The sequence below is a fragment of the Rana temporaria genome, chromosome 6, assembly GCF_905171775.1.
Source record: "Rana temporaria chromosome 6, aRanTem1.1, whole genome shotgun sequence".
Lineage (NCBI taxonomy): Eukaryota > Metazoa > Chordata > Amphibia > Anura > Ranidae > Rana > Rana temporaria.
Window position 1 is genome coordinate 149,781,330 of NC_053494.1, and position 144,179 is coordinate 149,925,508.

Here is a 144,179-nt window from a genome sequence, read left to right on the forward strand (position 1 = left end):
GCTGTAAATCATCCCCCCGTCCGTTTTCGTATGAAATATTAACTTTTAAAAAACGATCTCGCGTACTCGCAGTCAACACTTCTTGTTGCCATCTATTCACCTGTGTGCCCTGATTTAACCACTTCCATACAGGGCACTTACGCACCTTCCCGCCCAAGCCAATTTTCAGCTTTCAGCACTGTCGCACTTTGAATGGCAATTGCGCGGTCATGCTACACTGTACCCAAACAAAATTGGCGTCCTTTTTTCCCCACAAATATAGAGCTTTCTTTTGGTGGTATTTGATCACCTCTGCGATTTTTTTTTTTTGCGCAACAACTAAAAAAAGACTGAAAATTTTGAAAAAAAATTAAGTTTTTATTTATTTCTGTTAATCTTTTTGTAAATACGTAAGTTTTCTCTTTCAATTACGGGCACTGATATGGCGGCACTGATGGGCACCGATGAGATGGCACTGATGGACATCGATGAGGTAGTACTGACGGGCACAGATGAGGTGGCACTGATTGGCGGCACTGATGGGCACACATAGGCGGCACTGATGGGCACACATAGGCGGCACTGATGGGCACACATAGGCGGCACTGATGGGCACTCATGGGCGGCACTGATGGGCACTCATGGGCACTCATGGGCAGCACTGGGCACTCATAGGCGGCACAGATGGGCACTCATGGGCGGCACTGATGGATACTTATGATTTACCCATGTGTGCCAATCAGTGCCCATTTGTGGGCACTGATTGGCATTTTTTTTTTTTTTTATGCTTTTTTTTTTTTGCTCAGACCTTTTTTTTTTTTTTTACCCTTTTTTTTTGCCCTTCCCTGGTCCAGGGTGGGCTTCCCTGGTGGTCCAGTGTGGCGATCCGAGGGGGGGCTGCGCTGATAAACAATCAGCGCGAACCCTCCCTGTCAGGAGAGCCGCTGTCAGACGCGAGTGAGGAACAGCCATCAACGGCTCTTCCTGTTTACATCGTGATCAGCCGTGGTTGGACAAGGCTGATCACGTGGTAAAGTCTCCGTGAGAGACTCTTTACCGAGATCGGTGTTGCGGGGTGTCAGACTGACACCCTGCAACAACGATCGCCGCGATGCGCGCAGCGGCTCAGAATCCTGAGGACGTCATATGACGTCCAGTCAGGATTCTACAACCACTTTGCCGCCGTCAATCTGTCATTGGCGGGCGGCAAGTGGTTAAGATGGCGGAATTGGATTCTCCCCTCGTCACGTGACCGGCTTGATGAGTCACGTGACGAGTGAAATTTCGAGAGATTTCACTGGACGGCGTTACGCATTGTCTCCTGGTAATGATGACACTGCTCCCAGGAGACATCCCAGCAATCACAGCGGCGTCAGGAGAAAACAGCAGAAACGCCCACTCCCGCGGGAGGAAAACCCGGAAGTGCATCTTTAGACATCTGAATCAGGGTAATTAAAACCGCACTATAAAAAATATTAGCCATATGTGTTTGTATATGGTGCAATGATAAGGATACAATAAAGTTGCTATTTTGGGTGAACCTCCGCTTTAACTAAAGAACTGTCTATATTGTCTCACAGCAATCAGATACAAATATTCAGGCCCAGATTCTCAACCGAGATACGACGGCGTATATCCAGATACGCCGTCGTATCTCTGCGTTGAGCCGTCGTATCTATGCGACTGATTCTTAGAATCAATTACGCATAGATATCCATTAGATCCGACAGGCGTAAGTCTCTTACGCCGTCGGATCTTAAGTGCATTTTTTTTTTTGGACCGCTTGGTGGCGCTTCCGTCAAAATCCGCGTCGAGTATGCAAATTAGCTAGATACGCAAATTCCCAAACGTACGTCCGACGCAGTAAACTTACGACGTTTACGTTAGGCTTTTCCCGGCGTAAAGTTGCCCCTGGGTCTATGAGGCGTCGTTCCCGCGTCGAAATTTGAAAAGGTTGCGTCGTTTGCGTAAGTCGTCCGTGAATGGGGCTGGACGTCATTTACGTTCACTTCGAAACCACTGACGTCCTTGCGGCGTACTTTGGAGCAATGCACACTGGGAAATTCCACGGACGGCGCATGCGCCGTTCCGCAAAAACGTCAATCACGTCGGGTCACAGTAGTTTAACATAAAACACGCCCCCCCCCTTCCACATTTGAATTAGGCGGGCTTACGCCGGCCAATTTACGCTACGCCGCCGCAACTTACGGAGCAAGTGCTTTGAGAATACAGCACTTGCCCGTGTAAGTTGCGGCGGCGTAACGTAAATCGGATACGTTACGCCGCCGCAAAGAAATGCCATTCTACGAGAATCTGGCCCTATGTCTCTAACTGTAATTTTTCATTGCTGATCTTAATCTAACTGGCTCCCGTGGGGCAATGCACAATCATTTTTATTGTGTAGCATATGTATACTGTAAGTTTCTTTATTTAACCACTTCAGTACCAGGCACTTGTGCTCCTTGCTGCCCAGGACAATTTTCAGCTTTCAGCGCTATCGCACTTTGAATGACAATTGCACGGTCATGCAACACTGTACCCAAACGACATTTTTATAATTTTCTTCCCACAAATAGAGCTTTCTTTTGGTGGTATTTGATCATCTCTGAGGTATTATTTTTTGCTAAACTAACTAAAAAAGACCAAAATTTTCTCCTTCACTGACTGGCGCTAATGAGGCGGCACTGATGGGCACATATGAGTTGGCACTGATAAGGTGGCACTGATGGTCACAGATGGGAGGCACTGGTTTGTAGACTTCATGGGAACTGACCAGTGGCACTGATGGGCACTGATAGACTGCACTGATTGACACTGATAGGGGGCATTGACAGATGGCACTGATGGACACTAATAGATGGCACTGATGGGCAGCACTGATGATGAGGTACTGGCAGGTGTTACTGCTGAGCACTGATTGGCAGATGATGGGGGGCTGTGCTGATAACTCACTGTGCTGATTATCAGCACAGACCCCCGCTCTGACAGGGAGATCCGCTGATCAGCTCTCCCTGTCAGCGCGAACCGGAGGAATGACGTTTACCGGCACTTCCTGGTTCACATGATAATCAGCTGTGATTGGTTACAGCTGATCACGTGGTAAGAAGCCTCTGTCAGAGGCTCCTTACCACGATTGGAGATGCGGCGTGCCATGCAGACACGCCAGACTCGCGATCACAGGGCTGCAAGCCCCCGTGGGCGTGCGCCGCCATGTTATATTGCTGGTCGTCATGTGATGCCCAGTCAGGATAACGGAACCACTTCCTGGCCGTCAATCTGCTATAGGCCGGGCGGGAAGTGATTAATTTTGTATTTATTTAATTTTCTGTGTCCAATTTATGTAGGTTACTTGATTGTATTTTTTATTTATTCAATTCATGAGAATTAAAAAGTTGAATATAATACAATTACATATCAAAATGTTATTTTTTAATAACTGTAATTTTTCGGTTTTCGGCATCCTTCATCCTTTTTTTTTTTTTTTTGGGTGGACCCCTAGTTTTTATTTAGCATAGAATGATAAATGCAGCTAAAGATTAGTATTCACAAACATTTCAGTGTAAACTATAAAATAAATAAAAAATTTGTAGTATAAGGTATTATACGGTACTACCCAGACCTGCCACTATAATACCTATACCACCCTAACCTGCCACTATAATATCTTATACTACCCTAACCTGCCACTATAATATCTTATACTACCCTAACCTGCCACTATAATACCCTATACTGCCCTAACCTGGCTCACCGATTGACACTGATAGGCGGCACTGACAGATGGCACTGATGGACACTAATAGATGGCACTGATGGGCAGCACTGATGATGAGGTACTGGCAGGTGTTACTGCTGGGCACTGATTGGCACTGTGGTGGGCACTGAGGGACTTTATTGAGGGGCACTGACTGCCAGCTGTTGAGCACTGATTGGCAGATGATGGGGGGCTGTGCTGATTATCAGCACAGACCCCCGCTCTGACAGGGAGATCCGCTGATCAGCTCTCCCTGTCAGTGCGAACCGGAGGAATGACGTTTACCGGCACTTCCTGGTTCACACGATAATCAGCTGTGATTGGTTACAGCTGATCACGTGGTAAGAAGCCTCTGTCAGAGGCTCCTTACCACGATTGGAGATGCGGCGTGCCAGGCAGACACGCCAGACTCGCGATCACTGGGCTGCAAGCCCCCGTGGGCGTGCGCCGGCATGTTATTGCTGGTCGTCATGTGATGCCCAGTCAGGATAACGGAACCACTTCCTGGCCGTCAATCTGCTATAGGCCGGGCGGGAAGTGATTAATTTTGTATTTATTTAATTTTCTGTGTCCAATTTATGTGGGTTACTTGATTGTATTTTTTATTTATTCAATTCATGAGAATTAAAAAGTTGAATATAATACAATTACATATCAAAATGTTATTTTTTAATAACTGTAATTTTTCGGTTTTCGGCATCCTTTATCCTTTTTTTTTTGGGTGGACCCCTAGTTTTTATTTAGCATAGAATGATAAATGCAGCTAAAGATTAGTATTCACAAACATTTCAGTGTAAACTATAAAATAAATAAAAAATTTGAAATTCATCTAAACAAAATGCTTCACATGCTTAGGTCGTCGGTTCAAATCCCAACCATGACACTATCTGCATGGCGTTTGCATTTTTACCTGGGCCTGCATAGGTTTTCTCTGTGTACTCTGATTTCCTCCCACACTCCAAAAGACATGCTAGTAGGCAGGGGCGTACCTAGAGCATTTGGCACTCAGGGCGGATCTTATATCTGGCGCTAAGCTTGTCGCTCAAAAAAGGAGCAGGAGCTTCTTAGGGGCGAAAGTGTCGCGTGTTACGATTTGCCACGACTGCAGCTAAATTTGCTGCTGGGCAAAATCGCACGATTGGTGTGCCATTAAGAAGGTTAGTGTAGTATAGTGGCAGGTTAGGGCAGTATAGGGTTTTATAGTGGCAGGTTAGGAGCAGAAGGGTATTATAGTGGCATATCTGGGTAGTATAAGGTATTATACGGTACTACCCAGACCTGCCACTATAATACCTATACCACCCTAACCTGCCACTATAATATCTTATACTACCCTAACCTGCCACTATAATACCCTATACTGCCCTAACCTGGCTCTATAATACCTTATACTACTCTAACCTGCCACTTTAATACCTTATAGTATAAGGTATTAAAGTGGCAGGTTAGAGTAGTATAAGGTATTATAGAGCCAGGTTAGGGCAGTATAGGGTATTATAGTGGCAGGTTAGGGTAGTATAAGATATTATAGTGGCAGGTTAGGGTGGTATAGGTATTATAGTGGCAGGTTAGGGCAGTATAGGGTATTATAGTGGCAGGTTAGGGTAGTATAAGATATTATAGTGGCAGGTTAGGGTGGTATAGGTATTATAGTGGCAGGTTAGGGCAGTATAGAGTATTATAGTGGCAGGTGTGGATGCTATAAGGTATTATAGTGGCAGGTTACAGTAGTATAAGGTATTAAAGTGGCAGGTCAGGGTAGTATAAGGTATTATAGTGCTCGGTTAGGGCTGTATAGGCTATTATGGTGGCAGGCTAGGGCTGTATAGGCTATTATGGTGGCAGGTTAGGGCAGTATAGGTTATTATAGTGGCAGGCTAGGGCTGCATAGTGTATTAGGGTGGCATGTTGGGGTAATATAAGATATTGTAGTGGTAGGTTAGGGCTGCATGTAGTGACAAGTGTGCTCAGTCACTTACAGCATGGCTGGAGATGCAGACACCCGCAACTCCCGTGTTCTCTCCTTTTTTTTCCTCCTTCAGCTGCAGGAACACCCACTCATTAAAAAGGTCCTGCTGCAATCTCCTCTCCCACCTGGTTTTACAGAGTCATCCTAGGCTTGTGGCCAGCAGGCCCCACAGGACATGGTCAGCTCCCAGCAGGCCCCACAGGACATGGTCAGCTCCCAGCAGGACCCATAGGACATGGTCAGCTCCCAGCAGGACCCACAGGTCAGTGGCCAGCAGGACCCACAGGTCTGCGGCCAGCTCCCAGCAGGACCTACAGGCTGCGGGTCCTGCTGGGAGCTGGCCGCTAGCCTAAAGGTCCTTCTAGGAGCTGGCCATAGCCTGTGGGCCACAGGCTATGGCATAGTTGTCAACATTGGCAAAAAAATTATATGGGCACTTTTTTGTCTGTAGGCGGAGTCTTATTATAATTATTGGGCGGGGCATCCGTTTGTAAGCATGTTGTAGCGGGGGTGAAAGAATGTGGCACGTACAATGTATTGTACAAGTGTATATTATACAATGTACACTCATCGGACACTTTATTAGGTACACCTAATTAGGTACAATTGCTTAGTAACACAAATCAGCCAATCACATGGCAGAAACTCAATGCATTAAGGCATCTAGACGTGGTAAAGACGACTTGCTGAAGTTGAAACTGAGCATCAGAATGGGGAAGAAAGAGGACTTGCGTGATTTTGAATGTGGAATGGTTGTTGGTGCCAGACGAGCTGGTCTGAGTATTTCAAGAACTGCTGATCTACTGGAATTTTCACGCACAACCATCTCTAGGGTTTACAGAGAATGGTGCAAAAAAAATGAGAAAATATCCAGTGAACAGTAAGTTGTGTGGAGGAAAATGTCTTGTTGATGTCAGAGGTCAAAGGAGAATGGGCAGATTGGTTCGAGATGATAGAAAGACAAAAGTAACTCAAATCACCACTTGTTACAACCAAGGTATGCAGAATACCATCTCTGAATGCACAATACATCAAACCTTGAGGCAGATGGGCTACAGCAGCAGAAGACCAAACCCAGATGCCACTCCTGTTGGTTAAGAACAGGAAACTGAGGCTACAACTTGCACAGGCTCAACAAAATGAGTCTTGATTTCAGCTGCGCCATTCAGAAGGTAGGGTCAGAATTTGGTGTAAACAACATGAAAGCATGGATCCATCCTGCCTTGTATCTATGGTTTAGGCTGCTGGTGTAATGGTGTGGGAGATATTTTTTTGGCATGCTTCGGGCCCCTTTAGTACCAACTGAGCATTGTTTAAACCCCACGGCCTACCTGAGTATTGTTGCTGACCATGTCCATCCCTTCATGACTACAGTGCACCCGTCTTCTGATGGCTCCTTCCAGCAGGATAATGCACCATGTCACAAAGCTCAAATCATCTCAAAATCGTTTTTTGAACATGACAATGAGGTCACTGTACTGCAATGGCCTCCGCAGTCACCAGATCTCAATCCAATAGAGCACCTTTGGGATGTGGTGGAACGGGAGAGTCACATCATGGATGTGCAGCTGACAAATCTGCAGCAACTGTGTAATGCTATCATGTCAATGTGGACGAAATACTCTGAGGAATGTTTCCAACCCCTTGTTGAATCTATGTCACAAAGAATGACAGTTCTGAAGGCAAAAGGGGATCCATCACAGTAGTAGCAAGGTGTACCTAATAAAGTGGCCAGTGAGAGTATATGTAAAGCACTGTATACATTTTTGCCATTATGTAAATACCTGTATTAAATATATAGGGGTAGATCCACAAAGAAATTACGCCGGCGTATCTATTGATACGTCGGCGTAATTTCAAAATTCCCGCGTCGTATCTTTGTTTTGAATCCTCAAAACAAGATACGACGGCATCTGGGTTAGATTCGACAGGCGTACGTCTTCGTACGCCTTTGTATCTTAGATGCAATTTTTCGACGTCTGCTAGGTGGCGTTCCCATCGTAATCCGCGTCGAGTATGCAAATTAGCTATTTCCGACAATCCACGAACGTACGAGCGGCCGTCGCATTTTTTTACGTCGTTTCCGTTCACCTTTTTCCGGCGTATAGTTAAAGCTGCTATCTGGTGGCGTACTCAATGTTAAGTATGGGCGTCGTTCCTGCGTATAGTTTTGAAAATTTTACGTCGTTTGCGTAAGTCGTCCTTGAATGGGGCTGGACGCCATTTATGTTCACGTCGAAAACAATGACGTCCTTGCAACGTCATTTGGAGCAATGCACCCTGGGAGTTTTGACGGACGGGGCATGCGCAGTTCGTTCGGCGCGGGGACGCGCTTCATTTAAATGAAACACGCCCCCTACCCGCCCAATTTGAATTCCGCGGCCTTACGCCGCAAGAGATACACTACGCCACCGTAACTTACGGCGCAGATTTTCTCAGGATTCAAAGAAAAGTAAGTTACAGCGGCGTAGCGTATCTCACATATGCTGCGCCCACGCAGATGTATGTGGATCTGCCCCATCGAATGTTTTCTACTTTCATTGATGTCTAATTGCTAAACATGCCGTTTTCAAACGGAACACAAGGTGGCAGCATTGATACACATATTGCATACTGAGTAGCCAGTAATGAAAATACTCCATACAAATAATTTAAGATATACAGTGTCTTTAACAAGTATTCATACCCTTTGAAATTTTCCACATTTTGTCATGTTACAACCAAAAACGTAAATGTATTTTATTGGGATTTTATGTGATAGACCAACATAAAGTGGCACATAATTCTGAAGTGGAAGGAAAATGATGAATGATTTTCATATTTTTTTTACAAATAAATATCTGAAAAGTGGGGTGTGCATTTGTATTCAGCCCCCTTTTACTCTGATACCCCTTACTAAAATCTAGTGGAACCAATTGCCTTCAGAAGTCACCTAATTCGTATATAGAGTCCACCTGTGTGTAATTTAATCTCAGTATACATACAGCCAGGGCTTTTTTTCTCAGAGAATAGGTGCAGCAACTCCTCCCTTCCAAGTCACCCTTGACTCCACCCCCTACCCACCTCCGAGCACCGTTCCTTGGTTCCACCCCTTACCCACCTCCCAGTACCACCCCTTTTAGAGAATGCAGAAACAAGTATCATTTTGTGATGCTAAGTATTTTGTATAGAATTTGTTAATGATAACAAGAAAGGCAGTAAAATAGATCTAGCAACAATGGACACCCCAGCGACAATAGATCCACCCCAGCAACAATGGACTCCCAACAGCCAGCATCAATCGACCTTCCAGCAGCCAGCAGATCCCTCCCAGCAATGATTGACTCCCTGCAACATAAGACCCACCTCCAGCAACAATAGACCCCCCACCAGCAACAATAGACCCCCCTGCAAAAATATATCCCCTTCTCCAGCAACAATAGACCCCCCACCAGCAACAATAGACTCCCCTGCAAAGATATATCCCTTTCTCCAGCAACAATAGATTCCCCAGTAGCCAGCATCAATAGGGACAACGCACCCCCTTATCAGTACAGACCCCCCAGGACAACGCACCCCCCATCAGTACAGACCCCCCCAGGACAGCACACCCCCTTCTATCTATACACAGACCCCCTAAGGACAACCCACCCCCCTAATAGTACAGATCCTCCCCGGGGAGTGGAGGAGGATTCAGAGTGCAGCCGCCTGGTGACAGGAGACAGCCAGTTAAAGTGAAACAGTGCCGGGACCCAGGACTCTCCATCGGGCCCCGGCGCCACTCAGAATGGTGTGGTTTGGTCTCCGCGCCATGTACAGAAACAAGAGGCAGAGCCCGGGTGGCAAGAAAGCAGCTGCCAATAGCTTTGCACAGAGCTGGTAAGTATAGACATGTTTGCTATTTTCATACAGAAAAACTACTTTACAACCACTTTAACCACTTGCTGACGGCCGTACGACTTTGTACGGCCTCAGCGCGGCTCCCAATCTCTAACAGGCCGTGTTTTTACGGCCTCTCCTTTACACGTTCCCCGCGCGCAGCGGGGAACTGCTGTGCTGGCCGTGTCCCTTGGACACAGCCAGTCACAGATCGCCGTGAACGGCCAATCGGAGCGGCCGTTTCCTAGGCGATCTGTGCGGCCAATGAGAGATGATCTCATATGTTTACATATGAGATCATCTCTCATTCCCGGCTCTCGCAGACAGCGGTGCTGTCAGGGGAGAGAGGAGACGGATCTGTGTCTCTTGTACATAGAGACACAGATCGGTCACCCCCCCTCCCCCACAGTTAGAACACTAATTAGGGTACACATTTAACCCCTTCCTCACCCCCTAGTGTTAACCCCTTCCCTGCCAGTCACATTTATACAGTAATTAGTGCATATTTATAGCACTGATTGCAGTATAAATGTGAATGGCGCCAAAAAAGTGTCCGATGTGTCCGCCATAACGTCGCAGTCCCAATAAAAATCGCAGATCGCCGCCATTTCTAGTAAAAAAAAAGCATTTATACAGTAATTAGTGCATATTTATAGCACTGATTGCAGTATAAATGTGAATGGCGCCAAAAATGTGTCAAAAGTGTCCGATGTGTCCGCCATAACGTCGCAGTCCAATAAAAATCGCAGATCGCCGCCATTTCTAGTAAAAAAAAAAGCATTTATACAGTAATTAGTGCATATTTTATAGCACTGATTGCAGTATAAATGTGAATGGCGCCAAAAATGTGTCAAAAGTGTCCGATGTGTCCGCCATAACGGTCGCAGTCCCAATAAAAATCGCAGATCGCCGCCATTTCTAGTAAAAAAAAAGCATTTATACAGTAATTAGTGCATATTTATAGCACTGATTGCAGTATAAATGTGAATGGCGCCAAAAATGTGTCAAAAGTGTCCGATGTGTCCGCCATAACGTCGCAGTCCCAATAAAAATCGCAGATCGCCGCCATTTCTAGTAAAAAAAAAAAAATTATACAGTAATTAGTGCATATTTATAGCACTGATTGCAGTATAAATGTGAATGGCGCCAAAAAATGTGTCAAAAGTGTCCGATGTGTCCGCCATACGTCGCAGTCCAATAAAAATCGCAGATCGCCGCCATTTCTAGTAAAAAAAAAAAATAATAATAATTCTGTCCCTTATTTTGTAGGCGCTATAACTTTTGCGCAAACCAGTCGCTTATTGCGATTTTTTTTTTTTTTACTAAAAATATGTAGAATACGTATCGGCCTAGACTGAGGATAAAAAAAAAACGTAAAAAAAAAAATTAGCTATTTATTATAGCAACAAAGTAAAAATATTTTATTTTTTTTCAAAATTGTCGCTCTATTTTTGTTTATAGCGCAAAAAATAAAAACCGCAGAGGTGATCAAATACCACCAAAAGAAAGCTCTATTTGTGGGGAAAAAAGGACGTTAATTTTGTTTGGGAGCCACGTCGCACGACCGCGCAATTGTCAGTTAAAGCGACGCAGTGCCGAATCGCAAAAAGTCCTCTGGTCAGGAAGGGGTTTAAGTGCCCAGTAAGGAAGTGGTTAAAGTGGTTGTAAACCCTTATGCCCTGTACACACGATCGGTTCATCATCGGACGAACCGATCGTGTGTGTGCCCCATTATTTTTTTCTAGGGCTGGGGAAATTAAAGATTAATTCCTCGATTAATCTGAAATTTTTTTGATCGATCAAATTTCTTGACGTCACCGGACAGCCTGGACAGTGAGACTTACCCTGCTGAATGCGAGCAAACTGCACCCATTGGATTGAGGTACCTCTGCATCTGTGGAGCAGGAGGATGCATCAGGCTCTATCAGGGGAAGGGGGCAAAAATAACCATCGTTTTCCTGTCCTAAGCAGTTTTGTGCAGACAATTCTTTGTTTATCGGCAACATCTGTTCCGTGCGAAAGACTGTTCAGTTCTTCAGGGTATATTGTCAATAAAATGCGATCATGTCTGCTTCCAGAAAATGTAAACACTCTGGTATGTCTGCGTGATTGGCTAAAGTGATGCCTACTATAAAGTGACTAACCGTCAATATACTAGATACGTTTTATAATTAAAGTTAAACTAACTTTCTACGTTTTTCTTAAAGTTTAATAAGAAAAAATTACTTGTCAGTGCTACAGTTTGAATTTAAAACGTATTTGTGTGAACTGTGAAGATAAGTCATGGATTGTGGAAACTAACTAGTGTCGGGTGATTGTATATAGTGTATACCACATTTACCACTGACTAATGCAGAGTTGCAATGCAAGGAGATCAGCTAAAAGTAGTTGAATCTGAATGTGCGTTATAATTATTCGAAATTAATCGATTAAAAAAAAAAAAAACGATTAATCGAACACGAAAATTTTAATCAGTAACAGCCCTATTTTTTTCCCATTAAAAAAAACGATTGTTTGTGGGGAAATCCATTAGTCAAAAATCCATGCAAGTCGACGCATGCTCGGAAGCATTGAACTTCATTTTTCTCAGCACGTCGTAGTGTTTTACGTCACCGCATTGGACACGATCCGATTTTTAACCGATGGTGTGTAGGCAAGACTGATGAAAGTCAGTTTCATCGGATAACCAATGAAAAAAATCTATCGGTTTAGATTCCATCAGATATCCAACCGTGGGTACAGGGCATTACAGACCACTTTATGCTACAGGTAAGCCTATAATAAGGCTTACCTGTAGCTACCCAGGATATCTCCTAAACCTGTACTGTTTAGGAGATATCCCCTGTCTCCTGCATGTGCTGATGTCATCGGCACATACGCACTGAAACTGAAGCAATGGCACATATGTGCCGTTGCTTCAGTGACTGTGCTGTCATCGTGTCTCAGGCCAATCACAGCGCTGGAGCCACGATACCTGAAAGTAATTCCCGGGAGAGATGTCGCCACCGAAGGGGGGATGAGGACCGCTCTGGGGGCTTCGATGTAAGGTAAGCAATTCATAATGAGATAGTATGCTATGCATACTAGCTCATTATGCCTTTGTCTTGCAGGATTTTTATTTTCCAAGGGTTTACAACCACTTTAAGTCTTGAGCAGTGTTTTATAAACACTCCCTGTAGCACACATTTCAGGTCTTTCTACTGGATGGGAGCAGAGGTAAGGCATTGCTTAAGCATTGGAAAACAAAAGGCTTGAGTTGAGGGTTAAAAATCAATAAAACCACAAACCACCACATATTACAAGATTTATACATTTATTTAAGCCAAAAAAGACATATCCAATCCATCGCCATATCTGTCACTTCCCTTTTCTTTCGGTAATTTACTGTGATGATCGCCTGAAATACTGTAGACAGTTGGTGAAATATATATATATATATATATATATATATATACACACACACACACACACATATTTTTATATATATATATATATTTCAGGGTTGTAGATCTACTAGCACTTAATGCCGCGTACACACGGTAATTTTTCGGCATGAAAAAAACGACGTTTTTAAAAACGTCATTTAAAATGATCGTGTGTGGGCTTCACATCGTTTTTCGGCTTCTGAAAAACGACCAAAAAAAAATTCGAACATGCTGCATTTTTTAACGTCGTTTTTCGTGTTGTAAAAAATTATCGTGTGTGGGCTAAAACAACGTTTTAAACCCGCGCATGCCCAGAAGCGAGTTATGAGACGGAAGCGCTCTTTTTGGTAAAACTACCGTTCATAATGGAGTAAGCACATTCATCACGCTGTAACAGACAAAAAGGCGCGAATCCTCTTTTACTAACACAGAATCGGCTAAAAGCAGCCCGAAGGCGAATAGAACTTCCCCTTCAGAGTGCCGTCGTATGTGTTGTACGTCACCACGCTTTGTTCATAATTTTTCAAAAACGATGGTTTTTAATGATGAAGTTGGAAAAACTTTGTTGTTTGGACATGCTGAAAAACAACTTTTTTTTCATGCCGAAAAACGACCGCGTGTACGCGGCATAAGACTCTAATGAAGGACATGGAAATGCTATTAATTTGGAATATGTCACTAAATCATAAAGGATGTCCCGCCGCCCCCCCCCCCCCCTCGATACCAATTACAACATATGGAACATAAAGCTACAATTTTGAAAAGTTTAATATGAACTGAATTTCAATGCCTCTCATTTTGTTAGTCTAAAATAAATTTGTTCTCTATTCTTTTTTGGACTTGGACTTTCCTTTAGAAGACTTTCGTCTACAGCAGCATCTAAAGATGAAGGCGCAGCATTTAATACTTATGAAAAGTGAAGTGACCAAGACTGCAAATAGGAAGGCAAAGACATCTATGGAGTGATACTGAATCCAGTTCAAGTCATGGGCAGCTGGGCGCAAGTGAGGAGCTCCTTTGTGTCTCATGACAAACTCTACCCAGTGCACTGCCAGGTCCAGAGGGTGGATGGGCCGGTCAAGATGCAGATCAGAAAGCCGCTGAATGTTTTCTTTGTAACTAAAGAAAAAAAGAAACATAAGTTGTCTTAGAGTCTTACAGTTTAACTATAGATAAGTAGAAGAAGCTCAAATAAAACCAGGTTTACTTTTTTATCTAATGTTTAGTTTCTGGCTACAGTCCACACAAACAAACCTGAAAATTATTGTACAACATCCTATTAGCCAGAACTAGTTCAGGAATTTTAAACATTAAATAATAAAAAGCAACTACACCAAAAAGCGATTTCTCATTTTTGGTTAAAGTGGATCCCTTTAAATATTTAGGCTGGGTCGATAGTGGGGGCAGGGGGGCAAGGGACTAACAACAACACACTAGCAGCTAATCGGAGATCAGCGCATTACCGGTGAATCTGTTGGCACTTTATGGGCCTGTGTCAACAGTGTTTTTTCTCCCACTACCAATCTATGGGAATTCAAACCCAACTTAAAGGATAAGTTCACTATCGGGAACATGTTTCACCCATTTTAGGGTGGAACATGTAACATGTTCTCGCTCCTGCAGCTCTCCCTTCGACCCCACCCCCTTCCTTGTGACATCAGGCCAGAAAACTTCTCCCCACACCCACTGTCACAATTTAAAAAAAGCATGGCTGTGTGGGACTCCGCCCACACGGCCGCATCATTCATTCACAGAGTTCTGGCAGCCTTTGCGGCTGAAGTCTTGTAGTCAATGAACTACGAGGGTGCTGGTTAGCATCCTGGACTGAAGTAACTGCCTGCCTATAATAGAGGTACGGGAAGACAGCTATGCTGACAGTCTGCAGGAGCCTGACATTACACCTGTGATCTTCTGATCGCGGTTGCAATGCTTTACAGGCTCTAAGATTTTTTTTTTTATAAATGTACATGTTTTTACCTGCAAAAAAGGCAAACTTATCCTTTAAAGTAGATCAACTGCAGTTCAAATGCACCTGCAAAGAATTCTGGTTGATCGCGGAAGTCAGAAACATGTGTTTTCTGATCTAAGCCCATCGACATCTAATGGTTTTTATTACATCACTATAGTAACAACATATTACAGTACATTGGGGTTGATTTACCAAATGCAAATAGGCTGTTTATTTTGCAAGGGAATACACCCACATCATCCAATCATGTGCAAGCAAAAATGCATTTTTTTTTCTTTTCTTTTCTTTGCCACATTCACTAAACATTGGGGCAAATTCCCTTGCAAAGTGAACAGCCTATTTGCGTTTAGTAAATCAACCCCATTGTGTCTATATATGGACCTGGGTCCATATCTAGCCATCAAATATTTAAATTTCCTTTACATGGGTGGTCAACACGTGCCCTGCTAAGGCAGAGCTAGAGTTCTCCAACACGCTGGTATAGGAGGTTTACCGATTTCAGAGCTAAAGCTTTGACTGAGCAAGGGGCATGTCCATAGGTGTGCGCAGGGGGTGTGCCAGGTGTACCTCGGCATACCCTAATTACTACTGTGCTGATTCCCTTACTGCCGGGCTTCCCTCCGTGTTTCCATCCCCTCCTTCTCGCAGTGCTGCTGGCTTCCCTCCTCTCCTCTACCCCCGGCTTCTGGGGGATATTTCAGGATGGTGAGTGGGGGAAGGGGCTAGAAAATATGTAGTTTACCAGCCCCATCCTTTTCTAAATGAACGCAGTGAACACACTCACTTACTGTGTTCATTCATAGCTGAAGCATAGTAAATGCAGTGGCAGCCGCTCCATTAGGGGTGCCGCCCCCATCCATGCGTCTGGCACCCTAATCTACATGCAGGGCACCGGACGCATCGGTTCCAATAAACGTTTTTTTTAAGCATGTGATCAGAGCCAGAGGCTCTAAAAGGCTTAAAAAAAGGGTGGGCTCGGGGCGCAGAAAACTGCACCATGAGTCCACCCAGTTGTGTGAAAATAGTGAATGAATATTTGCAATTTTCACACTGAATCTCCTCTCAGCCAAGCAAGTTTTGAGACCCTTTCCTGATTGGACGAAAGGAGAAGTGATCCTATTGGTTTAGGAGGAGGAGAAGGGCTGGGTGCAGGACAAGCACAGGCATGGTAATGGATGGTAAAGTTGCACGGAGGATGAGGAAGAACATGCAGCAGCAGCTCCAAAAAGTGTCAGTCCGGCCAGCCGGAGATGAGGGGGAGGATCTGTGTAACTTTAACAAGCTGGAGAATTATATCATCCATACCAACGACTTTCTGGAGGCCGGGGCCACCTTCCTGAAGGCTCCCAGGAGATGTACAGCTGGAGGCAATTAGCTAGATTCACAGAGATGGCCGCAACTTTAAGGCGGCGTAGCCTAGCGTATTTACGCTATGCCTCCTTAAGTCAGAGAGGCAAGTACTGTATTCTGAAAGTACTTGCCTCCTAATTTACGGCGGCGTAGCGGAAAATGCGGCGGGCGCAAGCCGCGCCTAATTCAAAATAGGCTGAGGGGGCATGTTGTATGCTAATTTGCTTTGACCAGACGTGATTGAGTTTTTTTTGGATCTGCGCATTCGCGGTGCGCCTACATTTCCCAGTGTGCATTGCGGGCCTAAGTCCGCCACACGGGCCTATTGATTTCGACGTGGACGTAAATGACGTAAATCCCTATTCACGGACGACTTACGCAAACAACGTAACATTTTCGAAGCGGGAATGGCGGCCATACTTTAACATTACTATTCCAACTATTTGATGGAATAACTATACGCCTGAAAATGCCTTACGTAAACGGCATATCTGTACTGCGTCGGCCGGGCGTACGTTCGAGAATAGGCGTATCTAGTGATTTACATATTCTACGCCGACCGCAATGGAAGCGCCACCTAGCAGCCAGCCTAAATATTGCACCCTAAGATAGGACGGCACAAGCCGTCCTTTCTTTCTCGTACATCACGGGACACAGAGCAGCATATTCATTACTATGTGGGTTATATGGAGTACCTTCAGCTGATGGACACTGGCAATCTCAAACAGGAAGTGCCCCTCCCTATATAACCCCCTCCCATAGGAGGAGTACCTCAGTTTTTTCGCCAGTGTCTTAGGTGTTGGTCATGGTTTAGCTTTGCCTCCACATCCTTGGGATCAAGGCAGGCTAACCGGATCTGTCCAACGGCCTCAGTGCTAAAGTGGACAGTATCCGGACCCCAAAGCCATGGGGTTTGCCCATAACGCTTCTCTTTTTAGAGAGCTGGACCCTGGGCCCAGGACTTAGAACCTTGGGCATCTAAAGCTCCTGTTTGCCAGGGTGCTATATGGGCCCAGGACAGTGGCTCCTTCATAGGAACCCAGGGCCTGAAGGTCTAGACGCCACCCACGGAGATGGGGGAAGATTGGACCTCTTGCTGTGCAAAAGTCCTGCGGCATGGAGCAGGTAAGTATTGGGGAGCCTGCGGAACTTGGTTCTTAGCAGATTCCCTGGAGGGAGGTGCACAGGGGGTCATGCCTGGGTATGCTCTGCATTGGCAAGGAATCACTATGTCTATGCTCAGAGACAGGATGATTCAAATCTTTTTCCCCCAGTGATAGGTGTCCTCCCTGGTAAGTGTTGTTTAGCTGGGTCTGCTGCGCTAGGTGTGGGATCTCTGTGAAATACAGGAGCCGTGTTTCCCATGCTAAGAGGAGGTCTGTGACCTACCTGAGGGCTTACCTGCCTGGGTGCTGCGCCGCTCCGTCCTCCTCCATGTGCGATGGCCCCCGCCGACGGGCGCGCGCGCGTGCCCGAGATATGAACGTTTTTTTCGCGCCATTGGCTGGGGTGGGGGCGCATCCCTGTGGGCGGCGATTTACATATAGGAAGGGGAGGCCCTTCCAGTAGCTGCCAAAAGACTCAGTGTCTTCCTGAGTTACAGAGGAGGAGGACGCAGAGCGGAGCTCGCTGAGGACACCCAGTGGCGGAAGGAAAGATTACAGTCGTTTTCTAAAGAATAGACTGTCAAACCTACAGATAGGTTTCCTTTTCCTTTTTTTCAGCAGATGGCTATTGGCAATACTTATTAGGAGACAGAGTATTTTTCTTTTCCTCTTCAAAAAAAAAAAAAAAAAGATGTATAAAAAAAAAAGAAAAAAGAAGAAGAAAAAGGGAAAGTACTTCTGATCTCCCTTCTCAGTTTGGGCGTTAGTCTCTATCGTTCCCAAACCGGCAGATCCCCTTAGCTACGTCTGTGGCTGGGTGATAGCAGGTGTACCTCGGTATTGTACCATGGCTTCTGGGTCAGAGGGTACAAAGGGTGGGGATTCCCCCGCAAAATCCGAGGGCTCAGACACGGCTATGCCGCTGCTCTCCCCACAGGACATATCAGGGCACGCCCTGATGGGACCTGGGGGATCTGCTGCTGGGGCTGGTCCAGTTCAGTCCAACCCCGGCTTTGTCACTGAGAGGGTGCTTGCTGTTTCTTTAGGAGAACTAGAGAAAAGAATGGCAAAAAGAATAGCTAAGGCTATATCGGGTAGAAAGCGGACTAGGTCTCCGTCACCCGAGCAGGAACCCTCAGACTCAGAGATCCTTTCCCTAGGGGAATTGGATAATCCTGACGTTTTGGACCAGGGTGGTTCAGAGATCAAGGATCCGGATACTGAGGAGTCTAGTTCAACCTCCCAAGGGGAAAGTTTGTGGGTTCAAGCTTTAACGGACATGGTCCATGAGGCATTTAAGTTACCCATACCAGAACCTCAAGTATCGGCGGTTTCAGCTTTAGGCTCATTAAGAGCGCCTCAAAGCAACGCAGTTTTTCCGGTCCATCTTCTACTCGAGGATGTCATATTTCAGGATTGGATCAAGCCAGATAGAGTCTTTTTACCACCTAAAAAATTCTCTGTTTTATATCCTATGGAGGAGAAATTCTCCAAAAGGTGGGCGCCCCCGGCGGTGGACGCAGCCATCTCCTGTGTGAACAGATCTTTAACTTGCCTTGTAGAAAACTTACAGGTGTTTAAGGATCCGGTTGATAAATGCTTGGAAACATTACTTAAGGCCTCCTTTACTTCAGCAGGGGCGATAGTTCAGCCCGCTGTGGCTGCTATTGGAGTTGCCCAAGCATTATCAGATAAGACTAAGCAAATGCTTAAACTGATCCCTGCCCAACAGGCAGAGGAATTTTCGGATATACCCAGGGCTATACGCTTTACGGTGGATGCTATCAAGGACTCCATCCAGCAGGCGTCACGTTTATCCTTATTTCTAATCCATATGAGAAGGCTCTTATGGTTGAAGAATTGGGAGGCTGAGCCCCCGTGCAAAAAACTCCTGGTAGGGTTTCCCTTCCATGGAGGACGTCTCTTCGGAGAAGATCTGGATAGATATATTCAGACTATATCAAGCGGCAAAAGCACTCTCTTGCCAGTCAAGAAGAAGGCCCGAGGGCCCGCTTTTAAGCGCCAGCCATCCCCGGGGCAGGGGCCCTCTAATACCAAACAGTATCGACGGCCTCCTGCAAGATCAGGATTTAACAATAAGCCGCAGGGCCAAGCCACGGGGGGCAAGAAGCAGTGGTACCGCAAGCCTGCAAAGCCAGCCCCCAAGTCGGCCTTATGAAGGGGCGCCCCCACCCACGATGGTGGGGGGAAGGCTGCGTCTCTTTGCAGAGGTTTGGGAGGCCAGCATTCCCGACTGCTGGGTACGGTCTTCCGTGACCACGGGCTACAAACTAGAATTTCTAAAATTCCCTCCTCCTCATTACCAGGAGTCAAGAGTACCAGGCGACCCTGTGAAAAGAGCCGCATTGATGGCGGCATTGAATCATCTGCTATGCCAGAGGGTGATAGTAGAAGTACCAGTCCGGGAACAGGGATTGGGGTTCTACTCCAACCTGTTTATCATCCCAAAGCCCAACGGTGATGTCAGGCCAATCTTGGACTTAAAGGGAGTAAATGCGTACCTAAAGGTCTGCTCATTCCGGATGGAAACTATTCGGTCAGCTGTCGCCGTGCTCCAGAAGGACGACTTCATGGCGTCCATAGACATAAAGGATGCTTACCTTCATGTGCCAATTTTTCAGCCACATCAAGTATTTCTACGCTTCGCGGTGGCTCAGCGTCATTTCCAATTTGTGGCGCTCCCCTTCGGGTTGGCTACGGCCCCCCGGGTATTCACGAAGGTCCTAGCCCCAATCCTAGCCAATCTAAGGACCCAAGGGGTCACGGTCCTGGCTTACCTGGACGACCTCTTGGTCGTAGACCACTCGTCTCCTGGCCTGGAACGAGCAGTGGCCCTCACGGTTCAGTACCTCGAGAGGTTCGGCTGGGTCCTAAATCGAGACAAGTCAGCATTCCTGCCCACAAGGCAGCTGGAATATCTCGGCATGAGATTGGATACAGAACAACAAAAGGTGTTCCTACCCCTATTAAAGGTCAAGGCCATCAAGGAGCTAATACAAATAGTTCTAAGAAAGAAAAGGCCAACTGTTCGCCTATGTATGCGACTACTAGGCAAGATGGTGGCCACATTCGAGGCGGTTCCGTACAGAGCCACACTCGCATCCTGCAGGCAGCCATCCTGTCAGCATGGAGCAAGAGGCCTCAGGCCTTAGAAATTCCTTTGCCACTCTCACCAAGAGTGCGGCAAAGTCTATCTTGGTGGTTAAACCCTCAGAATCTCCTGAAGGGAAAGACTTTCAGTCCTGTGACCTGGAAGATAGTAACCACAGACGCCAGCCTGATGGGCTGGGGAGCAATTTTGGATGGTTGCACTCGCCAGGGCACTTGGGCAGCGGCAGAAAAGCAGTTGCCCATCAATATCTTGGAGCTCAGAGCTGCTCGACTAGCCCTCAGGGCTTGGACGTCCAAACTACAGGGGTTCCCGGTGAGAATACAATCGGACAATGCCACGGCGGTGGCATATATAAATCACCAAGGGGGAACCAAGAGTCAAGCCGCTCAGAAAGAAGTGAGCTTGATTTTCTTGTGGGCAGAAGCCCATGTGCCCTGCATATCGGCTATATTCATTCCCGGAGTGGACAACCTACAGGCGGACTTCTTAAGTCGCCAGACTCTGTTGCCGGGGGAGTGGTCTCTGCATCCACAGGTCTTTCAGACACTCTGCCAGAAATGGGGAGTGCCGGACGTGGATATCATGGCATCGAGACTGAACAAGAAGCTAGACAGGTTCATGTCCCGCACAAGGGATCCCAGGGCCTGCGGAACCGATGCGTTAGTTTGCCATTGGCATCAGTTCAAACTTCTTTATGCATTTCCCCCGCTCCAGTTACTACCCCGCCTGCTGCGCAGGATCAGGGTGGAGCACATACCAGTTATCCTGGTAGCTCCAGCATGGCCCAGAAGGGCATGGTATTCACTAATCCTGAAGATGGTAGTGGGAGACCCTTGGACTCTTCCTCTACGACCAGACCTGCTATCGCAAGGTCCGATCCTCCACCCTGCCTTACGGCATCTAAATTTGACGGCCTGGAAGCTGAATCCCTGATTCTCAGGGGTAGAGGTCTGTCTCAGAAAGTAATCTCTACCCTAATCAGAGCCAGGAAACCGGTCTCTAGGGTGATTTATTACAGGGTCTGGAAGGCCTATGTAGACTGGTGTGAGTCCAAGCGATGGCTTTCTCGCAAATTTACCATCGATAGAGTATTAAGTTTTCTCCAGCTAGGAGTGGATAGAGGACTGGCATTAAGCACAATCAAGGGACAGATTTCAGCTTTGTCAGTGTGGTTTCAGCGGCCGCTGGCCACCCACTCGCTAGTTAAGACCTTCATTCAAGGGGTCTTACGTATTAATCCTCCAGTTAAATCCCCACTTTGTCCGTGGGATTTAAACCTTGTTCTGTCAAGTTTACAGAAACAACCTTTTGAGCCGTTGGCTGAAATTCCTTTGGTTTTACTGACAAGGAAGTTAGTATTTTTGGTTGCCATGGTTTCCGCCAGAAGAGTATCGGAACTGGCAGCCTTATCCTGTAAGGAACCATATCTTATTTTACATAAGGACAAGGTCGTTCTCCGCCCTCATCCTTCCTTCCTACCAAAGGTTATATCCAGTTTTCATCTAAACCGGATTTGGTATTACCATCCTTCTTTCCTAAACCTACTTCCAAAAAGGAAGGGTTGCTGCATACCTTGGATATTGTCAGGGCCATGAAGGCCTATCTTAAAGCTACAGAGAAGATCCGGAAAACAGATGTGTTGTTCATTTTACCGGATGGGCCCAAAAAGGGGCAGGCAGCTGCAAAATCCACCATCTCGAGGTGGATTAAACAGTTAATCACTCAGGCCTACGGCTTGAAGGGGTTGCCTCCTCCGTTATCATTAAAGGCTCATTCTACTAGGGCCATGGGCGCCTCCTGGGCAGCACACCACCAGATCTCTATGGCTCAAGTTTGCAAGGCGGCAACCTGGTCTTCTGTCCACACGTTTACAAAGTTCTACCAGTTGGACGTAAGAAGGAATACTGATACAGCCTTTGGGCAGGCAGTGCTGCGGGCTGCAGTTTGAGACCCTCGGATTCCGGGGGCTCCCCTTTGAGTAAAATTTAAAATTATTTTTTTCTCAACTAAGTTGGATTTATTATGATTTAAGTATATCTCTAAATTAAATCCTTTTGTCTTGGGAAGATGTCTCCCTCCCCTCATTGTAAGCATTGCTTTGGGACATCCCACATAGTAATGAATATGCTGCTCTGTGTCCCGTGATGTACGAGAAAGAAAAAGGGATTTTTAATACAGCTTACCTGTAAAATCCTTTTCTTGGAGTACATCACGGGACACAGAGCTCCCACCCCTCTTATGGGGACCATTTTGGGAGGCATACTGCTTGCTACAAAACTGAGGTACTCCTCCTATGGGAGGGGGTTATATAGGGAGGGGCACTTCCTGTTTGAGATTGCCAGTGTCCATCACCTGAAGGTACTCCATATAACCCACATAGTAATGAATATGCTGCTCTGTGTCCCGTGATGTACTCCAAGAAAAGGATTTTACAGGTAAGCTGTATTAACCTCCCTGGCGGTATGATTCTTTCAGAAAAAACATGCTGAAAGCGGTACCATTATTTGCAAGGAAATTTGGCGTTTTATATTGTAGGTCTGTCATTTTTAGAAATAACTCACTTAAATCTGACCAAACAAGCTTCTAATAGGCATCCCGGGTATGACATTTTTTTAAAAACAAAATTATAAATTATAATATAATAAATAATTATAAATAATTATAACAAATAATAATATAATTATAATAAAAATTATTCAATAATGTAATCAAATCAAAATCACTGAAATTTGCTCAGTTGCAGAATTGTCGCTGTCATTTCTTTTTTTTTTTTATGACGAATTTCCCCACAAATCGCTATGACACAATTCTGCAAGTGATTATAATTTATTATCGCTGTTTTCTAGCTGATCTAAAACTATTTTTGACATAAAGGGACACTTTTGGTTGCTATGGACAATCTACAGTTTGCAGGGAGAAAGAAACGTTTTTATTATATAAAATGACATGCATGACACAGGACAGACCACTAGGGACAAGGGGGGTGTGTTTTTTGTACATACAGTACTGTAATCTATAAGATTACAGTATACTGTATGTATAGTGTTTGTTTACTTTTTTAAATTTGGCGCCGTTCTCCGTCCCCGTGCGTCGTAACGTCGCAGGGAACGGAGATCGGCGTCACACGGAGGCACTGTGTGAATCGAGCGAGGTCCCGCTCGCTCACACAGCGCGGTGGCATCGCTGGATCCAGGGACAAGGTAAGTAACTTTGCCTGTGGATCTAGCGAGGCAAGCCCGAGTCTGACTCGGGGTTACCGCTCTCAGCAGGAAAATCTAACCCCGAGTCAGACTCGGGAACACCGCCAGGCAGGTTAAAAATCCCTTTATCTTAGCTAGGTTTAAGTGTATCTCTGTTTGAGAATACACTTAAACTTAGGTCGGCGTAGATTCCGAGTTAGGTCGGCGTATCTACTGATACACCGACCTAACTCTACCTGAATCTAGCTAAATGTCTGGACATGTGCTGTACGGAGCGGAGCTGCAAGGTGGCGGTTGGCAGAAAGTTGGACAACAATTGTCAGAAGGAGCGTACTAACGGTCAGATTTTAGGACAACAGTCTGTCAACAGACAATCCCCTTCCAACAATCGGATGGTGTGTACGAGGCTAACGACTGAACACTTTTTGTTTTGATGCATCTGGAATTTATGTAGTTGATTTGAACTAATAGTTGAACTGGGCTTTAAACTCTGTGGTAACATAATTTTTTTAATAAACCTGTACTTACAATCTGCTTTACTTTCTTGAATCCAGTCTGATTTCATTACTGCAGACTATGGGCCAGATTCAGAGAGATCGGCGTATCTTTAAATCGGCGTAGCGCATCTGATATGCGCTACGCCGACGTAACATAGAGAGGCTCGTACTGTATTCACAAAGCACTTGCTCCCTTTCTTGCGCCGGCGTAACATAAAATGGCCGGCGTAAGCCCGCCTAATTCAAAGTAGCAAGGCAGTGGGCGTATAGTATTATAATGAAGCGTGACCCCATGTAAATGCATGGCCGAACGAACGGCGCATGTGCGCGCATGCTCAGAATCACGTCGCAAATACTCCCTAAGATCCGACGGCTTAATGCGTACGACGTGAACGTAACTTACGCCCAGCCCCATTCACGTAAACGATGTAAAATCCGACGTCAGTTCTGACGTCCATACCCTAAACGACTTAGACCAGCTTTTTAGTGGTTTAACTTTACGCCGGAAAAACGCCTTACGTAAACGACGTAGATTACAGTACGTTCGTGAATCGGCGTATCTTGCTCATTTACATATTCGACGCGTAAATCAACGGAAGCGCCTTTAGCGGCCAGCGTAAATATGCACCCAAGATACGACGGCGTAGGAGACTTACGTCGGTAGTATCTTGGCAAAATTCAGGCGTATCTCATTTAAAGAATCGGCGCATAGATACGACGGCGCTCATTTGGACTTACGACAGCGTATCGGTAGATACGTCGGCGTAAGTCTTTGTGAATCCGGGTCTATGAAGATAGAAATGAAGCAAATATACATTTTTCATTCATACCTTGAATTGTTTATCACAGATGTCAGAGCATTGCTAAGATCTTCAGGTATCAGGTCTGAGGCCCCGTACACACGACAGAGTTTCTCGGCAGAATTCACCGAGAAACTCGGTCAAAACCCGGATTCTGCCGAGAAACTCTGTCGTCTGTACAGTTTTGGCTCGATGGAGCCGCCGAGGAGCTCGACGAGAAAATAGAGAACATGTTCTCTATTTTCTCGTTGTTCTATGGGAGAAGGCGGCCCGCCGAGCTCCTCGGCGGCTTCATCCCAAAACTCGACGAGGAACTCGACGTGCCAAGCACGTCGAGTTCCTCGGCCGTGTGTACGGGGCCTAAGACATTGAGTGTGATTCCCGCTCCTCGAGATTCAATCCTCTTAGCGTTGTCCATTTGGTCACCAAAGAGCGGTAACATGACCATGGGGACTGCATTACAAATACCTTCATAGATTCCATGTGAACCCGCATGAGTGATAAAGGCACGGGCCTTTGGATGAGCTGAAAAAAATACAAAACATGGTTGCTGAGGAACTTTTCTGCTTCTTTTGTTGTTGCTGTATTATTGTATTGTGAAAAAGAGTTAAGTTGAACAGTTTCTTGTGTATGAATGCAGCAGCCATCTTTAGTCACTTGAGCTCTGGAAGATTTGACCCCCTTTAAAGGGTTAGTAAAGGTTTGTTTTTGTTTTTTAAATAACAAACATGTCATACTTACCTCCACTGTGCAGTTCATTTTGCACAGAGTGGCCCTGATCCACGTCTTCTGGGGTCCCTCTGCGGCTGTCTTGGCTCCTCCCCGCAAGAGCTAACCCCCTTCTGGGAAGAGCTCACCCAAGGAGGCACACCCGTGTGATACAGTGGCGGCCATAGCTGCCTGGTGTATCACTTGGCCCTGCCCCCCGGCACGTCGCATCATTGTTTTGATTAACAGCAGCAGGAGCCAATGGCTGCGCTGCTATCAATCATCCAATGAACAGCCAAGAAGACCGGGCCGAAAATCCAGCACGTTCACGGCGCAGGACTTTCGAGGGCTCAGGTAAGTAAACAGGGGGGCCGGGGGGCTTGTAAGCATTGGATGTTTTTTCACCTTAATGCATAGGATGCATTAAGTTGAAAGACTGGGAAACTTTACAACTCCTTTAATGATCAGGCCATTTTTTGAAAAAGTGGGAAAGCTTTAGCGAGTGCCAAGCCAGGGACCCAGCAGGTTAGCGGGGGTGACGCTTGAGGAGTATACAGAGGGTTTGCTGTGGAAGAGCTCAGGAGATCCAGTGACGGCTGGGATCTGGAAGTCTAGTGACTGTCCTACCTATACAGACATGGCATCTGGCTGGGGCCTTTCCCTGTATAGCGGTCTACCTATAGTGTCTCTGAGTCTGCCAATTACCATGGCATCTACCTAAGGGTGTCCTGGCCCTAACCCACTCTCCCACAGTTCTTGTTAAGAGATAATAAATGTCTTGTTCGCATTTAAAAAGTGACTGGCGCCCATCATTTCATCTTGCATTATACCCACCATGCCCGTTAACCCACTTTACAAGGAAGGATGTCAACTCTTCCTAACTCTTGAGGTCACCATTAGGCCTCTGGATGCCCGGGACCCTGCTACAGTAGTAATTACTTCAAAGCATGTCAAAAACTTACCCAACAGGTCATTCTGTGGCAGCCATTTCACTAGGTGGGTGTTTTCACCCAGATTTAAGGGCACCTGCCCTGTATACCTCCATATAACCTGAAAGGAGAACACAATAAATTTGTGATTTATCCATATATAGAAATGATATGGTAATGATAAGGTGTGATAATTTACAGCTACTTTATTTAACTCTAATCCATTTTCATTTCCAGCAACAGGAAACTCGGAAGGCCCATTCTTATAATACACTACATTAATACACACAGGTTAATGCAATTTCACTTATTAAGATGCACTGCATTAAGGCATTAATTTTAATTACATTCATTTTAAAGGACTAGCAACCCAACTCAAAGCACGAAAAATAAGACCTGCTATTGCTGGGCATAGTGGCTACAATTGCTGGGCACAGTGGCGACAATTGCTGGGCACAGTGGCGACAATTGCTGGGCACAGTGGCAACAATTGATGGCACAGTGGTGACAATTGATGGGCACAGTGGCGACAATTGATGGGCACAGTGGTAACAATTGATGGCACAGTGGCTGCGTTTGATGGCACAGTGGCTGCGTTTAGCATGGCACAGTGGTGACAATTGATGGGCACAGTGGTGACAATTGATGGCACAGTGGTGACAATTGATGGCACAGTGGCGACAATTGATGGCACAGTGGCGACAATTGATGGCACAGTGGCTGCGTTTGATGGCATGGCACAGTGGTGACAATTGATGGGCATAGTGGCGATAAATGATGGCACAGTGGCTGCGTTTGATGGCATGGCACAGTGGCTGCATTTGATGGCATGGCATAGTGGCGACAATTGATGGCAAGTGGCGACGATCGATGGCACAGTGGCGACAATTGATGGCACAGTGGCTGCATTTGATGGGCACAGTGGCTGCATTTGACGGGCACAGTGGCTGCCTTTGATGGGCACAGTGGTTGCAATTGATGGGCACAGTGAGGCTGCAATATTTTTCTTTTTTTTTTCGTTTTTTTAATCGCCATGTGAATGGGCCCTAAAGCTGACTATATACAGTACAATCTAATTGTACAATCTACCAACAACAGTGAGGTGCAACAGGCAGCCTGAATGGATACAAACTGAATAGGCTCTTTGGGCCATATCCACAGCCAGCGGGCTTAACTTAAATGTTCCTATTTAAGTTACACTGCCGCAAAATTTCTTCCTAAGTGCCCGATCCACAAAGCACTTACCTAGAAATTTGCAGCTGTGTAACTTAAATCCGTCCGGCGCAAGGCGTGCCCAATCTAATGGGGCGAGTCCCATTTAAATTAGGCGCGCTCCCGTGCCGGACGTACTGCGCATGCTCCCGACGCTATTTTCCCGATGTGCTTTGCGCGGATTTACGTTGCGCCGAGTTTTGAGAATCGCGACGGGTGTAAAACAAAAAAAAAAGAGTTGCGGCGGGAAAAAAAAAAAAAATTTAAAGAAATTTGACAGCGACGCGGGAAAGAAGGGTCTACTTTTACATGGTGTACTAAGTTTACACTTTGTAAAAGCAGCCCTAATTTTGCGACGGCAAACTAACACTTACGGAAAAAAAACGAAGGGAAAAGGCTTCGTGGATCTCCGTAAGTGCTAATTTGCATACCCGACACGGAATTTCGACGAGAAATGCCCCCAGCGGCGGCCGAGGTACTGCATCCTAAGATCCGACAGTGTAAAACTATTACACCTGCCGGATCTTAGGAATATCTATGCGTAACTGATTCTATGAATCAGCCGCATAGATAGAAACAGGGATACGACGGCGTATCAGTAGATACGCCTGCGTATCCCTTTTGTGGATCTGGCCCTTTATGTACAATGCGGGATGTACTTTCATTAACATACGCTAATTTATTTTTTAAAAGATCAATAAAAAAAAAAATTGTATTCACATCAAGTAGAACTAAAAGCAAAACTTTGTTTTGTTTTAAAGTGGATGTAAACCCCCAAAATTATTATTTTTTTTTTGATGTCACAATGTAGAGTATAAGATTTCCTATCATCTGTGCCCAGTCTTGCCACACAGAGTTAATCCAGCGCTGAGCAATCCTCTTTTAATGTTCAGTGAAAATTAACAGAATTCCAGATAAAAACTTGCCAAATTATAAAGTCCGTTTCTCTGTTCTTGCTTTGTGTTACAGGTTATTTACAGATCCTGGTAATATACAATGAACTTTGGATCACCTCATATTATGATAAACATAACATAACATATGATAAACATGTCCAAGCTCTAGATATGTAAATAACCTGTAACACAAAGCAAGAACAGAGAAACGGAGTTTATAATTTGGCAAGTTTTTATCTGGAATTCTGTTAATTTTCACTGAACATTAAAGCGGTTCTCCACCCTAAAGTGAAGTCGCGCTGATCGGCACCCTCCTCCCCTCCGGTGTCACATTTGACACCTTTCAGGGGGGAGGGGGGTGCAGATACCTGTCTAAAACAGGTATTTGCACCCACTTCCGGCCCGGCATTCACAGGCAAAAGACGGGCATTGCGTAACATCCCGTCCCCCCCCCCCCCCCGTTGTGTGCTGGGAACACTCGGCTCCCAGCACACAGCGGGAGCCAATCGGCGGGCGCAGCGCGACTCGCGCATGCGCCGTAGGGAACCGGGCAGTGAAGCCGGAGCGCTTCACTTCCTGGTTCCCTCAGCGTGGATGGAGGGGGGAGCAGCAGGGTGACGAGCGATCGCTTGTCCTCTGCTGCGGACGGCGCTGGACTCCAGGACAGGTAAGTGTCCTAATGTTAAAAGTCAGCAGCTGCAGTATTTGTAGCTGCTGGCTTTTAATATTTTTTTTGGGCGGAACATCCGCTTTAAAAGAGGATTGCTCAGCGCTGGATTAACTCTGTGTGGCAAGACTGGGCACAGATGAATTTTTTTTGGGGGGTTTACATCCACTTTAAATAAAGTAAGGGAGGCTTATATCCGTATTTGCCAGCTGTGTCCCATTGGGGGATTTTCCCTCACTTCCTGTACCATAGCCAAAACAGGAAGTGAGAGTAAATCCCACAAAAGAGAGGAAATCCTTGGTTGTCACCAGGGTCACCTGAACTAGTGCCCTTCTTGGATGATTTTGCCTCTATTCCTGTTCTGGTAACAACCAAACATTATGTATTTTCTTTTACTTTACCTTTCAGTGATAATGGTAAATATGATAAATAGAAAAGATAACGCTCCCCAATGGGGACACAGGTAGCAGTAGAAAAAACTGTCTCCCCTCACTAGAAAAAAGTTTTGTTATACTTTAAAGCCCAGTAAATAAAGCAAAAAAAATCTGTTTTTTTTTGTGTCCCTTAAAGCGGAGGTTCACCCAAATAACATTTTTATCAGAGCAACTTCTTAAGGCTTATTTAGGCCCCGCCCCCCATATTGCATAGGCGCGTCCGAGTCACAGCGTTTCCGAAAGAAGCCAAACATGCAGAGCTGCTAGTCGGCTCTATACGGCGCAGGCGCCGTATAGAGCCGCAGGCGCCATATAGAGCCGACTAGCAGCTCTGCATGTTCGGCTTCTTTCGGAAACGCCATGACTCGGACACGCCTACGCAATACAGGGGGGCGGGGCCTTAACTGCCGGGGGGAACTTTTTGCTGAAAGACGTTAATCATCTGGGCGTCCTCCCAGATGACATGCCTCCTCAGAATAGAAACGCCTACTCCCGCGGGGAGAAGTACCTGGAAGCCAGATTGGAAATATACATTATACGGTATGTACAGCCTAAAAAAGAAAAAAAATTGCGGACTGTACAGGTTACAAGTCTAAAGAAGTTGCTCTGATAAAAATGTTATCTGGGTGAACCTCCGCTTTAAACAAGCAATTATCCCTTGCTGTGGGGGCACAGTCCCACAACAAAGGATCATTTTATAGTTTCCCCATAGTATTGGTGCACAAATCAACTGAATCTTGCATAGACACATCATTTTATTGATATGATATTTTCACACAAAAACAGAAATATTCACTTTCTTTATGTGAATATCATGGATCTTTTGTAAAGAAAATGAGAGGGGCTCCATATATTAGACAGATATTTCATTGCATTTTCCATGTATATGCTTTACACTACTTTTGAAGCTTGATCATTTCTTGGTTACATTTAATTTGTTTCCTTTACAATACTGAATTTTGATGCTCCCCAAATCTTTTAACCACTTGCTTACTGGGCACATAAACCCCCTTCGTTACCAGGCGAAATTTCAGCTTCCGGCGCTTTAACTGACATTTGCGCGGTCGTGCGACATGGCTCCCAAACAAAATTGTAAAAAGGGGGGAACTAATGCGCAAATCTACCTAACCACGGGCAACTAGGCTAAAAAAATATAACAATATCACTAATAAGCAGCAGCCACGACTAATAGTGCTCACGCACCGACAATATATGAAACAAGGGTGGATGTAATGGCGCTTACCAACACAATTAATAAAAATCTAAATGATAAGAATATATCCACACAGCAAATGTATAAATCCAGAAGGCTAATCGGTCAGAGCCATCACCTGCTGTGGGAAAATAAATAAATGTTCCACTCAAAATGACGTCAAGGAATACCACCCAACACTAAGGACCCATACACACGAGAGAATTTATCCGCGGATACGGTCCAGCGGACCGTTTCCACGAATAAATCCTCTCAAAGATTTCCGCAGATTTCTATGCGATGGAGTGTACACACCATCGCATTGAAATCCGCGCGGAAATCCTCTGGCGATGACGTGTCGTCGCCGCGATTATGACGCGGCGACGGGCGCGACGCTGTCATATAAGGAATTCCACGCATGCGTCAAATCATTACGACGCGTGCGGGGAATCCCTTTGGACGGATGGATCCGGTGAGTCTGTACAGACGAGCGGATCCATCCGTTGGGATGGATTCCAGCAGATGGATTTGTTGTGCATGTCAGCGAATATTCGATCTGCTGGAATCCATCCCAGGGGAGATTTATCCGCGGAAAAAGATCCGCTGGCGTGTACACACCATAGGATCTATCCGCAGAAACCCATTTGCTGGGATTTATCTGCGGATGGATTCTATCGTGTGTATGGGGCCTAAGAATTAATGTGGAAGGTAATGAGAGTGGTAAATACTGAATCCCTAAATAAGGTAACCAAATGTGCCAACCTCAGCACAATGAACATAGACAATCACCATGCATGATGATAATACAATCAAATGAGTGAAAATCCCAATAGTGATTCATCCAATTTAAAAGTGCATAATAAAAAAGTAAAATATAAAAATCAGTGTAATACTGAACAAAGAGTCCATCAATGAGAAAAACAATCCGTGCAAAAAAATAGAAAATATAAAAATATATAACATGCGCAAGTGGGCGTGACCAAATTTTTTTTAAAGAGTGTAAGAAAATGGGTTGGTCAATAATGATTCCAAATAACAGTGCAGTGTTCAAAGAATGTGTCCAGTGCACAAAAAATGAATTTGCAGTCCACAGAGATTCCAAACAATAATATTCTAAAGTGAAAAAAAGTGCTCCAATCAATCCTTCAGTGCTTGATGCTGATCATGCATAAGTGCTTGTAGATACCACCGTTAGGGCTTCCCCCAGTGTCTGGCAAACAGTGTGTTCCAGCCCCTTACCTTAGGAGGGCTTTTAGTAAAGCCTGTATGTATAAGGTCCCACAGTCAGCCTGCTGATTCACTCCCATATATCACGGCTTCACAAGGGTCAAAACGATGTCTCTCCAATAAAAAATAAGGGAAGGGAAGCCTCCATAGTATAAAATCTTTAGGATTTATTACATAAAAAACAAAGTATCACTCACAAACATCTGACGATAAACAGCGTGTAGTATTCTTGTGTCTCCGCTCTGCGGCCGCGAGCGGATGACGTCACCGTGACAGCCAAACGTCACTTAATCATGATTAAGTGACGTTTGGCTGTCACGATACGCGTGAGGACGTGGAGAGCCGCTGGTGACGTCATCCGCTGATGATCAGGCCATTTTTTGAAGAAGTGGGAAAGCTTCAGTGAGTGCCAAGCCAGGGACCCAGCAGGTTAGCGGGGGTGACGCTTGAGGAGTATACAGAGGGTTTGCTGTGGAAGAGCTCAGGAGATCCAGTGACGGCTGGGATCTGGAAGTCTAGTGACTGTCCTACCTATACAGACATGGCATCTGGCTGGGGCCTTTCCCTGTATAGCGGTCTACCTATAGTGTCTCTGAGTCTGCCAATTACCATGGCATCTACCTAAGGGTGTCCTGGCCCTAACCCACTCTCCCACAGTTCTTGTTAAGAGATAATAAATGTCTTGTTCGCATTCAAAAAGTGACTGGCGCCCATCATTTCATCTTGCATTATATCCACCATGCCTGTTAACCCACTTTACAAGGAAGGATGTCAACTCTTCCTAACTCTTGAGGTCACCATTAGGCCTCTGGAGGCCCGGGACCCTGCTACAGTAGTAATTACTTCAAAGCATGTCAAAAACTTACCCAACAGGTCATTCTGTGGCAGCCATTTCACTAGGTGGGTGTTTTCACCCAGATTTATGGGCACCTGCCCTGTATACCTCCATATAACCTGAAAGGAGAACACAATAAATTTGTGATTTATTCATATATAGAAATGATATGGTAATGATAAGATGTGATAATTTACAGCTACTTTATTTAACTCTAATCCATTTTCATTTCCAGCAACAGGAAACTCGGAAAGGCCCATTCTTATAATGCACTACATTAATACACACAGGTTAATGCAATTTCACTTATTAAGATGCACTGCATTAAGGCATTCATTTTAATTACATTAATTTTAAAGGACTAGCAACCCAACTCAAAGCACGAAAAATAAGACCTGCTATTATTTTTAACACACCGCAACATATTGCACAGACAGTTCACATGCACATGTCTTGTTGAGGTTGGGCCAGTGGCAGTGCGTCCATAGAGGGCGCCGGAGCGCCACCCCCTCTCGCACCGCCACTGTATACAATACATAGATTCATGCATTGCATGAATCTATGTATTGCCTCTGCCGCCGGTCATCTGAATAACGGCAGCTGGTTGGCTGTGGAAGTGCCTATCGGAGCCAGCGGTTCTGGTTACCGGTAACATGATTGGCTGAAGCGTCATCAAGGACGGGAGAAGACATTGAGGGATGGTAGAAGCAGGATGGCTGACCCCAGAAAGGTAAGTACCAGGCGGGGGGGGGGCATTTTACAGGGCACAGTGGCAGCATTTTACAGGGAACAGTGGCGAAAATTGATGGGCACAGTGGTGACAATTAATGGGCGCAGTGGCTAAAATTGCTGGGCACAGTGGCGAAAATTGCTGGGCATAGTGGCTACAATTGCTGGGCACAGTGGAGACAATTGCTGGGCACAGTGGAGACAATTGATGGCACAGTGGTGACAATTGATGGGCACAGTGGCGACAATTGATGGGCACAGTGGGGACAATTGATGGGCACAGTGGTAACAATTGATGGCACAGTGGCTGCGTTTGATGGCACAGTGGCTGCGTTTAGCATGGCACAGTGGTGACAATTGATGGGCACAGTGGTGACAATTGATGGCACAGTGGCGACAATTGATGGCACAGTGGCGACAATTGATGGCACAGTGGCTGCATTTGATGGCATGGCACAGTGGTGACAATTGATGGGCATAGTGGCGATAAATGATGGCACAGTGGCTGCGTTTGATGGCATGGCACAGTGGCTGCATTTGATGGCATGGCATAGTGGTGACAATTGATGGCAAGTGGCGACGATCGATGGCACAGTGGCGACAATTGATGGCACAGTGGCTGCATTTGATGGGCACAGTGGCTGCATTTGACGGGCACAGTGGCTGCATTTGACGGGCACAGTGGCTGCATTTGACGGGCACAGTGGCTGCCTTTGACGGGCACAGTGGCTGCCTTTGATGGGCACAGTGGCTGCTTTTGATGGGCACAGTGAGGCTGCAATATTTTTCTTTTTTTTTTTGTTTTTTTAATCGCCCCCCCAAAAATTTTGAGCACCAGCCGCCACTGGGTTGGGCTGATATTCAAAATTAATCTGCATGTTTGCAGAATTCAAAGATGTGAAAGGGCCCTAAAGCTGACTATATACATTACAATCTAATTGTACAATCTACCAACAACAGTGAGGTGCAACATGCAGCCTGAATGGATACAAACTGAATAGGCTCTTTGGGCCAGATCCACAGCCAGCGGGCTTAACTTAAATGTTCCTATTTAAGTTACACTGCCGCAAAATTTCTTCCTAAGTGCCCGATCCACAAAGCACTTACCTAGAAATTTGCAGCTGTGTAACTTAAATCCGTCCGGCGCAAGGCGTGCCCAATCTAATGGGGCGAGTCCCATTTAAATTAGGCGCGCTCCCGCTCCGGACGTACTGCGCATGCTCCCGACGCTATTTTCCCGACGTGCTTTGCGCAGGTTTACGTTGCGCCGAGTTTTGAGAATCGCGACGGGTGTAAAAGAAAAAAAAAGAGTTGCGGCGGGAAAAAAAAAAATTTTTTTTTAAAATTGACAGCGACGCGGGAAAGAAGGGTCTACTTTTACATGGTGTACTAAGTTTACACTTTGTAAAAGCAGCCCTAATTTTGCGACGGCAAACTAACACTTACAGAAAAAAAACGAAGGGAAAAAGCTTTGTGGATCTCCGTAAGTGCTAATTTGCATACCCGACGCGGAATTTCAACGAGAAATGCCCCCAGCGGCGGCCGAGGTACTGCATCCTAAGATCCGACAGTGTAAAACTATTACACCTGCCGGATCTTAGGAATATCTATGCGTAACTGATTCTATGAATCAGCCGCATAGATAGAAACAGGGATACGACGGCGTATCAGTAGATACGCCTGCGTATCCCTTTTGTGGATCTGGCCCTTTATGTACAATGCGGGATGTACTTTCATTAACATACGCTCATTTATTTTTTAAAAGATCAATAAAAAAAAATTGTATTCACTTCAAGTAGAACTAAAAGCAAAACTTTGTTTTGTTTTAACCACTTGCCGTCGCCGCACCGTCATTATACGTCCACAAGGTGGCTCTCCTAGGCGAGACCACGTAAATGGACGTCCTACCTCTTAGCCGCCACTAGGGGCGCGCGCGCACCCCCCGCTCGCCCCCGACTCCCGTGCGTGTGCCCGGCGGGCGCGATCGCCGCCGGGCACACGCGATCGCTCGGTACAGAGCGGGGAACGGGAGCTGTGTGTGTAAACACACAGCTCTCGGTCCTGTCAGCAGGGGAAATGCTGATTTTCTGTTCATACAATGTATGAACAGAAAATCAGTGTTTCCCCTAGTGAGGCCACCCCCCCCCACAGTAAGAACACACCCAGGCATACTTAACCCCTTCCCCGCCCCCTAGTATTAACCCCTTCACTGCCAGTGGCATTTTTATAGTAATCGAATGCATTTTTATAGCACTGATCGCTATAAAAATGCCAATGGTCCCAAAAATGTGTCAAAAATGTCCGAAGTGTCCGCCATAATGTCGCAATACCGAAAAAAAAATCGCTGATCGCCGCCATTACTAGTAAAAAAAATATTAATAAAAATGCCATAAAAATACCCCCTATTTTGTAAACGCTATAACTTTTGCGCAAACCAATCAATAAACGCTTATTGCGATTTTTTTTACGAAAAATATGTAGAAGAATACGTATCGGCCTAAACTGAGGAAAAAAAATGTTTTTTTATATATTTTTGGGGGATATTTATTACAGCAAAAAGTAAAAAATATTCATTTTTTTCAAAATTGTCGCTCTATTTTTGTTTATAGCGCAAAAAATAAAAAACGCAGAGGTGATCAAATACCACCAAAAGAAAGCTCTATTTGTGGGAAAAAAAGGACGCCAATTTTGTTTGGGAGCCACGTCGCACGACCGCGCAATTGTCTGTTAAAGCGACGCAGTCCCGAATCGCAAAAAGTACTCTGGTCTTTGGGCAGCAATATGTTCCGGGGGGTAAGTGGTTAAAGTGGATGTAAACCCCAAAAAAAGTTTTTTTTTTTTTTTATGTCACAATGTAGAGTATAAGATTTCCTATCATCTGTGCCCAGTCTTGCCACACAGAGTTAATCCAGCTCTGAGCAATCCTCTTTTAATGTTCAGTGAAAATTAACAGAATTCCAGATAAAAACTTGCCAAATTATAAAGTCTGTTTCTCTGTTCTTGCTTTGTGTTACAGGTTATTTACATATCCTGGTAATATACAATGAACTTTGGATCACCTCATATTATGATAAACATAACATAACATATGATAAACATGTCCAAGCTCTAGATATGTAAATAACCTGTAACACAAAGCAAGAACAGAGAAACGGAGTTTATAATTTGGCAAGTTTTTATCTGGAATTCTGTTAATTTTCACTGAACATTAAAGCGGTTCTCCACCCTAAAGTGGAGTCCCGCTGATCGGCACCCTCCCCCCTCCGGTGTCACATTTGACACCTTTCAGGGGGAGGGGGGTGCAGATACCTATCTAAAACAGGTATTTGCACCCACTTCCGGCCCGGCATTCACAGGCAAAAGACGGGCATTGCGTAACATCCCGTCGCCCCCCCGGTGTGCTGGGAACACTCGGCTCCCAGCACATAGCGGGAGCCAATCGGCGGGCGCAGCGCGAATTGCGAATGCGCCGTAGGGAACCGGGCAGTGAAGCCGGAGCGCTTCACTTCCTGGTTCCCTCAGCGTGGATGGAGGGGGGAGCAGCAGGGTGACGAGCGATCACTCGTCCTCTGCTGCGGACGGCGCTGGACTCCAGGACAGGTAAGTGTCCTAATGTTAAAAGTCAGCAGCTGCAGTATTTGTAGCTGCTGGCTTTTAATATTTTTTTGGGGCGGAACATCCGCTTTAAAAGAGGATTGCTCAGCGCTGGATTAACTCTTTTTTTTGGGGGTTTACATCCACTTTAAATAAAGTAAGGGAGGCTTATACCCGTATTTGCCATCTGTGTCCCATTGGGGGATTTTCCCTCACTTCCTGTACCACAGCCAAAACAGGAAGTGAGAGGAAATCCCACAAAAGAGAGGAAATCCTTGGTTGTCACCAGGGTCACCTGAACTAGTGCCCTTCTTGGATGATTTTGCCTCTATTCCTGTTCTGGTAACAACCAAACATTATGTATTTTCTTTTACTTTACCTTTCAGTGATAATGGTAAATATGATAAATAGAAAAGATAACGCTCCCCAATGGGGACACAGGTAGCAGTAGAAAAAACTGTCTCCCCTCACTAGAAAAAAGTTTTGTTATACTTTAAAGCCCAGTAAATAAAGCAAAAAAAATCTGTTTTTTTTGTGTCCCTTAAAGCGGAGGTTCACCCAAATAACATTTTTATCAGAGCAACTTCTTAAGGCTTCTTTAGGCCCCGCCCCCCATATTGCATAGGCGCGTCCGAGTCACAGCATTTCTGAAAGAAGCCAAACATGCAGAGCTGCTAGTCGGCTCTATACGGCGCAGGCGCCGTAGAGCCGCAGGCGCCATAAAGAGCCGACTAGCAGCTCTGCATGTTCGGCTTCTTTCGGAAACGCCATGACTCGGACACGCCTACGCAATACAGGGGGGCGGGGCCTTAACTGCCGGGGGGAACTTTTTGCTGAAAGACGTTAATCATCTGGGCGTCCTCCCAGATGACATGCCTCCTCAGAATAGAAACGCCTACTCCCGCGGGGAGAAGTACCTGGAAGCCAGATTGGAAATATACATTATACGGTATGTACAGCCTAAAAAAGAAAAAAAATTGCGAACTGTACATGTTACAAGTCTAAAGAAGTTGCTCTGATAAAAATGTTATTTGGGTGAACCTCCACTTTAAACAAGCAATTATCCCTTGCTGTGCGGGCACAGTCCCACAACAAAGGATCATTTTATAGTTTCCCCATAGTATTGGTGCACAAATCAACTGAATCTTGCATAGACACATCATTTTATTGATATGATATTGTCACACAAAAACAGAAATATTCACTTTCTTTATGTGAATATCATGGATCTTCTTCTAAAGAAAATGAAGGGGCTCCATATATTAGACAGATATTTCATTGCATTTTCCATGTATATGCTTTACACTACTTTTGAAGCTTGATCATTTCTTGGTTACATTTAATTTGTTTCCTTTACAATACTGAATTTTGATGCTCCCCAAATCTTTTAACCACTTGCTTACTGGGCACATAAACCCCCTTCGTTCCCAGGCGAAATTTCAGCTTCCGGCACTGCGTCGCTTTAACTGACATTTGCGCGGTCGTGCGACGTGCCTCCCAAACAAAATTGACGTCCTTTTTTCCCCACAAATAGAGCTTTATTTTGGTGGTATTTGATCACCTCTGCGGTTTTTATTTTTTGCGCTATAAACAAAAAAAGAGCGATATATATATATATATATATATATATATATATATATATATATATATATATATATTTTTTTTACTTGTTGCTATAATAAATATCCCAATTTTAAAAAAAAAAAAAAAAAAATTTTCTCAGTTAAGGCCGATACGTAATTTTGTAAAAAAAAAAATCGCAATAAGCGACTGGTTTGCGCAAAAGTTATGCTTGTCGCGGAGATGTGAATGGAGCCTAAAGACGTCCACTCGGCACTTGAGAGCCGCGCTGTGGACGTCTTTCGACCATAGCGCGGATCTCAAGTGGTTAAAGAACATATTTTCCAAATCACTATGTCTACCTTTTAAGTGTAAGATATACGTTATATTATTCTGTATATTGAAGCTATCTTCATAACCATACTTTATGATGTTACCTCCATCTTGTTGAATCTGAATCTGCTTGTATAACTTGTTAAAATGTTATACAACTAATTTGACAAGAAAATGAAGGGGAAGGAGGGAAGCATCCAATATCGAAAATATAGCTTTATGATTCACAAGCCATACAATCAATATTTGCTGTGACTTCTAGAAACTAGAATTAAAATGTATGCTTTATCATTCTTAAATGACTTTATGATTTTAAGACTTAAAGGGGTTGTAAACCTTCGATTTCTCTTCTAAATGTTTTTTTTCTTTATCTGAATTTCTCACTTCCTGTTTCTCCTCCAGTAAGCTTGCCCCCGTCATCCATGGGGGTTAGTCAGCCAGAACAGCTTACTGAGGAGTAGGGATGAGCTTTGCGTTCGATACGAACGTATGTTCGACTCGAACATTGCCTGTTCGATCGTTCGTCGAATATCGAACAAAACGGGTCGTTCGCGCCAAATTCGAGTGACACGCGTCGGCCCATAATTCACTGCGGCGTTGCGTGCTGATGATTGGCCAAGCATGCACCATGACCCTGCATGCTTGGCCAATCACAGTGCCCAAAAAACTAAGAGCCATAATTGGCCAAAGCCTGGGTGCTTTGGCCAATTATGGCTCAGGGCTTTAGCACACGCCCCACACTATAAAAGGCCGCCTTCCGGGCGGCCTCGTGTAGTGTGTTTCGGCTTGTTAAAGAGAGCAGTCAGAGAGACAGAGAGATTGTCTTTTTAGCTAGCTAGATAGAGCAGGGTAGTCAGTTTAGCTTTATTACAGTGTGTAGAGAATATATATACATCCCTAGGAGTTGTACATATATTTATACACTATAGCATAGCTAGATCTGCTCTTAGTATTTGTCAGGCAGGAGATTGTGCATAGCTGCAGTGCTCTAACGTGTTGTATTGCCTGTGGCTGTGTGCTGTGTAGTTTACACCTAAACGTACTGGGTGTTACTGCAATTGTCCTGCTTATTTGCACCTAAGCGCATTTGCTTTCAGTGCAAGTTTGCTGTGTACTCACATGTAAGCGCATTTACTGTAAGTGCAAGTTTGCTGTGTACTCACACGTAAGCGCATTTACTGTAAGTGCAAGTTTGCTGTGTAATCGCACGTAAGCGTATTTACTGTAAGTGCACGTTTGCTGTGTAATCGCATGTAAGCGCATTTACTGTAAGTGCACGTTTGCTATTTAATTGCACATAAACACAGACGCTCTTACTGCGCGTGTGCTGTTTAATAGCAACTAAACGCATTAGCTGTCACATGTCACAGATGTGGCAGGCTGGGCTAAGTGATGGCAGGATATTGGGAGCAGGATGGCAGGGTGCTGGAAGTGAGGATTGCTGGGAGCAGGAATGGCAGGGTGCTGGAAGTGAGGATTGCTGGGAGCAGGAATGGCAGAGTGCTGGAAGTGAGGATTGCTGGGAGCAGGAATGGCAGAGTGCTGGAAGTGAGGATTGCTGGGAGCAGGAATGGCAGGGTGCTGGGAGCAGGAATGACAGGGTGCTGGAAGGGAGGATTGCTGGGAGCAGGAATGGCAGGGTGCTGGAAGGGAGGATTGCTGGGAGCAGGAATGGCAGGGTGCTGGGAGTGAGGATTGCTGGGAGCAGGAATGGCAGGGTGCTGGAAGGGAGGATTGCTGGGAGCAGGAATGGCAGGGTGCTGGAAGTGAGGATTGCTGGGAGCAGGAATGGCGGGGTGCTGGAAGTGAGGATCGCTGGGAGCAGGATGGCATGGTAATGGAAGTGAGGATTGCTGGGAGCAGGAATGGCAGGGTGCTGGAAGTGAGGATTGCTGGGAGCAGGAATGGCAGGGTGCTGGAAGTGAGGATTGCTGGGAGCAGGAATGGCAGGGTGCTGGAAGTGAGGATTGCTGGGAGCAGGAATGGCAGGGTGCTGGAAGTGAGGATTGCTGGGAGCAGGAATGGCAGGGTGCTGGAAGTGAGGATTGCTGGGAGCAGGAATGGCAGGGTGCTGGAAGTGAGGATTGCTAGGAGCAGGATGGCAGGGTGCTGGAAGTGAGGATTGCTGGGAGCAGGATGGCAGGGTGCTGGAAGTGAGGATTGCTGGGAACAGGAATGGCAGAGTGCTGGAAGTGAGGATTGCTGGGAGCAGGAATGGCAGGGTGCTGGAAGTGAGGATTGCTGGGAGCAGGAATGGCAGGGTGCTGGAAGTGAGGATTGCTGGGAGCAGGAATGGCAGGGTGCTGGAAGTGAGGATTGCTAGGAGCAGGATGGCAGGGTGCTGGAAGGGAGGATTGCTGGGGGCAGGAATGGCAGGGTGCTGGAAGGGAGGATTGCTGGGAGCAGGAATGGCAGGGTGCTGGAACTGAGGATTGCTGGGAGCAGGAATGGCAGGGTGCTGGAAGTGAGGATTGCTGGGAGCAGGAATGGCAGGGTGCTGGAAGTGAGGATTGCTGGGAGCAGGATGGCAGGGTGCTGGGAGTGAGGATTGCTGGGAGCAGGAATGGCAGGGTGCTGGAAGGGAGGCTTGCTGGGAGCAGGAATGGCAGGGTGCTGGAAGTGAGGATTGCTGGGAGCAGGAATGGCAGGGTGCCGGAAGTGAGGATTGCTGGGAGCAGGAATGGCAGGGTGCTGGGAGTGAGGATTGCTGGGAGCAGGAATGGCAGGGTGCTGGAAGTGAGGATTGCTGGGAGCAGGATGGCAGAGTGCTGGGAGTGAGGATTGCAGGAGAAGTTTGGTTTGTGGAGAAAACAGCAACTTTGAAGGTATTTTTATTTTGTTTTTGAGCAGCCATTAAAAAGGTCAGGGCAAGCACAAAGGGGGTGGAGTCAGGGGAGCAAGGGGGGCGGCAAAATAAGGTTTCGTCTAGGGTGTCAAAAATCCTTGCACCAGCCCTGAACACGTGCCACTACTATAGACACCCAGCAGGTGTGATATTTAACCTCTTCCATACCGGGCAGTTATACACACTTCCATACCAGGCCTATTCTGGCACTTCTCTCCTACATGTACAAATCATAATTTTTTTGCTAGAAAATTACGCAGAACCCCCAAACATTATATATGTTTTTTTAGCAGACACCCTAGGGAATAAAACGACGGTCATTGAAACCTTTTATCTTGCACGGTATTTGCGCAATAATTTTTCAAACGCCTTTTTTTGGGAAAAAAATTGTTTCATGAATTAAAAAAATTTAAAAACAGTAAAGTTAGCCCAATTTTTTTGTAAAATATGAAATATGATGTTACACCGAGTAAATAGATACCTAACATGTCACGCTTTAAAATTGCGCACACTCATGGAATGGCGCCAAACTTCGGTACTTAAAAATCTCCATAGGCAACGATTTGAAATTTTTTACAGGTTACCAGTTTAGATTTACAGAGGAGATCTAGTGCTAGAATTGTTGCCGGCACTCTAACGCACGCGGCGATACCTCACATATGTGGTTTAAACGGCGTTTACATATGTCGGCGGGACTTGCGTGTGCGTTCGCTTCTGCGCGCAAGCTACCGGGGACAGGGGCGTTAAAAAAATTAATTTTTATTTCTTTTTATATATTTATTTCTTTTTTTACACTTTTTTTTTTAATTTTTTTTTTTTTTTTATCACTTTTATTCCTATTACAAGGAATGTAAACATCCCTTGTAATAGGAATGTGTGTGACAGGTACTCTTTATGGAGAGATGCGGGGTCAATAAGACCCCACATCTCTCCTCCAGGCTGGAAAGCATGAAATCGGTGAAAAAAAATTCACCGATCTCATGCTTGTGGTTGCTTAGCAGCCGCAATCGCGGCTTTGTTTACTTACGGGGACCCGGGCGTGACGTCATCACATCGCGCCCGGGTCCTCCGACGGTCATAGAGATGACTGGTGACCATCTGGTCACCAGTCATCTCTATGCTTCCTGCGAGCGCCGGACGATTCGTTCTCCGGGCCCCCGATGGCACGGGAGAGCCCGGAGAAGCACCGGATGGCGGCGGGAGGGGGGGGGATGTCCCCTCCCGCCGCCTGTAAGAACGATCTAGCGGCGGAACCGCCGCTATGATCATTCTTACGTTGTGCAGAATCGCCGGCAGTTTAGAAGGATATCTGAATGATGCCTCTAGCTGCAGGCATCATTCAGATAACCACCCGGAAAGCCCAGGACGTCACATGACGTCCACTCTGAACGGCAGAAGTTCTTTGTGGACGTCATTTTACTATGGGCCGGTAGGGAAGTGGTTAAAGGAATTTTTCATTTTTTTTTTCACTTTAAAGCGGGAGTTCACCCAATTATATGTTTTTTTCTCTTTTCCCCTTAGATTCCTGCTCGTTTTGTCTAGGGGAATCGGCTAGTTGTTTTAAAATATGAGCAGTACTTACCGTTTTCGAGATGCATCTTCTCCGTCGCTTCCGGGTATGGGTCTTCGGGAGCGGGCGTTCCTTCTTGATTGACAGTCTTCCGAGAGGCTTCCTATGATCGCATCAATCGCGTCACTAGTAGCCGAAAGAAGCCGAACGTCGGTGCGGCTCTATACTGCGCCTGCGCACCGACGTTCGGCTTCTTTCGGAAAATCGTGACGCGATGGATGCGACCGTCGGAAGCCTCTCGGAAGACTGTCAATCAAAATAGGAACGCCCAGTCCCGCAGCCCATACCCGGAAGCGACGGAGAAGATGCATCTCGTAAACGGTAAGTACGGATCATATTTTAAAACAACTAGCCGATTCCCCTAGACACAACGAGCAGGAATCTAAGGCTAAAAAGTGTCATGTGCGGGTGAACCCCCGCTTTAAGCATCATTAAAATCGCTGCTCCAGAAAAACAACAGTTTTTAAAACTTTTTTTTCCATTGATACATGTTCCCTGGGGCAAGACCCGGGTTCTGAAAGACGTTTTCCAACATTAAATTGAATATTGGTCTTTAAAATGAGCGTTTTTGAATTCGAACGTTCGAGTCCCATAGACTTCAATGGGGTTCTAAATGTTCGCGCGAACCCGCGGTCTGTTCGAACGTTCTGGTGCGAACCGAACCCGGGTATGTTCGGCTCATCCCTACTGAGGAGGAACAGGAAGTGAGAAATTCAGACAAAGAAAAAAAACATTTAGGCCCCATACACACGAGAGGATTTATCCGCGGATACGGTCCAGCGGACCGTATCCGCGGATAAATCCTCTCGAGGATTTCAGCAGATTTCTATGCGATGGCGTGTACACACCATCGCATTGAAATCCGCGCGGAATTCCTCTGGCGATGACGCGTCGCGCCGTCGCCGCGATTATGACGCGGCGACGGGCGCGACGCTGTCATATAAGGAATTCCACGCATGCGTCAAATCATTACGACGCGTGCGGGGAATCCCTTTGGACGGATGGATCCGGTGAGTCTGTACAGACGAGCGGATCCATCCGTTGGGATGGATTCCAGCAGATGGATTTGTTGAGCATGTCAGCAAATATCCATCTGCTGGAAATCCATCCCAGGGGAGATTTATCTGCGGATAAATATCCGACGGAGTGTACACACCATAGAATCTATCCGCAGAAACCCATTTGATGGGATTTATCTGCGGATAGATTCTATGGTGTGTATGGGGCCTGAGAAGGGAAATCGAAGGAAAATGTAAGTCAACCAACAATGCACTAGCTTGAAGGAACCTATTTAGAAAATAAAAAATGGACCTTTACAACTCCTTTAACCACTTAAGACCCGGACCTTTAGGCAGCTAAAGGACCCGGACAGTTTTTGCGATTCAGCACTGCGTCGCTTTAACTGACAATTGCGCGGCCGTGCGACGTGGCTCTCAAACAAAATTGGCGTCCTTTTTTTCCCACAAATGGAGCTTTCTTTTGGTGGTATTTGATCACCTCTGCGGTTTTTATTTTTTGCGCTATAAACAAAAATAGAGCGACAATTTTGAAAAAAATGCAATATTTTTTACTTTTTGCTATAATAAATATCCCCCAAAAATATATAAAAAAATACTTTTTTCCTCAGTTTAGGCCGATACGTATTCTTATACATATTTTTGGTAAAAAAAAAAATCGCAATAAGCGTTTATCGGTTGGTTTGCGCAAAATTTATAGCGTTTACAAAATAGGGGATAGTTTTATAGCATTTTTATTAATTATTATTTTTTTACTACTAATGGCGGCGATCAGCGATTTTTTTCGTGACTGCGACATTATGGCGGACACTTCGCACAATTTTGACACATTTTTGGGACCATTGTCATTTTCACAGCAAAAAATGCATTTAAAATGCATTCTTTATTGTGGAAATGACAGTTGCAGTTTGGGAGTTAACCACAAGGGGCGCTGAAGGAGTTATGTTTCACCTAGTGTGTGTTTACAACTGTAGGGGGGTGTGGCTGTAGGAGTGACAGCATCGATTGTGTCTCCCCATAAAGGGGATGACACAATCGATGCAGCCGCCACAGTGAAGCATGGGGAAGCGGTGTTTACACGCGGCTCTCCCCGTTCTTCAGTTCCAGGGACCGATCGCGGGACCCCAGCGGCGATCGGGTCCGCGGGTCCCACGGTCCCAAAGCTTCGGACTGGGTCGAGGGCGCGCGCCCGCGACCGGGTAGATGTACAGGACGTGCCGATACGTCCATCTGTCCAGCCGTGCCATTCTGTGGACGTATATCTACAGGCGGCGGTCCTTAAAGCGGAGGTTCACCCAAAAATCAACTTTCTGCCATTAGATCCAGCATACTGCTGACATCTGCAGTATGCTGTTTTTTTTTTTTTTTTGTACTTATCGTTTTATCAGCCGTTGTTATCCGGCTCCGAGCGGGGATTCCTTCCGGGTATAGGCGTTCCTAAGCCAAGCGGAGTTGATTAACGGGCTGCTAAAGCGCGTCACGCCTTCCGAAAATACCCGAAGTGACACTCGGGTGTTGACGGCGCCTGCGCAGTCAGCTCTACACGGCAGGCGCAGGCGCCGTATAGCGCCGTAAACACTTCGGGTATTTTCGGAAGGCGTGACATGCTTTAGCAGCCCGTCAATCAACTCCGCTTGGCTTAGGAACGCCTATTCCCCACAGAAATCCCCGCTCGGAGCCGGATAACAACGGCTGATAAAACGATAAGTACAAAAAAAAACCCCAGCATACTGCAGATGTCAGCAGTATGCTGGATCTAATGGCAGAAAGTTGATTTTTGAGTGAACCTCCGCTTTAAGTGGTTAAACATGATACTAACAGACTCTGTAAAACCATGTCATTTTATAGAATTAGTAAACCGTTGCATATCCAAGTGCTCAGTTCTTGTTAACAGATTCTGTTTTAGTTATTTGTATTTTTCATCACAGACAATGTGGTTAAATGTAAATGGAGTTGATCCGCGCTATCCCCAAAATTTAAAAAGGAAAGTGTTGATTGGTGCCGCAAAGTGCAACGGTTTAACACAAAAACCACAGGTTTGTGTTCTAATTAAGGTCACAAATTAAACGTGACATAAAAATATGACAAGGTGCTGCAATTAAATAATAGTTCGAATAGTGAACTAAGGTGATATGTAAAGAGATAAATAAAAATGCGCAACCTAAAAATCGCATTTACCAGCGACTCTTGTGATACAATGTGAATGGGTGAGACATTTTGGTTTAAATTAAACCATATAAATAAAGGTGATATCAATAACCTCTAAAAAATGAAGATGAAAAAAATATATGAATGAATGACTGAAAAAAATATAAAAAAATATTAAAAATAAACAACAATGTCACTTTAAACCCTCAGCATTCGTGGTGAATGATTATTCCGAGTCCACATAGGCACAAAAAGTTATAAAAAGTGAAATTGGGTGAATAGTGACAACTTGGAAATCCAAAGAAGTACCGAAACAAAAATGGAAGTCCATAAAGTGTAGCACTATAGCAAATAGACTGCAGATATTCAATCACAAAACATGGGAGCAAGAGTGTGTATCTTCAGATCTAGACGCTTCTTTCACATAAGGTAGATAAGTGGTCGCTTACCAGAATAGATGGACCCCTATTACAGAGATCATGTCAGCTCAGCACATGAGGAATGGTTCATCGGGCTCCAAGCGTGGAGAGTGATGACGTAAAAAATCCTTAGCTCCACCCAGTGACGTTATCACTCTCCAGCTGGTCGGGCGTGAGCCGACACTGGAAGTTTGTTTTTTTAGATTCTGTTATTTTAATTTTGGATGTCAGGAACCCGCACAATTCAAAATAAAGGGTACCAACTTTTTCATACTGCACCATGAAGTTTTATCTCTTCTTTACTACCATACTCAATGCTTACTGAATGCCCCCTCTGCTGTCCTGAGAGGAGACGGTGCAGGTGCACCAAGGATTCAATTGATACGGGGGATTCATCTCTTGGTGTTCCTTGGAAAACGAGCAAAGATCTGTCTCGGTTGGGGATTGATTTCCACGCTTGGAGCCCGATGAACCATTCCTCATGTGCTGAGCTGACATGATCCCTGTAATAGGGGTCCATGTGTTCTGGTAAGTGGCCACTTATCTACCTTATGTGAAAGAAGCGTCTAGATCTGAAGATACACACTCTTGCTCCCATGTTTTGTGATTGAATATCTGCAGTCTATTTGCTATAGTGCTACACTTTATGGACTTCCATTATTGTTTCGGTACATCTTTGGATTTCCAAGTTGTCACTATTCACCCAATTTCACTTTTTATAACTTTTTGTGCCTATGTGGACTCGAATAATCATTCACCACGAATGCTGAGGATTTAAAGTGACATTGTTGTTTATTTTTAATATTTTTTTCAGTCATTCATTCATATATTTTTTTCATCTTCATTTTTTAGAGGTTATTGATATCACCTTTATTTATATGGTTTAATTTAAACGATAATTCTTACCCATTCACATTGTATCACAAGAGTCGCTGGTAAATGCGATTTTTAGGTTGCGCATTATTATTTATCCCTTTACAATGTGGTTAAAAGCAAATGTTGCAGCTGAGATATTAAACTACATTTTAATAGATACAAAAATGGTACCTTTAAAAAAAATACTTTGAATGTTTTCCATAATTGCAGGGAAGAAATATTGTTTTAGTTATAACGACAGATTCAGGTTATGATCCTTGAAGTAATGGCAACTACCAGTACCTTGAATTCCAATAAATTCCTGACCAGAAATCCCAACTCTGTATTGAGAAAGGGAAGAGCAAACCCATCCAAGAGTAAAGCCTCGTACACGCGCTCGGTTTTCCCGGCAAGAACGAGCAAGAAAACTGCTGGCAGAGCTTTCTTGCCGAGTATACCGAGCGTGTGTATGAGGCTTTCTGGTTTCTCGTCAAGAAAACTGCCTAAAATCTCAACTAGAAAAATACAGGACCTGCTCTCTATTTTCTCGCCGTGATTCTTGGCAGTGTTTTCCTGCCGAGAAACCCGAGAGTGTGTATACTTACCTGTCGCCGTGGAAACCCGTGCATGCTCGAAATGACTTTGACGCATGCGCGGTAGCTTCCTAGGCATAAGTGGGGTGCAGCAAGATGGCGGCGACGGCATCAAATGTGACGAGAGCATGCTCGTCGTACGTGATGACGTCACCGTGTTCTTGTCTTTCAAAAGAACCTCGGTTATTTTGAAAGGAGGGTCTGTACACTCGGGCGGCAAGAGATTCTTGCCAAGAATCTCGTCGGGAAAAACAACGATGAGATTCTGGCCCGTGTGTACAGGGCTTTAGTGTTCCGCATAGATAAATGTCTTATGGTACTTTAAAAACACTGTGAATGGAGTATTCACTTGATTATCTGCCAAATGAAAAGAAAAACAACATCAACCTTCTTCAGGAGTCAGGCAAGCTTTCTTCTAGGTTCATTGATGAATTCCTCTGCCTGTTGCTTTATGCATGTAAAGCAATCAAACTAAAATGACGTAACTTGCAATATAAAGTGATTATTGCACTGCATTAAAAATCCTCTAAAAGAACAACTGAAAGTGGTTGCAAAGGCAAGACATGTTTTACCTTAATGCATTCCCTGCATTGAGGTAACAAAATTCTCAGTAGCTGCATCCTCTGCTGCTGTCAATCAAATCCTGTGAGGGGGTGCAAGAGGCAGGGTCAAACTGCACTGTGTGTGTCTATGGGCACACACAACCCAGCCTCGGAGTAAGCCCACAAGTGTGCAACCATATCAGGCAGCTTCCTATGGTGGCACACAGAGCAAAAGGGGAGCAGAAGAGGGAGATCAAGGCCGCTCTGTGCAACATCATTGCACAGAGCAGGTAAGTACAGTGGTGTATTTCGGTTTTGTGCTGTCCTGGGCCTGACTAAACTCGTGCAACCCCTAATTTAAATAGGATTCACCCCTTCCTGTCAAGGTCACACCCCTTCCTGTTTAAGACCTGCCCTGCAATTTTCCAGTGGGGACACTAGATCTGATGGCCTTGGGGGGGGGGGGGGGGTTCCCTTATTCTGCAGAGATTTCCTCTCACTTCCTGTTTGGCTATGGGGCAGGAAATGAACGGATCGCAAAAAAAAAAATTAACAGGGGCTATAACCATTCCTTACTCAAAATGGGAAAAAAAGGGTTGCCTATAGTTCTACTTTAAGCACAAATTTCTGCAAAATGTATGGAGGACTAAGAGGATATAACCATGCCAGGGGTGCAGCAGAAAACATGTGGCACAGTGATGGAGGTATGTGGTCCAGGCAGTGAGCAAAGGAAGGATTGGGGGTAGGAACAAATAAATTCATCTGTTTATTTTTCTCATCAGCAATCAACAGAAATAAAATTAAGATTCCTTAATATGTACAACTGACACAAGAAAAGGATTGCAGGAGAGTCCTACTACCTACCTGCCAGGTATAGGTGACCATGTCAGTGTCCCTTGTGTCTGCACCATTCCTATCATACTGGCAGCAGTGCGGCCGCCTTATGGGGGTACCAGACTGATTTGTCTTGCGGCCCAGTCCACCTCACAAGCCGTCGGGGACTCTTTTCATGCTGCCCCCTGCAAAGTGCTGCCCTAGGCCTGGGACTTGTTGGCCTAGGCCAGCGGTGTCCAAACTTTTTTCAAAGAGGGCCAGATTTGATGAAGTAAACATGCGCAAGGGCCGAACATTTTGCCTGACATTCTTTGAACTATTAAAATTTGGTCCACGAATACACGGTCCAACAAGAATTCTCTTGCCTTTGTGGCTGTGTGCTGAAGAGATGAGCTTGGGCGTGTTATTTGGATATACCGTATTTATCGGCGTATAATACGCACCTTAACTTTGGGAGGGAAGTTTCAGGAAAAAAATGTAAATAAAAGAACTGTGAAGCAAAAGGGTCATTGCCTATCAATGCAGCCTAATCAATGCCCATCTGCAGCCTCACCATTGCCCGAATGCAGCCTCTCCACTGCCATGAATGCAGCCTGATCGATGTCTATCTGCTGCTTTGGAGGGGACAGGGAGGGGGCGGGATGAGCACCAACAGATTTACATACAGGAGAATCTCCTGTTTACACAGCAGCCTTTTTAATACAATGTCCCGCCTCCTATGATAGACAGAGGAGTCATGCAATGGCAGCCCAGGAGACCGGACTTCCTATTACAGATGCCACCGAGTAAACAGGAGATTCTCCTGTATGTAATTTGACAGCACTCGTTCCCTCCCCTCCGAGGCAGCGCCGATAAATACAGTGGGCCAGATTCACGTAGATTCCGGCGTAAGCTATTTACACTATGCCGCCACAACTTAGTGGAGCAAGTGCCGTATTCCTTAAGCACTTGCTCCGTAATTTGCGGCGGCGTAGTGTAAATGGCCCGGCCCGATCGAACTGCGCATGCGCCGGCCGTAAAAATAGCCCAGTGCGCATGCTCCAGCTCACGACGGAAAACGTCAATGAAGCCGACTTGAGCGTCATTGACGTAAAGTCCTATTCGCGAACGACTTAGTAAAACGACGGAAAAAGACGACGCTGACCTGACGCCATACTTAACATGGCATACGACGGACCTTCATAAACTTTCCCCTCAGGGGGCAAGTTTACGCTTATGGAAACGACGTAAACGACGACGAGGCGGCACAAAAACGTTCGGGAATCGGCGTATCAGGCTCATTTGCATAGACAAATGAGAAATCGTCGTTAACGCCATCTAGCGGCCAGCGTGGAATTACATCTAAGATCCGACGGTGTAAGTGACTTACACCTGTCGGATCTATGCCGTATCTATGCGTAAATGATTCTAGGAATCAGACGCATAGATACCCGGGGCCAAAAACAGAGATACGACGGTGTATCTTGAGATACACCGTCGTATCTCTTTTGAGAATCTGGCCCAGTATATATCCAAATTACCAGGGGGGCTGCATTAAACTGGAACGGGGGCCGCAATTGGCCCCCGGGACATACTTTGGGCATGCCTGGCCTAGGCCAAGATACAGCGTTGCCTCTATCCCTCTGTCTGACTCCTGTATATCTTAGGGAGATTTCCATCCATTGTTTGGATGTAGTCAGAAAAGGACCAACAGTGTTAGTGGACGCAGCAGCGGGGCTCGGGTGCGAGCACGCACGAGTGCCCCCATGGGAAGCGGCTTCCTAAGGGGGCACTGGACAGAGAGGAGGGACCAGGAGCGCTGACAGGGACCCAAAAAAAGGAGGTTCACCAGCGCTTTGTGCAATTCTGTTGCACAGAGCAGGTAAGTATAGAGACGTTTGTTATTAAATTAAAAAAAACCTTCACAATTACTTTAAGACTTTAGAACCACTTTAACCAGTTGCCGACCGCCTCACGACGATATACGTCATCAGAATAGCACAGGCAGGCAGATGGGCGTACCCGTACGTCCCTAGCCTCCCAGCGGGTGGAGAGCTCGGTCGAGCCCCCCCTCCCCAGTGCCCACGGCAGTCGGAATCCCTCCGTGATGAGGGGGTGGCCATCGATTTGTGGCCACCCCCTCACGATCGCCCCAGGCGAATGAGAAGCTTGCTCTGCTTCTGTAAATGTAAACAGAAGCAGAGGAAGTGATGTCATCTCTCTTTGCGGTGGTCTTTTCATCTGGAGCGCCAAGTAGAGAAGACATCAAGTAAGTGCGCTAACACTACATTGACACCAGGACACATAGGCACACAAATCAACCCCTGCACCCCGAGACACAGTGTCACTGATTGCAGTGGCCATTTTTTTTACTGATCACTGCATGCAGTGTTATTTGTGACTGTAAGACCCCTTTCACAGTGAGGCGTTTTTCATGCGGTACAGCGCTAAAAATAGTGCTGCTATACCGCATGAAAAAATCATGCCCTGCAGGCTTCAATGTGAAAGCCCGAAGGCTTTCACACTGAAGCGGTGCGCTAGCAGGACCGCTCCAAAAGTCCTGCTAGCCGCATCTTTGGAGCGGTATATGAGCGGGGTGTTTACCGCTCCTATACCGCGCCTTCCCATTGAAATCAATGGGAAACCGCGGTAATACCGCCCGCAATGCGGGCGGTATTAACCCTTTTTCGGCCGCTAGCGGGGGTTAAAACCTCACCGCTAGCGCCCGAATATCGCGGTAAATACGACTGTATCGTGGTGCTAAAAATAGCGCGGCTATACCATCACCGCACCTCCGCTGCCCAATGTGAAAGCAGCCTAAAAAATGTCAGGGCAGTAAGTCTTAGGCCCCTTTAGTTGCAGGGTACCCACCTAATAAAGGTTTAACCCCTTGATCACCCCCCAGGAAACCCTTTCACCCCCTGTTGCCAGTGTCTGACTGCCGTATTTAGGTTCACCACCAGGTTTTTATATAGTTTCAGGTACCCCCATATATTACCTAATAAAGGCTTTAACTTCCTGATTGCCCCCTAGTTAACCCTTTCACCAGTGATCACTGTAAAAGTGTTACGGATGACGCTGGTTAGTTAGTTTGCTTTTTATAGCGTCAGGGCATCCGTCATATATTACCCAATAAAGGATTTTACCCCTGATCGCCTGGCGGGTGAAATCAGTTAGGTTTAGTGTCAGATAGGGTCTGCGACGCCCCAGGCAGCATCAGATTAGTGCCAGTAGTGCTAACACCCACGCACGCACCATACACCTCCTTTAGTGGTATAGTATCTGAACAGATCAATATCTGATCTGATCAGATCTATACTAGCGTCCCCAGCAGTTTAGGGTTCTCAAAAACGCAGCGTTGGCGGGATCAGCCCAGATACCTGCTAGCACCTACGTTTTGCCCCTCCGCCCAGCCCACCCAAGTGGAGTATCAATCGATCACTGTCACTTACAAAACACTAAACACATAACTGCAGCGTTTGCAGTCAGGCCTGATCCCTGCGTTCGCGAACATTTTTTTTTGTAGCGCTTGACTCAGTCGCTGACAGTCAGGTGCTTTTTTACCTGTGAATCTCACTAGTTGTACCAGTAAATTTAGAGCCCAAAGTGGCAAATCAAAGGTACACTAGTGAAGAGGCCTACACGTTTCTGAGCATGACAGATAGTGAAGAGGAGGTCACTCATCTGTCAGATTCAGGCCCAGAATACGATCCTGTAGATGACAGCGGCTCCATGATAGATAGCTTGGACGTTGAAGTTGAGGTCCCTGCCAAGGTCAGGCGTACCCGACCCCATTCTTCTGCTGTTGAGGTGCAAGAACCGCAGGGCTCTCGTATGGAGCAGAGAAGTACTAGCGCCCTTATCCTTCTGGTAAACTGGCAAGCACCAGCGGCCTAGTACATCCTGGTCGTACATCCAGCACTGCAGTAACACTTGGTGACGTGGCAAGTCCCATAAGTGCAGTTCAAGCTGGCGAGGTGGCAAGCACAAGTAGTGTCCGGCTGCCACCAAGAAGAAGACAAAGACAGGCCTGTCGTCCCCATAGTGTCCTTCCTGCAGAATTCGCCAATCCTGATTGGGTGCCCACCTGTTCTTGGGGTGAAGCTAGAAGACCCTTGAGAGGACCTTGTTGTCACTACTGTCACATAAGTGGCTTGTCAGTACATACATATATACATGGTTAGGATACACGTTAATGCATAAACACCTATTACACATCCCTACACACAGCAGAAGTGGAAGAAGTAGCCATAGAGCCCCTTCCAGCAAATGTGGCCTGTGCATCCAAGAGGTAATGACCCCCCGGTCATGAAAAGATTAAATAAAAGAGGAAGCAAATATAACACATTTATATAACACATTTTTATTGTGTGTTTATGAAAGTATAATTATGGACCTATACAAATGTTTTTCTTTTCCAATTATATATACTCTGATTAAACCAAGAGTCCTTTGGTAACATCAGTTGGCCAGAAGTGAAGATCTAGTGATCGTCTCGCCCATTAGCTGTCACACTTTTGACCAAGAGATTCCAAGCCTGCCCACCACGACAAGGTAGACTCTTCTAGGGCAGGACCTACACTAACTACACTAAGCTACCCTACTGGATGCTAGTCATCCTTTTTCTAATGTTGGATGTATGTTTGTAGTAGGCCTCATCCTATAATCTGTGTGTGCAATCTACTCTCTCCTAATTTGATTGTCTGTCTGTGTTTATCTCTCTAAAGCATGGAGCGGTCAGTTTATGTACATCTGGACGTCCTCTGTTAGTGTAGGTCAGTGCATGCCAGTCATTGTATGTTGTCCAGTGTGTGTCATAGTCGCCTGATCCGCTGTGGTCTGGGTATGGGAGAGGCGAGTGCCTCATGGGTGAGCAGATAGTCATGTTAATTGGGGATGCTGATAGCAGGCTTGTCTAGGAAGTTGAACAGCTCTGGTAGTTGGTCTGGGGATCGAAGACCGAAGTCAGAGCCCTGCTTCCGCACACTTAAATGAAAAGGGTGACCCCAGCGACAAATAGCTTCAGCTTTACGAACTACTTTGAGGAGAGGTCGCACGAGCCCTCGCAGGGCCCTAGTTTGCCTGGAGACATCCAGGTGGATCCATTGATGTTAATGTAATAATAGCCTGGAGTGTTCACCTGAGAGGTATTACCTCAATCAAGGTAAAGTGACTACATTTCTGTAGCATTCACCTGAGAGGTATTACCTCAATCAAGGTAAAGTGACTACATTTCTGTAGTACTCACCTGAGAGGCAGTAGCTCAATCAAGGTAAAGCGACTCCTTTTCTGTATTAGTTGCCTGGAGTGTTCACCTGAGAGGTATTACCTCAATCAAGGTAAAGTGACTACATTTCTGTAGAATTCACCTGAGAGGTATTACCTCAATCAAGGTAAAGTGACTCCTTTCTGTATTAGTTGCCTGGAGTGTTCACCTGAGAGGTATTACCTCAATCAAGGTAAAGTGACTACATTTCTGTAGCATTCACCTGAGAGGTATTACCTCAATCAAGGTAAAGTGACTCCTTTCTGTATTAGTTGCCTGGAGTGATCACCTGAGAGGTATTACCTCAATCAAGGTAAAGGGACTACATTTCTGTAGTACTCACCTGAGAGGTAGTAGCTCAATCAAGGTAAAGCGACTCCTTTTCTGTATTAGTTGCCTGGAGTGATCACCTGAGAGGTATTACCTCAATCAAGGTAAAGTGACTACATTTCTGTAGTACTCACCTGAGAGGCAGTAGCTCAATCAAGGTAAAGTGACTCCTTTCTGTATTAGTTGCCTGGAGTGATCACCTGAGAGGTATTACCTCAATCAAGGTAAAGTGACTACATTTCTGTAGTACTCACCTGAGAGGTAGTAGCTCAATCAAGGTAAAGCGACTCCTTTTCTGTAGTAATAGTCTGACGTATAAATATACACATTGGTATAATACAGTGATGGAGAACTTTGGCACCCCAGATGTTTTGGAACTACATTTCCCATGATGCTCATGCACTCTGCAGTGTAATTGAGCATCATGGCAAAAGTAGTTCCAAAACATCTGGGGTGCCAAGGTTCGCCATCACTGGTATAATACATTACAGGGGGTGCCCGACTTACGAACGCGTTAGGGACTTTCGCTTTGTTCTTAAGTTGGAAATGTTCATAAGTCAGGCCGTGCATGCGCAGAACGGCAATTACGAACATTTCCGACATTTTCCGATGTTCCTTTGAAAGGCCGTGCATGCGCAGAATGGCAATTCTGAAAATTTCTGACATTTTACGATGTTTTCCGAGGTTCCGTCTAGCCGCGCATGCGCAAAACGGCAGATAGTCCCCGCAGCGTCCCATTCGTAAGTAGGAATTGTTCGTAAGTCGGGCGTTCGTAAGTCGGGGACCCCCTGTACCCCATGATGTTTTCAGGGGATCTGAAAGAGAACATTGTACAACCTGGGAAAGCGGGATGGGGGATCCATTTGCATCAATCACCAGGAGACCATCAATGTGCACACCGTCTGCACGTTAAATAATATACACACTACCGTCTTCACGTTGACGTACATACCAAACTGGAATCAATGCCCGGCACAAGGGACAAGTCGGGCCCGGGGACTCTTGAAGCCAACTGTAAATACAAGAAAAATGATATCTGTGAGTACAGCTTAACTGATAAGAGTCCTCCTCACTATACCCACACAGGCAAATGGAACAGGTACGCTGCTCCATTGCCGATGGTCTCGGAGGCGCTGGCTGCTGATCCCTGGCGGCATCCTCTCGTTGCCTCCGAAGCCGTCCTCTCGTCCGGTGGGCGATCGGCTCCGCTCCTCCCTCCTGGTGTCGCCTTCCACCTGACCGGCGTCGAGAAGGTCGGGGCATCTTTATGCTGGTGTACCTGAACAAAAAAAAAATGTTTAATATTAATAGTAATATATACAATAATAATATGATAATGGAAATATATTTAAATAAAAATGCTAATAATCGCAGGAAACACAATCTTATAATGTGACTCGCTCAGCTCCCAGAGCAGGAATGATTTAAAACAACTTCAGCCCACTGTGACATCACACACCTCATACCAACTGACACTTTTCAGGCCTGGAAACTGACTGGGAATACCTTGGTCATGTAACGGTGTAGCCAAATAAATGTTATATCATTGTATAGATTTTACATATAATTAAACTGTAATATGGTAATTTAAATGGCTGGGTGTGCTGGGTAGAATTCTCAGTATCTGTTCTTATTCTGTATGTATGGACCCTGCACAGTACCACTTCTCTTGTCCTGTATGCTGGGTATAATTCTCAGTACAGTGGAATTCCACTGGGGGGGGGGGGGGGGGTGGGATAAGAGGAGGGACAGGGGGGCATTTGTGCTAAAAGGAGGGACGGAGGGAATTTGTGCTAAAAGGAGGGATGGGGAGAATTTGTGCTAGAAAGGATTGGGGGGATTTGTGCTGGGAGGAAGAATTGGTGGTATTGGTCCTAGAAGAAGTAATTGGGGGACTTGTGCTGGGAGGAAAGATTGGGGGGTGTGCTGGGATTAGGGATTGGAAAGGATTTGTGCTGGAGGGAGGGATTGGGGGGGGGCTATTGTGCTGTAAGGAGGTGTTTGTGCTGGAAGGAGGGGTGGGGGGATTTGTGCTGCAAGGAGGTTATATTTTTTTTGGGGGGGGGGGGGGGGTTGTGCTAGAAAGGACTGGGGGAATTTGTGGTCGAAGGAGGGATTGGAGGGGGATTTATGCTGCAAGGAGGTTTTATTTATTTTTTTTGGGGGGGGGGGGGGGATTTGTGCTAGAAAGGATTGGGGGGACCTGTGCTGGGAGGAAGAATTGGTGGAATCGGTCCTAGAAGAAGTAATTGGGGGGATTTGTGCTAGGAGGAAAGATTGGGGGGGGGTTGTGCTGGAAGGATGAATTATGGTGTGGATTTATGCTGCAAGTAGATTTTATTTATTTTGGGGGGGGGGGGGATTTGTGCTGGGAGGAAAGATTGAGGGGTTGTGTTGGGATGAGGGAGTGGAAAGGATTTGTGCTGGGGGGAGGGATTGGATAGGATTTGTGCTGGGGGGAGGGATTGGATAGGATTTGTGCTGGGGGGAGGGAATGGATAGGATTTGTGGGATCTGTCCTGGAAAAAGTAATTGGGGAGATCTGTGCTGGGAGGTGGAATTAAGGCGGGTTGTGCTGGGAGGAGGGATAAAGGGGGGTTGTGCTGGGAGGAGGGATTAAGGGAGGGTTGTGCTGGGAGGTGGAATTAAGGCGGGTTGTGCTGGGAGGAGGGATTAAGGGGGGTGTGCTGGGAGGAGGATTCCATAAAGGTGTTATCGCTGTGTTTCGGTACCCAGTCATCCTGCAAGAGATGGAGAAACGGGGAAGGTGTCCGGGGGCGCCCCCTTCAGGCCAGCTAGTTACCGGAGCTCAGTGTCGGAACTTGCACTGGGCTCTGGACTTTGTTCAGCACACATCAGGATGGAGGTGCCAGGAGAGTCTAATGGGGCCCCTGGAGACTCTTGGGCCCCCTACATCTGTACTGGCTGTCCTGCCTGATGGCGGCCTCACTGTTAAGATTACATAGAAAGTAATGACCAGGGGAGGGCTGGCAGTGGCAAAGTGATGAACCAGGAAAACAGTCTAAGCTTTTCCATGATCACAAAGGTGGGGGGAGGGGCAGGGAGGACAATGTGGCCCTCCAGGGCCCGTGGGGGACTCAGACCACCATGGCCTCCAGGAACTAAAGTGCAAACAAGTCCCTGTAAGAATCCCTCACAGCTGAGGACCTGACCCCCCCAACTAGTGAGGGACTACAAGTCCAAGCATTAATGCCTGAGCTCTAATGCCGCGTACACACGACCATTTTTAATGGTCTAGAAAAAGCGACGTTGTTTTCGAACCGGTTCTTGATAAGCCGGCCTTGCCTACACAAGACCGTTAAAAAAAAATGCTCTAGCAAAGCGCGGTGACGTACAACACGTACGACGGCACTATAAAGGGGAGGTTCCATTCGGATGGCGCCACCCTTTGGGCTGCTTTTGCTGGTTTTGTGTTATTAAAAGTTTGGTGAGAGACGATTTGCGCTTTTTTAGTCTGTTACAGCGTGATGAATGTGCTATCTCCATTACAAACGCTAGTTTTACCAGAGCGAGCGCTCCCATCTCATAACTTGCTTCTGAGCATGCGCGTTTTTTTCCACACAAAAAAAATGACATTTTTCACATCATGAAAAACAGTCGTGTGTACGCGGCATTAGGATGTGCCCCCCCAAACTAGTGAAGGACTACAAGTCCCAGCATGAACCCCTGATATCTAAGAATGTGAATCCCCCCCCAACTAGTGAAGGACTACGAGTCCTTTATTAATATAAAAAAAATAAAAAAAAATTGGGCTAACTTTACTGTTGTCTTATTTTTTAATTACATAAAGTGAATTTCTTTCCCCAAAAAAGTGCGCTTGTAAAACCGCTGCGCAAATATGGTGTGACAAAAAGTATTGCAACGACCGCCATTTTATTCTCTAGGGTGTTAGAAACCACAAACAAACAAACATACACACACACACATATATATTTTCTTCTTTTTTTTTATAGCAAAAAAATGTTTTTGACTTGTAAACACCAAAATCTCAGAAAGAGGCTCGGTCCTTACGTGGTTAAAGGGTACATGATGCTGTGCAGAGTGCAGTAATCTATAGTAACCAGATGTCACTTCATTGAAAAATACATAGATTAGATGCTATGGGTTACAGATATTGGCATATTTCAAACCTTTGCCCTGATGTATAGATCTAGTAGTTCAAACACTGTAAATGGCACATGTCTACATTCCGCACACAGGCACTGACCATTGCCAGGAATGCACTCACCATTGCCGGGAATGAACTCACCATTGCCGGGAATGCAGCACCTATCATTGCCGGGAATGAACTCACCATTTCCAGGAATCCAGCACCTATCATTGTCGGGAATGCACTCACCATTGCCAGGAATGCAGCACCTATCATTGCTGGGAATGCACTCACCATTGCCAGGAATGCAGCACATATCATTGCTGGGAATGCACTCACCATTGCCGGGAATGCAGCACCTATCATTGCCGGGAATGCACTCACCATTGCCGGGAATGCACTCACCATTGCCGGGAATGCAGCACCTATCATTGCCAGGAATGCACTCACCATTGCCAGGAATGCAGCCCCACCATTGCCAGGAATGCATTCACCATTTCCGGGAATGCACTCACCATTGCCGGGAATCCAGCACCTATCATTGCCGGGAATGCACTCACCATTGCCAGAAATGCAGCACCTATCATTGCCGGGAATGCACTCACCATTGCCGGGAATGCAGCACCTATCATTGCTGGGAATGCATTTACCATTGCTGGGAATGCAGCACCTATCATTGCCGGGAATGCACTCACCATTGCCGGGAATGCAGCACCTATCATTGCCGGGAATGCACTCACCATTGCCAGGAATGCAGCAGCTATCATTGCCAGGAATGCACTCACCATTGCCAGGAATGCAGCACCTACCATTGCTGGGAATGCAGCAGCTATCATTGCCAGGAATGCACTCACCATTGCCAGGAATGCAGCCCTACCATTGCCAGGAATGCACTCACCATTGCTGGGAATGCACTCACCATTGCTGGGAATGCACTCACCATTGCCGGGAATGCACTCACCATTGCCGGAAATCCAGCACCTATCATTGCCGGGAATGCACTCACCATTGCCAGGAATGCAGCCCCTATCATTGCCGGGAAATGCACTCACCATTGCCAGGAATGCAGCACATATCATTAGCGGGAATGCACTCACCATTGCCGGGAATGTTGCACCTATCATTGCTGGGAATGCACTCACCATTGCCGGGAATGCAGCACCTATTATTGCTGGGAATGCACTCACCATTCCCGGGAATGCAGCACCTATCATTGCCGGGAATCCAGCACCTATCATTGCCGGGAATGCAGCACCTATCATTGCCGGGAATGCACTCACCATTGCCAGGAATGCAGCACCTATCATTGCCGGGAATGCACTCACCATTGCCAGGAATGATCAGTGTCCATCTGCAGCAAAGCCCAAGTGTCCATCTGCAGCCAACCGTGCCCAAAAATTAAGCTTTCTTAGTTTTAAATTTTGCCGCCGAGATAGAGCCGGATGTCTTGTGTAATCGGCTGTACTTGGCTCCTCTTGCAGTCCCGCCCCTTGGCCTGGCTTCTATGATGGACATAACACACGTTCAATGGCGGGACTGGGCATGACTGCGAGCGGAGCCGAGCCTAGCTGAGTACACAGTACACTCGGCTTGGGCTATTTCGGCGGCGCTCGCTCCTCTTCCCCTCACAGGCAGCAGGGATCGGCGTATAATACACACCGCTGATTTTAAGGGGAAAAAAAGTATGTGTTAAACGCCGATAAATACGGTATATCTTTAGTGGCCCTGGCGCTGGGAGATCATCAGGGGCCACAAAAGATATATATGTGTGTAGATAACCAGGCGGGCCGCTCAAAAGTGGACATCGCGGCCCGCAGGCCGGACTTTGGATATGCCTGGTATAGGGTATTATAATGACAGGCTGGGGTAGTATAGGGTATTATAATGATGGGTTGGGGTAGTATAGGGTGATATAATGACAGGTCGGGGTAGTATAGGGTATTATAATGACAGGTTGGGGTAGTATAGGGTATTATAATGACAGATGGGGGTAGTATAGGGTATTATAATGACAGGTGGGGGTAGTATAGGGTATTATAATGACAGGTGGGGGTAGTATAGGGTATTATAATGACAGGTTTGGGTAGTATAGGGTATTATAATGATGGGTCGGGGTAGTATAGGGTATTATAATGATGGGTGGGGGTAGTATAGGGTATTATAATGACAGGTGGGGGTAGTATAGGGTATTATAATGACAGGTGGGGGTAGTATAGGGTATTATAATGACGGGTGGGGGTAGTATAGGGTATTATAATGACGGTTGGGGTAATATAGGGTATTATAATGACGGTTGGGGGTAGTATAGGGTATTATAATGACGGGTTGGGGTAGTATAGGGAATTATAATGACGGGTGGGGGTAGTATAGGGTATTATAATGACGGGTGGGGGTAGTATAGGGTATTATAATGACGGGTGGAGAGGGGGGGTCTATGGTGATGGGTGTCCCCCCCCCTAACATCACTGCCCGGCCTCACCGATAAAATAACATGGAAATAATGACACTTACTGTCTCTCCGATAGATTAGGGAAGTCGCTGTGGTTGTAGTACTCGGGTGATTACACCTGGGGCGCTGTCCTGTCACAAGCGAAGCAAAGAAACAAGCTCGGTGCTCTTTATAATGGGACAAAATGGCGCTGGTGTCAGGCGAGTGCGCTATGACTCATCGCCAACACGCTCTGCCACCGCGCGCTATGACTCATCGCCACCGCGCACTGCCTGTGCGGTCTCCGGCAGCTGAATAGAGGATTAGGATTTCTCCTCCCTCCAGCCTGCAGGTGGCACTAGAGAGCTCCGCTGTGCAGTGAGGACAGGCTGGCTGTGATATGAGGGGAGCAGAGTGTGGAGATCTCCGGAGGAGAACCAACCATGTCTTCCCGGTGAGGGGCTGTGTGTGACAGATCTCCCCTCCCCCCTCCTCTGTGTGTCATTATTATACACCATTCATATCTGTCCAGTGTGTGTGACTTTACACTATAAGAGCTTACACTCTAATATATGATCTGTCCTGTATACCTGTCATGTGTCTATACCCCTCTGATCTGTCCTGTGCTATCCTGTAAACCTGTCATGTGTCTATATACCCCTCTGATCTGTCCTGTGCTATCCTGTATACCTGTCATGTGTCTATATACCCCTCTGATCTGTCCTGTGCTATCCTGTATACTGTCATGTGTCTATATACCCCTCTGATCTGTCCTGTGCTATCCTGTATACCTGTCATGTGTATATACCCCTCTGATCTGTCCTGTGCTATCCTGTATACCTGTCATGTGTCTATATACCCCTCTGATCTGTCCTGTGCTATCCTGTATACCTGCCATGTGTCTATATACCCCTCTGATCTGTCCTGTGCTATCCTGTATACCTGTCATGTCTATATACCCCTCTGTTTATACCCCTCTTGATGTTCCTTATCTAATAGCAAGTCTTCCCTTTTTGTAGCAGTAATAGGTAAACTAGTAGTATTTCTCTCACAATCCTGATAAGCGGCACTGTTGGGAGAATCGGTGACAATATTTGTCGTGTGAAAGTTGCATATTTTCTGTGAATCTGGTTTGGGGAATATTCTGATTCCACTTGTTACAGGAAATATCATTTGCTTTCTAGTTGTTTCTGATGCAACCCTATGGATCTTCTTTCCCTCATTCCAGTGCCTGGCTAACAGATGCTCTGCATGCGTTTCCCTTTCCCCATTTATTTCATTGTTTGAAGATTCTACAGAACAGATAATATTGTTCCTGGTGGTTAGAATGATTCCAAAGGACATCATATGGCTCGCCGCTTCATGTAATTTGTGCTTAAAACGCAGGTTCCGCGGTCCGTCGTTTTTTTTTTCTTTATGTTTATTCAATGGTGTTCCCAATTACATTTTAGTACTCACTTGTTTGGCGCTGTAAATCATCCCCCCGTCCGTTTTCGTATGAAATATACATTTTTAAAAAACGATCTTGCCATTTTCCGTTTTGCTTGTGGGCATTGTGAAGCCCACAAGCACGGACTTCCGGGATGCGGTCAATGCTCGTCACCGCTCTATCTCGCGTACTCGCAGTCAACACTTCCTGTTGCCATCTATTCACCTGTGTGCCCTGATTTAACCACTTCCATACAGGGCACTTACGCACCTTCCCGCCCAAGCCAATATTCAGCTTTCAGCACTGTCGCACTTTGAATGGCAATTGCGCGGTCATGCTACACTGTACCCAAACAAAATTGGCGTCCTTTTTTCCCCACAAATAGAGCTTTCTTTTAGTGGTATTTGATCACCTCTGCGATTTTTTTTTTTTTTTTTGCGCAACAACTAAAAAAAGACTGAAAATTTTGAAAAAAAATTACGTTTTTATTTTTTTCTGTTAATCTTTTTGTAAATAAGTAAGTTTTCTCTTTCAATTACGGGCACTGATATGGCGGCACTGATGGGCACCGATGAGATGGCACTGATGGACATCGATGAGGTAGTACTGACGGGCACAGATGAGGTGGCACTGATTGACGGCGCTGGTATGCGGCACTGATGGGCACACATAGGTGGCACTGATGGGCACACATAGGCGGCACTCATGGGCGGCACTGATGGGCACTCATGGGCAGCACTGGGCACTCATAGGCGGCACAGATGGGCACTCATGGGCGGCACTGATGGATACTTATGGGTGGCACAGATGGGCACTGATAGGTGGGCACTGGGCATGGATGGGCACTGTGGGGTGGCACTGATGGACACTGTGGGGTGACACTGATGGACACTGTGGGGTGGCACTGATGGACACTGTGGGGCGGCACTGATTTACCCATGTGTGCCAATCAGTGCCCATTTGTGGGCACTGATTGGCATCTTTTTTTTTTTAATGCTTTTTTTTTTACCCTTTTTTTTTTGCCCTTCCCTGGTCCAGGGTGGGCTTCCCTGGTGGTCCAGTGTGGCGATCCGAGGGGGGGGCTGCGCTGATAAACAATCAGCGCAAACCCTCCCTGTCAGGAGAGCCGCTGTCAGACGCGAGTGAGGAAGAGCCATCAACGGCTCTTCCTGTTTACATCGTGATCAGCCGTGGTTGGACACGGCTGATCACGTGGTAAAGAGTCTCCGTGAGAGACTCTTTACCGAGATCGGTGTTGCGGGGGGTCAGACTGACACCCTGCAACAACGATCGCCGCGATGCGCGCAGCGGCTCAGAATCCTGAGGACGTCATATGACGTCCAGTCAGGATTCTACAACCACTTTGCCGCCGTCAATCTGTCATTGGCGGGCGGCAAGTGGTTAAGATGGCGGAATTGGATTCGCCCTCATCACGTGACCGGCTTGATGAGTCACGTGACGAGTGAAATCTCGAGAGATTTCGCTGGACGGCGTTACGCATTGTCTCCTTGGAATGATGACACTGCTCCCAGGAGACATCCCAGCAATCACAGCGGCGTCGGGAGAAAACAGCAGAAACGCCCACTCCCGCGGGAGGAAAACCCGGAAGTGCATCTTTAGACATCTGAATCAGGGTAATAAAAACAGCACTATAAAAAATATTAGCCATATGTGTTTGTATATGGTGCAATGATAAGGATACAATAAAGCTGCTATTTTGGGTGAACCTCCGCTTTAACGAAAGAACTGTCTATATTGTCTCACAGCAATCAGATACAAATATTCAGGCCCAGATTCTCAACCGAGATACGACGGCGTATATCCAGATACGCCGTCGTATCTCTGCGTTGAGCCGTCATATCGATGCGACTGATTCTTAGAATCAGTTACGCATAGATATCCATTAGATCCGACAGGCGTAAGTCTCTTACGCCGTCGGATCTTAAGTGCATTTTTTTTTTGGACCGCTAGGTGGCGCTTCCGTCGAAATCCGCGTTGAGTATGCAAATTAGCTAGATACGCGAATTCCTGAACGTACGTGCGTCCAACGCAGTAAAGTTACGACGTTTACGTTAGGCTTTTCCCGGCGTAAAGTTGCCCCTGGGTCTATGAGGCGCAGCCAATGTTAAGTATGGCCGTCGTTCCAGCGTCGAAGTTTGAAAAAGTTACGTTGTTTGCATAAGTCGTCCGTGAATGGGGCTGGACGTCATTTACGTTCACTTTGAAACCAATGACGTCCTTGCGGCGTACTTTGGAGCAATGCACACTGGGAAATTCCACGGACGGCGCATGCGCCGTTCCGCAAAAACGTCAATCACGTCGGGTCACAGTAGTTTAACATAAAACACGCCCCCCCCCCCCTTCCACATCATTTGAATTAGGTGGGCTTACGCCGGCCGATTTACGCTACACCGCCGCAACTTACGGAGCAAGTGCTTTGAGAATACAGCACTTGCCCGTGTAAGTTGCGGCGGCGTAACGTAAATCGGATACGTTACGCCGCCGCAAAGAAACGCCATTCTACGAGAATCTGGCCCTATGTCTCTAACTGTAATTTTTCATTGCTGATCTTAATCTAACTGGCTCCCGTGGGGCAATGTACAATCATTTTTATTGTGTAGCATATGTATACTGTAAGTTTCTTTATTTAACCACTTCAGTACCAGGCACTTGTGCTCCTTGCTGCCCAGGACAATTTTCAGGTTTCAGCGCTGTTGCACTTTGAATGACAATTGCACGGTCATGCAACACTGTACCCAAACTACATTTTTATAATTTTCTTCCCACAAATAGAGCTTTCTTTTGGTGGTATTTGATCACCTCTGGGGTATTATTTTTTGCTAAGCAAGCTAAAAAAGACCGAAATTTTCTCCTTCACTGACTGGCGCTAATGAGGCGGCACTGATGGGCACATATGAGTTGGCACTGATTTGTATACTTCATGGGAACTGACACGGGGAAGTGGCACTGATGGGCACTGATAGACTGCACTGATTGAAACTGATAGGCGGCACTGACAGATGGCACTGATGGACACTAATAGATGGCACTGATGGGCAGCACTGATGATGAGGTCCTGGCAGGTGTTACTGCTAGGCTCTGATTGGCACTGTGGTGGGCTCTGATTGGCACTGTGGTGGGCACTGAGGGACTTTATTGAGGGGCACTAACTGCCAGCTGTTGAGCACTGATTGGCAGATGATGGGGGGCTGTGCTGATTATCAGCACAGACCCCCGCTCTGACAGGGAGATCCGCTGATCAGCTCTCCATGTCAGCGCGAACCGGAGGAATGACGTTTACCGGCACTTCCTGGTTCACACGATAATCAGCTGTGATTGGTTACAGCTGATCACCTGGTAAGAAGCCTCTGTCAGAGGCTCCTTACCACGATTGGAGATGCAGCGTGCCATGCAGACACGCCAGACTCACGATCACTGGGCTGCAAGCCCCCGTGGGCGTGCGCCGGCATGTTATATTGCTGGTCGTCATGTGATGCCCAGTCAGGATAACGGAACCACTTCCTGGCCGTCAATCTGCTATAGGCCGGGCGGGAAGTGATTAATTTTGTATTTATTTAATTTTCTGTGTCCAATTTATGTGGGTTACTTGATTGTATTTTTTATTTATTCAATTCATGAGAATTAAAAAGTTGAATATAATACAACATATAATACATATAATACAATTACATATCAAAATGTGATAGTGTAAACTATAAAATAAATAAAAAAATTGAAATTCATCTAAACAAAATGCTTCACATGCTTAGGTCGTCGGTTCAAATCCCAACCATGACACTATCTGCATGGCGTTTTCATTTTTACCTGGGCCTGCATAGGTTTTCTCTGTCTACTCTGATTTCCTCCCACACTCCAAAAGACATGCTAGTAGGCAGGGGCGTACCTAGAGCATTTGGCACTCAGGGTGGATCTTATATCTGGCGCCAAAATTTCAGGTTCTAAGCTTGTCGCTCAAAGAGGAGCAGGAGCTTCTTAGGGGCGAAAGTGTTGCGCGTTATGATTTGCCACGACTGCAGCTAAATTTGCTGCTGGGCAAAATCACACGATTGGTGTGCCATTAAGAAGGTTGGTGTAGTATAGTGGCAGGTTAGGGCAGTATAGGGTATTATAGTGGCAGGTTAGGGCAGAAGGGTATTATAGTGGCATATCTGGGTAGTATAAGGTATTATAGTGGCAGGTCTGGGTAGTACTGTATAAGGTAATATAGTGGCAGGTTAGGACAGTATAGGGTATTCTAGTGGCAGGTTGGGGCAGTATAGGGTATAAGAGGAGCAGGTCTGGGTAGTATAAGATTTTAAAGTGGCAGGTTAGGGTAGTATAAGGTATTATAGTGGCAGATTAGGGCAGTATAGGGTATTATGTTGGCTGGTCTGGGTAGTATAAGGTATTAACCTCCCTGGCGGTATGATTATTTCAGAAAAAAGGTGCTGAAAGCAGTACCATTATTTGCAAGGAAATTTGGCGTTTTATACTGTAGGCCTGTAATTCTTAGGAATAACTCACTTAAATTTTTTGTGACGAATTTCCCCACAAATCGCTATCGCACAATTCTGCACAATTCTGCAAGTGATTATAATTTATCATCGCTGTTTTCTAGCTGCTCTAAAACCATTTTTGACATAAAGGGACACTTTTGGACAATCTACAAACAGGCAGAAAGAACAGTTTTTATTATATAAAAGAACATGTAGGGCACTGGGCAGACCACTAGGGACAAGGGGGGTGTGTATTTTTTACATACAGTACCGTAATCTATAAGATTATAGTATACTGTATGTATTGTGTTTGTTTACCTTTTTGAATTTGGCGCCGTTCTCCGCCCCTGTGCGTCGTAACGTCCCAGGGAACGGAGATCGGCGGCACAGGAGGACACTGTGTGAATCGAGCGAGGTCCCGCTCGCTCACACATCGCGGTGGCATCGCTGGATCCAGGGACAAGGTAAGTAACTTTGTCTGTGGCTGCAGCGAGGCGAGCCTGAGTCTGGCTCGGGGATACCGATTTTGGTATAAAAATCTTACCCCGAGCCAGACTCAGGAATACCGCCAGGGGGGTTAAAGTGGCAGGTTAGAGTAGTATAAGGTATTATAGAGCCAGGTTAGGGCAGTATAGGGTATTATAGTGGCAGGTTAGGGTAGTATCAGATATTATAGTGACAGGTTAGGGCAGTATAGAGTATTATAGTGGCAGGTGTGGATGGTATAAGGTATTATAGTGGCAGGTCAGGGCTGTATAGGGTATTATAGTGCTCGGTTAGGGCTGTATAGGCTATTATGGTGGCAGGCTAGGGCTGCATAGTGTATTAGGGTGGCATGTTGGGGTAATATAAGATATTGTAGTGGTAGGTTAGGGCTGCATGTAGTGACAAGTGTGCTCAGTCACTTACAGCATGTCTGGAGATGCAGACACCTGCAACTCCTGTGTTCTCTCCTTTTTTTTCCTCCTTCAGCTGCAGGAACACCCACTCATTAAAAAAGTCCTGCTGCAATCTCCTCTCCCACCTGGTTTTACAGAGTCATCCTAGGCTAGTGGCCAGCAGGCCCCACAGGCCATGGCCAGCAGGTCAGCAGGACCCACAGGTCAGCAGGACCCACAGGTCAGTGGTCAGCTCCCAGCAGGACCCACAGGTCAGTGGCCAGCAGGACCCACAGGTCAGTGGTCAGCTCCCAGCAGGACCTACAGGCTGCAGGTCCTGCTGGGAGCTGGCCGCTAGCCTGAAGGTCCTACTGGGAGCTGGCCATAGCCTGTGGGCCATAGGCTATGGCATAGTTGTCAACATTGGCAAAAAAATGATATGGACACTTTTGTCTGTAGGCGGAGTCTTATTATAATTATTGGGCGGGGCATCCGTTTGTAAGCATGTTGTAGCGGGGGTGAAAGAATGTGGTGTGTACAATGTATTGTACAAGTGTATAATATACAATATACACTCATCGGACACTTTATTAGGTACAACCTGTTCAATTGCTTAGTGACACAAATCAGCCAATCAAATGACAGAAACTCAGTGCATTAAGGCATCTAGACGTGGTAAAGACGACTTGCTGAAGTTGAAACTGAGCATCAGAATGGGGAAGAAAGAGGACTTACGTGATTTTGAATGTGGAATGGTTGTTGGTGCCAGACGGGCTGGTCTGAGTATTTCAAGAACTGCTGATCTACTGGAATTTTCACGCACAACCATCTCTAGGGTTTACAGAGAATGGAGCAAAAAAAAGAGAGAAAATATCCAGTGAACGGCAAGTTGTGTGGAGGAAAATGTCTTGTGATGTCAGAAGTCAAAGGAGAATGGGCAGATTGGTTCGAGATGATAGAAAGACAAAAGTAACTCAAATCACCACTTGTTACAACCAAGGTATGCAGAATACCATCTCTGAATGCACAATACATCAAACCTTGAGGCAGATGGGCTACAGCAGCAGAAGACCAAACCCAGATGCCACTCCTGTTGGTTAAGAACAGGAAACTGAGGCTACAACTTGCACAGGCTCAACAAAATGAGTCTTGATTTCAGCTGCGCCATTCAGAAGGTAGGCTCAGAATTTGGTGTAAACAACATGAAAGCATGGATCCATCCTGCCCTGTATCTATGGTTTAGGCTGCTGGTGTAATGGTGTGGGAGATATTTTTTTGGCATGCTTCGGGCCCCTAAGTACCAACTGAGCATTGTTTAAACACCACGGCCTACCTGAGTATTGTTGCTGACCATGTCCATCCCTTCATGACTACAGTGCACCCGTCTTCTGATGGCTCCTTCCAGCAGGATAATGCACCATGTCACAAAGCTCACATCATCTCAAAATAGTTTTTTGAACATGACAATGAGGTCACTGTACTGCAATGGCCTCCGCAGTCACCAGATCTCAATCCAATAGAGTACCTTTGGGATGTGGTGGAACGGGAGAGTCACATCATGGATGTGCAGCTGACAAATCTGCAGCAACTGTGTAATGCTATCATGTCAATGTGGACGAAATACTCTGAGGAATGTTTCCAACCCCTTGTTGAATCTATTTCACAAAGAATGACAGTTCTGAAGGCAAAAGGAGGTCCATCACAGTAGTAGCAAGGTGTACCTAATAAAGTGGCCAGTGAGTGTATATGTAAAGCACTGCATACATTTTTGCCTTTATGTAAATACCTGTAATAAATATATAGGGCCAGATTCACAAAGAGATACGACGGTGTATCTCCTGATACGCCGTCGTATCTCTGATTTCCGTTGGTCGTATTTATGCGACTGGTTCATAGAATCAGGTTACACTACCAGAAAACTGATATTATTTATCCTGACGGGTGCTAGAATTACTATAGCAGCTGCCTGGAAGAAACCATCGGTTTCTATACTAAGTATGAAAAGAAAAGTCACATGGATAATGGAACAAGAAAAAAGAATTGGCTCCATGATGGATGAACTTACCCAGTTCAATGAAATATGGGAGCCTTGGTTGAAATTTATGGGAATCTCATATACCTTGCGGATTTAGTATTAGCTTTCGCTTTGGACTGATGTGCACTTTTGACAGGTAGGCTCTTTGTCCTTCTTTTATCTCTTCTCCAACTCCTTTCTCTTTCTCTATCTTTCTTTCTTTTATTATGCTGTCTTTTTTTTCCTCTATTATTATTTCTCTTTCTCTCTTATTATTTTGTTTATGTTGTTTCTTTTTTTTATTATTATATGAATAAGGAACAAGTTTTGCATACATATATTGTTCTTTTCCTTTATTTTGACAAGAATAATATATATTCTTTATTATTCTTCCCATATGTTACATTTTATTTTAAAATGGTTTGATTGAACCTAATTGTAATGGTTTCTTAAACCCTCTTAGGTATGTTATATGGAGGATGGTTTTGAAGTTGTCCTCTTGTTATCAGGTTATTCTTATTATCTATTAAAAGAGAGGGGGGATGATAGGGGTTATTCTGCCTCTTAGGGCACAGAGTGATCCCATTAGGGGTATCGGGGGGTGGAGTTTACCCTAGGCATCTATCCTCCTTATAGATCTAAACAAACAATCTATTATATTTTTTTAAATTTCATGGGTCTGGATTGGATTATACGGATTATAGTATCTCTGGAGGTTGGGGAGGACAATTGGGTTGGATTTTGTTTTCTTCAATATATTTATTCTTTTTTGTTCACAATTTCTTTTACGTTTTAATGGTACTTTTTTTCAATGTGGAATGGAAGGGCAGGAAATGAACTAAATGTACCTTGTTGTTTTTGACTGTATGCCACAATGTAATAATTTTAATTGATGTTCATTACATTGTACAGATTCTTTTTTTCTGAAAATAAACTTAAACTTGAATGAAAAAAAAAAAAGAATCAGGTTACACATAGATATGCCTAAGATCCGACAGGTGTAAGTGACTTACACCGTCGGATCTTAGGCTGCAATTCCAGGCCGGCCGCTAGGTGGCGCTTCCGTGTCTTTTACGCGTCGAATATGCTAATGAGCATTTACGCCGATTCTGAAACGAACGACCGCCCAACGCTTTTTTTTACGTCGTTTGCCTTCAGCTTTTTCCGGCGTATAGTTACCCCTGGGTCTATGAGGCGCAGCCAATGTTAAGTATGGCCGTCGTTTGCGTAAGTCGTTCGCGAATACAAATGGACGTAAACGTCAAAACCAATGACGTCCTTGCGATGTCATTTGAAGCAATGCACGCTGGAAAAATTTCCGGACGGCGCATGCGCTGTTCGATCGGCGCGGGGACGCGCCTGATTTGAATAGTACACTCCCCCTAGCCGCCGAATTTAAATTCCGTCGGGGGATTTACGATACGCTGCCGCAAGTTTTGAGGTAAGTGCTTTGTGAATAAAGCATTCGCCTCAAAAACTTGCGGCGGCGTATCGTAAATCAGATAGGTTACGCGGATCTAAAGACCTGCTAACCTATCTGAATCTGGCCCATAGAATGTTTTCTACTTTCATTGATGTCTAATTGCTACACATGCAGTTTTCAAACAGAGCACAAGGTGGCAGCATTGATACACATATTGCATACTGAGTAGCCAGTAATGAAAATACTCCATAAAAATAATTTAAAATATACAGTGCCTTGAAAAAGTATTCATACCCTTTGAAATTTTCCACATTTTGTCATGTTACAACCAAAAATGTTTTTTCTAGTAAAGAAAAAAACACTGCGCAGAATAAACAAATAATAATAAACCAAAAAATAAAATAAAATAAAAAAAGTGCTGCCAAGTACCAAAAAATTGTAGATACAAAATTTTAAAAGATGAGTGAATAAGAAAAAGGTACAGCGCAATGAGATAAATAAAAATAAAAATAAATAAATATAAATAAACAAATGTGAATAGAAAACCTGCACATGAAGTGCCAGGTTTAAGTGGGGGGTAATAAGATAATTGAATAGATAATGAAAACCAATCAATAAATTGTGATCAATGATAAAAATAATATATGAAAATTAGACCAATAGATTTTGACATATCATTGGAAATTCTTAAAAAAGTGCCAAGGTAAATTCCACAAACCAATGTGCAAAAAAGGGAAATTTTATAAGACAAGAATCAAAACAGGAACTATAGTGTTAAATAGTCTTTTGTGATGCTAAAAAAGAAAAAAGTCCATAAGTGATAATCCAATGCAGCGCTGTTTCTATGATACTCTAGACGTGACACCAAACATATCCTGAACAGACTCTCCACCAGAAAAAAGGACACCCAGGTGTTGAGGTAATGTAGTCTCCTTACCACACTAAATGACCGCTGCAGCGATCGGGATAAGCTCAGATAGAAAAGTCTCCCACTGAGACTAGATGGGAAGGAAGGAATCCTGAATGGGTCCTATACTGTTGCCTCCAGAATCCAGCTCAAAGGGAAAAGATACAAAAAACATCCCCCATAGTGTAATAAAGTTTCAACTGACAATATTTATTATAGCTGTAAACTATATACACTCACATTTAGGGTAAATTGACATGCGAATAGGAACCAGAGCGACTGGCTGTATCATCAGATCTCGGCGTCTCTTCCACACGTTCTCCCGCTGTCTCTGCTCGTGTAGTTGGACGTGATGAGGTCAGAACGCTAGCCACGCCTACGCGTTTCGTCACAGATTGACGTCTTCGGGGATTGGCTGCGGCGTTCCTGACCTCACGTCCGCCCTTATATGTCACCGATCCGCCATCTTGAAAGAGGGAAAAAACGGACGGGATCGATACTGCCCTTCTAGATTCCCCATCTTCATTGTTGAAAACAAGGGAATAGCACAGAGAGGGCTACGGGGGCTGACACAGTCAGGTATTTATACCAAAAGGCCAGATATAAAGCACAAAAAAGTACCGCCATCATGTGACAAGAACTGGACATAACATATTGGGTCTTAGTGGGAGACAGCGGGAATAAGTGCTGCCATCATGTGGCCAAAAGAAAGAGGACAGATACTTTACAAGTTATTAGTATATATGGAGCATGACAATATGGGAGAACCTGGAAGAGACGCTAAGAGATATACAAATCTTAGATATGCATAAAAATATATATATTATATAATATAAAAAAGTTGTGATAATTTGATTTAATTTAGAAAAAACTACACAACTGTTAAAACACATTAATAATATAAAAATAAAATTAAAAGGTAAGAATTTGGCAAAAAATTCTAATATTAAAAATGTCCAAAAGGATGGCAACACATTAAGTGAGTCTGGATGACTTATAAAATCCTAAAAAGTGAGAATCACTAAGAATTGTTAATGAAACTGTTTACATCCCACTCGACATTAAGTCCATGTGGGATGTAACTTTTCATATTGAAAATGAGTTGGGTCTCTATCCTCGAGATAGAGCGTACCTTGTTAGTGCCCCGCCAATGGGGCTGTAGTTTGACAATGGGGACAAACAAAGTTCCTTCCAGATTTCTTTTATGACAGATATCGTAGTGTTTGGACAGATTGTGCTTAGGGTAACCTCGTCTGATGTTGCCTACATGTTCCTCGAGTCGTACATGTACTTCCCTTTTTGTCCGTCCTATATACTGTTTAGTGCACGGACACTGGACCAGGTAGATAACATGGTCGCTAGAACACGTGATAAAGGAATCAATAGGAAAAGACTTAAGAGTCTGAGTAGACTGAAATGATTCAATTCTACGACCCTGAAATTGGTTCACCTTACAAATATTGCACTTTCTGCACGGGAAGAAGCCCTTCATAGTCTGAAAAAAGGAAATAACATTTGGAGGATTGATGACATTAGGTGCCAATTTATGGCGTAAGGATGGTGCACCTCTGTATAAAACTACCCGTTTATCCGGAATTACTGGTCCAAGTATTCGGTCGTTCTTGAGAATATTCCAATATTTGTTGAAAATCTTTTTTACTGAAAAATACTGGTTGGAAATGCCGGTAATCATAGAGCAACCAAAGCGATTGTCGTGTATACGGCCCAGTTGACCTTGTTTAGTAAGCATGGTCTTTCTATCGATATTGGCAATTTGACTAATAGTGTCATTAATTTTGGACTCTTTGTATCCTTTTTCTAGGAATCTAGCCTTCAAAACTAAGGCCTGCTTATGGTAGTCATCAATGTTAGTGCAATTCCGCCGAATTCTTTGGAATTGTCCCTTAGGGACAGCATTGAGCCATGTAGGGTGATGGCAACTCGTTAGAGGGATAAAAGCATTTCTATCTGTCTCTTTAAAAAAAGTGCTGGTAGAAAAAACTCCATCCTTGATGCAGATATTAAGATCCAGAAAGTGTATTTCCTTATCACTGGCTTCTGATGTGAGACGTATCCCTCTATTATTAGTGTTCAGGGAAGAGATGAACAATTCAAGGGAAGTGAGGTCTCCTTCCCAAAGAATCAAAATATCGTCTATGTATCGCTTCCAAAGACGTAATTCTTTGGGCGGATTCAAGTCTATGACCTCTCTTTCCCAATGGGCCATGAACAGGTTTGCCAAACTTGGAGAAAATTTGGCTCCCATTGCAACACCACATTTTTGTAAAAAGAAGTTGCCATCAAACCAAAAATAATTATGTTGGGTTGCAAAAATAATGAGATTAATGATAAAATCCTTCTGTAAAATACCCAATGATGGGTCATCTTGGAGATAAAATCGTACTGCTTCCAAGCCATGTTCGTGAGAAATGATCGTGTAAAGTGAGTTTACATCAGTTGTAGCCATAATGTAACCCTCTTTCCACTGTAATTCGGCCAAAAGGTTAAGGACTTGTACGGAGTCTCTCAGATAGGAAGGAGTTTGGACTACTAACGGCTGGAGAAATTCGTCAATGTATTTTCCGATTCTCGATGTGATAGAATCGATCCCACTTATAATTGGGCGGCCAGGAGGATTAATGAGGCTCTTATGTATTTTAGGCAGATAATACATGATGGGGATCCTGGGGGCAGATGGAATCAAAAAAGCCCTCTCTTTCTTGCTCAGTATGCCTAAAGCTGATCCCTCATCAAGTAATTCTGTCAAGGCTTTTTTATACCTATTTGTAGGATTATTGGCCAATCTATCATAAGTGGCTTCATCGGCCAGTAGTCTCTTCATTTCTGTCAGGTAGTCATCTTTGTTGAGGATGACTACCCCCCCCCCTTTATCTGCCGGGCGGATTACTATTTCGTTTCTGTCACAAATGGATTTAAGATTGTTTTGAAAATCTTGGCAGTTTCGAAACCTTGGAGCCTTTAGCGCAACAATATCCTTCAGAACCATCTCTTTGAAAACTTGAATGGATGGTGCTATGAAGCCAGGGGGATTAAATGTAGACGCATTGGCAAGTTGAGTGTGTTTTATTTGATTAACATTAGAAACTACAAGAGAGATAGGACCAGGGGTCTCAGATGTAACCTCAATTGTGTCACAGGGATCATTAGGAGGGCTTGGGACTGCCACAATATTTTGCAGAGCCACACTAGGAATAACTCTATTGGAATTTCCAATAGGATTGAGAAGGAAATGCCGTTTTATGCTCATTTTCCTTATGAACTTATGGGCATCTATGAACGTTTCGAACTTGTTAAGTTTGTGTGGAGGTGCACAAATCCACTTATGATAGATTGGCCAATAATCCTACAAATAGGTATGAAAAAGCCTTGACAGAATTACTTGATGAGGGATCAGCTTTAGGCATACTGAGCAAGAAAGAGAGGGCTTTTTTGATTCCATCTGCCCCCAGGATCCCCATCATGTATTATCTGCCTAAAATACATAAGAGCCTCATTAATCCTCCTGGCCGCCCAATAATAAGTGGGATCGATTCTATCACATCGAGAATCCGAAAATACATTGACGAATTTCTCCAGCCGTTAGTAGTCCAAACTCCTTCCTATCTGAGAGACTCCGTACAAGTCCTTAACCTTTTGGCCGAATTACAGTGGAATTAGGGTTACATTATGGCTACAACTGATGTAAACTCACTTTACACGATCATTTCTCACGAACATGGCTTGGAAGCAGTACGATTTTATCTCCAAGATGACCCATCATTGGGTATTTTACAGAAGGATTTTATCATTAATCTCATTATTTTTGCAACCCAACATAATTATTTTTGGTTTGATGGCAACTTCTTTTTACAAAAATGTGGTGTTGCAATGGGAGCCAAATTTTCTCCAAGTTTGGCAAACCTGTTCATGGCCCATTGGGAAAGAGAGGTCATAGACTTGAATCCGCCCAAAGAATTACGTCTTTGGAAGCGATACATAGACGATATTTTGATTCTTTGGGAAGGAGACCTCACTTCCCTTGAATTGTTCATCTCTTCCCTGAACACTAATAATAGAGGGATACGTCTCACATCAGAAGCCAGTGATAAGGAAATACACTTTCTGGATCTTAATATCTGCATCAAGGATGGAGTTTTTTCTACCAGCACTTTTTTTAAAGAGACAGATAGAAATGCTTTTATCCCTCTAACGAGTTGCCATCACCCTACATGGCTCAATGCTGTCCCTAAGGGACAATTCCAAAGAATTCGGCGGAATTGCACTAACATTGATGACTACCATAAGCAGGCCTTAGTTTTGAAGGCTAGATTCCTAGAAAAAGGATACAAAGAGTCCAAAATTAATGACACTATTAGTCAAATTGCCAATATCGATAGAAAGACCATGCTTACTAAACAAGGTCAACTGGGCCGTATACGCGACAATCGCTTTGGTTGCTCTATGATTACCGGCTTTTCCAACCAGTATTTTTCAGTAAAAAAGATTTTCAACAAATATTGGAATATTCTCAAGAACGACCGAATACTTGGACCAGTAATTCCGGATAAACCGGTAGTTTTATACAGAGGTGCACCATCCTTACGCCATAAATTGGCACCTAATGTCATCAATCCTCCAAATGTTATTTCCTTTTTTCAGACTATGAAGGGCTTCTTCCCGTGCAGAAAGTGCAATATTTGTAAGGTGAACCAATTTCAGGGTCGTAGAATTGAATCATTTCAGTCTACTCAGACTCTTAAGTCTTTTCCTATTGATTCCTTTATCACGTGTTCTAGCGACCATGTTATCTACCTGGTCCAGTGTCCGTGCACTAAACAGTATATAGGACGGACAAAAAGGGAAGTACATGTACGACTCGAGGAACATGTAGGCAACATCAGACGAGGTTACCCTAAGCACAATCTGTCCAAACACTACGATATCTGTCATAAAAGAAATCTGGAAGGAACTTTGTTTGTCCCCATTGTCAAACTACAGCCCCATTGGCGGGGCACTAACAAGGTACGCTCTATCTCGAGGATAGAGACCCAACTCATTTTCAATATGAAAAGTTACATCCCACATGGACTTAATGTCGAGTGGGATGTAAACAGTTTCATTAACAATTCTTAGTGATTCTCACTTTTTAGGATTTTATAAGTCATCCAGACTCACTTAATGTGTTGCCATCCTTTTGGACATTTTTAATATTAGAATTTTTTGCCAAATTCTTACCTTTTAATTTTATTTTTATATTATTAATGTGTTTTAACAGTTGTGTAGTTTTTTCTAAATTAAATCAAATTATCACAACTTTTTTATATTATATAATATATATATTTTTATGCATATCTAAGATTTGTATATCTCTTAGCGTCTCTTCCAGGTTCTCCCATATTGTCATGCTCCATATATACTAATAACTTGTAAAGTATCTGTCCTCTTTCTTTTGGCCACATGATGGCAGCACTTATTCCCGCTGTCTCCCACTAAGACCCAATATGTTATGTCCAGTTCTTGTCACATGATGGCGGTACTTTTTTGTGCTTTATATCTGGCCTTTTGGTATAAATAACTGACTGTGTCAGCCCCCGTAGCCCTCTCTGTGCTATTCCCTTGTTTTCAACAATGAAGATGGGGAATCTAGAAGGGCAGTATCGATCCCGTCCGTTTTTTCCCTCTTTCAAGATGGCGGATCGGTGACATATAAGGGCGGACGTGAGGTCAGGAACGCCGCAGCCAATCCCCGAAGACGTCAATCTGTGACGAAACGCGTAGGCGTGGCTAGCGTTCTGACCTCATCACGTCCAACTACACGAGCAGAGACAGCGGGAGAACGTGTGGAAGAGACGCCGAGATCTGATGATACAGCCAGTCGCTCTGGTTCCTATTCGCATGTCAATTTACCCTAAATGTGAGTGTATATAGTTTACAGCTATAATAAATATTGTCAGTTGAAACTTTATTACACTATGGGGGATGTTTTTTGTATCTTTTCCCTTTGAGCTGGATTCTGGAGGCAACAGTATAGGACCCATTCAGGATTCCTTCCTTCCCATCTAGTCTCAGTGGGAGACTTTTCTATCTGAGCTTATCCCGATCGCTGCAGCGGTCATTTAGTGTGGTAAGGAGACTACATTACCTCAACACCTGGGTGTCCTTTTTTCTGGTGGAGAGTCTGTTCAGGATATGTTTGGTGTCACGTCTAGAGTATCATAGAAACAGCGCTGCATTGGATTATCACTTATGGACTTTTTTCTTTTTTAGCATCACAAAAGACTATTTAACACTATAGTTCCTGTTTTGATTCTTGTCTTTAAAATTTCCCTTTTTTGCACATTGGTTTGTGGAATTTACCTTGGCACTTTTTTAAGAATTTCCAATGATATGTCAAAATCTATTGGTCTAATTTTCATATATTATTTTTATCATTGATCACAATTTATTGATTGGTTTTCATTATCTATTCAATTATCTTATTACCCCCCACTTAAACCTGGCACTTCATGTGCAGGTTTTCTATTCACATTTGTTTATTTATATTTATTTATTTTTATTTTTATTTATCTCATTGCGCTGTACCTTTTTCTTATTCAACCAAAAATGTAAATGTATTTTATTGGGATTTTATGTGATAGACCAACACAAAGTGGCACATAATTCTGAAGTAGAAGGAAAAGGATGAATGATTTTCATTTTTTTTTTTACAAATAAATATCTGAAAAATGTGGCATGCATTTATATTCAGCCCCCTTTACTCTGATACCCCTATTAAAACCAATTGCCTTCAGAAGTCACCAAATTCGTATATAGAGTCCACCTGTGTGTAATTTAATCTCAGTATACATACAGCTGTTCTGTGAAGCCCTCAGAGGTTTTTTAGAGAACCTTGGTCAACAAACCGCATCATGAAGGCCAAGGAACACACCAGACAGGTCAGGGATAAAGTTGTGGAGAAGTTTAAAGCAGGGTTAGGTTATAAAAAAATATACCAAGCTTTGAACATCTCACTGAGCACTGTTCAATCCATCATCTGAAAATGGAAAGAGTATGGCACAACTGCAAACAGTGGCGGCCCATCCATAGAGGGCGCATGGGTATCACCCCCCCTATCCATGTGTCCGGCCCCCTGATCTACATGTCAGGGCGCCGGACTATGAATTCCAATGCCAGGGGCTCTAATAGGCTTCAAAAAGGGTGGGCTTGGGGCGCAGAGCATTGCGCCCCACCCAGTTGTGTGATAATAGTGAATGAATTTTTGCTATTTTCACACTAAAGTTCCTCCCCGTCAATCAGGAGGCAGTCGTGAGACCTGTTTCCTGATTGACCAAATCATCAGACGAGGAACAGAGAGGAGAAACACAGCGGAGGAAATCTTTCTTCAATCGATTCTTCCTTTCTTTGAGCAATCACTTCTTCATTTTTTTTGTGCAAGTCATTTTTTGCAATGTTATTTATCCTTTTTGATATAATATAATATCTGGTTGATCCTGCCTGTTTCTGTGTTCCCCTCTGTAGTCTGACCACTCTAATCCATACTTGCCAACTGTCCCGAATTTCCTCGGGATATTCCTGGCATTTAGACCTTTGTCCTGGTCTTGCCATTTCCAACATGCACAAATAACTTTTTTATGCTTGTGTGATTGCATAGAGTGATTCAAATGAAATGATTCGCTGGGCTGATATTGACTTCAGCAGGTCTGCATACAAGGAACACACTGATGCACGATTGACTTCACCCATATAGATGGCTAATTGTACAAAATGTTATAGTATTGTATTTCATAACTAGTCTTTTTCATGAAAGCATTTAAATGTAATGTGTAATCATTTCAATGCTTCTTAAGATATATATATATATATATATATATATATATATACCGTGTTTCCCCGAAAATAATCCCGGGTCTTATATTAATTTTGGAAACAAAAGACACTGTAGGGCTTATTTTCAGGGTAGGTCTTACCATATAATGTGATGTCTTCTCTCCCCCTCTCCCTCCCTGCCTGTCAGGAATCCCCAGTGTGAGTCAAGTTAAAATGCTTGTAAAATCATATGATCTACTCTATTACAGTATTATATAATGTACATGTACATGTAATGTGTGTGTTTCTGTAATATAAACGTGCCAAATACCTTCATTATAGCGCCGATCTGTACTTCTGTGACATGCCGGAGCTCTTTTCCCCACTCCGAGCACTGCAGAGGGGGAGCCATACCGAAGGTATTTGGCAAAATTATATTACAGAAACACACACATTGTACATTATATACTCCAGAAATTTAAACTAGGGCTTATTTTCGGGGTAGGGCTTATATTGCAGCTCTCCTGGAAAATAATGCTAGGTCTTATTTTCGGGGTAGGTCTTATTTTCGGGGAAACACGGTATATACACACATACATAAAAGAGATTAATATAATATTATTTGTGCCTGTTAATGTTTATGGCTAATATCTTGGCCATAAACATACGTAGTGTCTGAGCCCCTTCAACGTAGCTGCTGGTGTATTTTGTCCACCCAGGCATACTGACATACATACACATACTGACATACACACACACACACACACATACTGACATACACACACACACACACATACTGACATACATACACACACACACACACACACATACTGACATACACACACATACTGACATACATACACACATACTGACATACATACACACATACTGACACACATACTGACACACATACACATACTGACACACATATACACACACTGACACACAAACACACACTGACATATATACACATACTGACACACTAACATACACACACACACACTGATATATACTGACACACATATACACACACTGACATACACACACACACTGACATGTAGGTCAGATAGGTCAGTGTATGTGTGTCAGGTAGGTCACACAACCCCACTGCCCAGCCAAAAACCCAGCACCACTTCACCGCGCCCGCATCCCATGCATGCTCAGAATCAAGTCGATGCATGATCAGAAGCATTGAACTTCATTTTTCTCAGCACGTCGTAGTGTTTTACGTCACCGCGTTGGACACGATCGGATTTTTAACCGATGGTGTGTAGGCACGACTGATGAAAGTCAGTTTCATCGGATATCTGATGAAAAAATCTATCGGTTTAGATTCCATCAGATATCCAACCGTGGGTACAGGGCATTACAGACCACTTTATGCTACAGGTAAGCCTATAATAAGGCTTACCTGTAGCTACCCAGGATATCTCCTAAACCTGTACGGTTTAGGAGATAATCCCTGTCCCCTGCATGTGCTGATGTCATCGGCACATACGCACTAAAACTGAAGCAATGGCACGTATGTGCCGTTGCTTCAGTGACTGTGCCGTCATCGTGGCTCTGGCCAATCACAGCGCTGGAGCCACGATACCTGAAAGTAATTCCCGGGAGAGATGTCGCCACCGAAGGGGGAATGCGGACCGCTCTGGGGGCTTTGATGTAAGGTAAGCAATTCATAATGAGCTATTATGCTATGCATACTAGCTCATTATGCCTTTGTCTTGCAGGATTTTTTTTCCCAAGGGTTTACAACCACTTTAAGTCTTGAGCCGTGTTTTATAAACACTCCCTGTAGCACACATTTCAGGTATTTGTACTGGATGGGAGCAGAGGTAAGGCATTGCTTAAACATTGGAAAACAAAAGGCTTGAGTTGAGGGTTAAAAATCAATAAAATCACAAACCACCACATATTACAAGATTTATACATTTATTTAAGCCAAAAAAGACATATCCAATCCATCACCATATCTGTCACTTCCGTTTTCTTTCGGTAATTTACTGTGATGATCGCCTGAAATACTGTAGACAGTTGGTGAAATATATATATATATATATATATATATACACACACACACATATTTTTATATATATATATATATATATATATTTCAGGGTTGTAGATCTACTAGCACTTAATGCCGCGTACACACGGTAATTTTTCGGCATGAAAAAAACGACGTTTTTAAAAACGTCATTTAAAATGATCGTGTGTGGGCTTCACATCGTTTTTCGGCTTCTGAAAAACGACCAAAATTTTTTTCGAACATGCTGCATTTTTTAACGTCGTTTTTCGTGTTGTAAAAAATGATCGTGTGTGGGCTAAAACAACGTTTTAAACCCGCGCATGCCCAGAAGCGAGTTATGAGACGGAAGCGCTCGTTTTGGTAAAACTACCGTTCATAATGGAGTAAGCACATTCATCACGCTGTAACAGACAAAAAAGCGCGAATCGTCTTTTACTAACACAGAATCGGCTAAAAGCAGCCCGAAGGCGAATAGAACTTCCCCTTCAGAGTGCCGTCGTGTGTGTTGTACGTCACCACGCTTTGTTCATAATTTTTCAAAAACGATGGTTTTTAATGATGAAGTTGGAAAAACTTTGTTGTTTGGACATGCTGAAAAACAACTTTTTTTTCATGCCGAAAAACGACCGCGTGTACGCGGCATAAGACTCTAATGAAGGACATGGAAATGCTATTAATTTGGAATATGTCACTTAGGATGTCCCCCGCCCCCCCCCCCCTCCATACCAATTACAACATATGGAACATAAAGCTACAATTTTGAAAAGTTTAATATGAACTGAATTTCAATGCCTCTCATTTTGTTAGTCTAAAATACATTTGTTCTCTATTCTTTTTTGGACTTGGACTTTCCTTTAGAAGACTTTCGTCTACAGCAGCATCTAAAGGTGAAGGCGCAGCATTTAATACTTATGAATAGTGAAGTGACCAAGACTGCAAATAGGAAGGCAAAGACATCTATGGAGTGATACTGAATCCAGTTCAAGTCATGGGCAGCTGGGCGCAAGTGAGGAGCTCCTTTGTGTCTCATGACAAACTCTACCCAGTGCACTGCCAGGTCCAGAGGGTGGATGGGCCGGTCAAGATGCAGATCAGAAAGCCGCTGAATGTTTTCTTTGTAACTAAAGAAAAAAAGAAACATGAGTTGTCTTAGAGTCTTACAGTTTAACTATAGATAAGTAGAAGAAGCTCAAATAAAACCAGGTTTACTTTTTTATCTAATGTTTAGTTTCTGGCTACAGTCCACACAAACAAACCTGAAAATTATTGTACAACATCCTATTGGCCAGAACTAGTTCAGGAATTTTAAACATTAAATAACAAAAATAAAAAGCAACTACACCAAAAAGCGATTTCTCATTTTTGGTTAAAGTGGATCCTTTTAGATATTTAGGCTGGGTCGTTAGTTGAGCCGGGGGGGCAAGGGACGAACAACAACACACTAGCAGCTAATCAGAGATCAGCGTGTTACCGGTGAATCTGTTGGCCATTTGGCACTTTATGGGCCTGTGTCAACAGTGTTTTTTCTCCCACTACCAGTCTATGGGAATTCAAACCCAACTTAAAGGATAATTTCACTATCGGGAACATGTTACACATTTCACCCATTTTAGGGTGGAACATGTGACATCAGGCTAGAAAACTTCTCCCCGAACCCACTGTCACAATTTAAAAAAAGCATGGCTGTGTGGGGCTCCACCCACACGGCCGCATCATTCATTCACAGAGTTCTGTGAATGAATAGACCACAAGTTCGGACAGCCTTTGCGGCTGAAGTCTTGTAGTTATCAATGAACTATGAGGGTGCTGGTGAGCATCCTGGACTGAAGTAACTGCCTGCCCATATCGGAGGTACGGGAAGACGGCTATGCTGACAGTCTGTAGGAGCCTGACATTACACCCGTGATCTGATGATCGTGGTTGCAATGCTTTACAGGCTCCTAAGATTTTTTTTTTTTTTTTATAAATGTACATGTTTTTATCTGCAAAAAAGGCAAACTTAACCTTTAAAGTAGATCAACTGCAGTTCAAATGCACCTGCAAAGAATTCTGGTTGATTGCGGAAGAGTTTTAAACTGATGTCAGAAACAAGTTTTTTCTGATCTAAGCCCATCGACAGCTAATGGTTTTTATTACATCACTATAGTAACAACATATTACAGTACATTAAGGTTGATTTACCGAATGCAAATAGGCTGTTCATTTTGCAAGGTAATACACCCCAGAGCTTAGTGAAAGAGGTGACGCTCTGCTGACTTCCATCATCCAATCATGTGCAAGCAAAAATGCAGTTTTTTTTTCCCCTTGCACGTGATTGGGTATTCTTTGACACATTCACTAAACATTGGGGCAAATTCCCTTGCAAATTGAACAGCCTATTTGCCTTTAGTAAATCAACCCCATTGTGTCTATATATGGATCTAGGTCCATATCTAGCCACCAAATATTTAAATTTCGTTTACATGGGTGGTCAACACGTGCCCTGCTAAGGCAGAGCTAGAGTTCTCCAATAAGCTACTGTGCTGATTACCTTACCCTCCGTGTTGCCATCCCCTCCTCCTCGCAGTGATGCTGGCTTCCCTCCTCTCCTCTACCCACAGGTTCTGGGGGGATATTTCAGAATGGTGAGTGGGGGAAGGGGCTAGTATATATGTAGTTTACCAGCCCCATCCTTTTCTAAATGAGCACAATGATCACACTCACTTACTGTGTTCATTCATAGCTGAAGCATAGTAAATGCAGTGGCAGCCGCTCCATTGCGGGTGCAGGGGTGCCGCCACCATCCATGCGTCTGGCACCCTAATCTACATGCAGGGCACCGGACGCATGGATTACAATAAAAGTTTTTTTTTTTTTTAAGCACGTGATCAGAGGCTCTAATGCCTCGTTTCCACTGAGCGGATCGGTACGGTACGGTACGCTTTTTTGGGTGTTTCCATTATGAAAGCGTGCCATAAAAGCGAACCGTACCGGACCATTCTGGGTCCTGCTTCAGATGTGGGGCCATAGAGAATGGAACGGTTCCATTAGGGCGGACCTACAAATACATCTCACTGATTGGTGGATGTGCTAGGCTTTTTTTCTAAACCTTGCATGGTCCCGGGTGGTCCGATTTGCAGTGGAAATGCTCTGCAGAATAGACCGGACCATTCTAACCCGTTCCATTCTAAGCGACCCGAACCGATCCACTCAGTGGAAACGAGGCATAAAAGGCTTCAAAAAAGGGTGGGTTCGGGGCACAGAACAATGCACCATAAGTCCACCCAGTTGTGTGAAAATAGTGAATGAATATTTGCTATTTTCACACTGAATCTCCTCTCAGCCAAGCAAGATTTGAGACCCTTTCCTGATTGAACGAAAGGAAAAGCGATCCTATTGGTTTAGGAGGAGGAGAAGGGCTGGGTGCAGGACAAGCACAGGCACGGTATTGGATGGTAAAGTTTCATGGAGGATGAGGAAGAACATGCAGCAGCAGCAGCTCCAAAAAGTGTCAGTCCGGCCAGCCGGAGATGTGGGGGAGGATCTGTGTAACTTTAAAAAGCTGGAGAATTATATCATCCATACCAACGACTTTCTGGAGGCCGGGGCCACCTTCCTGAAGGCTCCCAGGAGATGTACAGCTGGAGGCAATTAGCTAGATTCACAGAGATGGCCGCAACTTTAAGGCGGCGTAGCCTAGCGTATTTATGCTACGCCGCCTTAAGTCAGAGAGGCAAGTACTGTATTCTGAAAGTACTTGCCTCCTAATTTACGGCGGCGTAGCGGAAAATGCGGTGGGCGCAAGCCGCGCCTAATTCAAAATAGGCTGAGGGGGCATGTTGTATGCTAATTTGCTTTGACCAGACGTGATTGAGTTTTTTCTGGAACTGCGAATTCGCGGTGCGCCTACATTTCCCAGTGTGCATTGCGGCTAAGTCCGCCGCACGGGCCTATTGATTTCGACGTGGACGTAAATGACGTAAATCCCTATTCACGGACGACTTACGCAAACAACGTAAAATTTTCGAAGCGGGAATGGCGGCCATACTTTAACATTACTATTCCAACTATTTGATGGAATAACTATACGCCTGAAAATGCCTTACGTAAACGGCATATCTGTACTGCGTCGGCCGGGCGTACGTTCGAGAATAGGCGTATCTAGTGATTTACATATTCTACGCCGACCGCAATGGAAGCGCCACCTAGCGGCCAGCCTAAGATAGGACGGCACAAGCCGTCCTATCTTAGATAGGTTTAAGTGTATCTCTGTTTGAGAATACACTTAAACTTAGGTCGGCGTAGATTCCGAGTTAGGTCGGCGTATCTACTGATACACCGACCTAACTCTACCTGAATCTAGCTAAATGTCTGGACATGTGCTGTACGGAGCGGAGCTGCAAGGTGGCGGTTGGCAGAAAGTTGGACAACAATTGTCAGAAGGAGCGTACTAACGGTCAGATTTTAGGACAACAGTCTGTCAACAGACAATCCCCTTCCAACAATCGGATGGTGTGTACGAGGTTAACGACTGAACACTTTTTGTTTTGATGCATCTGGAATTTATGTAGTTGATTTGAACTAATAGTTGAACTGGGCTTTAAACTCTGTGGTAACAGATACTTAAAATATCAATAGAATTATTTTTTTGGACTATGTTTGTTAAAGAAAACACCTGATTGGATAGCAATTTTTTTTTTAATAAACCTGTACTTACAATCTGCTTTACTTTCTTGAATCCAGTCTGATTTCATTACTGCAGACTATGGGCCAGATTCAGAGAGATCGGCGTATCTTTAGAGCGGCGTAGCGCATCTGATATGCGCTACGCCGACGTAACATAGAGAGGCTCGTACTGTATTCACAAAGCACTTGCTCCCTTTCTTGCACCGGCGTAACGTAAAATGGCCGGCGTAAGCCCGCCTAATTCAAAGTAGCAAGGCAGTGGGCGTGTAGTATTATAATGAAGCGTGACCCCATGTAAATGCATGGCCGAACGAACGGCGCATGTGCGCGCATGCTCAGAATCACGTCGCAAATACTCCCTAAGATCCGACGGCTTAATGCGTACGACGTGAACGTAACTTACGCCCAGCCCCATTCACGTACGACTTACGTAAACGATGTAAAATCCGACGTCAGTTCTGACGTCCATACCCTAAACGACTTAGACCAGCTTTTTAGTGGTTTAACTTTACGCCGGAAAAACGCCTTACATAAACGACGTAGATTACAGTACGTTCGTGAATCGGCGTATCTTGCTCATTTACATATTTGACGCTTAAATCAACGGAAGCGCCCCTAGCGGCCAGCGTAAATATGCACCCAAGATACAACGGCGTAGGAGACTTACGTCGGTCGTATCTTGGCAAAATTCAGGCGTATCTCATTTAAAGAATCAGCGCATAGAAACGACGGCGCTCATTTGGACTTACGACGGCGTATCGGTAGATACGTCGGCGTAAGTCTTTGTGAATCCGGGCCTATGAAGATAGAAATGGAGCAAATATAAATTTTTCATTCATACCTTGAATTGTTTATCACAGATGTCAGAGCATTGCTGAGATCTTCAGGCATCAGGTCTAAGACATTGGGGCTGATTTACTATGCTCTGTGCGCTGCGCTGGTTCATGCCTTAATTAGTACTCCGGGTGAAGCCTTAATTAGGCGCATGAACCAGCGTAGCAGCCGGCGCATTGAAAGTAATATGTAAAGCCGCGCCGATCTCCCTATAGAAGTCTATGGGAGAAATCAAAAGTGTTATTATTAACCACTTAAGGACCACCCCATGTACATATACGTCCACAATATGGCACGTACAGGCACATGGGCGTATAGGTACGTCCTCGCCTATTAGCGGGTGGGGGGTCCGATCGGGACCCCCCCCGCTACATGCGGAGGTCGGGTCCGCTCGGGGAGCGATCCGGGACCACGGCGCGGCTATTTGTTTATAGCCGCTCCGTCGCGATCGCTCCCCGGAGCTGAAGAACGAGGAGAGCCGTGTGTAAACACGGCTTCCCCGTCCTTCACTATGGCGGCGCATCGATCGCGTCATTCCCTTTATAGGGAAGACACGATCGATGACGTCATTCCTACAGCCACACCCCCAAACAGTTGTAAACACATACTAGGTGCACCCTAACTCCTACAGCGCCACCTGTGGTTAACTCCCAAACTGCAACTGTCATTTTCACAATAAAGAATGCAATTTAAATGCATTTTTTGCTGTGAAAATGACAATGGTCCCAAAAATGTGTCAAAATTGTCCGAAGTGTCCGCCATAATGTCGCAGTCACGAAAAAAATTGCTGATCGCCGCCATTAGTAGTAAAAAAAAAATAAAAAATAAAAATGCAATAAAACTATCCCCTATTTTGTAAACACTATAAATTTTGCGCAAACCAATCGATAAACGCTTATTGCGATTTTTTTTACTAAAAATAGGTAGAAGAATACGTATCGGCCTAAACTGAGGAAAAAAAATGTTTTTATATATGTTTTTGGGGGATATTTATTACAGCAAAAAGTAAAAAATATTGCTTTTTTTTCAAAATTGTCGCTCTATTTTTGTTTATAGCGCAAAAACTAAAAACCGCAGATGTGATCAAATACCACCAAAAGAAAGCTCTATTTGTGGGGAAAAAAGGACGCCAATTTTGTTTGGGAGCCACGTCGCACGACCGCGCAATTGTCTGTTAAAGCGACGCAGTCCCGAACTGTAAAAACACCTTGGGTCTTTAGGCTGCATATTGGTCCGGGGCTTAAGTGGTTAAAGGCTAATCTGCAAGTTTTGTCCGAAAAAGGTGTTTGGGGACCTCAGTCCTGCCCCAGGGGACATGTATCAATGTTTTTTTTTTTTTTTTTAAAACGGACGTTTTTTCGGGAGCAGTGAAATTAATAATTCTTAAAGTGAAACAATAAAAGTGAAATATTCCTTTAAATTTCGTACCTAGGGGGGGTGTAATGTCAGCATGTGAAATAGCGCATTTTTCCCGCACTTAGAACTGCCCCTGCACAAAGTGACATTCAGAAGGAAAAAAGCCATTTAAAATTCACACGCGGCTATAATGAATTGTCGGCTCTGACAATTCTGACAGGATTAATTCATAAAACAAAAAAAAAAATGTGTAGGGGTTCCCCCAAATTAAATTACCAGGCCCTTCAGGTCTGATATGGATATTAAGGGGAACCCCGCCGTAAAAAAAAAACAAAAAAAAGACGTGCGGTTCCCGGCAAATATCCATACCAGGCCCTTCAGGTCTGGTGTGGATTTTAAGGGGAACTCCACCCCAAATTTAAAAAAAAAATGGCGTGGAGTCCCCCTAAAAATCCACACCAGACCCTTATCCGAGCACGTTAACCTGGCCGGCCGCAGAAAAGAGGGGGGGACAGAGTGCGGCCTCCCCCCTCTCCTGAACCGCACCAGGCCACATGCCCTCAACATGGGGAGGATGTCCCCATGTTGATGGGGACAAGGGCCTCATCCCCACAACCCTTGCCCGGTGGTTGTGGGGGTCTGCGGGCGGGGGGCTTATCAGAATCTGGAAGACCCCTTTAACAAAGGGGACCCCCAGATCCTGCCCCCCCCCCCTATGTGAATTGGTAATGGGGTACATTGTACCTCTACCATTTCACCCCAAAAAAATGTCAAAAGTGTTAAAAATGACAGTAGCCGGTTTTTGACAAATCTTTTATTAAAATCTTCTTTTCTTCTTCCATTCGGGTTTCTTCCGCTGCTTCTTTCTTGGGTCTTTTCGTCCACATCTTGCCCGACGTCTTCTTCTATCTTCTCCGTCCGTCCTTCAGCCTCCTCGTCTGCCCGGTGTCTTCTCCTATCTTCTTCTCCTTCCGTCAGCCTCCTCGTCCGCATCTTGTGTCTTCTCCGGTCTTCTTCTCGGTCCGCCAGCCTTCTCCTCCACCTCTTTTTCTTCCCCGGACCCAGCGCTTGAATTTGAATTGGCCGCCGTGTTCCGCTCCTGGGACCCGCCCCCCTCTGACGCCACAAGTAAACTCCTTAGAAGGTCATGTGCGTCAGAGGGGGGCGGGGTCACAGAGCATCACACGGCGGGGGGATTCGATTTCAAGCGCGACGTCCGGAGAAGAAAAACCCGCCGCAGCTTCCAATTGAAGTTCCCGCCGTGTCACACTCATGTGACCCTGCCCCCCTCTGACGCACATATGCCACACGCGGACTTTCATATGAGTTAACCTGTGGCGTCAGAGGGGGGCGGGTCCCAGGAGCGGGAACACGGCGGGATCTACAATTTCAAGCGCAGCGCCCAGAAGATCAAGAAGATGTGGGACGAGAAGGTCGACGGACAGAGAAGAAGATGGGAGAAGACGGCAAGATGTGGACGAGAAGACCCAAGAAAGAAGCAGAGGAAGAAACCCGAATGAAAGAAGAAGGAGGAACCGCGGAAAGAAGATTTTATTAAAGGAATTGTCAAAAACCGGCTACTGTCATTTTTCACACTTTTGTCACTTTTTTTTTGTAAAATGGTAGGGGTACAATGTACCCCATTACCATTTCACACAGGGGGGGGCCAGGATCTGGGGGACCCCTTTGTTAAAGGGGTCTTCCAGATTCTGATAAGCCCCCCGCCCGCAGACCCCCACAACCACCGGGCAAGGGTTGTGGGGATGAGGCCCTTGTCCCCATCAACATGGGGACATCCTCCCCATGTTGAGGGCATGTGGCCTGGTACGGTTCAGGAGAGGGGGGGCCGCACTCTGTCCCCCCCTCTTTTCTGCGGCCGGCCAGGTTAACATGCTCGGATAAGGGTCTGGTGTGGATTTTTAGGGGGACTCCACGCCATTTTTTTTTTAAATTTGGGGTGGAGTTCCCCTTAAAATCCACACCAGACCTGAAGGGCCTGGTATGGATATTTGGGGGGACCCCACGCCATTTTTTTTCTTTTTACGGCGGGGTTCCCCTTAATATCCATTTCAGACCTGAAGGGCCTGGTAATTTAATTTGGGGGGACCCCCATACATTTTTTTTTGTTTTTTTTTTTAGTTTTAATGAGCAATGACTGTATTCTTTATAACCATGAGTACTTTAAACTTACTTTTTTTTCACTTCAGAAATGACATCTTGTATAGGGACAGTTCTAAGCACGGGAAACATGCGTGTAAACCCCCTCCCCCTGTATGAAATTTAAAGGAATATTTCACTTTTATTATTTCACTTTAACCACTTCCATACCGCGCCTATTCTGGCACTTCTCTCCTTCATGTAAAAATTATATTTTGTTCCTGGGAAATTACTCAGGACCCCCAAACATTATATATAATTTTTTAGCAGACACCCTAGGGAATAAAGTGGCGGACATTTTTTATTTGATTTCCAACGGCATTTGCGCAATAATTATTCTAACGCCTTTTTTTTTTGCCCAAAAAAACACCATGGTCCATGAATTTAAAAATAACCAAACAGTAAAGTTAGCCCAATTTTTATGGATAATGTGAAAGATGATGTTACACCGAGTAAATAGATACCGACTTGTCACACAATCATGGAATGGCGCCAAACTTCGGGACATAAAAATATCCATAGGCGATGCTTGTTTTTTTTTTTTTACAGGTGACCAGTTCAGAGTTACAGAGGAGGTCTAGGGCTAGAATTATTGCTCTCGCTCTAACGCATGCGTCAATACCTCACATGTGTGGTTTGAATGGTGTTTACATATGTGGGGACTTACATGCATATTCGCTTCTGAGTGCGAGCTTCTAGGGACAGGGCCGTTTATTTTTTTGTGTTTTTTAGCTCATATTTTTCTTCTTTCACTTTTTTGTCACTTTTTTTGATTTCGGATCACTTTTCTTCCTATTACAAGGAATGTAAACAGCCCTTGTAATAGGACTAGTGTGTGACAGGTCCTCTTTATGGAGAGAGGCGGGTTCAATAAGGCTGGAAAGCATGGTATTGGAAAAAAAAAAGATCTCATGCTTTCAGCTGCAATCATATTCGTTCAGCACAGTGGTGTAGTGTATAGCACTTTGACCTAGCAGCAAAAGGGTCGCTGGTTCGAATCCCGCACAGTGACAGCATCTGCATGGAGTTTGCATGTTCTCCCTGTGCCTGTGTGGGTTTCCTCCCACAATATAAAAACATGCTGTACATCGGATCCGGTCTAAATAAGCCCTAATATGCAGTAGTATATTTAGGTTTTGTGCTGCCCTAGGCCTGACTACATTTCTGCACCTCCTAATAGAAAAATGACCCACCCCTTCCTGTCAAGGTCACACCCTGTTTTTGCAAAAGGTGATGATGTCTGCGCTGTGAATGATTACCACTGTGGGCAGGGTAGAGAGGAAGGGGGGGGGGTTAAAGTCAGGTGGGTCTCTGGAGCAGTAATGAAATCACAAAAATGGTAGAGGTTCAGTTGCAAAGTGGTGATTAAATCAACATAAACTAGACAAAACTGTGCATATCACTGAAGAGGACTGAGAAAAAACTAAAGTACATATATCTGACAGTCCCAAGTTAGATGAAAAAAAGAACCAAAATCAAATTCCAAAAAGTGCTGTTGCAAGAAAGCATACTGAGTAAATAATCAAAAATAAAGTTCCAAAGCCAATGATGAATGAAGATGTGCGGGAAAATCAAATCCAAATGAATGAAGATGTGCGGGAAAATCAAATCCAAACAAGTGCGCCCACACCGTTAGTGATCCAAGCAGCTTACCTCCTGGTTATCATTCAACAACCCCAAAAATGGGTGCTCTGGCCTTTCATTTGATGGAGATCTTCCTGGTGAGTCTCAGTAGTTGGTCATGTATGGAAAATAAATAATAATAAAGATAATGTGGCGTGATGCTGGTATCACATATAATTGTTTTATTTATGTGATACCAGCATCACGCCACATTATCTTTATTATTATATATTTTCCATACATGACCAACTACTGAGACTCACCAGGAAGATCCCCACCAAATGAAAGGCCAGAGCACCCATTTTTGGGGTTGTTGAATGATAACCAGGAGGTAAGCTGCTTGGATCACTAACGGTGTGGGCGCACTTGTTTGGATTTGATTTTCCCGCACATCTTCATTCATTTGGATTTGATTTTCCCGCACATCTTCATTCATCATTGGCTTTGGAACTTTATTTTTGATTATTTACTCAGTATGCTTTCTTGCAACAGCACTTTTTGGAATTTGATTTTGGTTCTTTTTTTCATCGAACTTGGGACTGTCAGATATATGTACTGTAGTTTTTTCTCAGTCCTCTTCAGTGATATGCACAGTTTTGTCTAGTTTATGTTGATTTAATCACCACTTTGCAACTGCACCTCTACCATTTTTGTGATTTCATTACTGCTCCAGAGACCCACCTGACTTTAACCCCCCCCTCCCCCCTTTAACCTTAATTCTTCCCCCCCCCCCTTCCCCTCACCTTCCTCTCTCCCCTGCCCACAGTGGTAATCATTCACAGCGCAGACATCATCACCTTTTGCAAATTATCTTTTATTGTCTAGTTAGGATAGACTTTCTTTGTCTGCTGCAGTGTTCCCATTCACGTCTCACATTCCCCTCTCCCCAATTCACCTATCCAAGACAGCGCAGGAGTTTCACCCAGTCTCCACACCCCGTTTTTGTATCACCCGCCCAGGAATTTTCAGGGCACACACACACACTAGTTCTGGGGGGGGGGAGGGGGTTACTGGACTCCCTTAATTTGCATAGTTTTTCTCTCACTTCCTGTTTGGCTATGGGGCAGGAAGTGAAGGCAAATCTCCCCAATTGGACACAGATAATACAAAATAAACTGACAGGGCCTATAACCCTCCCTCACTCTATCCAAAATTAAAGAAAATAAAAAGTGTTGATTATAGTTCTAGTCAGGGGCGGACTGACCATTGAGTCACTCAGGCACTGCCCGAGGGCCACATGCCACTAGGGGGCCCCCATCAGGGTTGCCAGGCTCAGTAAAACCAGGGACAGTATGTAAAAATCTGTGTTTTTTTTAGATCTGTCCCTGATATGTCCGAAACTGACATGCTTTTAATGTGAATATCCCAAGATTTTAGCTGCCCTGCCTCTGCACTGCCTCCTGGCGTAGTGGCCATCTGTAAGCCAGAGGGGCCCCATAATCTTCTATTGCCCGGGGGCCCCATGAGTTGTCAGTCCGCCCCTGGTTCTAGTTTAAGCACAAATTTCATAGAGTTTTATTGAGAGGCCTAAGAAAATATAACCATGCCAATAGGCCAGGATACAGCGTGGCTAATATGTAGGAATGTGTGTGTTAGAGCACCCCACCCAATGTTAACTAAAAAATTATTAATTTGCAAATAAGTATTATCTGCTCATTTTTTTGGGGATGTCTGCACCCCTGATAGTGACAACATTTGTGAGGTGTCTTCACCCTTTCTAATTCATTCACTTCCTGTCACATAGCCAAACAGGAAGTGAGGGTAAAACCTTACTAATATCTTTTCTTGGGGACACAGAGATCAATCTAAATAGTTTCCCATTATGTAAATTGCACTCTAGCATTTTGCTGTGTACACCCCAAATTATTAGGGATCTTAGACTTTGGGGTCCATTTACTCAAGGCAAATCCACTTTGCACTACAAGTGCAAAGCAAGGAAGAAAACAAAACAACTTTGCTTCTACAGGATTGGATGTTAAAACCATCAGTGCTTCCTCTCTGATTTTCAGCAACTATGCTTGTACTGCAGAGTGGCTTTGCCTTTACTAAACCCCAAACTAAATAATCATTTGGGGCAGGGATCCTCAAACTACGGCCCTCCACCTGTTGTAGAGCTACACATCCCATGAGGCCTTGTATTGCACTGACATTCACAGACATGACTAGGCATGATGGGAATTGTAGTTCCTGAACAACTGGAGGGCCGTAGTTTGAAGACCCATGATTTGGGGTGTACACAGCAGTGCTGGAGTGCAATTTGCTTAATGGGGACACTAGTTAGATTGACCTGTGTCCCCAAGAAAAGACACTGGTAGGGTTTTAACCTCACTTCCTGTTCAGCTGTGTGACAGGAAGTGAAGCCAATTTTAAGAAAAGGGACACAAAGCTCAACCCAAAAAAAAACACAAAGCAGGGGTTCTAACACTCACTTGGCTTCCCTCAAACACCCACAATTAGAATAGGATTGCCTTGCGCTAGATTTAAGCACAGTGCTGTAAATCAGCACGTCAAGCCTGTCCACCAATAGCAAACCCCCCCCCCCCCCCACAGGCCATGTTTGCAGGTTTTACTTCATCTTGCACATGTGCTTTAAAAGACAGTCTGGACAGCAATTCTTGATAAGAGAAATCCACAAAACATGTCCTGTCGGGGGGTACTTGAGGGCTGAGGACCACTGCAGACAAAAGAAAATACTTACCAGTTTGTCTTTAATTTCCTCGAGATTAAACATGGCAAACATTTCATGCCTACACACCAGGAAAGAAGCTTAGACAAAAATCACATAATTTGTTAGGCCCAAACCTATTTCAGCTGCAGCTGTCAAAATATCGCATGAAAAAGTAACAAAAAACAAACTTCCAAATTTTAAAGTAATTTTTATTGGTCAACAAAACAAGGAAAGCAAAAAAAGACAAACAAACACACAAACAAAAATACATTTCAATAATCAAAATAAACATAGTTTTAACCTCACAACATCTTGACACATTTTTCATAAAATAAGGCCGCATAGACAAATACATCAAAGTGAACATCATTTAAAAATAAACAAAAACCATTGGCAAAATAAAAAAAAACATGCAACAAACCACATTTGTGTTTAGCAACAGCATTTCTGCCAGCCTGCCCCTTCTGAGGGCAGCTGAGGAATGATCGATCCATGCTTTTTATAACAGTGCTAGTAATGAAGCAATTGAAATCGCATGAACAAATTGCAGTCTCTAGTTTGGGTGAGCTTGTAATTGCGCACACCTGGTATTAACCCAAACCACGCTCTATGGTTTTTTCACCTTTTAAAAAGAAAGGATAATTTTTTTCTAAGTGTTTGAGCAGACTCAGTTCATCACACATGTAGGAACCAAGCTGCAATGGCATGAGAGCTTTTTTTTTTTTTTTCCCCTGATCTGATGCTTTTCAGCCTGAAGGGGAGGTGTTAAAGACAGAATTGAACACGCACATTTAATAATCTATTTGTGGGAAAAAAAAAAAAGGTCGCCTATGGGGAATTTCCAGTACTGAATGTTGGCCCCATTGCAGGAGTGTTTTCAATAGTAAAGCGTGACATGTAAGGTATCTATTTACTCGGCGTAACATCATCTTTCACATTATCACCAAAAATTGGGCTAACTTTAGTGTTTTGTGAATTTTTAACCACTTGAGCCCCGGACCATATTGCTGGTCAATGACCGGGCCAGTTTTTGTGATTTGGCACGGCGTCGCTTTAACTGACAATTGCGCAGTCGTGCGACGTGGCTCCCAAACAAAATTGGCAACCTTTTTTTTCCCACAAAGAGAGCTTTATTTTGGTGGTATTTGATCACCTCTGCGTTTTTTAGAGCTATAACCAAAAATAGAGCGACAATTTAAAAAAAAAAAAAATAATTTTGACTTTTTGCTATAATAAATATCCCCAAAAATATATATTCTAAAAAATAAATAAATCCCTCAGTTTAGGCCGATACATATTCTACATCTTTTTGGTTCCAAAAAAATCGCAATTAGCGTTTATTGATTGGTTTTGGCAAAAGTCTCCAAAATATGGCATTTTTGTTCTATTTTTTTTTTAACTAGTTATTGCGGCGATCAGCGATTTTTATCGGTACTGCGACATAATGGCGGACACATCGGACACTTTTTTGGAACCATTGGCATTTTTCTAGCGATCAGTGCTGTAAAAATGCATTGCTTACTATAAAAATGCCACTGGCAGGGAAGGGGTTAACACTAGGTGCGAGGGAGGGGTTAAATATGTTCCCTGGGTGTGTTCTAACTGAAGGGGGGGTGGGACTGACATGGGTAAATGACAGATCGCTGTTCATGAAGGCAGTGCTTTAAGTGGGCCAAAAGAGGTGCCGGTACTCTATTAGGCGCCGGTGCTCACATGAAAATACCCTTGGCTGCGTGTGATGGGCACAGTGGCTGCATTTGATGGGCACAGTGGCTGCATTAGATGGGCACAGTGGCGACAATTGATGGTGGCACAGTGGCTGCGTGTGATGGCACAGTGGCTGCGTGTGATGGCACAGTGGCTGCATGTGATGGCACAGTGGCTGCGTTTGATGGGCACAGTGGCTGCATGTGATGGCACAGTGGCGACAATTGATGGCACAGTGGCAGTGTGAGTTGGCACAGTGGCTGCATGTGATGGCACAGTGGCGACAATTGATGGCACTGTGGCTGCGTGTGTTCGCACAGTGGCTGCATGTGATGGCACAGTGGCTGCGTTTGGTGGCACAGTGGCTGCGTGTGATGGGCAGAGTGGCGACAATTGATGGCACAGTAGCTGCGTTTGATGGGCACAGTGGCTGCGTTTGATGGGCACAGTGGCTGCGTTTGGTGGCACAGTGGCTGCGTTTGGTGGCACAGTGAGGCTGCAATTAATGGTGGTTTTTTTTAGTTAGAGAAGGCAAGCTCAAAATAACTCAAAAATATTTTTTCCTGCCATTTTTTTATTAAAAAACTGATGGTCACCTCAGTCCAACCCCCCCCTCCCTCCAATACAGTCAATTATTTTCTTACTTTCTTCTGTTGCAGTCCTGAGTCCAGGATCCAGACACTAGCAGCACTAGGAACTGTAGACGCAGGCTGAGCTGAGTGACAGGACAGAGGAAAGGGAGCCAGGAGCGCACTCGGCAGCAGTGAGTCGGCTCCGGCGGGGCGGCATACAGTTTCTATTGTGACTGCGCTGCCTGTCTGACACACATTACCGGCCCGCAACTCGACAAGCCCACCGGCTGCGTTCCGGTACTGTAAACCCACGTACTGGGCGCACAGAGAGGTGCTGGTACTCTCCAGGGCCATTTTTGGAAGTGGCGGTACTGAGTACCGCCGCGTTCCGGCCCAGTTAAAGCACTGCATGAAGGGGAACTCCAGACCAAAAAAAAAAAATGTGGGTTCCCCTTCAGGTGCATACCAGGCTCTTAGGCTTGGTCTGGAAGATAAGGGGTTAAACCCGCGCCGAAAACCAGCGTGGGGTCCCCCCCAAGCCCTTATCCCAGGCACGCAGTCTGGCCGGACAGGAATGGGGGCGGGGACGAGCGAGCGCCCCCCCCCCTCCTGAGCCGTACCAGACCGCATGCCCTCAACATGGGGGAGTGTGTGCTGTGGGGGATGGGGGCACTGCCCCCCCACCCCAAAGCACTCTTGTCCCCATGTCGATAGGGACAAGAGCCTCTTCCCGACAACCCTGGCCGTGGTTGTCGGGGTATGCGGGCGGGGGGCTTATCAGAATCTGAGAGACCCCTTTAATAAGGTGGCCCCCAGATTCCGGCCCCCCACCCTATGTAAAGGAGTATGGGGTACATTGTACCCCTACCCATTCACCTGGGGAAAAAAATGTAAAGAAATAAAACACAACACACATTAATAAATTAATTTATTAGTCTGCCTGGGGTCTTCGGCCGGGGCCCCCCACCACCACCCCATTAGGCCCCGGGCTTCGCCGTCTTCACCATGAGGCTCCTGCCTATGGGGGAGGGCTCCGTCGCTTTCTGCGGGGGGGTTCACCTACCCCTCCCCCCGTCTTCAGCGCCGTCTTTCACCGGGACCCCCTTCACCAGTGAGGCTCCTTGCCTTTGGGGGAGGGTCCCGGGCTTCGCCGGTTTCTGCGGGGGTCTTCAGCGCCGTCTTTCACCGGGACCCCCTTCACCAGTGAGGCTCCTTGCCTTTGGGGGAGGGTCCCGGGCTTCGCCGGTTTCTGCAGGGGTCTTCAGCGCCATCTTTCATCGGGACCCCCTTCACCAGTGAGGCTCCTTGCCTTTGGGGGAGGGTCCTGGGCTTCGTCGGTTTCTGCGGGGGGGTGCAGCGCCATCTTTCACCGGGACCCCCTTCACCAGTGAGGCTCCTTGCCTTTGTGGGAGGGTCCCGGGCTTCTACGGTGTTTTCTGCCGGGGGGCGACACCCGCGGGCTTCTGCGATGCCTTCCGCTTCTGCCTGTCTCCTCCGCGGAGCACAGGGCTTTCTTCCGCCGGAGGGCGCCACCCTCCGGGCTTCTGCGGTGCCTTCCGCTTCTGCCTGGCTCCTCCGGGAGCACAGGGCTTGTCTCCGCTGTGTTCTCCCTTCTCTTCCATTCGATGTTGACACGACGAGGTTCCGCGCTGGAATGCCGTCTGAGCAGCGGGCATCGACTTATATAGGGCAATGCCACCATGTGACCTCAACCCATGTGACATCACATTCCCATCATGCCCAGGGAATGTGATGTCACATGGGTTGAGGTCACATGGTGGCATTGCCCTATATAAGTCCATGTCAGCGCGGAACCTCGTCGTGTCAACATGCAATGGAAGAGAAGGGAGAGGACAGCGCAGACAAGCCCTGGGCTCCCGGAGGAGACAGGCAGAAGAAGGAAGAGAGAAGACGGAAGAAAGCCCTGGCTCCGCGGGGGAGCCAGGCAGAAGAGGGAGCAGAGAAAAGACCGGGGAGTTGGCGCACCCCCGGCAGAAGACCAGGAAGACCGGAACCCTGGCAGAAGGCACCGGAAAGACCGGGGGATAGGCGCCATCCCCCGGCAGAAGTCGCCGAAGTCCGGATGGCCCCCCCCTAATGTAAAAGATCTTAAATGGGGTGGAGGCACCCGGCGGAAGGCTCCGGAGAGGACCGAGGGATGGCGCCCTCCCCCGGCAGAAATCACCGAAGCCCAGGGTCCCGGCAGAAGATCGGGAGAGAAGAAACCCCCCCTTGTGACAGAGCTAAAGAAGAAAGGGGGGGCTCCGGAGCTGATTAATAAAATATTTTATTCTGTGTGGTGTTTTATTTTACTTTACATTTCCCCCAGGTGAATGGGTAGAGGTACGATGTACCCCATACTCATTCACATAGGGTGGGGGGCCGGCATCTGGGGGCCCCCTTATTAAAGGGAGCTCGCAGATTCCGATTAGCCCCGCCCACATACCCCGACAACCAGGCAAGGGTTGTCGGGAAGAGGCTCTTGTCCCTATCGACATGGGGGCAAGAGTGCTGTGGGGTGGGGGGGCAGTGCCCCCCTCCCCCACAGCACACACTCCCCCATGTTGAGGGCATGCGGTCTGGTACGGCTCAGGAGGGGGGGGGTGCTCGCTCGTCCCCACCCCCATTCCTGTCCGGGCCAGACTGCGTGCTTGGGATGAGGGCTTGGTTTGGATCTGGGGGGGGAACCCCGCGCCGAATCGGCGCGGGTTTAACCCCTCACGTTCCGGACCAAGCCTAAGAGCCTAATGTAGCCCTGGAGGGGGACCCGCGCCGATTTCAAGTTTGAAATTTGGCGCGGAGTTCCCCTTCATGGCTGAAAACAGCTCGGAGATTCCCATGCGCCGCGTCACGCAGCGCAATCACGGGTACGCCGCTTGGTATTTACCAAGATTTTCACGGCGTACTGACAAGGCGCACGGGAAGCTCCGAACTTTCTCTCTACGCATGCCCAGTATGCAAATGAACCTCCCGAGGTTCAGGCGCACTGTGCAAGCGTACGGGGATCTGTTTTCAAAAAACACTTTCACTTTCAATTCGGCCCGCCAAACACTTTCAAACACATGTCACTTCACTTCCCCTGCATCCCCCCACCTCCCCCCCTAATAAACTCCCGCCCAAACCCCCGCAATTTACATTTCAATGTGCCGTGCACCAGGTCTGTACTGGTGCACAATGCACCCTCTCCTGGGCGCACGGAGCACATTAGTAACTACTGAAATACACTGCACTAGCAGCGTATTTCTTTAGTAAATGACCAAACGGCTGCTACTCCTGCTTTTACTCCATGAGTCATGGAGTAAAGGCTTGGTAAATCAGCCCCATTGTCTTTTTAGCTAGCTAGATAGAGCAGGGTAGTCGGTTTAGCTTTATTACAGTGTGTAGAGAATATATATACATCTCTAGGAGTTGTACATATATTTATACACTATAGCATAGCTAGATCTGCTCTTAGTATTTGTCAGGCAGGAGATTGTGCATAGCTGCAGTGCTCTAACGTGTTGTATTGCCTGTGGCTGTGTGCTGTGTAGTTTACACCTAAACGTACTGGGTGTTACTGCAATTGTCCTGCTTATTTGCACCTAAGCGCATTCGCAAGTTTGCTGTGTAATCGCACGTAAGCACATTTACTGTAAGTGCAAGTTTGCTGTGTAATCGCACGTAAGCGCATTTACTGTAAGTGCACGTTTGCTGTGTAATCGCACGTAAGCGCATTTACTGTAAGTGCACGTTTGCTGTGTAATCGCACGTAAGCGCATTTACTGTAAGTGTAAGTTTGCTGTGTAATCGCACGTAAGCGCATTTACTGTAAGTGCACGCTTGCTGTGTAATCGCACGTAAGCGTATTTACTGTAAGTGCACGTTTGCTGTGTAATCGCATGTAAGCGCATTTACTGTAAGTGCACGTTTGCTATTTAATTGCACATAAACACAAACGCTCTTACTGCGCGTGTGGCAGGAATGGCAGGGTGCTGGAAGTGAGGATTGCTGGGAGCAGGAATGGCAGGGTGCTGGAAGTGAGGATTGCTGGGAGCAGGATGGCAGGGTGCTGGGAGTGAGGATTGCTGGGAGCAGGAATGGCAGGGTGCTGGAAGTGAGGATTGCTGGGAGCAGGAATGGCAGGGTGCTGGAAGTGAGGATTGCTGGGAGCAGGAATGGCAGGGTGCTGGAAGTGAGGATTGCTGGGAGCAGGAATGGCAGGGTGCTGGGAGTGAGGATTGCTGGGAGCAGGAATGGCAGGGTGCCGGAAGTGAGGATTGCTGGGAGCAGGATGGCAGAGTGCTGGGAGTGAGGATTGCAGGAGAAGTTTGGTTTGTGGAGAAAACAGCAACTTTGAAGGTATTTTTATTTTGTTTTTGAGCAGCCATTAAAAAGGTCAGGGCAAACACAAAGGGGGTGGAGTCAGGGGAGGAGCAAAGGGGGCGGCAAAATAAGGTTTCGTCTAGGGTGTCAAAAATCCTTGCACCAGCCCTGAACACGTGCCACTACTATAGACACCCAGCAGGTGTGATATTTAAAGGAACTTTTCATTTTTTTTTTCACTTTAAAGCGGGAGTTCACCCAATTATATGTTTTTTTCTCTTTTCCGCTTAGATTGATGCTTGTTTTGTCTAGGGGAATCGGCTAGTTGTTTTAAAATATGAGCTGTACTTACCGTTTTCGAGATGCATTTTCTCCGTCGCTTCCGGGTATGGGTCTTCGGGAGCGGGCGTTCCTTCTTGATTGACAGTCTTCCGAGAGGCTTCCGACGGTCGCATCCATCGCGTCACGAGTAGCCGAAAGAAGCCGAACGTCGGTGCGGCTCTATACTGCGCCTGCGCACCGACGTTCGGCTTCTTTTGGAAAATCGTGACGCGATGGATGCGACCGTCGGAAGCCTCTCGGAAGACTGTCAATCAAAATAGGAACGCCCAGTCCCGCAGCCCATACCCGGAAGCGGCGGAGAAGATGCATCTCGAAAACGGTAAGTACGGATCATATTTTAAAACAACTAGCCGATTCCCCTAGACAAAACAAGCATCCATCTAAGGGGAAAAAGTGTCATGTGCGGGTGAACCCCCGCTTTAAGCATCATTAAAATCGCTGCTCCAGAAAAACAACCGTTTTTAAAACTTTTTTTTTCATTGATACATGTTCCCTGGGGCAAGACCCGGGTTCTGAAAGACGTTTTCCAACATTAAATTGAATATTGGTCTTTAAAATGAGCGTTTTTGAATTCGAACGTTCGAGTCCCATAGACTTCAATGGGGTTCTAAATGTTCGCGCGAACCCGCGGTCTGTTCGAACGTTCTGGTGCGAACCGAACCCGGGTATGTTCGGCTCATCCCTACTGAGGAGGAACAGGAAGTGAGAAATTCAGACAAAGAAAAAAAACATTTAGAAGGGAAATCGAAGGAAAATGTAAGTCAACCAACAATGCACTAGCTTGAAGGAACCTATTTAGAAAATAAAAAATGGACCTTTACAACTCCTTTAACCACTTAAGACCCGGACCTTTAGGCAGCTAAAGGACCCGGACAGTTTTTGCGATTCAGCACTGCGTCGCTTTAACTGACAATTGCGCGGCCGTGTGACGTGGCTCTCAAACAAAATTGGCGTCCTTTTTTTCCCACAAATGGAGCTTTCTTTTGGTGGTATTTGATCACCTCTGCGGTTTTTATTTTTTGCGCTATAAACAAAAATAGAGCGACAATTTTGAAAAAAATGCAATATTTTTTACTTTTTGCTATAATAAATATCCCCCAAAAATATATAAAAAATAACTTTTTTCCTCAGTTTAGGCCGATACGTATTCTTCTACATATTTTTGGTATAAAAAAAAATCGCAATAAGCGTTTATCGGTTGGTTTGCGCAAAATTTATAGCGTTTACAAAATAGGGGATAGTTTTATTGCATTTTTATTAATTATTATTTTTTTACTACTAATGGCGGCGATCAGCGATTTTTTTCGTGACTGCGACATTATGGCGGACACTTCGCACAATTTTGACACATTTTTGGGACCATTGTCATTTTCACAGCAAAAAATGCATTTAAAATGCATTCTTTATTGTGGAAATGACAGTTGCAGTTTGGGAGTTAACCACAGGGGGCGCTGAAGGAGTTATGTTTCACCTAGTGTGTGTTTACAACTGTAGGGGGGTGTGGCTGTAGGAGTGACGTCATCGACATTCGATATAAAGGGGATGACACAATCGATGCAGCCGCCACAGTGAAGCATGGGGAAGCGGTGTTTACACGCGGCTCTCCCCGTTCTTCAGTTTCCCCGGGACCGATCGCGGGACCCCAGCGGCGATCGGGTCCACGGGTGCCACGGTCCCAAAGCTTCGGACTGGGTCGAGGGCGCGCGCCCGCGACCGGGTAGATGTACAGGACGTGCCGGTACGTCCATCTGTCCAGCCGTGCCATTCTGTGGACGTATATCTACAGGCGGCGGTCCTTAAAGCGGAGGTTCACCCAAAAATCAACTTTCTGCCATTAGATCCAGCATACTGCTGACATCTGCAGTATGCTGTTTTTTTTTTTTTTGTACTTATCGTTTTATCAGCCGTTGTTATCCGGCTCCGAGCGGGGATTCCTTCCGGGTATAGGCGTTCCTAAGCCAAGCGGAGTTGATTGACGGGCTGCTAAAGCGCGTCACGCCTTCCGAAAATACCCGAAGTGACACTCGGGTGTTTACGGCGCCTGTGCAGTCAGCTCTACACGGCAGGCGCAGGCGCCGTATAGCGCCGTAAACACTCGAGTGTCACTTCGGGTATTTTCGGAAGGCGTGACACGCTTTAGCAGCCCGTCAATCAACTCCGCTTGGCTTAGGAACGCATATTCCCCACAGAAATCCCCGCTCGGAGCCGGATAACAACGGCTGATAAAACAATAAGTACAACAAAAAAAAAACAGCATACTGCAGATGTCAGCAGTATGCTGGATCTAATGGCAGAAAGTTGATTTTTGAGTGAACCTCCGCTTTAAGTGGTTAAACATGATACTAACAGACTCTGTAAAACCATGTCATTTTATAGAATTAGTAAACCGTTGCATATCCAAGTGCTCAGTTCTTGTTAACAGATTCTGTTTAAGTTATTTGTATTTTTCATCACAGACAATGTGGTTAAATGTAAATGGAGTTGATCCGCGCTATCCCCAAAATTTAAAAAGGAAAGTGTTGATTGGTGCCGCAAAGTGCAACGGTTTAACACAAAAACCACAGGTGTGTGTTCTAATTAAGGTCACAAATTAAACGTGACATAAAAATATGACAAGGTGCTGCAATTAAATAATAGTTCGAATAGTGAACTAAGGTGATATGTAAAGGGATAAATAAAAATGCGCAACCTAAAAATCGCATTTACCAGCGACTCTTGTGATACAATGTGAATGGGTGAGAATAATCGTTTAAATTAAACCATATAAATAAAGGTGATATCAATAACCTCTAAAAAATGAAGATGAAAAAAATATATGAATGAATGACTGAAAAAAATATAAAAAAATATTAAAAATAAACAACAATGTCACTTTAAACCCTCAGCATTCATGGTGAATGATTATTCGAGTCCACATAGGCACAAAAAGTTATAAAAAGTAAAATTGGGTGAATAGTGACAACTTGGAAATCCAAAGAAGTACCGAAACAAAAATGGAAGTCCATAAAGTGTAGCACTATAGCAAATAGACTGCAGATATTCAATCACAAAACATGGGAGCAAGAGTGTGTATCTTCAGATCTAGACGCTTCTTTCACATAAGGTAGATAAGTGGCCACTTACCAGAACAGATGGACCCCTATTACAGGGATCATGTCAGCTCAGCACATGAGGAATGGTTCATCGGGCTCCAAGCGTGGAGAGTGATGACGTAAAAAAATCCTTAGCTCCACCCAGTGACGTTATCACTCTCCAGCTGGTCGGGCGTGAGCCGACACTGGAAGTCTATTTTTTTAGATTCTGTTATTTTAATCTTTTTGGATGTCAGGAACCCGCACAATTCAAAATAAAGGGTACCAACTTTTTCATACTGCACCATTAAGTTTTATCTCTTCTTTACTACCATACTCAATGCTTACTGAATGCCCCCTCTGCTGTCCTGAGAGGAGATGATGCAGGTGCACCAAGGATTCAATTGATACGGGGGATTCATCTCTTGGTGTTCCTTGGAAAACGAGCAAAGATCTGTCTCGGTTGGGGATTGATTTCCACGCTTGGAGCCCAATGAACCATTCCTCATGTGCTGAGCTGACATGATCTCTGAAATGGGGGTCCATCTGTTCTGGTAAGTGGCCACTTATCTACATTATGTGAAAGAAGCGTCTAGATCTGAAGATACACACTCTTCCTCCCATGTTTTGTGATTGAATATCTGCAGTCTATTTGCTATAGTGCTACACTTTATGGACTTCCATTATTGTTTCTCTACTTCTTTGGATTTCCAAGTTGTCACTATTCACCCAATTTCACTTTTTATAACTTGTTGTGCCTATGTGGACTCGAATAATCATTCACCACGAATGCTAAGGATTAAAAATGTGACATTGTTGTTTATTTTTAATATTTTTTTCAGTCATTCATTCATATATTTTTTTCATCTTCATTTTTTAGAGGTTATTGATATCACCTTTATTTATATGGTTTAATTTAAACGATTATTCTTACCCATTCACATTGTATGACAAGAGTCGCTGGTAAATGCGATTTTTAGGTTGCGCATTATTATTTATCCCTTTACAATGTGGTTAAAAGCAAATGTTGCAGCTGAGATATTACACTACATTTTAATAGATACAAAAATGGTACCTTTAAAAAAAAATACTTTGAATGTTTTCCATAATTGCAGGGAAGAAATATTGTTTTAGTTATAACGACAGATTCAGGTTATGATCCTTGAAGTAATGGCAACTGCCTGTACCTTGAATTCCAATAAATTCCTGACCAGAAATCCCAACTCTGTATTGAGAAATGGAAGAGCAAAGCCATCCAAGAGTAAAGCCTCGTACACGCGCTCGGTTTTCCCGGCAAGAACGAGCAAGAAAACTGCTGGCAGAGCTTTCTTGCCGAGTATACCGAGCGTGTGTATGAGGCTTTCTGGTTTCTCGTCAAGAAAACTGCCTAAAATCTCAACTAGAAAAATACAGGACCTGCTCTCTATTTTCTCGCCGTGATTCTTGGCAGTGTTTTCCTGCCGAGAAACCCGAGAGTGTGTATACTTACCTGTCGCCGTGGAAACCCGTGCATGCTCGAAATGACTTTGACGCATGCGCGGTAGCTTCCTAGGCATAAGTGGGGTGCAGCAAGATGGCGGCGACGGCATCAAATGTGACGAGAGCATGCTCGTCGTACGTGATGACGTCACCGTGTTCTTGTCTTTCAAAAGAACCTCGGTTATTTTGAAAGGAGGGTCTGTACACTCGGGCGGCAAGAGATTCTTGCCAAGAATCTCGTCGGGAAAAACAACGATGAGATTCTGGCCCGTGTGTACAGGGCTTTAGTGTTCCGCATAGATAAATGTCTTATGGTACTTTAAAAACACTGTGAATGGAGTATTCACTTGATTATCTGCCAAATGAAAAGAAAAACCTTCTTCAGGAGTCAGGCAAGCTTTCTTCTAGGTTCATTGATGAATTCCTCTGCCTGTTGCTTTATGCATGTAAAGCAATCAAACTAAAATGATGTAACTTGCAATATAAAGTGATTATTGCACTGCATTAAAAATCCTCTAAAAGAACAACTGAAAGTGGTTGCAAAGGCAAGACATGTTTTACCTTAATGCATTCCCTGCATTGAGGTAACAAAATTCTCAGTAGCTGCATCCTCTGCTGCTGTCAATCAAATCCTGTGAGGGGGTGCAAGAGGCAGGGTCAAACTGCACTGTGTGTGTCTATGGGCACACACAACCCAACCTCGGAGTAAGCCCACAAGTGTGCAACCATATCAGGCAGCTTCCTATGGTGGCACACAGAGCAAAAGGGGAGCAGAAGAGGGAGATCAAGGCCGCTCTGTGCAACATCATTGCACAGAGCAGGTAAGTACAGTGGTGTATTTCGGTTTTGTGCTGTCCTGGGCCTGACTAAACTCGTGCAACCCCTAATTTAAATAGGATTCACCCCTTCCTGTCAAGGTCACACACTTCCTGTTTAAGACCTGCCCTGCAATTTTCCAGTGGGGACACTAGATCTGATGGCCTTGGGGGGGGGGGAATTCCCTTATTCTGCAGAGATTTCCTCTCACTTCCTGTTTGGCTATGGGGCAGGAAATGAACGGATCGCAAAAAAAAAAAATTAACAGGGGCTATAACCATCCCTCACTCAAAATGGGAAAAAAAGGGTTGCCTATAGTTCTACTTTAAGCACAAATTTCTGCAAAATGTATGGAGGACTAAGAGGATATAACCATGCCAGGGGTGCAGCAGAAAACATGTGGCACAGTGATGGAGGTATGTGGTCCAGGCACTGAGCAAAGGAAGGATTGGGGGTAGGAACAAATAAATTCATCTGTTTATTTTTCTCATCAGCAATCAACAGAAATAAAATTAAGATTCCTTAATATGTACAACTGACACAAGAAAAGGATTGCAGGAGAGTCCTACTACCTACCTGCCAGGTATAGGTGACCATGTCAGTGTCCCTTGTGTCTGCACCATCCCTATCATACTGGCAGCAGTGCGGCCGCCTTATGGGGGTACCAGACTGATTTGTCTTGCGGCCCAGTCCACCTCACAAGCCGTCGGGGACTCTTCATGCTGCCCCCTGCAAAGTGCTGCCCTAGGCCTGGGACTTGTTGGCCTAGGCCAGCGGTGTCCAAACTTTTTTGAAAGAGGGCCAGATTTGATGAAGTAAACATGCGCAAGGGCCGAACATTTTGCCTGACATTCTTTAAACTATTAAAATTTGGTCCACGAATACACGGTCCAACAAGAATTCTCTTGCCTTTGTGGCTGTGTGCTGAAGAGATGAGCTTGGGCGTGTTATTTGGATATACCGTATTTATCGGCGTATAATACGCACCTTTACTTTGGGAGGGAAGTTTCAGGAAAAAAATGTAAATAAAAGAACTGTGAAGCAAAAGGGTCATTGCCTATCAATGCAGCCTAATCAATGCCCATCTGCAGCCTCACCATTGCCCGAATGCAGCCTCTCCACTGCCATGAATGCAGCCTGATCGATGTCTATCTGCTGCTTTGGAGGGGACAGGGAGGGGGCGGGACGAGCACCAACAGATTTACATACAGGAGAATCTCCTGTTTACACAGCAGCCTTTTTAATACAATGTCCCGCCTCCTATGATAGACAGAGGAGTCATGCAATGGCAGCCCAGGAGACCGGACTTCCTATTACAGATGCCACCGAGTAAACAGGAGATTCTCCTGTATGTAATTTGACAGCACTCGTTCCCTCCCCTCCGAGGCAGCGCCGATAAATACAGTGGGCCAGATTCACGTAGATTCCGGCGTAGCGTAGCGTAAGCTATTTACACTATGCCGCCACAACTTAGTGGAGCAAGTGCCGTATTCCTTAAGCACTTGCTCCGTAATTTGCGGCGGCGTAGTGTAAATGGCCCGGCCCGATCGAACTGCGCATGCGCCGGCCGTAAAAATAGCCCAGTGCGCATGCTCCAGCTCACAACGGAAAACGTCAATGAAGCCGACTTGAGCGTCATTGACGTAAAGTCCTATTCGCGAACGACTTAGTAAAACGACGGAAAAAGACGACGCTGACCTGACGCCATACTTAACATGGCATACGACGGACCTTCATAAACTTACCCCTCAGGGGGCAAGTTTACGCTTATGGAAACGACGTAAACGACGACGAGGCGGCGCAAAAACGTTCGGGAATCGGCGTATCAGGCTCATTTGCATAGACAAATGAGAAATCGTCGTTAACGCCATCTAGCGGCCAGCGTGGAATTACATCTAAGATCCGACGGTGTAAGTGACTTACACCTGTCGGATCTATGCCGTATCTATGCGTAAATGATTCTAGGAATCAGACGCATAGATACCCGGGGCCAAAAACAGAGATACGACGGTGTATCTTGAGATACACCGTCGTATCTCTTTTGAGAATCTGGCCCAGTATATATCCAAATTACCAGGGGGGCTGCATTAAACTGGAACGGGGGCCGCAATTGGCCCCCGGGACATACTTTGGGCATGCCTGGCCTAGGCCAAGATACAGCGTTGCCTCTATCCCTCTGTCTGACTCCTGTATATCTTAGGGAGATTTCCATCCATTGTTTGGATGTAGTCAGAAAAGGACCAACAGTGTTAGTGGACGCAGCAGCGGGGCTCGGGTGCGAGCACGCACGAGTGCCCCCATGGGAAGCGGCTTCCTAAGGGGGCACTGGACAGAGAGGAGGGACCAGGAGCGCTGACAGGGACCCAAAAAAAGGAGGTTCACCAGCGCTTTGTGCAATTCTGTTGCACAGAGCAGGTAAGTATAGAGACGTTTGTTATTAAATTAAAAAAAACCTTCACAATTACTTTAAGACTTTAGAACCACTTTAACCAGTTGCCGACTGCCTCACGACGATATACGTCATCAGAATAGCACAGGCAGGCAGATGGGCGTACCCGTACGTCCCTAGCCTCCCAGCGGGTGGAGAGCTCGGTCGAGCCCCCCCTCCCCAGTGCCCACGGCAGTCGGAATCCCTCCGTGATGAGGGGGTGGCCATCGATTTGTGGCCACCCCCTCACGATCGCCCCAGGCGAATGAGAAGCTTGCTCTGCTTCTGTAAATGTAAACAGAAGCAGAGGAAGTGATGTCATCTCTCTTTGCGGTGGTCTTTTCATCTGGAGCGCCAAGTAGAGAAGACATCAAGTAAGTGCGCTAACACTACATTGACACCAGGACACATAGGCACACAAATCAACCCCTGCACCCCGAGACACAGTGTCACTGATTGCAGTGGCCATTTTTTTTACTGATCACTGCATGCAGTGTTATTTGTGACTGTAAGACCCCTTTCACAGTGAGGCGTTTTTCATGCGGTACAGCGCTAAAAATAGTGCTGCTATACCGCATGAAAAAATCATGCCCTGCAGGCTTCAATGTGAAAGCCCGAAGGCTTTCACACTGAAGCGGTGCGCTAGCAGGACCGCTCCAAAAGTCCTGCTAGCCGCATCTTTGGAGCGGTATATGAGCGGGGTGTTTACCGCTCCTATACCGCGCCTTCCCATTGAAATCAATGGGAAACCGCGGTAATACCGCCCGCAATGCGGGCGGTATTAACCCTTTTTCGGCCGCTAGCGGGGGTTAAAACCTCACCGCTAGCGCCCGAATATCGCGGTAAATACGACTGTATCGTGGTGCTAAAAATAGCGCGGCTATACCGTCACCGCACCTCCGCTGCCCAATGTGAAAGCAGCCTAAAAAATGTCAGGGCAGTAAGTCTTAGGCCCCTTTAGTTGCAGGGTACCCACCTAATAAAGGTTTAACCCCTTGATCACCCCCCAGGAAACCCTTTCACCCCCTGTTGCCAGTGTCTGACTGCCGTATTTAGGTTCACCACCAGGTTTTTATATAGTTTCAGGTACCCCCATATATTACCTAATAAAGGCTTTAACCTAGTTAACCCTTTCACCAGTGATCACTGTAAAAGTGTTACGGATGACGCTGGTTAGTTAGTTTGCTTTTTATAGCGTCAGGGCATCCGTCATATATTACCCAATAAAGGATTTTACCCCTGATCGCCTGGCGGGTGAAATCAGTTAGGTTTAGTGTCAGATAGGGTCTGCGACGCCCCAGGCAGCATCAGATTAGTGCCAGTAGTGCTAACACCCACGCACGCACCATACACCTCCTTTAGTGGTATAGTATCTGAACAGATCAATATCTGATCTGATCAGATCTATACTAGCGTCCCCAGCAGTTTAGGGTTCTCAAAAACGCAGCGTTGGCGGGATCAGCCCAGATACCTGCTAGCACCTACGTTTTGCCCCTCCGCCCAGCCCACCCAAGTGGAGTATCAATCGATCACTGTCACTTACAAAACACTAAACACATAACTGCAGCGTTTGCAGTCAGGCCTGATCCCTGCGTTCGCGAACATTTTTTTTTGTAGCGCTTGACTCAGTCGCTGACAGTCAGGTGCTTTTTTACCTGTGAATCTCACTAGTTGTACCAGTAAATTTAGAGCCCAAAATGGCAAATCAAAGGTACACTAGTGAAGAGGCCTACACGTTTCTGAGCATGACAGATAGTGAAGAGGAGGTCACTCATCTGTCAGATTCAGGCCCAGAATACGATCCTGTAGATGACAGCGGCTCCATGATAGATAGCTTGGACGTTGAAGTTGAGGTCCCTGCCAAGGTCAGGCGTACCCGACCCCATTCTTCTGCTGTTGAGGTGCAAGAACCGCAGGGCTCTTGTATGGAGCAGAGAAGTACTAGCGCCCTTATCCTTCTGGTAAACTGGCAAGCACCAGCGGCCTAGTACATCCTGGTCGTACATCCAGCACTGCAGTAACACTTGGTGACGTGGCAAGTCCCATAAGTGCAGTTCAAGCTGGCGAGGTGGCAAGCACAAGTAGTGTCCGGCTGCCACCAAGAAGAAGACAAAGACAGGCCTGTCGTCCCCATAGTGTCCTTCCTGCAGAATTCGCCAATCCTGATTGGGTGCCCACCTGTTCTTGGGGTGAAGCTAGAAGACCCTTGAGAGGACCTTGTTGTCACTACTGTCACATAAGTGGCTTGTCAGTACATACATATATACATGGTTAGGATACACGTTAATGCATAAACACCTATTACACATCCCTACACACAGCAGAAGTGGAAGAAGTAGCCATAGAGCCCCTTCCAGCAAATGTGGCCTGTGCATCCAAGAGGTAATGACCCCCCGGTCATGAAAAGATTAAATAAAAGAGGAAGCAAATATAACACATTTATATAACACATTTTTATTGTGTGTTTATGAAAGTATAATTATGGACCTATACAAATGTTTTTCTTTTCCAATTATATATACTCTGATTAAACCAAGAGTCCTTTGGTAACATCAGTTGGCCAGAAGTGAAGATCTAGTGATTGTCTCGCCCATTAGCTGTCACACTTTTGACCAAGAGATTCCAAGCCTGCCCACCACGACAAGGTAGACTCTTCTAGGGCAGGACCTACACTAACTACACTAATCTACCCTACTGGATGCTAGTCATCCTTTTTCTAATGTTGGATGTATGTTTGTAGTAGGCCTCATCCTATAATCTGTGTGTGCAATCTACTCTCTCCTAATTTGATTGTCTGTCTGTGTTTATCTCTCTAAAGCATGGAGCGGTCAGTTTATGTACATCTGGACGTCCTCTGTTAGTGTAGGTCAGTGCATGCCAGTCATTGTATGTTGTCCAGTGTGTGTCATAGTCGCCTGATCCGCTGTGGTCTGGGTATGGGAGAGGCGAGTGCCTCATGGGTGAGCAGATAGTCATGTTAATTGGGGATGCTGATAGCAGGCTTGTCTAGGAAGTTGAACAGCTCTGGTAGTTGGTCTGGGGATCGAAGAGCCCTGCTTCCGCACACTTAAATGAAAAGGGTGACCCCAGCGACAAATAGCTTCAGCTTTACGAATTACTTTGAGGAGAGGTCGCACGAGCCCTCGCAGGGCCCTAGTTTGCCTGGAGACATCCAGGTGGATCCATTGATGTTAATGTAATAATAGCCTGGAGTGTTCACCTGAGAGGTATTACCTCAATCAAGGTAAAGTGACTACATTTCTGTAGCATTCACCTGAGAGGTATTACCTCAATCAAGGTAAAGTGACTACATTTCTGTAGTATTCACCTGAGAGGCAGTAGCTCAATCAAGGTAAAGCGACTCCTTTTCTGTATTAGTTGCCTGGAGTGTTCACCTGAGAGGTATTACCTCAATCAAGGTAAAGTGACTACATTTCTGTAGAATTCACCTGAGAGGTATTACCTGAATCAAGGTAAAGTGACTCCTTTCTGTATTAGTTGCCTGGAGTGTTCACCTGAGAGGTATTACCTCAATCAAGGTAAAGAGACTACATTTCTGTAGCATTCACCTGAGAGGTATTACCGCAATCAAGGTAAAGTGACTACATTTCTGTAGCATTCACCTGAGAGGTATTACCTCAATCAAGGTAAAGTGACTACATTTCTGTAGCATTCACCTGAGAGGTATTACCTCAATCAAGGTAAAGTGACTACATTTCTGTAGTATTCACCTGAGAGGCAGTAGCTCAATCAAGGTAAAGTGACTCCTTTCTGTATTAGTTGCCTGGAGTGTTCACCTGAGAGGTATTACCGCAATCAAGGTAAAGAGACTACATTTCTGTAGCATTCACCTGAGAGGTATTACCTCAATCAAGGTAAAGTGACTACATTTCTGTAGCATTCACCTGAGAGGTATTACCTCAATCAAGGTAAAGTGACTCCTTTCTGTATTAGTTGCCTGGAGTGATCACCTGAGAGGTATTACCTCAATCAAGGTAAAGGGACTACATTTCTGTAGTACTCACCTGAGAGGTAGTAGCTCAATCAAGGTAAAGTGACTCCTTTCTGTATTAGTTGCCTGGAGTGATCACCTGAGAGGTATTACCTCAATCAAGGTAAAGCGACTACATTTCTGTAGTACTCACCTGAGAGGTAGTAGCTCAATCAAGGTAAAGCGACTCCTTTTCTGTAGTAATAGTCTGACGTATAAATATACACATTGGTATAATACAGTGATGGAGAACTTTGGCACCCCAGATGTTTTGGAACTACATTTCCCATGATGCTCATGCACTCTGCAGTGTAATTGAGCATCATGGCAAAAGTAGTTCCAAAACATCTGGGGTGCCAAGGTTCGCCATCACTGGTATAATACATTACAGGGGGTGCCCGACTTACGAACGCGTTAGGGACTTTCGCTTTGTTCTTAAGTTGAAAATGTTCATAAGTCAGGCCGTGCATGCGCAGAACGGCAATTACGAACATTTCCGACATTTTCCGATGTTCCTTTGAAAGGCCGTGCATGCGCAGAATGGCAATTCTGAACATTTCTGACATTTTACAATGTTTTCCGAGGTTCCGTCTAGCCGCGCATTCGCGCAAAACGGCAGATAGTCCCCGCAGCGTCCCATTCGTAAGTAGGAATTGTTCGTAAGTCGGGCGTTCGTAAGTCGGGGACCCCCTGTACCCCATGATGTTTTCAGGGGATCTGAAAGAGAACATTGTACAACCTGGGAAAGCGGGATGGGGGATCCATTTGCATCAATCACCAGGAGACCATCAATGTGCACACCGTCTGCACGTTAAATAATATACACACTACCGTCTTCACGTTGACGTACATACCAAACTGGAATCAATGCCCGGCACAAGGGACAAGTCGGGCCCGGGGACTCTTGAAGCCAACTGTAAATACAAGAAAAATGATATCTGTGAGTACAGCTTAACTGATAAGAGTCCTCCTCACTATACCCACACAGGCAAATGGAACAGGTACGCTGCTCCATTGCCGATGGTCTCGGAGGCGCTGGCTGCTGATCCCTGGCGGCATCCTCTCGTTGCCTCCGAAGCCGTCCTCTCGTCCGGTGGGCGATCGGCTCCGCTCCTCCCTCCTGGTGTCGCCTTCCACCTGACCGGCGTCGAGAAGGTCGGGGCATCTTTATGCTGGTGTACCTGAACAAAAAAAAAATGTTTAATATTAATAGTAATATATACAATAATAATATGATAATGGAAATATATTTAAATAAAAATGCTAATAATCGCAGGAAACACAATCTTATAATGTGACTCGCTCAGCTCCCAGAGCAGGAATGATTTAAAACAACTTCAGCCCACTGTGACATCACACACCTCATACCAACTGACACTTTTCAGGCCTGGAAACTGACTGGGAATACCTTGGTCATGTAACAGTGTAGCCAAATAAATGTTATATCATTGTATAGATTTTACATATAATTAAACTGTAATATGGTAATTTAAATGGCTGGGTGTGCTGGGTATAATTCTCAGTATCTGTTCTTATTCTGTATGTATGGACCCCGCACAGTACCACTTCTCTTGTCCTGTATGCTGGGTATAATTCTCAGTACAGTGGAATTCCACTGGGGGGGGGGGGGTTTGTGATAAGAGGAGGGACAGGGGGGCATTTGTGCTAAAAGGAGGGACGGAGGGAATTTGTGCTAAAAGGAGGGATGGGGGAGAATGTGTGCTAGAAAGGATAGGGGGGATTTGTGCTGGGAGGAAGAATTGGTGGTATTGGTCCTAGAAGAAGTAATTGGGGGACTTGTGCTGGGAGGAAAGATTGGGGGGTGTGCTGGGATTAGGGATTGGAAAGGATTTGTGCTGGAGGGAGGGATTGGGGGGGGGGCTATTGTGCTGTAAGGAGGTTTTATTTAGGGGGGGTGTTTGTGCTGGAAGGAGGGGTGGGGGGATTTGTGCTGCAAGGAGGTTATATTTTTTTTGGGGGGGGGGGTTGTGCTAGAAAGGACTGGGGGAATTTGTGGTCGAAGGAGGGATTGGAGGGGGATTTATGCTGCAAGGAGGTTTTATTTATTTTTTTGGGGGGGGGGGGGATTTGTGCTAGAAAGGATTGGGGGGACCTGTGCTGGGAGGAAGAATTGGTGGAATCGGTCCTAGAAGAAGTAATTGGGGGGATTTGTGCTAGGAGGAAAGATTGGGGGGGGGGTTGTGCTGGAAGGATGAATTATGGTGTGGATTTATGCTGCAAGGAGATTTTATTTATTTTGGGGGGGGATTTGTGCTGGGAGGAAAGATTGAGGGGTTGTGTTGGGATGAGGGATTGGAAATGATTTGTGCTGGGAGGAGGGAATGGATAGGATTTGTGGGATCTGTCCTGGAAAAAGTAATTGGGGAGATCTGTGCTGGGAGGTGGAATTAAGGCGGGTTGTGCTGGGAGGAGGGATAAAGGGGGGTTGTGCTGGGAGGAGGGATTAAGGGAGGGTTGTGCTGGGAGGAGGGATTAAGGGAGGGTTGTGCTGGGAGGAGGATTCCATAAAGGTGTTATCGCTGTGTTTCGGTACCCAGTCATCCTGCAAGAGATGGAGAAACGGGGAAGGTGTCCGGGGGCGCCCCCTTCAGGCCAGCTAGTTACCGGAGCTCAGTGTCGGAACTTGCACTGGGCTCTGGACTTTGTTCAGCACACATCAGGATGGAGGTGCCAGGAGAGTCTAATGGGGCCCCTGGAGACTCTTGGGCCCCCTACATCTGTACTGGCTGTCCTGCCTGATGGCGGCCTCACTGTTAAGATTACATAGAAAGTAATGACCAGGGGAGGGCTGGCAGTGGCAAAGTGATGAACCAGGAAAACAGTCTAAGCTTTTCCATGATCACAAAGGTGGGGGGAGGGGCAGGGAGGACAATGTGGCCCTCCAGGGCCCGTGGGGGACTCAGACCACCATGGCCTCCAGGAACTAAAGTGCAAACAAGTCCCTGTAAGAATCCCTCACAGCTGAGGACCTGACCCCCCCCCCAACTAGTGAGGGACTACAAGTCCAAGCATTAATGCCTGAGCTCTAATGCCGCGTACACACGACCATTTTTAATGGTCTAGAAAAAGCGACGTTGTTTTCGAACTGGTTCTTGATAAGCCGGCCTTGCCTACACACGATCGTTAAAAAAAAATGCTCTAGCAAAGCGCGGTGACGTACAACACGTACGACGGCACTATAAAGGGGAGGTTCCATTCGGATGGCGCCACCCTTTGGGCTGCTTTTGCTGGTTTTGTGTTAGTAAAAGTTTGGTGAGAGACGATTTGCGCTTTTCAGTCTGTTACAGCGTGATGAATGTGCTATCTCCATTACAAACGCTAGTTTTACCAGAGCGAGCGCTCCCATCTCATAACTTGCTTCTGAGCATGCGCGTTTTTTTCCACACAAAAAAATGACATTTTTCACATCATGAAAAACAGTCGTGTGTACGCGGCATTAGGATGTGCCCCCCCAAACTAGTGAAGGACTACAAGTCCCAGCATGAACCCCTGATATCTAAGAATGTGAATCCCCCCCCCAACTAGTGAAGGACTACGAGTCCTTTATTAATATAAAAAAAATAAAAAAAAATTGGGCTAACTTTACTGTTGTCTTATTTTTTAATTACATAAAGTGAATTTCTTTCCCCAAAAAAGTGCGCTTGTAAAACCGCTGCGCAAATATGGTGTGACAAAAAGTATTGCAACGACCGCCATTTTATTCTCTAGGGTGTTAGAAACCACAAACAAACAAACATACACACACACACATATATATTTTCTTCTTTTTTTTTATAGCAAAAAAATGTTTTTGACTTGTAAACACCAAAATCTCAGAAAGAGGCTCGGTCCTTACGTGGTTAAAGGGTACATGATGCTGTGCAGAGTGCAGTAATCTATAGTAACCAGAAGTCACTTCATTGAAAAATACATAGATTAGATGCTATGGGTTACAGATATTGGCATATTTCAAACCTTTGCCCTGATGTATAGATCTAGTAGTTCAAACACTGTAAATGGCACATGTCTACATTCCGCACACAGGCACTGACCATTGCCAGGAATGCACTCACCATTGCCGGGAATGAACTCACCATTGCCGGGAATGCAGCACCTATCATTGCCGGGAATGAACTCACCATTTCCAGGAATCCAGCACCTATCATTGTCGGGAATGCACTCACCATTGCCAGGAATGCAGCACCTATCATTGCTGGGAATGCACTCACCATTGCCAGGAATGCAGCACCTATCATTGCTGGGAATGCACTCACCATTGCCGGGAATGCAGCACCTATCATTGCCGGGAATGCACTCACCATTGCCGGGAATGCACTCACCATTGCCGGGAATGCAGCACCTATCATTGCCAGGAATGCACTCACCATTGCCAGGAATGCAGCCCCACCATTGCCAGGAATGCATTCACCATTTCCGGGAATGCACTCACCATTGCTGGGAATCCAGCACCTATCATTGCCGGGAATGCACTCACCATTGCCAGAAATGCAGCACCTATCATTGCCGGGAATGCACTCACCATTGCCGGGAATGCAGCACCTATCATTGCTGGGAATGCATTTACCATTGCTGGGAATGCAGCACCTATCATTGCCGGGAATGCACTCACCATTGCCGGGAATGCAGCACCTATCATTGCCGGGAATGCACTCACCATTGCCAGGAATGCAGCAGCTATCATTGCCAGGAATGCACTCACCATTGCCAGGAATGCAGCACCTACCATTGCTGGGAATGCAGCAGCTATCATTGCCAGGAATGCACTCACCATTGCCAGGAATGCAGCCCTACCATTGCCAGGAATGCACTCACCATTGCTGGGAATGCACTCACCATTGCTGGGAATGCACTCACCATTGCCGGGAATGCACTCACCATTGCCGGAAATCCAGCACCTATCATTGCCGGGAATGCACTCACCATTGCCAGGAATGCAGCCCCTATCATTGCCGGGAAATGCCCTCACCATTGCCAGGAATGCAGCACATATCATTAGCGGGAATGCACTCACCATTGCCGGGAATGTTGCACCTATCATTGCTGGGAATGCACTCACCATTGCCGGGAATGCAGCACCTATTATTGCTGGGAATGCACTCACCATTCCCGGGAATGCAGCACCTATCATTGCCAGGAATGCACTCACCATTGCCGGGAAAGCAGCACCTATCATTGCCAGGAATGCACTCACCATTGCCAGGAATGTAGCACGTATCATTGCCAGGAATGCACTCACCATTGCCAGGAATGCAGCACCTACCATTGCTGGGAATGCAGCACCTACCATTGCCAGGAATGCACTCACCATTGCCGGGAATGCAGCCCCACCATTGCCGGGAATGCAGCACCTATCATTGCCGGGAATGCACTCACCATTGCCAGGAATGTAGCACGTATCATTGCCAGGAATGCACTCACCATTGCCAGGAATGCAGCACCTACCATTGCTGGGAATGCAGCACCTACCATTGCCAGGAATGCACTCACCATTGCCGGGAATGCAGCCCCACCATTGCCGGGAATGCAGCACCTATCATTGCCGGGAATCCAGCACCTATCATTGCCAGGAATGCAGCACCTATCATTGCCGGGAATGCACTCACCATTGTCAGGAATGCAGCACCTATCATTGCCGGGAATGCACTCACCATTGCCAGGAATGCAGCACCTATCATTTCCGGGAATGCACTCACCATTGCCAGGAATGCAGCACCTATCATTGCCGGGAATGCACTCACCATTGCCAGGAATGCAGCACCTATCATTGCCGGGAATGCACTCACCATTGCCAGGAATGACCAGTGTCCATCTGCAGCAAAGCCCAAGTGTCCATCTGCAGCCAACCGTGCCCAAAAATTAAGCTTTCTTAGTTTTAAATTTTGCCGCCGAGATAGAGCCGGATGTCTTGTGTAATCGGCTGTACTTGGCTCCTCTTGCAGTCCCGCCCCTTGGCCTGGCTTCTATGATGGACATAACACACGTTCAATGGCGGGACTGGGCATGACTGCGAGCGGAGCCGAGCCTAGCTGAGTACACAGTACACTCGGCTTGGGCTATTTCGGCGGCGCTCGCTCCTCTTCCCCTCACAGGCAGCAGGGATCGGCGTATAATACACACCGCTGATTTTAAGGGGAAAAAAAGTATGTGTTAAACGCCGATAAATACGGTATATCTTTAGTGGCCCTGGCGCTGGGAGATCATCAGGGGCCACAAAAGATATATATGTGTGTAGATAACCAGGCGGGCCGCTCAAAAGTGGACATCGCGGCCCGCAGGCCGGACTTTGGATATGCCTGGTATAGGGTATTATAATGACAGGCTGGGGTAGTATAGGGTATTATAATGATGGGTTGGGGTAGTATATGGTGATATAATGACCGGTCAGGGTAGTATAGAGTATTATAATGACAGGTTGGGGTAGTATAGGGTATTATAATGACAGATGGGGGTAGTATAGGGTATTATAATGACAGGTGGGGGTAGTATAGGGTATTATAATGACGGTTGGGGGTAGTATAGGGTATTATAATGACAGGTGGGGGTAGTATAGGGTATTATAATGACAGGTGGGGGTAGTATAGGGTATTATAATGACAGGTTGGGGTAGTATAGGGTATTATAATGACAGGTTGGGGTAGTATAGGGTATTATAATGACAGGCTGGGGTAGTATAGGGTATTATAATGACGGTTGGGGGTAGTATAGGATATTATAATGATGGGTCGGGGTAGTATAGGGTATTATAATGACGTGGGGGTAGTATAGGGTATTATAATGACAGGTGGGGGTAGTATAGGGTATTATAATGACAGGTTGGGGTAGTATAGAGTATTATAATGACAGGTTGGGGTAGTATAGGGTATTATAATGACAGGTTGGGGTAGTATAGGGTATTATAATGATGGGTCGGGGTAGTATAGGGTATTATAATGACAGGTTGGGGTAGTATAGGGTATTATAATGACGGGTTGGGGTAGTATAGGGTATTATAATGACGGTTGGGGGTAGTATAGGGTATTATAATGATGGGTCGGGGTAGTATAGGGTATTATAATGACAGGTGGGGGTAGTATAGGGTATTATAATGACGGTTGGGGGTAGTATAGGGTATTATAATGATGGGTCGGGGTAGTATAGGGTATTATAATGATGGGTCGGGGTAGTATAGGGTATTATAATGACGGGTTGGGGTAGTATAGGGTATTATAATGATGGGTCGGGGTAGTACAGGGTATTATAATGACGGGTGGGGGTAGTATAGGGTATTATAATGACGGTTGGGGTAATATAGGGTATTATAATGACGGTTGGGGGTAGTATAGGGTATTATAATGACGGGTGGAGAGGGGGGGTCTATGGTGATGGGTGTCCCCCCCCCTAACATCACTGCCCGGCCTCACCGATAAAATAATGGAAATAATGACACTTACTGTCTCTCCGATAGATTAGGCAAGTCGCTGTGGTTGTAGTACTCGGATGATTACACCTGGGGCGCTGTCCTGTCACAAGCGAAGCAAAGAAACAAGCTCGGTGCTCCTTATAATGGGACAAAATGGCGCTGGTGTCAGGCGAGTGCGCTATGACTCATCGCCAACACGCTCTGCCACCGCGCGCTATGACTCATCGCCACCGCGCACTGCCTGTGCGGTCTCCGGCAGCTGAATAGAGGATTAGGATTTCTCCAGCCTGCAGGTGGCACTAGAGAGCTCCGCTGTGCAGTGAGGACAGTCTGGCTGTGATATGAGGGGAGCAGAGTGTGGAGATCTCCGGAGGAGAACCAACCATGTCTTCCCGGTGAGGGGCTGTGTGTGACAGATCTCCCCTCCCCCCTCCTCTGTGTGTCATTATTATACACCATTCATATCTGTCCAGTGTGTGTGACTTTACACTAGAAGAGCTTACACTCTAATATATGATCTGTCCTGTATACCTGTCATGTGTCTATACCCCTCTGATCTGTCCTGTGCTATCCTGTATACCTGTCATGTGTCTATATACCCATCTGATCTGTCATGTGCTATCCTGTATACCTGTCATGTGTGTATACCCCTCTGATCTGTCCTGTGCTATCCTGTATACCTGTCATGTGTCTATACCCCTCTGATCTGTCCTGTGCTATCCTGTATACCTGTCATGTGTCTATACCCCTCTGATCTGTCCTGTGCTATCCTGTATACCTGTCATGTGTCTATACCCCTCTGATCTGTCCTGTGCTATCCTGTATACCTGTCATGTGTCTATATACCCATCTGATCTGTCATGTGCTATCCTGTATACCTGTCATGTGTGTATACCCCTCTGATCTGTCCTGTGCTATCCTGTATACCTGTCATGTGTCTATACCCCTCTGATCTGTCCTGTGCTATCCTGTATACCTGTCATGTGTCTATACCCCTCTGATCTGTCCTGTGCTATCCTGTATACCTGTCATGTGTCTATATACCCCTCTGATCTGTCCTGTGCTATCCTGTATACCTGTCATGTGTCTATATACCCCTCTGACCTGTCCTGTGCTATCCTGTATACCTGTCATGTGTCTATATACCCCTCTGATCTGTCCTGTGCTATCCTGTATACCTGTCATGTGTCTATATACCCCTCTGATCTGTCCTGTGCTATCCTGTATACCTGTCATGTGTCTATACCCCTCTGATCTGTCCTGTGCTATCCTGTATACCTGTCATGTGTCTATACCCCTCTGATCTGTCCTGTGCTATCCTGTATACCTGTCATGTGTCTATATACCCCTCTGATCTGTCCTGTGCTATCCTGTATACCTGTCATGTGTCTATATACCCCTCTGACCTGTCCTGTGCTATCCTGTATACCTGTCATGTGTCTATATACCCCTCTGATCTGTCCTGTGCTATCCTGTATACCTGTCATGTGTCTATATACCCCTCTGATCTGTCCTGTGCTATCCTGTATACCTGTCATGTGTCTATATACCCCTCTGATCTGTCCTGTGCTATCCTGTATACCTGTCATGTGTCTATATCCCCCTCTGATCTGTCCTGTGCTATCCTGTATACCTGTCATGTGTATATACCCCTCTGATCTGTCCTGTGCTATCCTGTATACCTGTCATGTGTGTATATACCCCTCTAATCTGTCCTGTGCTATCCTGTATACCTGTCATGTGTATATACCCCTCTGATGTGTCCTGTGCTATCCTGTATACTTGTCATGTGTCTATATACCCCTCTGATCTGTCCTGTGCTATCCTGTATACCTGGCATGTGTCTATATACTTCTCTGATCTGTCCTGTGCTATCCTGTATACCTGTCATGTGTCTATATACCCCTCTGATCTGTCCTGTGCTATCCTGTATACCTGGCATGTGTCTATATACTTCTCTGATCTGTCCTGTGCTATCCTGTATACCTGTCATGTGTATATACCCCTCTGATCTGTCCTGTGCTATCCTGTATACCTGTCATGTCTATATTCCCCTCTGATCTGTCCTGTGCTATCCTGTATACCTGCCATGTGTATATACCCCTCTGATCTGTCCTGTGCTATCCTGTATACCTGTCATGTGTATATACCCCTCTGATCTGTCCTGTGCTATGCTGTATACCTGTCATGTGTATATACCCCTCTGATCTGTCCTGTGCTATCCTGTATACCTGTCATGTGTATATACCCCTCTTGATGTTCCTTATCTAATAGCAAGTCTTCCCTTTTTGTAGCAGTAATAGGTAAACTAGTAGTATTTCTCTCACAATCCTGATAAGCGGCACTGTTGGGAGAATCGGTGACAATATTTGTCGTGTGAAAGTTGTATATTTCCTGTGAATCTGGTTTGGGGAATATTCTGATTCCAGTTGTTACAGGAAATATCATTTGCTTTCTAGTTGTTTCTGATGCAACCCTATGGATCTTCTTTCCCTCATTCCAGTGCCTGGCTAACAGATGCTCTGCATGCGTTTCCCTTTCCCCATTTATTTCATTGTTTGAAGATTCTGCAGAACAGATAATATTGTTCCTGGTGGTTAGAATGATTCCAAAGGACATCATATGGCTCGCCGCTTCATGTAATTTGTGCTTAAAGCGCAGGTTCCGCGGTCCGTCGTTTTTTTTTCTTTATGTTTATTCAATGGTGTTCCAGATTACATTTTAGTACTCACTTGTTTGGCGCTGTAAATCATCCCCCGTCCGTTTTCGTATGAAATATTAACTTTTAAAAAACGATCTTGCCATTTTCCGTTTTGTTTGTGGGCATTGTGAAGCCCACAAGCACGGACTTCCGGGATGCGGTGAATGCTCGTCACCACTCTATCTCGCGTACTCGCAGTCAACACTTCCTGTTGCCATCTATTCACCTGTGTGCCCTGATTTAACCACTTCCATACAGGGCACTTACGCACCTTCCCGCCCAAGCCAATTTTCAGCTTTCAGCACTGTCGCACTTTGAATGGCAATTGCGCGGTCATGCTACACTGTACCCAAACAAAATTGGCGTCCTTTTTTCCCCACAAATAGAGCTTTCTTTTGGTGGTATTTGATCACCTCTGCGATTTTTTTTTTTTTTTTTTTGCGCAACAACTAAAAAAAGACTGAAAATGTTGAAAAAAAATTACGTTTTTTTTTTTTTCTGTAATTTTTTTTGTAAATAAGTAAGTTTTCTCTTTCAATTACGGGCACTGATGGGCACCGATGAGATGGCACTGATGGACATCGATGAGGTAGTACTGACGGGCACAGATGAGGTGGCACTGATTGGCGCGCTGGTATGCGGCACTGATTGGCACTCATGGGCGGCACTGATTGGCACTCATGGGCGGCACTGATTGGCACTCATGAGCGGCACTGATTGGCACTCATGAGCGGCACTGATTGGCACTCATGGGCGGCACTGATGGGCACTCATGGGCGGCACTGATGGGCACTCATGGGCGGCACTGGGCACTCATAGGCGGCACAGATGGGCACTCATGGGCGGCACTGATGGATACTTATGGGTGACACAGATGGGCACTGTGGGGTGGCACTGATGGGCACTGTGGGGTGGCACTGATGGACACTGTGGGGTGGCACTGATGGACACTGTGGGGTGGCACTGATGGACACTGTGGGGCGGCACTGATTTACCCATGTGTGCCAATCATTGCCCATTTGTGGGCACTGATTGGCATCTTTTTTATTTTTTTAATGCTTTTTTTTTTTTTTTTTGCCCCTTTTTTTTTGCCCTTCCCTGGTCCAGGGTGGGCTTCCCTGGTGGTCCAGTGTGGCGATCCGAGGGGGGGCTGCGCTGATAAACAATCAGCGCAAACCCTCCCTGTCAGGAGAGCCGCTGTCAGACGCGAGTGAGGAAGAGCCATCAACGGCTCTTCCTGTTTACATCGTGATCAGCCGTGGTTGGACACGGCTGATGATCACGTGGTAAAGAGTCTCCGTGAGAGACTCTTTACCGAGATCGGTGTTGCGGGGTGTCAGACTGACACCCTGCAACAACGATCGCCGCGATGCGCGCAGCGGCTCAGAATCCTGAGGACGTCATATGACGTCCAGTCAGGATTCTACAACCACTTTGCCGCCGTCAATCTGTCATTGGCGGGCGGCAAGTGGTTAAGATGGCGGAATTGGATTCGCCCTCATCACGTGACCGGCTTGATTAATCACGTGACGAGTGAAATCTCGAGAGATTTCGCTGGACGGCGTTACGCATTGTCTCCTGGGAATGATGACACTGCTCCCAGGAGACATCCCAGCAATCACAGCGGCGTCGGGAGAAAACAGCAGAAACGCCCACTCCCGCGGGAGGAAAACCCGGAAGTGTATCTTTAGACATCTGAATCAGGGTAATTAAAACCACACTATAAAAAATATTAGCCATATGTGTTTGTATATGGTGCAATGATAAGGATACAATAAAGTTACTATTTTGGGTGAACCTCCGCTTTAACGAAAGAACTGTCTATATTGTCTCACAGCAATCAGATACAAATATTCAGGCCCAGATTCTCAACCGAGATACGACGGCGTATCTCTGCTTTGAGCCGTCGTATCTATGTGACTGATTATTACAATCAGTTACGCATAGCTATCCATTAGATCCGACAGGCGCAAGTCTCTTACACCGTCGGATCTTAAGTGCATTTTTTTTTTGACCGCTAGGTGGCGCTTCCGTCGAAATCCGCGTCGAGTATGCAAATTAGCTAGATACACGCATTCCCAAACGTACGCGCGTCCGACACAGTAAAGTTACGACGTTTACGTTAGGCTTTTCCCGGCGTAAAGTTGCCCCTGGGTCTATGAGGCGCAGCCAATGTTAAGTATGGCCGTCGTTCCCGCGTCGAAATTTGAAAAAGTTACGTCGTTTGCGTAAGTCGTCCGTGAATGGGGCTGGACGTCATTTACGTTCACTTCGAAACCAATGATGTCCTTGCGGCGCACTTTGGAGCAATGCACACTGGAAAATTCCACGGATGGCGCATGCGCCGTTCCGCAAAAACGTCAATCACGTCGGGTCACAGTAGTTTAACATAAAACACGCCCCCCCCCTTCCACATTTGAATTAGGCGGGCTTACGCTGGCCAATTTGCGCTACGCCGCCGCAACTTACGGAGCAAGTGCTTTGAGAATACAGCACTTGCCCGTGTAAGTTGCGGCGGCGTAACGTAAATCAGATACGTTACGCCGCCGCAAAGAAACGCCATTCTACGAGAATCTGGCCCTATGTCTCTAACTGTAATTTTTCATTGCTGATCTTAATCCAACTGGCTCCCGTGGGGCAATGCACAATCATTTTTATTGTGTAGCATATGTATACTGTAAGTTTCTTTATTTAACCACTTCAGTACCAGGCACTTGTGCTCCTTGCTGCCCAGGACAATTTTCAGCTTTCAGCGCTGTCGCACTTTGAATGACAATTGCAAGGTCATGCAACACTTGTACCCAAACTACATTTTTATCATTTTCTTCCCACAAATAGAGCTTTCATTTGGTGGTATTTGATCACCTCTGGGGTATTATTTTTTGCTAAACCAACTAAAAAAGACCGAAATGTTCTCCTTCACTGACTGGCGCTAATGAGGCGGCACTGATGGGCACATATGAGTTGGCACTGATAAGGTGGCACTGATGGGCACAAATGAGGAGGCACTGATTTGTAGACTTCATGGGAACTGACCAGTGGCACTGATGGGCACTGATAGACTGCACTGATTGACACTGATAGGCGGCACTGACAGATGGCACTGATGGACACTAATAGATGGCACTGATGGGCAGCACTGATGATGAGGTACTGGCAGGTGTTACTGCTGGGGACTGATTGGCACTGTGGTGGGCACTGAGGGACTTTATTGAGGGGCACTGACTGCCAGCTGTTGAGCACTGATTGGCAGATGATGGGGGGCTGTGCTGATTTAGTACCAACTGAGCATTGTTTAAACACCCCTGCCTACCTGAGTATTGTTGCTGACCATGTCCATCCCTTCATGACTACAGTGCACCCGTCTTCTGATGGCTCCTTCCAGCAGGATAATGCACCATGTCACAAAGCTCACATCATCTCAAAATAGTTTTTTGAACATGACAATGAGGTCACTGTACTGCAATGGCCTCCGCAGTCACCAGATCTCAATCCAATAGAGCACCTTTGGGATGTGGTGGAACGGGAGAGTCACATCATGGATGTGCAGCTGACAAATCTGCAGCAACTGTGTAATGCTATCATGTCAATGTGGACGAAATACTCTGAGGAATGTTTTTAACCCCTTGTTGAATCTATGTCACAAAGAATGACAGTTCTGAAGGCAAAAGGGGGTCCATCACAGTAGTAGCAAGGTGTACCTAATAAAGTGGCCAGTGAGTGTATATGGAAAGCACTGCATACATTTTTGCCATTATGTAAATACCTGTATTAAATATATAGAATGTTTTCTACTTTCATTGATGTCTAATTGCTACACATGCAGTATTCAAACAGAACACAAGATGGCAGCATTGATACACATATTGCATACTGAGTAGCCAGTAATGAAAATACTCCATAAAAATAATTTAAAATATACAGTGCCTTGAAAAAGTATTCATACCCTTTGAAATTTTCCACATTTTGTTACAACCAAAAACTTAAATGTATTTTATTGGGATTTTATGTGATAGACCAACACAAAGTGGCACATAATTGTGAAGTGGAAGGAAAATGATGAATGATTTTCATTTTTTTTTTACAAATAAATATGTGAAAAGTGTGGTGTGCATTTGTATTCAGCCCCTTTACTCTGATACCCCTTACTAAAATCTAGTGGAACCAATTGCCTTCAGAAGTCACCTAATTCGTATATAGAGTCCACCTGTGTGTAATTTAATCTCAGTATACATACAGCCAGGGCTTTTTTTCTCAGAGAATAGGTGCAGGAACTCCTCCCTTCCAAGTCACCCTTGACTCCACCCCCTACCCACCTCCGAGCACCGTTCCTTGGTTCCACCCCTTACCCACCTCCCAGTACCACCCCTTTTAGAGAATGCAGAAACAAATATCATTTTGTGATGCTAAGTATTTTGTATAGAATTTGTTAATGATAACAAGAAAGGCAGTAAAATAGATCTAGCAACAATGGACACCCCAGCGACAATAGATCCACCCCAGCAACAATGGACTCCCAACAGCCAGCATCAATCGACCTTCCAGCAGCCAGCAGATCCCTCCCAGCAATGATTGACTCCCTGCAACATAAGACCCACCTCCAGCAACAATAGACCCCCCACCAGCAACAATAGACCCCCCTGCAAAAATATATCCCCTTCTCCAGCAACAATAGATTCCCCAGTAGCCAGCATCAATAGGGACAACGCACCCCCTTATCAGTACAGACCCCCCAGGACAACGCACCCCCCATCAGTACAGACCCCCTCAGGACAGCACACCCCCTTCTATCTATACACAGACCCCCCAGGACAACGCACCCCCCCCAATAGTACAGATCCTCCCCGGGGAGTGGAGGAGGATTCAGAGTGCAGCCGCCTGGTGACAGGAGACAGCCAGTTAAAGTGAAACAGTGCCGGGACCCAGGACTCTCCATCGGGCCCCGGCGCCACTCAGAATGGTGTGGTTTGGTCTCCGCGCCATGTACAGAAACAAGAGGCAGAGCCCGGGTGGCAAGAAAGCAGCTGCCAATAGCTTTGCACCGAGCTGGTAAGTATAGACATGTTTGCTATTTTCATACAGAAAAACTACTTTACAACCACTTTTAAGTGGTTGTAAACCCTTATGCCCTGTACACACGATCGGTTCATCATCGGACGAACCGATCGTGTGTGGGCCCCATCATTTTTTTCTAGGGCTGGGGAAATTAAAGATTAATTCCTCGATTAATCTTACATTTTTTTGATCGATCAAAATTCTTGACGTCACCGGACAGCCTGGACAGTGAGACTTACCCTGCTGAATGCGAGCAAACTGCACCCATTGGATTGAGGTACCTCTGCATCTGTGGAGCAGGAGGATGCATCAGGCTCCATCAGGGGAAGGGGGCAAAAATAACCATTGTTTTCCTGTCCTAAGCAGTTTTGTGCAGACAATTCTTTGTTTATCGGCAACATCTGTTCCGTGCGAAAGACTGTCCAGTTCTTCAGGGTATATTGTCAATAAAATGCGATCATGTCTGCTTCCAGAAAATGTAAACACTCTGGTATGTCTGCGTGATTGGCTAAAGTGATGCCTACTATAAAGTGACTGACAGTCAATATACTAGATACGTTTTATAATTAAAGTTAAACTAACTTTCTACGTTTTTCTTAAAGTTTAATAAGAAAAAATTACTTGTCAGTGCTACAGTTTGAATTTAAAACGTATTTGTGTGAACTGTGAAGATAAGTCATGGATTGTGGAAACTAACTAGTGTCAGGTGATTGTATATAGTGTATACCACATTTACCACTGACTAATGCAGAGTTGCAATGCAAGGAGATCAGCTAAAAGTAGTTGAATCTGAATGTGCGTTATAATTAATCGAAATTAATCGATTAAAAAAAAAAAACGATTAATCGAACACGAAAATTTTAATCAGTAACAGCCCTATTTTTTTCCCATTAAAAAAACGATCGTTTGTGGGGAAATCCATCGGTCAAAAATCCATGCATGCTCAGAATCAAGTCGACGCATGCTCGGAAGCATTGAACTTCATTTTTCTCAGCACGTCGTAGTATTTTACGTCACCGTGCTGGACACTATCCGATTTTTAACCGATGGTGTGTAGGCACGACTGATGAAAGTCAGTTTCATCGGATAGCCAATGAAAAAATCTATCGGTTTAGATTCCATCAGATATCCAACCATGGGAACAGGGCATTACAGACCACTTTATGCTACAGGTAAGCCTATAATAAGGCTTACCTGTAGCTACCCAGGATATCTCTTAAACCTGTACTGTTTAGGAGATATCCCCTGTCTCCTGCATGTGCTGATGTCATCGGCACATACGCACTGAAACTGAAGCAATGGCACGTATGTGCCGTTGCTTCAGTGACTGTGGCGTCATCGTGGCTCCGGCCAATCACAGCGTTGCAGCCACGATACCTGAAAGTAATTCCCGGGAGAGATGTCGCCACCGAAGGTGGGATGAGGACCGCTCTGGGGGCTTCGATGTAAGGTAAGCAATTCATAATGAGCTAGTATGCTATGCATACTAGCTCATTATGCCTTTGTCTTGCAGGATTTTTATTTTCCAAGGGTTTACAACCACTTTAAGTCTTGAGCCGTGTTTTATAAACACTCCCTGTAGCACACATTTCAGGTCTTTCTACTGGATGGGAGCATAGGTAAGGCATTGCTTAAACATTGGAAAACTAAAGGCTTGAGTTGAGGGTTAAAAATCAATAAAATCACAAACCACCACATATTACAAGATTTATACATTTATTTAAGCCAAAAAAGACATATCCAATCCATCACCATATCTGTCACTTCCGTTTTCTTTTGGTAATTTACTGTGATGATCGCCTGAAATACTGTAGACAGTTGGTGAAATATATATCTATATACACATATTTATATATACACATACATATAGTATATAGATAGATATATTTCAGAGCTGTAGATCTACTAGCACTTTAGAGTCTAATGAAGGACATGGAAATGCTATTAATTTGGAATATGTCACTAAATCATAAAGGATGTCCCGCCCCCCCCCCCCCCTCGATACCAATTACAACATATGGAACATAAAGCTACAATTTTGAAAAGTTTAATATGAACTGAATTTCAATGCCTCTCATTTTGTTAGTCTAAAATAAATTTGTTCTCTATTCTTTTTTGGACTTGGACTTTCCTTTAGAAGACTTTCGTCTACAGCAGCATCTAAAGGTGAAGGCGCAGCATTTAATACTTATGAAAAGTGAAGTGACCAAGACTGCAAATAGGAAGGCAAAGACATCTATGGAGTGATACTGAATCCAGTTCAAGTCATGGGCAGCTGGGCGCAAGTGAGGAGCTCCTTTGTGTCTCATGACAAACTCTACCCAGTGCACTGCCAGGTCCAGAGGGTGGATGGGCCGGTCAAGATGCAGATCAGAAAGCCGCTGAATGTTTTCTTTGTAACTAAAGAAAAAAGAAACATGAGTTGTCTTAGAGTCTTACAGTTTAACTATAGATAAGTAGAAGAAGCTCAAATAAAACCAGGTTTACTTTTCTTATCTAATGTTTAGTTTCTGGCTACAGTCCACACAAACAAACCTGAAAATTATTGTACAACATCCTATTGGCCAGAACTAGTTCAGGAATTTTAAACATTAAATAATAAAAATAAAAAGCAACTACACCAAAAAGCGATTTCTCATTTTTGGTTAAAGTGGATCCCTTTAGATAGTTAGACTGGGTCGTTAGTTGGGCCGGGGGGCAAGGGACTAACAACACACTAGCAGCTAATCAGAGATCAGCGCGTTACCGGTGAATCTGTTGGCCATTTGGCACTTTATGGGCCAGTGTCAACAGTGTTTTTTCTCCCACTACCAGTCTATAGGAATTCAAACCCAACTTAAAGTATAAGTTTACTATCGGGAACATGTTTCACCCATTTTAGGGTGGAACATGTAACATGTTCTCGCTCCTGCAGCTCTCCCTTCGGCCCCACCCCCTTCCCTGTGACATCGGGCCAGAAAACTTCTCCCTTCACCCACTGTCACAATTTAAAAAAAGCATGGCTGTGTCGGGCTCCGCCCACACGGCCGCATCATTCATTCACAGAGTTCTGGCAGCCTTTGCGGCTGAAGTCTTGTAGTCAATGAACTATGAGGGTGCTGGTTAGCATCCTGGACTGAAGTAACTGCCTGCCTATAATAGAGGTACGGGAAGACAGCTATGCTGACAGTCTGTAGGAGCCTGACATTACACCTGTGATCTTCTGATCGTGGTTGCAATGCTTTACAGGCTCTAAGATTTTTTTTTTTATAAATGTACATGTTTTTACCTGCAAAAAAGGCAAACTTATCCTTTAAAGTAGATCAACTGCAGTTCAAATGCACCTGCAAAGAATTCTGGTTGATCGCGGAAGAGTTTTAAACTGATGTCAGAAACATGTGTTTTCTGATCTAAGCCCATCGACACCTAATTGTTTTTATTACATCACTATAGTAACAACAACATATTACAGTACATTAAGGTTGATTTACCGAATGCAAATAGGCTGTTTATTTTGCAAGGGAATACACCCCAGAGCTTAGTGAAAGAGGTGAAGCTCTGCTGACTTCCATCATCCAATCATGTGCAAGCAAAAATGCATTTTTTTTCCCCCTTGCACGTGATTGGGTATTCTTTGCCACATTCACTAAACATTGGGGCAAATTTCCTTGCAAATTGAACAGCCTATTTGCCTTTAGTAAATCAACCCCATTGTGTCTATATATGGACCTAGGTCCATATCTAGCCACCAAATATTTAAATTTCGTTTACATGGGTGGTCAACACGTGCCCTGCTAAGGCAGAGCTAGAGTTCTCCAATAAGCTACTGTGCTGAATACCTTACCCTCCGTGTTGCCATCCCCTCCTCCTCGCAGTGCTGCTGGTTTCCCTCCTCTCCTCTACCCCCAGGTTCTGGGGGGATATTTCAGAATGGTGAGTGGGGGAAGGGGCTAGTATATATGTAGTTTACCAGCCCCATCCTTTTCTAAATGAACACAATGATCACACTCACTTACTGTGTTCATTCATAGCTGAAGCATAGTAAATGCAGTGGCAGCCGCTCCATTGCGGGTGCAGGGGTGCCGCCACCATCCATGCGTCTGGCACCCTAATCTACATGCAGGGCACCGGACGCATGGATTACAATAAAAGTTTTTTTTTTTTTTTTAAGCACGTGATCAGAGGCTCTAATGCCTCGTTTCCACTGAGCGGATCGGTACGGTACGCTTTTTTGGGTGTTTCCATTATGAAAGCGTGCCATAAAAGCGAACCGTACCGGACCATTCTGGGTCCTGCTTCAGATGTGGGGCCATAGAGAATGGAACGGTTCCATTAGGGCGGACCTACAAATACATCTCACTGATTGGTGGATGTGCTAGGCTTTTTTTCTAAACCTTGCATGGTCCCGGATGGTCCGATTTGCAGTGGAAATGCTCTGCAGAATAGACCGGACCATTCTAACCCGTTCCATTCTAAGCGACCCAAACCGATCCACTCAGTGGAAACGAGGCATAAAAGGCTTCAAAAAAGGGTGGGCTCTGGGTGCAGAACAATGCACCATAAGTCCACCCAGTTGTGTGAAAATAGTGAATGAATATTTGCTATTTTCACACTGAATCTCCTCTCAGCCAAGCAAGATTTGAGACCCTTTCCTGATTGAACGAAAGGAAAAGCGATCCTATTGGTTTAGGAGGAGGAGAAGGGCTGGGTGCAGGACAGGCACGGTAATGGATGGTAAAGTTTCACGGAGGATGAGGAAGAACATGCAGCAGCAGCTCCAAAAAGTGTCAGTCCGGCCAGCCGGCGATGTGGGGGAGGATCTGTGTAACTTTAACAAGCTGGAGAATTATATCATCCATACCAACGACTTTCTGGAGGCCAAGGCCACCTTCCTGAAGGCTCCCAGGAGATGTACAGCTGGAGGCAATTAGCTAGATTCACAGAGATGGCCGCAACTTTAAGGCGGCGTAGCCTAGCGTATTTACGCTACGCCGCCTTAAGTCAGAGAGGCAAGTACTGTATTCTGAAAGTACTTGCCTCCTAATTTACGGCGGCGTAGCGGAAAATGCGGCGGGCGCAAGCCGCGCCTAATTCAAAATAGGCTGAGGGGGCATGTTGTATGCTAATTTGCTTTGACCAGACGTGATTGAGTTTTTTTTGGATCTGCGCATTCGCGGTGCGCCTACATTTCCCAGTGTGCATTGCGGGCCTAAGTCCGCCGCACGGGCCTATTGATTTCGACGTGGACGTAAATGACGTAAATCCCTAATTACGGACGACTTACGCAAACAACGTAACATTTTCGAAGCGGGAATACTTTAACATTACTATTCCAACTATTTGATGGAATAACTATACGCCTGAAAATGCCTTACGTAAACGGCATATCTGTACTGCGTCGGCTGGGCGTACGTTCGAGAATAGGCGTATCTAGTGATTTACATATTCTACGCCGACCGCAATGGAAGCGCCACCTAGCAGCCAGCCTAAATATTGCACCCTAAGATAGGACGGCACAAGCCATCCTATCTTAGCTAGGTTTAAGTGTATCTCTGTTTGAGAATACACTTAAACTTAGGTCGGCGTAGATTCCGAGTTAGGTCGGCGTATCTACTGATACACCGAGCTAACTCTACCTGAATCTAGCTAAATGTCTGGACATGTGCTGTACGGAGCGGAGCTGCAAGGTGGCGGTTGGCAGAAAGTTGGACAACAATTGTCAGAAGGAGCGTACTAACGGTCAGATTTTAGGACAACAGTCTGTCAACAGACAATCCCCTTCCAACAATCGGATGGTGTGTACGAGGCTAACGACTGAACACTTTTTGTTTTGATGCATCTGGAATTTATGTAGTTGATTTGAACTAATAGATGAACTGGGCTTTAAACTCTGTGGTAACAGATACTTAAAATATCAATAGAATTATTTTTTTGGACTATGTTTGTTAAAGAAAACACCTGATTGGATAGCAATTTTTTTTTGACAGTTCATAATTTTTTTTTTTAATAAACCTGTACTTACAATCTGCTTTACTTTCTTGAATCCCGTCTGATTTCATTACTGCAGACTATGGGCCAGATTCAGAGAGATCAGCGTATCTTTAGAGCGGCGTAGCGCATCTGATATGCGCTACGCCGACGTAACATAGAGAGGCTCGTACTGTATTCACAAAGCACTTGCTCCCTTTCTTGCGCCGGCGTAACGTAAAATGGCCGGCGTAAGCCCGCCTAATTCAAAGTAGCAAGGCAGTGGGCGTGTAGTATTATAATGAAGCGTGACCCCATGTAAATGCATGGCCGAACGAACGGCGCATGTGCGCGCATGCTCAGAATCACGTCGCAAATACTCCCTAAGATCCGACGGCTTAATGCGTACGACGTGAACGTAACTTACGCCCAGCCCCATTCACGTACGACTTACGTAAACAATGTAAAATCCGACGTCAGTTCTGACGTCCATACCCTAAACGACTTAGACCAGCTTTTTAGTGGTTTAACTTTACGCCGGAAAAACGCCTTACGTAAACGACGGAGATTACAGTACGTTCGTGAATCGGCGTATCTTGCTCATTTACATATTTGACGCTTAAATCAACGGAAGCGCCCCTAGCGGCCAGCGTAAATATGCACCCAAGATACGACGGCGTAGGAGACTTACGTCGGTCGTATCTTGGCAAAATTCAGGCGTATCTCATTTAAAGAATCAGCGCATAGAAACGACGGCGCTCATTTGGACTTACGACGGCGTATCGGTAGATACGTCGGCGTAAGTCTTTGTGAATCCGGGCCTATGAAGATAGACATGGAGCAAATATACATTTTTCATTCATACCTTGAATTGTTTATCACAGATGTCAGAGCATTGCTAAGATCTTCAGGTATCAGGTCTAAGACATTGAGTGTGATTCCGGCTCCTCGAGATTCAATCCTCTTAGCGTTGTCCATTTGGTCACCAAAGAGCGGTAACATGACCATGGGGACTGCATTACAAATACCTTCATAGATTCCATGTGAACCCGCATGAGTGATAAAGGCACGGGCCTTTGGATGAGCTGAAAAAAATACAAAACATGGTTGCTGAGGAACTTTTCTGCTTCTTTTGTTGTTGCTGTATTATTGTATTGTGAAAAAGAGTTAAGTTGAACAGTTACTTGTGTATGAATGCAGCAGCCATCTTTAGCCACCTGAGCGCTGGAAGATTTTACCCCCTTAAAGGGTTAGTAAAGGTTTGTTTTTGTTTTTTTAAATAACAAACATGTCATACTTGCCTCCACTGTGCAGTTCATTTTGCACAGAGTGGCCCCGATCCTGGTCTTCTGGGGTCCCTCTGCGGCTGTCTCGGCTCCTCCCCGCAAGAGCTAACCCCCTTCTGGGAAGAGCTCACCCAAGGAGGCGCACCTGTGTGATACAGTGGCGGCCATAGCTGCCAAGTGTATCACTTGGCCCTGCCCCCCGGCACGTCGCATCATTGTTTTGATTAACAGCAGCAGGAGCCAATGGCTGCGCTGCTATCAATCATCCAATGAACAGCCAAGAAGACCGGGCCGAAAATCCAGCACGTTCACGGCGCAGGACTTTCGAGGGCTCAGGTAAGTAAACAGGGGGGCCGGGGGGCTTGTAAGCATTGGATGTTTTTTCACCTTAATGCATAGGATGCATTAAGTTGAAAGACTGGGAAACTTTACAACTCCTTTAATGATCAGGCCATTTTTTGAAGAAGTGGGAAAGCTTCAGCGAGTGCCAAGCCAGGGACCCAGCAGGTTAGCGGGGGTGACGCTTGAGGAGTATACAGAGGGTTAGCTGTGGAAGAGCTCAGGAGATCCAGTGACGGCTGGGATCTGGAAGTCTAGTGACTGTCCTACCTATACAGACATGGCATCTGGCTGGGGCCTTTCCCTGTATAGCAGTCTACCTATAGTGTCTCTGAGTCTGCCAATTACCATGGCATCTACCTAAGGGTGTCCTGGCCCTAACCCACTCTCCCACAGTTCTTGTTAAGAGATAATAAATGTCTTGTTCGCATTTAAAAAGTGACTGGCGCCCATCATTTCATCTTGCATTATACCCACCATGCCCGTTAACCCACTTTACAAGGAAGGATGTCAACTCTTCCTAACTCTTGAGGTCACCATTAGGCCTCTGGAGGCCCGGGACCCTGCTACAGTAGTAATTACTTCAAAGCATGTCAAAAACTTACCCAACAGATCATTCTGTGGCAGCCATTTCACTAGGTGGGTGTTTTCACCCAGATTTAAGGGTACCTGCCCTGTATACCTCCATATAACCTGAAAGGAGAACACAATAAATGTGTGATTTATCCATATATAGAAATGATATGGTAATGATAAGATGTGATAATTTACAGCTACTTTATTTAACTCTAATCCATTTTCATTTCCAGCAACAGGAAACTCGGAAAGGCCCATTCTTATAATGCACTACATTAATACACACAGGTTATTGCAATTTCACTTATTAAGATGCACTGCATTAAGGCATTCATTTTAATTACATACATTTTAAAGGACTAGCAACCCAACTCAAATCACAAAAAATAAGACCTGCTATTATTTTTAACACACCGCAACATATTGCACAGACAGTTCACATGCACATGTATTGTTGAGGTTGGGCCAGTGGCAGTGCGTCCATAGAGGGCGCCGGAGCGCCACCCCCTCTCGCACCGCCACTGTATACAATACATAGATTCATGCATTGCATGAATCTATGTATTGCCGCTGCCGCTGGCCATCTGAATAACGGCAGCTGGTTGGCTGTGGAAGTGCCTATCGGAGCCAGCGGTTCTGGTTACCGGTAACCTGATTGGCTGAAGCGTCATCAAGGACGGGAGAAGACATTGAGGGATGGTAGAAGCAGGATGGCTGACCCCAGAAAGGTAAGTACCAGGCGGGGGGGGCAGGGCCGGATTAACAATGGGGCTGATGGAGCTGCAGCTCCAGGCCCCTTTCTCAAGATAGGCCCTTTTTTTTTTTTTTAAGAATTTTTTTTTTTTTAAGATCGAATTTGGGGGGACCAGAGGTCACAGAAACCCCACATTTGAGGGTAGGCATGGGAAGACCTAACCCACAACTGGTTAAAATATGGGACGGCTATCATTTATGGTTCCGGAGATACGGCCTGCTTGCACAGCCTGTCAGAAGCTACATACAGAGCGGCCAGTATAAATACAAGCTGACACACTACAGCAGACTGATAGGATCACAGTGCTTATAATAATTATTTGTATATTACTCATGGTAATTAACCCCTTGCCACCCAGGCCAATTCTGACACTTCTCTACTACATGTAAAAATCATCATTTGTTTTTTGCTAGAAAATGACTCTATGGTGGTCTTTGCACTTTTTATGTTGCAGGGTACAGAGCTGCACGATTCTGGCTAAAATGAGAATTGCAATTTTTTTGCTTAGAAGATAGATAACGATTCTCTCACGATTGTTGCGGGGTAACATCATCTTTCACATTAAAACAAACAAAAAAAAAATGGGCTAACTTCACTGTTTTGTTTTTATGGTTTTTATTATTCAGTGAAGTGGGAAAATGCAGTGTGGCATAAAATATTGCAGCAATAGCCATTGTATTCCCTAGAGTCTCTGCTAAAATATATATAATGTTTGGCAGTTCCAAGTAATTTTCTAGCAAATAATATTGCTTTCTAACTTAAGAAACAAGTGTTGGACTTTAAGTGGTTACATTTAGTTACAATGTTAGTTAGTTACAATGTTTCATTTTGTTTACAAACTTCGCAGACTGCCCAGATTTGTTCTTTACACACAGAAGTGTATCCCTTTGATCTAAGAAGGAAGTGTCAGTTACAATGTTTCCTGTTAAAAACTTGGCAGACTGCCCAAATATTTTCTTTTGACAGCTGAAAGTCTTTCCACTTGTTATATGAAAGAATCAACAAACTCTGCATTGGAGATCGTCAGGGGGGTTGAATCGAGATCACGATTTTTTTAACGATTAATTGTGCAGCTCTAGCACGGTATTTGCGCAGCAATTTTTCAAACATGTTTTTTTGTAAAAAAATGTTTCATTCATTAAAAAAACAGTTAGTTAGTTAAGTTAGCACAATTTTTTTTGGTATCCTAAGCGATGCTTTACATTTTTTTAGGTTACATGTTTAGAGTTACAGAGGAGGTCTAGTACTAGAATTATTGTTCTCGCTCTAACGATCGTGGCGTATGTAACCTGTGTGTATCTGGCTCTGATACTACCAGTGCCTACCCAGCCACTGACTAGTATCTCTCCCCAGCCTGTCCCCACACACCCTCTCGCCTGCTGACCTGTGGATGGGGGAATCACTCCTGCAGTGTTATTGTGTTCTGCCAGTGCGTACAATGATCAGTGTTGCTAACTTTAGCTGGCAGCACTGATTGTTTTAAGAAAAAAAAAACAGGCTGGTTGTACTCAAGTTGATTAAATGATTGACTTGTGTAAAACCAGCTAGCCCATACATAGATTGACTATGGCTGGTCTCTGCATAATTGGCGTAATTTCAATCCATGTATGACCCGCTTAACCACTACTCAGTCCCTAAATATCCTTCCACTCCTGTACATAGTGCTCACTGTCATACTCTCCACACTCCTCTCCTGTACATAGTGCCCACTGTCATACTCTCCACACTTCTCTCCTATACATAGTACCCACTGTCATACCCTACACACTCCTCTCCTGTACATAGTGCCCACTGTCATACCCTCCACACTCCTCTCCTATACATAGCGCCCACTGTCATATCCTTCACACTCCTCTCCTGTACATAGTGCCTGCTGTCATACACTTCTCTCCTGTACATAGTGCCCACTGTCGCACCCTCCACACTCCTCTCCTGTACATACTGCTCACTGTCATACCCTCCACACTCCTCTCCTATACATAGTGCCCACTGTCATACCCTCCACACTCCTCTCCTATACATAGTGTTCACTGTCATACCCTCCACACTCCTCTCCTGTACATACTGCCCCATCATACCCTCCACACTTCTCTCTGGTACGTACTACCCTCTGTCATACCCCCTCACTCTTCCTGTACATACTGCCCATTGTCATACCCTTCACACTCCTCTCCTGTACATAGTGCTTTTTTCCGTACCCTTTGTACTCCTCTCCTGTACATAGTGCCCACTGTTAGACCCTCCACATTCCTCTCCCTCACCTGCACATACTTCCCACTTATATACCGTCCATACTCCTCCCCTATGTCGCTTACCCACAAAAACAGTTCTTTAAAATTATACTGAATATCCTCAATGTTACCAGCTCTAGAATGGACACACTTTTGTTAGTTCAACTAAAGGAAATATCAGTTCTCATATTTGTTCTGCCCCATTATTAGTACTCATTTAATTTTGTGATTACTACTATGATGTATAGAGGAACATCGGGGATCTCAGCTACTCTAAATATAGCACTTATATAAAAAAGTGGCCCTGAAAATATTTTTTAAATGTTGGCAACTGTGCACTTAGGCACTGCCCAAGGGCCACCGTCCACCGGGTCAGTAGGTTATGCCACAACGTACAAGTATGCACAGCATATTAGCACATTAGTGTACACTTACATATTCAGACCGAGCCCTCCAGTGCTGCGATGAATCAGGCGGGGCCTGGACACTTCCATCTTCACCCGGTCTTCCTTCTGGGTTCTGTGCCTTTGGTCACTTGCCTTGGCTGGGCTGTGTTCATGTCATTCCCACGCATTTATTTATTATTTATTACACCCCATTCACACCTCCGCGACAAAACGCCCGACGCCGGCTGCTCGTGCCGCTGGAGGGGAGAATTCCCATTGCTGTCTATGAGATGGTTCACATCTCATAGACGCCGTACACCTGCGGCATGAAAAAAAAAGTCCCGGACCCTTTTTTTCAGGCGGCATTGGCGTTCGGCCATACAAAGCAATAGGAAGGATTTGTAAAAAAAAAGTTACACTATTCGCGGCAAAATACGCAGCGTACGCAGCGTTACTTGTCGCGGAGGTGTGAATGCAGCCTAAAAGGCCCCACCAAAATCCTCAGCACCAGGCCCATGATGTTCTTAATCTGGCCCTGGGGGGGGGGGGGGGCATTTTACAGGGCACAGTGGCAGCATTTTACAGGGAACAGTGGCGAAAATTGATGGGCACAGTGGTGACAATTAATGGGCGCAGTGGCTACAATTGCTGGGCACAGTGGCGAAAATTGCTGGGCACAGTGGCGACAATTGCTGGGCACAGTGGCGACAATTGCTGGGCACAGTGGCAACAATTGATGGCACAGTGGCGACAATTGATGGGCACAGTGGCGACAATTGATGGGCACAGTGGCGACAATTGATGGGCACAGTGGCGACAATTGATGGGCACAGTGGTAACAATTGATGGGCACAGTGGTAACAATTGATGGCACAGTGGCTGCGTTTAGCATGGCACAGTGGTGACAATTGATGGGCACAGTGGTGACAATTGATGGCACAGTGGTGACAATTGATGGCACAGTGGCGACAATTGATGGCACAGTGGCGACAATTGATGGCACAGTGGCTGCGTTTGATGGCATGGCACAGTGGTGACAATTGATGGGCATAGTGGCGATAAATGATGGCACAGTGGCTGCGTTTGATGGCATGGCACAGTGGCTGCATTTGATGGCATGGCATAGTGGCGACGATCGATGGCACAGTGGCAAAAATTGATGGCACAGTGGCTGCATTTGATGGGCACAGTGGCTGCATTTGACGGGCACAGTGGTTGCAATTGATGGGCACAGTGGCTGCGTTTGATGGGCACAGTGAGGCTGCAATATTTTTCTTTTTTTTTTCTTTTTTTTAATCGCCCCCCCAAAAATTTTGAGCACCAGCCGCCACTGGGTTGGGCTGATATTCAAAATTAATCTGCATGTTTGCAGAATTCAAAGATGTGAATGGGCCCTAAAGCTGACTATATACAGTACAATCTAATTGTACAATCTACCAACAACAGTGAGGTGCAACAGGCAGCCTGAATGGATACAAACTGAATAGGCTCTTTGGGCCAGATCCACAGCCAGCGGGCTTAACTTAAATGTTCCTATTTAAGTTACACTGCCGCAAAATTTCTACCTAAGTGCCCGATCCACAAAGCACTTACCTTGAAATTTGCAGCTGTGTAACTGAAAACCGTCCGGCGCAAGGCGTGCCCAATCTAATGGGGCGAGTCCCATTTAAATTAGGCGCGCTCCCGCGCCGGACGTACTGCGCATGCTCCCGACGCTATTTTTCCGACGTGCTTTGCGCGGATTTATGTTGCGCCGAGTTTTGAGAATCGCGACGGGTGTAAAAGAAAAAAAAAAGAGTTGCGGCGGGAAAAAAAAAAAAAATTTAAAACAAATTTGACAGCGACGCGGGAAAGAAGGGTCTACTTTTACATGGTGTACTAAGTTTACACTTTGTAAAAGCAGCCCTAATTTTGCGACGGCAAACTAACACTTACGGAAAAAAAACGAAGGGAAAAAGCTTTGTGGATCTCCGTAAGTGCTAATTTGCATACCCGACACGGAATTTCGACGAGAAATGCCCCCAGCGGCGGCCGAGGTACTGCATCCTAAGGTCCGACAGTGTAAAACTATTACACCTGCCGGATCTTAGGAATATCTATGCGTAACTGATTCTATGAATCAGCCGCATAGATAGAAACAGGGATACGACGGCTTATCAGTAGATACGCCTGCGTATCCCTTTTGTGGATCTGGCCCTTT

General features: G+C 45.4%; 1 protein-coding gene across 1 annotated transcript; it reads right to left on the reverse strand.

The window, feature by feature from the left end:
- Positions 1-13,691: 13,691 nt before the first annotated feature.
- On the reverse strand, positions 13,692-60,095 carry LOC120944433 (UDP-glucuronosyltransferase 1A9-like). The gene is made up of 8 exons (XM_040358493.1): positions 60,069-60,095; positions 56,832-57,032; positions 56,706-56,765; positions 33,172-33,259; positions 26,711-26,950; positions 25,401-25,565; positions 25,071-25,125; positions 13,692-14,104 (listed from the first exon to the last, which is right to left on the reverse strand). Exons 1-8 carry the CDS (start codon positions 60,093-60,095, stop codon positions 13,810-13,812), a joined length of 1,131 nt encoding a protein of 376 aa, XP_040214427.1. The 3' UTR covers positions 13,692-13,809.
- Between the last annotated feature and the right edge of the window lie 84,084 nt (positions 60,096-144,179).

Bases quoted from the DNA above. Each gene is read 5' to 3' on its own strand.
- LOC120944433 (XM_040358493.1), bottom strand. From the start codon at position 60,095: ATGATAGGTGCTGGATTCCTGGAAATG. The intron at 56,766-56,831 runs GTATAGTGAGGA...TTGTATTTACAG, and splicing joins TGTTCCATTTGCCTGTGTGG to TTGGCTTCAAGAGTCCCCGG. The intron at 25,126-25,400 runs GCCCCGTACACA...ACGGGGCCTCAG, and splicing joins AATCACACTCAATGTCTTAG to ACCTGATACCTGAAGATCTT.